This window comes from Anopheles nili, chromosome 2 (assembly GCF_943737925.1).
Source record: "Anopheles nili chromosome 2, idAnoNiliSN_F5_01, whole genome shotgun sequence".
Lineage (NCBI taxonomy): Eukaryota > Metazoa > Arthropoda > Insecta > Diptera > Culicidae > Anopheles > Anopheles nili.
The window spans coordinates 44,552,567-44,695,924 of record NC_071291.1 but is presented as its reverse complement, the minus strand read 5'-3'; the positions used below and the strand labels follow the sequence as shown (position 1 = coordinate 44,695,924).

Genomic DNA, 143,358 nt, shown 5'->3' with positions numbered 1-143,358 from the left:
TTCCGAGACAGGCTCCGATGGCTCGGGCTGTTCGTCTTGTTCTGGTTTGTCATCTGGCTTGGCCTTAACCTTTTCTACTACGGTCTCAATGACCTTTGCCTCAACAACCTCGGTCACCTTCTCTTCAACAATTTCCGAGACGGGCTCCGATGGCTCGGGCTGTTCGTCTTGTTCTGGTTTGTCATCTGGCTTGGCCTCAACCTTTTCTACTACGGTCTCAATGACCTTTGCCTCAACAACCTCGGTCACCTTCTCTTCAACAATTTCCGAGACAGGCTCCGATGGCTCGGGCTGTTCGTCTTGTACTGGTTTGTCATCTGGCTTGGCCTTAACCTTCTCGACTACGGTCTCAATGACCTTCGCTTCAACAACCTCGGTCACCTTCTCTTCAACAATTTCCGAGACAGGCTCCGATGGCTCGGGCTGTTCGTCTTGTTCTGGTTTGTCACCTAGCTTGGCCTCAACCTTTTCGACTACGGTCTCAATGACCTTTGCTTCAACAACCTCGGTCACCTTCTCTTCAACAATTTCCGAGACAGGCTCCGATGGCTCGGACTGTTCGTCTTGTTCTGGTTTGTCTTCTGGCTTGGCCTCAACCTTTTCTACTACGGTCTCAATGACCTTTGCCTCAACAACCTCGGTCACCTTCTCTTCAACAATTTCCGAGACGGAATCCGATGGCTCGGGCTGTTCGTCTTGTTCTGGTTTGTCATCTGGCTTGGCCTCAACCATATCGACTACGGTCTCAATGACCTTTGCCTCAACAACCTCGGTCACCTTCTCTTCAACAATTTCCGAGACAGGCTCCGATGGCTCGGGTTGATCGTCTTGTTCTGGTTTGTCATCTGGCTTGGCCTTAACCTTCTCGACTACGGTCTCAATGACCTTCGCCCCAACAACCTCGGTCACCTTCTCTTCAACAATTTCCGAGACAGACTCCGATGGCTCGGGCTGTTCGTCTTGTTCTGGTTTGTCATCTGGCTTGGCCTTAACCTTCTCGACTACGGTCTCAATGACCTTCGCCTCAACAACCTCGGTCACCTTCTCTTCAACAATTTCCGAGACAGGCTCCGATGGCTCGGGCTGTTCGTCTTGTTCTGGTTTGTCATCTGACTTGGCCTCAACCTTTTCTACTACGGTCTCAATGACCTTTGCCTCAACAACCTCGGTCACCTTCTCTTCAACAATTTCCGAGACGGGCTCCGATGGCTCGGGCTGTTCGTCTTGTTCTGGTTTGTCATCTGGCTTAACCGCAACTTTTTCTACAACGGTCTCAATGACCTTTGCCTCAACAACCTCGGTCACCTTCTCTTCAACAATTTCCGAGACGGAATCCGATGGCTCGGGCTGTTCGTCTTGTTCTGGTTTGTCATCTGGCTTGGCCTCAACCATATCGACTACGGTCTCAATGACCTTTGCCTCAACAACCTCGGTCACCTTCTCTTCAACAATTTCCGAGACAGGCTCCGATGGCTCGGGTTGATCGTCTTGTTCTGGTTTGTCATCTGGCTTGGCCTTAACCTTCTCGACTACGGTCTCAATGACCTTCGCCCCAACAACCTCGGTCACCTTCTCTTCAACAATTTCCGAGACAGACTCCGATGGCTCGGGCTGTTCGTCTTGTTCTGGTTTGTCATCTGGCTTGGCCTTAACCTTCTCGACTACGGTCTCAATGACCTTCGCCTCAACAACCTCGGTCACCTTCTCTTCAACAATTTCCGAGACAGGCTCCGATGGCTCGGGCTGTTCGTCTTGTTCTGGTTTGTCATCTGACTTGGCCTCAACCTTTTCTACTACGGTCTCAATGACCTTTGCCTCAACAACCTCGGTCACCTTCTCTTCAACAATTTCCGAGACAGGCTCCGATTGCCCGGACTGTTCGTCTTGTTCTTGTTTGTCATCTGGCTTGGCCTCAACCTTTTCTGCTACGGTCTCAATGACCTTTGCCTCAACAACCTCGGTCACCTTCTCTTCAACAATTTCCGAGACAGGCTCCGATGGCGCGGGCTGTTCGTCTTGTTCTGGTTTGTCATCTGGCTTGGCCTTAACCTTCTCGACTACGGTCTCAATGACCTTCGCTTCAACAACCTCGGTCACCTTCTCTTCAACAATTTCCGAGACAGGCTCCGATGGCTCGGGCTGTTCGTCTTGTTCTGGTTTGTCACCTGGCTTGGCCTCAACCTTGTCTACTACGGTCTCAATGACCTTTGCCTCAACAACCTCGGTCACCTTCTCTTCAACAATTTCCGAGACGGGCTCCGATGGCTCGGGCTGTTCGTCTTGTTCTGGTTTGTCATCTGGCTTGGCCTCAACCTTTTCGACTACGGTCTCAATGACCTTTGCCTCAACAACCTCGGTCACCTTCTCTTCAACAATTTCCGAGACAGGCTCCGATTGCCCGGACTGTTCGTCTTGTTCTTGTTTGTCATCTGGCTTGGCCTCAACCTTTTCTGCTACGGTCTCAATGACCTTCGCCTCAACAACCTCGGTCACCTTCTCTTCAACAATTTCCGAGACAGGCTCCGATGGCTCGGGCTGTTCGTCTTGTTCTGGTTTGTCATCTGACTTGGCCTCAACCTTCTCGACTACGGTCTCAATGACCTTTGCCTCAACAACCTCGGTCACCTTCTCTTCAACAATTTCCGAGACAGGCTCCGATGGCGCGGGCTGTTCGTCTTGTTCTGGTTTGTCATCTGGCTTGGCCTTAACCTTCTCGACTACGGTCTCAATGACCTTCGCCTCAACAACCTCGGTCACCTTCTCTTCAACAATTTCCGAGACAGGCTCCGATGGCTCGGGCTGTTCGTCTTGTTCTGGTTTGTCATCTGGCTTGGCCTTAACCTTCTCGACTACGGTCTCAATGACCTTCGCTTCAACATCCTCGGTCACCTTCTCTTCAACAATTTCCGAGACAGGCTCCGATGGCGCGGGCTGTTCGTCTTGTTCTGGTTTGTCATCTGGCTTGGCCTCAACCTTCTCGACTACGGTCTCAATGACCTTCGCCTCAACAACCTCGGTCACCTTCTCTTCAACAATTTCCGAGACAGGCTCCGATGGCTCGGGCTGTTCGTCTTGTTCTGGTTTGTCTTCTGGCTTGGCCTCAACCATATCAACTACGGTCTCAATGACCTTTGCTTCAACAACCTCGGTCACCTTCTCTTCAACAATTTCCGAGACGGAATCCGATGGCTCGGGCTGTTCGTCTTGTTCTGGTTTGTGATCTGGCTTGGCCTCAACCATATCGACTACGGTCTCAATGACCTTTGCCTCAACAACCTCGGTCACCTTCTCTTCAACAATTTCCGAGACAGGCTCCGATGGCTTGGGCTGTTCGTCTTGTTCTGGTTTGTCATCTGGCTTGGCCTCAACCATATCAACTACGGTCTCAATGACCTTTGCCTCAACAACCTCGGTCACCTTCTCTTCAACAATTTCCGAGACAGGCTCCGATGGCTCGGGCTGTTCGTCTTGTTCTGGTTTGTCATCTGACTTGGCCTTAACCTTTTCTACTACGGTCTCAATGACCTTTGCCTCAACAACCTCGGTCACCTTCTCTTCAACAATTTCCGAGACAGGCTCCGATGGCTCGGGTTGATCGTCTGGTTCTGGTTTGTTATCTGGCTTGGCCTCAACCTTTTCCACTACGGTCTCAATGACCTTTGCCTCAACAACCTCGGTCACCTTCTCTTCAACAATTTCCGAGACAGGCTCCGATTGCCCGGACTGTTCGTCTTGTTCTGGTTTGTCATCTGGCTTGGCCTCAACCTTTTCTGCTACGGTCTCAATGACCTTTGCCTCAACAACCTCGGTCACCTTCTCTTCAACAATTTCCGAGACAGGCTCCGATGGCGCGGGCTGTTCGTCTTGTTCTGGTTTGTCATCTGGCTTGGCCTTAACCTTCTCGACTACGGTCTCAATGACCTTTGCCTCAACAACCTCGGTCACCTTCTCTTCAACAATTTCCGAGACAGGCTCCGATGGCTCGGGCTGTTCGTCTTGTTCTGGTTTGTCATCTGGCTTGGCCTTAACCTTCTCGACTACGGTCTCAATGACCTTCGCTTCAACAACCTCGGTCACCTTCTCTTCAACAATTTCCGAGACAGGCTCCGATGGCGCGGGCTGTTCGTCTTGTTCTGGTTTGTCATCTGGCTTGGCCTTAACCTTCTCGACTACGGTCTCAATGACCTTCGCCCCAACAACCTCGGTCACCTTCTCTTCAACAATTTCCGAGACAGGCTCCGATGGCTCGGGCTGTTCGTCTTGTTCTGGTTTGTCATCTGACTTGGCCTTAACCTTCTCGACTACGGTCTCAATGACCTTTGCCTCAACAACCTCGGTTACCTTCTCTTCAACAATTTCCAAGACAGGCTCCGATGGCTCGGGCTGTTCGTCTTGTTCTGGTTTGTCATCCGACTTGGCCTTAACCTTCTCGACTACGGTCTCAATGACCTTCGCTTCAACAACCTCGGTCACCTTCTCTTCAACAATTTCCGAGACAGGCTCCGATGGCTCGGGCTGTTCGTCTTGTTCTGGTTTGTCATCTGGCTTGGCCTCAACCTTTTCTACTACGGTCTCAATGACCTTTGCCTCAACAACCTCGGTCACCTTCTCTTCAACAATTTCCGAGACGGAATCCGATGGCTCGGGCTGTTCGTCTTGTTCTGGTTTGTCTTCTGGCTTGGCCTCAACCATATCAACTACGGGCTCAATGACCTTTGCCTCAACAACTTCGGTCACCTTTTCTTCAACAATTTCCGAGACGGAATCCGATGGCTCGGGCTGTTCGTCTTGTTCTGGTTTGTCATCTGGCTTGGCCTCAACCATATCGACTACGGTCTCAATGACCTTTGCTTCAACAACCTCGGTCACCTTCTCTTCAACAATTTCCGAGACAGGCTCCGATGGCTCGGGTTGATCGTCTTGTTCTGGTTTGTCATCTGGCTTGGCCTTAACCTTCTCGACTACGGTCTCAATGACCTTTGCCTCAACAACCTCGGTCACCTTCTCTTCAACAATTTCCGAGACAGGCTCCGATGGCTCGGACTGTTCGTCTTGTTCTGGTTTGTCATCTGGCTTGGCCTCAACCTTTTCTACTACGGTCTCAATGACCTTTGCCTCAACAACCTCGGTCACCTTCTCTTCAACAATTTCCGAGACAGACTCCGATGGCTCGGGCTGTTCGTCTTGTTCTGGTTTGTCATCTGGCTTGGCCTTAACCTTCTCGACTACGGTCTCAATGACCTTCGCTTCAACAACCTCGGTCACCTTCTCTTCAACAATTTCCGAGAGAGGCTCCGATGGCTCGGGCTGTTCGTCTTGTTCTGGTTTGGCTTCTGGCTTGGCCTCAACCATATCAACTACGGTCTCAATGACCTTTGCCTCAACAACCTCGGTCACCTTCTCTTCAACAATTTCCGAGACAGGCTCCGATGGCTCGGGTTGATCGTCTGGTTCTGGTTTGTTATCTGGCTTGGCCTCAACCTTTTCCACTACGGTCTCAATGACCTTTGCCTCAACAACCTCGGTCACCTTCTCTTCAACAATTTCCGAGACAGGCTCCGATTGCCCGGACTGTTCGTCTTGTTCTTGTTTGTCATCTGGCTTGGCCTCAACCTTTTCTGCTACGGTCTCAATGACCTTTGCCTCAACAACCTCGGTCACCTTCTCTTCAACAATTTCCGAGACAGGCTTCGATGGCTCGGGTTGATCGTCTTGTTCTGGTTTGTCATCTGGCTTGGCCTCAACCTTTTCTACTACGGTCTCAATGACCTTTGCCTCAACAACCTCGGTCACCTTCTCTTCAACAATTTCCGAAATAGGCTCCGTTGGCTCGGGCTGTTCGTCTTGTTCTGGTTTGTCATCTGGTTTGGCCTCAACCTTTTCTACTACGGTCGCAATGATCTTTGTCTCATCAACCTCGGTCACCTTCTCTTCAACAATTTCCGAGACGGGCTCCGATGGCTCGGACTGTTCGTCTTGTTCTGGTTTGTCATCTGGCTTGGCCTCAACCTTTTCTACTACGGTCTCAATGACCTTTGCCTCAACAACCTCGGTCACCTTCTCTTCAACAATTTCCGAGACAGGCTCCGATGGCGCGGGCTGTTCGTCTTGTTCTGGTTTGTCATCTGACTTGGCCTTAGCCTTCTCGACTACGGTCTCAATGACCTTCGCTTCAACAACCTCGGTCACCTTCTCTTCAACAATTTCCGAGACAGGCTCCGATGGCTCGGGCTGTTCGTCTTGTTCTGGTTTGTCACCTAGCTTGGCCTCAAACTTTTCGACTACGGTCTCAATGACCTTTGCCTCAACAACCTCGGTCACCTTCTCTTCAACAATTTCCGAGACAGGCTCCGATGGCTCGGACTGTTCGTCTTGTTCTGGTTTGTCATCTGGCTTGGCCTCAACCTTTTCTACTACGGTCTCAATGACCTTTGCGTCAACAACCTCGGTCACCTTCTCTTCAACAATTTCCGAGATAGGCTCCGATGGCTCGGGCTGTTCGTCTTGTTCTGGTTTGTCATCTGGCTTGGCCTTAACCTTCTCGACTTCGGTCTCAATGACCTTCGCTTCAACAACCTCGGTCACCTTCTCTTCAACAATTTCCGAGAGAGGCTCCGATGGCTCGGGCTGTTCGTCTTGTTCTGGTTTGGCTTCTGGCTTGGCCTCAACCATATCGACTACGGTCTCAATGACCTTTGCTTCAACAACCTCGGTCACCTTCTCTTCAACAATTTCCGAGACAGGCTCCGATGGCTCGGACTGTTCGTCTTGTTCTGGTTTGTCATCTGGCTTGGCCTCAACCTTTTCGACTACGGTCTCAATGACCTTCGCCTCAACAACCTCGGTCACCTTCTCTTCAACAATTACCGAGATAGGCTCCGATGGCTCGGACTTTTCGTCTTGTTCTGGTTTGTCATCTGGCTTGGCATCAACCTTCTCGACTACGGTCTCAATGACCTTTGCCTCAACAACCTCGGTCACCTTCTCTTCAACAATTTCCGAGACAGGCTCCGATGGCTCGGGCTGTTCGTCTTGTTCTGGTTTGTCATCTGGCTTGGCCTCAACCTTTTCTACTACGGTCTCAATGACCTTTGCCTCAACAACCTCGGTCACCTTCTCTTCAACAATTTCCGAAATAGGCTCCGTTGGCTCGGGTTGTTCGTCTTGTTCTGGTTTGTCATCTGGCTTGGCCTCAACCTTTTCGACTACGGTCTCAATGACCTTCGCCTCAACAACCTCGGTCACCTTCTCTTCAACAATTTCCGAGATAGGCTCCGATGGCTCGGGCTGTTCGTCTTGTTCTGGTTTGTCATCTGGCTTGGCCTTAACCTTCTCGACTACGGTCTCAATGACCTTCGCTTCAACAACCTCGGTCACCTTCTCTTCAACAATTTCCGAGAGAGGCTCCGATGGCTCGGGCTGTTCGTCTTGTTCTGGTTTGGCTTCTGGCTTGGCCTCAACCATATCGACTACGGTCTCAATGACCTTTGCTTCAACAACCTCGGTCACCTTCTCTTCAACAATTTCCGAGACAGGCTCCGATGGCTCGGACTGTTCGTCTTGTTCTGGTTTGTCATCTGGCTTGGCCTCAACCTTTTCGACTACGGTCTCAATGACCTTCGCCTCAACAACCTCGGTCACCTTCTCTTCAACAATTACCGAGATAGGCTCCGATGGCTCGGACTTTTCGTCTTGTTCTGGTTTGTCATCTGGCTTGGCATCAACCTTCTCGACTACGGTCTCAATGACCTTTGCCTCAACAACCTCGGTCACCTTCTCTTCAACAATTTCCGAGACAGGCTCCGATGGCTCGGGCTGTTCGTCTTGTTCTGGTTTGTCATCTGGCTTGGCCTCAACCTTTTCTACTACGGTCTCAATGACCTTTGCCTCAACAACCTCGGTCACCTTCTCTTCAACAATTTCCGAAATAGGCTCCGTTGGCTCGGGTTGTTCGTCTTGTTCTGGTTTGTCATCTGGCTTGGCCTCAACCTTTTCGACTACGGTCTCAATGACCTTCGCCTCAACAACCTCGGTCACCTTCTCTTCAACAATTACCGAGATAGGCTCCGATGGCTCGGGCTGTTCGTCTTGTTCTGGTTTGTCATCTGGCTTGGCCTCAACCTTCTCGACTACGGTCTCAATGACCTTTGCCTCAACAACCTCGGTCACCTTCTCTTCAACAATTTCCGAGACAGGCTCCGATGGCTCGGGCTGTTCGTCTTGTTCTGGTTTGTCATCTGGCTTGGCCTCAACCTTTTCGACTACGGTCTCAATGATCTTTGCCTCAACAACCTCGGTCACCTTCTCTTCAACAATTTCCGAGACAGGCTCCGATTGCCCGGACTGTTCGTCTTGTTCTGGTTTGTCTTCTAGCTTGGCCTCAACCTTTTCGACTACGGTCTCAATGACCTTTGCCTCAACAACCTCGGTCACCTTCTCTTCATCAATTACCAAGATAGGCTCCGATGGCTCGGACTGTTCGTCTTGTTCTGGTTTGTCATCTGGCTTGGCATCAACCTTTTCTACTACGGTCTCAATGACCTTCACCTCAACAACCTCGGTCACTTTCTCTTCAACAATTTCCGAGACAGGCTCCGATGGCTCGGGCTGTTCGTCTTGTTCTGGTTTGTCATCTGGCTTGGCCTCAACCTTCTCGACTACGGTCTCAATGACCTTTGCCTCAACAACCTCGGTCACCTTCTCTTCAACAATTTCCGAGACGGGTTCCGATGGCTCGAGCTGTTCTTCTTGTTCTGGTTTGTCATCTGGCTTGGCCTCAACCTTTTCGACTACGGTCTCAATGACCTTTGCCTCAACAACCTCGGTCACCTTCTCTTCAACAATTTCCGTGACAGGCTCCGATGGCTCGGGCTGTTCGTCTTGTTCTGGTTTGTCATCTGGCTTGGCATCAACCTTTTCTACTACGGTCTCAATGACCTTCACCTCAACAACCTCGGTCACTTTCTCTTCAACAATTTCCGAGACAGGCTCCGATGGCTCGGGCTGTTCGTCTTGTTCTGGTTTGTCATCTGGCTTGGCCTCAACCTTTTCGACTACGGTCTCAATGACCTTCGCTTCAACAACCTCGGTCACCTTCTCTTCAACAATTTCCGAGACGGGTTCCGATGGCTCGAGCTGTTCGTCTTGTTCTGGTTTGTCATCTGGCTTGGCCTCAACCTTTTCGACTACGGTCTCAATGACCTTTGCCTCAACAACCTCGGTCACCTTCTCTTCAACAATTTCCGTGACAGGCTCCGATGGCTCGGGCTGTTCGTCTTGTTCTGGTTTGTCATCTGGCTTGGCCTCAAACTTTTCGACTACGGTCTCAATGACCTTTGCCTCAACAACCTCGGTCACCTTCTCTTCAACAATTTCCGAGACAGGCTCCGATGGCTCGGACTGTTCGTCTTGTTCTGGTTTGTCATCTGGCTTGGCCTCAACCTTTTCTACTACGGTCTCAATGACCTTCGCTTCAACAACCTCGGTCACCTTCTCTTCAACAATTTCCGAGACGGGCTCCGATGGCTCGAGCTGTTCGTCTTGTTCTGGTTTGTCATCTGGCTTGGCCTCAACCTTCTCGACTACGGTCTCAATGACCTTCGCCTCAACAACCTCGGTCACCTTCTCTTCAACAATTTCCGAGATAGGCTCCGATGGCTCGGGCTGTTCGTCTTGTTCTGGTTTGTCATCTGGCTTGGCCTCAACCTTCTCGACTACGGTCTCAATGACCTTCGCCTCAACAACCTCGGTCACCTTCTCTTCAACAATTTCCGAGACGGGCTCCGATGGCTCGGGCTGTTCGTCTTGTTCTGGTTTGCCATCTGGCTTGGCCTCAACCTTCTCGACTACGGTCTCAATGACCTTCGCCTCAACAACCTCGGTCACCTTCTCTTCAACAATTTCCGAGAGAGGCTCCGATGGCTCGGGCTGTTCGTCTTGTTCTGGTTTGTCATCTGGCTTGGCCTCAACCTTTTCGACTACGGTCTCAATGACCTTTGCCTCAACAACCTCGGTCACCTTCTCTTCAACAATTTCCGAGACAGGCTCCGATGGCTCGGGCTGTTCGTCTTGTTCTGGTTTGTCATCTGGTTTGGCCTCAACCTTTTCTACTACGGTCTCAATGATCTTTGTCTCATCAACCTCGGTCACCTTCTCTTCAACAATTTCCGAGACAGGCTCCGATGGCTCGGGTTGTTTGTCTTGTTCTGGTTTGTCATCTGGCTTGGCCTCAACCTTTTCTACTACGGTCTCAATGACCTTTGCCTCAACAACCTCGGTCACCTTCTCTTCATCAATTACCAAGATAGGCTCCGATGGCTCGGACTGTTCGTCTTGTTCTGGTTTGTCATCTGGCTTGGCATCAACCTTTTCTACTACGGTCTCAATGACCTTCACCTCAACAACCTCGGTCACTTTCTCTTCAACAATTTCCGAGACAGGCTCCGATGGCTCGGGCTGTTCGTCTTGTTCTGGTTTGTCATCTGGCTTGGCCTCAACCTTTTCGACTACGGTCTCAATGACCTTCGCTTCAACAACCTCGGTCACCTTCTCTTCAACAATTTCCGAGACGGGTTCCGATGGCTCGAGCTGTTCTTCTTGTTCTGGTTTGTCATCTGGCTTGGCCTCAACCTTTTCGACTACGGTCTCAATGACCTTCGCTTCAACAACCTCGGTCACCTTCTCTTCAACAATTTCCGAGACAGGCTCCGATGGCTCGAGCTGTTCGTCTTGTTCTGGTTTGTCATCTGGCTTGGCCTCAACCTTCTCGACTACGGTCTCAATGACCTTCGCCTCAACAACCTCGGTCACCTTCTCTTCAACAATTTCCGAGATAGGCTCCGATGGCTCGGGCTGTTCGTCTTGTTCTGGTTTGTCATCTGGCTTGGCCTCAACCTTCTCGACTACGGTCTCAATGACCTTCGCCTCAACAACCTCGGTCACCTTCTCTTCAACAATTTCCGAGACGGGCTCCGATGGCTCGGGCTGTTCGTCTTGTTCTGGTTTGCCATCTGGCTTGGCCTCAACCTTCTCGACTACGGTCTCAATGACCTTCGCCTCAACAACCTCGGTCACCTTCTCTTCAACAATTTCCGAGAGAGGCTCCGATGGCTCGGGCTGTTCGTCTTGTTCTGGTTTGTCATCTGGCTTGGCCTCAACCTTTTCGACTACGGTCTCAATGACCTTTGCCTCAACAACCTCGGTCACCTTCTCTTCAACAATTTCCGTGACAGGCTCCGATGGCTCGGGCTGTTCGTCTTGTTCTGGTTTGTCATCTGGCTTGGCCTCAAACTTTTCGACTACGGTCTCAATGACCTTTGCCTCAACAACCTCGGTCACCTTCTCTTCAACAATTTCCGAGACAGGTTCCGATGGCTCGGACTGTTCGTCTTGTTCTGGTTTGTCATCTGGCTTGGCCTCAACCTTTTCTACTACGGTCTCAATGACCTTTGCCTCAACAACCTCGGTCACCTTCTCTTCAACAATTTCCGAGACGGGCTCCGATGGCTCGGGCTGTTCGTCTTGTTCTGGTTTGTCATCTGGCTTGGCCTCAACCTTCTCGACTACGGTCTCTATGACCTTCGCCTCAACAACCTCGGTCACCTTCTCTTCAACAATTTCCGAGACGGAATCCGATGGCTCGGGCTGTTCGTCTTCTTCTGGTTTGTCATCTGGCTTGGCCTCAACCTTTTCGACTACGGTCTCAATGACCTTCGCCTCAACAACCTCGGTCACTTTCACTTCAACAATTTTCGAGACAGGCTTCGATGGCTCGAGCGGTTCGTCTTGTACTGATTTGTCATCTGGCTTGGCCTCAACCTTTTCTACTACGGTCTCAATGACCTTTGCCTCAACAACCTCGGTCACCTTCTCTTCAACAATTTCCGAGACGGGCTCCGATGGCTCGGGCTGTTCGTCTTCTTCTGGTTTGTCATCTGGCTTGGCCTCAACCTTCTCGACTACGGTCTCAATGACCTTCGCCTCAACAACCTCGGTCACCTTCTCTTCAACAATTTCCGAGAGAGGCTCCGATGGCTCGGGCTGTTCGTCTTGTTCTGGTTTGTCATCTGGCTTGGCCTCAACCTTTTCGACTACGGTCTCAATGACCTTTGCCTCAACAACCTCGGTCACCTTCTCTTCAACAATTTCCGTGACAGGCTCCGATGGCTCGGGCTGTTCGTCTTGTTCTGGTTTGTCATCTGGCTTGGCCTCAAACTTTTCGACTACGGTCTCAATGACCTTTGCCTCAACAACCTCGGTCACCTTCTCTTCAACAATTTCCGAGACAGGTTCCGATGGCTCGGACTGTTCGTCTTGTTCTGGTTTGTCATCTGGCTTGGCCTCAACCTTTTCTACTACGGTCTCAATGACCTTTGCCTCAACAACCTCGGTCACCTTCTCTTCAACAATTTCCGAGACGGGCTCCGATAGCTCGGGCTGTTCGTCTTGTTCTGGTTTGTCATCTGGCTTGGCCTCAACCTTTTCGACTACGGTCTCAATGACCTTCGCTTCAACAACCTCGGTCACCTTCTCTTCAACAATTTCCGAGACGGGCTCCGATGGCTCGAGCTGTTCGTCTTGTTCTGGTTTGTCATCTGGCTTGGCCTCAACCTTTTCGACTACGGTCTCAATGATCTTTGTCTCAACAACCTCGGTCACCTTCTCTTCAACAATTTCCGAGACAGGCTCCGATGGCTCGAGCTGTTCGTCTTGTTCTGGTTTGTCATCTGGCTTGGCCTCAACCTTTTCGACTACGGTCTCAATGACCTTCGCTTCAACAACCTCGGTCACCTTCTCTTCAACAATTTCCGAGACGGGCTCCGATGGCTCGAGCTGTTCGTCTTGTTCTGGTTTGTCATCTGGCTTGGCCTCAACCTTCTCGACTACGGTCTCAATGACCTTCGCCTCAACAACCTCGGTCACCTTCTCTTCAACAATTTCCGAGATAGGCTCCGATGGCTCGGGCTGTTCGTCTTGTTCTGGTTTGTCATCTGGCTTGGCCTCAACCTTCTCGACTACGGTCTCAATGACCTTCGCCTCAACAACCTCGGTCACCTTCTCTTCAACAATTTCCGAGACGGGCTCCGATGGCTCGGGCTGTTCGTCTTGTTCTGGTTTGCCATCTGGCTTGGCCTCAACCTTCTCGACTACGGTCTCAATGACCTTCGCCTCAACAACCTCGGTCACCTTCTCTTCAACAATTTCCGAGAGAGGCTCCGATGGCTCGGGCTGTTCGTCTTGTTCTGGTTTGTCATCTGGCTTGGCCTCAACCTTTTCGACTACGGTCTCAATGACCTTTGCCTCAACAACCTCGGTCACCTTCTCTTCAACAATTTCCGAGACAGGCTCCGATGGCTCGGGCTGTTCGTCTTGTTCTGGTTTGTCATCTGGCTTGGCCTCAACCTTTTCGACTACGGTCTCAATGATCTTTGCCTCAACAACCTCGGTCACCTTCTCTTCAACAATTTCCGAGACAGGCTCCGATTGCCCGGACTGTTCGTCTTGTTCTGGTTTGTCTTCTAGCTTGGCCTCAACCTTTTCGACTACGGTCTCAATGACCTTTGCCTCAACAACCTCGGTCACTTTCTCTTCATCAATTACCGAGATAGGCTCCGATGGCTCGGACTGTTCGTCTTGTTCTGGTTTGTCATCTGGCTTGGCCTCAACCTTCTCGACTACGGTCTCTATGACCTTCGCCTCAACAACCTCGGTCACCTTCTCTTCAACAATTTCCGAGACGGAATCCGATGGCTCGGGCTGTTCGTCTTCTTCTGGTTTGTCATCTGGCTTGGCCTCAACCTTTTCGACTACGGTCTCAATGACCTTCGCCTCAACAACCTCGGTCACTTTCACTTCAACAATTTTCGAGACAGGCTTCGATGGCTCGAGCGGTTCGTCTTGTACTGATTTGTCATCTGGCTTGGCCTCAACCTTTTCTACTACGGTCTCAATGACCTTTGCCTCAACAACCTCGGTCACCTTCTCTTCAACAATTTCCGAGACGGGCTCCGATGGCTCGGGCTGTTCGTCTTGTTTTGGTTTGTCATCTGGCTTGGCCTCAACCTTTTCGACTACGGTCTCAATGACCTTTGCCTCAACAACCTCGGTCACCTTCTCTTCAACAATTTCCGAGACAGACTCCGATGGCTCGGGCTGTTCGTCTTGTTCTGGTTTGTCATCTGGCTTGGCCTCAACCTTTTCGACTACGGTCTCAATGACCTTTGCCTCAACAACCTCGGTCACTTTCTCTTCATCAATTACCGAGATAGGCTCCGATGGCTCGGACTGTTCGTCTTGTTCTGGTTTGTCATCTGGCTTGGCCTCAACCTTCTCGACTACAGTCTCTATGACCTTCGCCTCAACAACCTCGGTCACCTTCTCTTCAACAATTTCCGAGACGGAATCCGATGGCTCGGGCTGTTCGTCTTCTTCTGGTTTGTCATCTGGCTTGGCCTCAACCTTTTCGACTACGGTCTCAATGATCTTTGTCTCAACAACCTCGGTCACCTTCTCTTCAACAATTTCCGAGACAGGCTCCGATGGCTCGAGCTGTTCGTCTTGTTCTGGTTTGTCATCTGGCTTGGCCTCAACCATATCGACTACGGTCTCAATGACCTTCGCCTCAACAACCTCGGTCACTTTCTCTTCAACAATTTCGGAGACAGGCTCCGATGGCTCGGGCTGTTCGTCTTGTTCTGGTTTGTCATCTGGCTTGGCCTCAACCTTCTCGACTACGGTCTCAATGATCTTTGTCTCAACAACCTCGGTCACCTTCTCTTCAACAATTTCCGAGACAGGCTCCGATGGCTCGGGCTGTTCGTCTTGTTCTGGTTTGTCATCTGGCTTGGCCTTAACCTTCTCGACTACGGTCTCAATGACCTTCGCCTTAACAACCTCGGTCACCTTCTCTTCAACAATTTCCGAGACAGGCTCCGATGGCTCGGGCTGTTCGTCTTGTTCTGGTTTGTCATCTGGTTTGGCCTCAACCTTTTCGACTACGGTCTCAACGACCTTTGCCTCAACAACCTCGGTCACCTTCTCTTCAACAATTTCCGAGACGGGCTCCGATGGCTCGGGCTGTTCGTCTTGTACTGGTTTGTCATCTGGCTTGGCCTCAACCTTTTCGACTACGGTCTCAATGACCTTTGCTCCAACAACCTCGGTCACCTTCTCTTCAACAATTTCCGAGACAGGCTCCGATGGCTCGGGCTGTTCGTCTTGTTCTGGTTTATCATCTGGTTTGGCCTCAAACTTTTCGACTACGGTCTCAACGACCTTTGCCTCAACAACCTCGGTCACTTTCTCTTCAACAATTTTCGAGACAGGCTTCGATGGCTCGAGCTGTTCGTCTTGTACTGATTTGTCATCTGGCTTGGCATCAACCTTTTCTACTACGGTCTCAATGACCTTTGCCTCAACAACCTCGGTCACCTTCTCTTCAACAATTTCCGAGACAGGCTCCGATGGCTCGGGCTGTTCGTCTTCTTCTGGTTTGTCATCTGGCTTGGCCTCAACCTTCTCGACTACGGTCTCTATGACCTTCGCCTCAACAACCTCGGTCACCTTCTCTTCAACAATTTCCGAGACAGGCTCCGATGGCTCGGGCTGTTCGTCTTGTTCTGGTTTGTCATCTGGCTTGGCCTTAACCTTCTCGACTACGGTCTCAATGACCTTCGCCTTAACAACCTCGGTCACCTTCTCTTCAACAATTTCCGAGACAGGCTCCGATGGCTCGGGCTGTTCGACTTGTTCTGGTTTGTCTTCTGGCTTGGCCTCAACCATATCAACTACGGTCTCAATGACCTTTGCCTCAACAACCTCGGTCACCTTCTCTTCAACAATTTCCGAGACAGGCTCCGATGGCTCGGGCTGTTCGTCTCGTTCTGGTTTGTCATCTGGCTTGGCCTCAACCTTTTCGACTACGGTCTCTATGACCTTCGCCTCAACAACCTCGGTCACCTTCTCTTCAACAATTTCCGAGACAGGCTCCGATGGCTCGGGCTGTTCGTCTTGTTCTGGTTTGTCATCTGGTTTGGCCTCAACCTTTTCGACTACGGTCTCAACGACCTTTGCCTCAACAATCTCGGTCACCTTCTCTTCAACAATTTCCGAGACGGGCTCCGATGGCTCGGGCTGTTCGTCTTGTACTGGTTTGTCATCTGGCTTGGCCTCAACCTTTTCGACTACGGTCTCAATGACCTTTGCTTCAACAACCTCGGTCACCTTCTCTTCAACAATTTCCGAGACAGGCTCCGATGGCTCGGGCTGTTCGTCTTGTTCTGGTTTGTCATCTGGTTTGGCCTCAACCTTTTCTACTACGGTCTCAATGACCTTTGCCTCAACAACCTCGGTCACCTTCTCTTCAACAATTTCCGAGACGGGCTCCGATGGCTCGGGCTGTTCGTCTTGTTCTGGTTTGTCATCTGGTTTGGCCTCAACCTTTTCGACTACGGTCTCAACGACCTTTGCCTCAACAACCTCGGTCACTTTCTCTTCAACAATTTTTGAGACAGGCTTCGATGGCTCGAGCTGTTCGTCTTGTACTGATTTGTCATCTGGCTTGGCCTCAACCTTTTCTACTACGGTCTCAATGACCTTTGCCTCAACAACCTCGGTCACCTTCTCTTCAACAATTTCCGAGACAGGCTCCGATGGCTCGGGCTGATCGTCTCGTTCTGGTTTGTCATCTGGCTTGGCCTCAACTATCTCTACTACGGTCTCAATGACCTTCGCTTCAACAACCTCGGTCACTTTCTCTTCAACAATTTCCGAGTCAGGCTCCGATGGCTCGGGCTGTTCGTCTTGTTCTGGTTTATCATCTGGTTTGGCCTCAACCTTTTCGACTACGGTCTCAACGACCTTTGCCTCAACAACCTCGGTCACTTTCTCTTCAACAATTTTCGAGACAGGCTTCGATGGCTCGGGCTGTTCGTCTTGTACTGATTTGTCATCTGGCTTGGCATCAACCTTTTCTACTACGGTCTCAATGACCTTTGCCTCAACAACCTCGGTCACCTTCTCTTCAACAATTTCCGAGACAGGCTCCGATGGCTCGGGCTGTTCGTCTTGTTCTGGTTTGTCATCTGGCTTGGCCTCAACCTTCTCGACTACGGTATCTATGACCTTCGCCTCAACAACCTCGGTCACCTTCTCTTCAACAATTTCCGAGACAGGCTCCGATGGCTCGGGCTGTTCGTCTTGTTCTGGTTTGTCATCTGGCTTGGCCTCAACTATCTCTACTACGGTCTCAATGACCTTCGCCTCAACAACCTCGGTCACTTTCTCTTCAACAATTTCCGAGACAGGCTCCGATGGCTCGGGCTGATCGTCTTGTTCTGGTTTGTCATCTGGCTTGGCCTCAACCTTCTCGACTACGGTCTTAATGACCTTCGCTTCAACAACCTCGGTCACCTTCTCTTCAACAATTTCCGAGACAGGCTCCGATGGCTCGGGCTGTTCGTCTTGTTCTGGTTTATCATCTGGTTTGGCCTCGACCTTTTCGACTACGGTCTCAACGACCTTTGCCTCAACAACCTCGGTCACTTTCTCTTCAACAATTTCCGAGAGAGGCTCCGATGGCTCGGGCTGATCGTCTTGTTCTGGTTTGTCATCTGGCTTGGCCTCAACCTTCTCGACTACGGTCTTAATGACCTTCGCTTCAACAACCTCGGTCACCTTCTCTTCAACAATTTCCGAGACAGGCTCCGATGGCTCGGGCTGTTCGTCTTGTTCTGGTTTGTCATCTGGCTTGGCCTTAACCTTCTCGACTACGGTCTCAATGACCTTCGCCTCAACAACCTCGGTCACTTTCTCTTCAACAATTTCCGAGACAGGCTCCGATGGCTCGGGCTGTTCGTCTTGTTCTGGTTTATCATCTGGTTTGGCCTCAACCTTTTCGACTACGGTCTCAATGACCTTTGCCTCAACAACCTCGGTCACTTTCTCTTCAACAATTTCCGAGAGAGGCTCCGATGGCTCGGGCTGATCGTCTTGTTCTGGTTTGTCATCTGGCTTGGCCTCAACCTTCTCGACTACGGTCTTAATGACCTTCGCTTCAACAACCTCGGTCACCTTCTCTTCAACAATTTCCGAGACAGGCTCCGATGGCTCGGGCTGTTCGTCTTGTTCTGGTTTGTCCTCTGGCTTGGCCTCAACCTTTTCGACTACGGTCTTAATGACCTTCGCCTCAACAACCTCAAACACCTTCTCTTCAACAATTTCCGAGACGGAATCCGATGGCTCTAGCTGTTCGTCTTGTTCTGGTTTGTCCTCTGGCTTGGCCTCAACCTTTTCGACTACGGTCTTAATGACCTTCGCCTCAACAACCTCGAACACCTTCTCTTCAACAATTTCCGAGACAGGCTCCGATGGCTCGGGTTGATCGTCTTGTTCTGGTTTGTCATCTGGCTTGGCCTCAACCTTCTCGACTACGGTCTCAATGACCTTCGCTTCAACAACCTCGGTCACCTTCTCTTCAACAATTTCCGAGACAGGCTCCGATAGCTCGGGTTGTTTTTCTTGTTCTGGTTTGTCATCTGGCTTGGCCTCAACCTTTTCTACTACGGTCTCAATGACCTTCGTCTCAACAACCTCAGTCAAGTTTTCTCCAACTAATTCTCTTTGTGTTTTTTCACATACTTGCTTTGTGGTCATGTTTCGTTGCACTATTTTGTTACTTAATTTGCTATTTTCCTCTCTTTGCTCTTTGTCTGTAAGCCCTGTAAGTTTCTCTTTTTCGGGTGTCTCACTCTTCGCAGCGTCAAGAAGTTTTAATTTGCTTGTGTCAATTTTAGAAATTTCTCTAATAAATTCACTTCGTTCAGATCGTTCACGTTGAGATGTTTTTAGTTCTTCGTTTGTTTCAGAAGATAGAATATATGGTTGGGAGGCTTTAAACTTAGACCTATGATCTTTCTTGATGATTTCAACTGAGTCTGGCACAGCTTCAAATTTAGCTTTTAGCTCTTTAATATTTTTCACTTTATATTCAGCTTCACTAACACTGCTCCAATGGTCAACGTGATCGATAGATTTGTGGTCAATTTGTTGTTCATCGGATACCGGTTCATTTTTTTTTATTTCAATGGCTTCAACTCCGGCAGTTTTCTTTTCTATAGATCCAAACATGTTCATCGAAGCTGACTCCGATGTAGAAGGTTTAAAGTTTCCGTGAGAAAGCATTTTTCGTTTCGGACTGCACCGTATGCTTTCTTCAGACGAGGCTTGTTTTAATTCAAACATTTTAATGAGATCGTTTGCATGTCGCGGTTCGATTTCTTCAGATAAGGCGACATCTTCTACAAGGTCTTGAATGTACTTTCGCCCTACCAATTTTTCACTAACTGGTTCGTCTACTTTCTGTCTATTTAATGCAGTAGCTCTAGCTTGCTCCAGCTGTTTTGCAGTACTCTCACGTACGCCAAGGGCCTGAACCCCTTGAACTAATATGGAAATTTTTTGTTGATCCTCTGTGCAATGTTCTTGCTGCAATTCAGTTTTCGTTACTGTTTGTGGTATAATTTGTGTTTCAATATCTGCTACATTTACTTCCACATTAGTCTCATTTGGTTTGGTTTGAATAGATTTTCGTGAGCTAACTTCAGTTTGATCATTGACAGTTTTTCGATCGACTCGTTTGACGGCAATACGTTTTTCAAGCTGTTTTATTACTTCATGGATCGGTGGAATCGATTCTGACATAACGTTCGATTCAATCGGCTCTTCTTCTTCGCCGAAGATCTTGCGTAGTTCAGTAATTTTTTCAGAAGCTTTTTGTCGTTTAGGTGATGCTTGTCTTTCAACCTTTAACTGATATTCTTCAAATTCCACTTTTTTCTTTGGCGAGCTCTGAACACTGTGTGCTTTTTGATTTTGCTCTAATATTTTTATCTTCGCTTTAACATCACCGGATCCTCTACGACCTGTCAACAGTTCCTCGTCGGTGAGTTTGCTGACATCTCGTTTAAGAATGGACGTAATGGGAACATCCAGAGGACTATTCGATGCATCTTTGGTTTCTACACGATCAGTTAGTGTTGCTGCTTCAGAAGTATCTAGCGCAGCAGATATTGACTGGTCTTCGAAGTCCATCGGACTCGTACCAGTATGGGCAAATTGTACATCATCTTCGGCAATTTGAAAATCTGCTATTATATCTGCTTCATCCGGCAGAATAGGACTAAGGCCAGCATCAGTTAATTCTAGCTCTTCGATTTCAACATCCACAGCCGTATCTGTGATGATACTTACTTTTTTATTCTTTTCCTCTGCAGATGACGATACAACGCCTGGAGAAGTCACGGTTTCGGTAAATCCCCTTGTTAAGGATATTCCCGTGTCAGTCACATGTTGTGACACACTTGTTTCAGTGATAGGTGACCCACTGCTAGAGTCAAAGCTTCCAAACAGATACACACTTTTTTTCTTTGAGAACGATACTGCCTCCTCTCGTTTGCGTTCGGTTTGCTCCGAGTCCAGATCATCGACCAGCTTAAACTGTTTGTAGCGTTTACCGGTGCTCATCTCCTTCAACTCACCGGTGCTTGAGCTCGCCTCAGTGGTCTTTTCACGGCCATCTTTTGATGTATGAGTAGTGGTCAAACTTATCGTTGACTGCGAACTAATCGATATCTCCACATCCTTGTGACCGTACACCGTTAGGCGACTTTCAGTAATCGCAGATGTGTCACAAGTTTTGATCTCTTTGCGTCCAATCACGAGCTTAATCGCAGGTGATTCTCCACGACTAAATCGAGCACTATGAACGCTGTCAGGCGATTCAATAACCTCGTTAATAGGAGAAGTACCCCGATTTGAATGACTTTCTGGCTTGACCCCCTTTTCAAAGGAAGTCGTCTTTCGAGCTTTCGCTGCCGTAGTAGTCGAGCTCGTAGTCGTTGTCGTCGTCGTAGTCTTAGTAGAGGTTGTGTCCACGTCTAAGTCAAGGTTAAAATGTTTGCGCGAAGATCGCAGTGCGTTTGCAGGCGCTACAGTGGTCCAACCCTCATCACCTGCACCTCCAGTATCCGGAAGCACAACCTTCCTCGCCTCACTTATATCGGTCGATAGCGGACTGAGCGTATCCAGATCCTCGAGTGATGCCAGGGCCACCACAGCGGCCACCGTAGGGTCGCGGATCGGTGTAGACGTTCTGGCCATACCATGCCGTTGACCAACTGGACCAGCTGCATCCGGTGTATCCAACCAGTGGTACTCTCGGAATGCTTCGAAATCAGTCGTAGACATGTCATCGGGCACGGAAGAATTTGCATCCTCTGATGTGCATTTGTGTTTTGGTTTTGAGAAGGAAGATCACGAATTGTTTTTACATCATCGACAGGTTAACCCATTATTGATCAAGATAGTGAGAGTTTTCAATTTTATAACACCCGATACGATATGCGATTCATCGAAAAATCCACCACAGGTGATAACATTGATTGCAGCGTGTAATTAATCATAACAATTCAATGAGGATCAGAGGAAAAACGATGTTTCGACATTATGAAAAACAGCGACGCTGGTGAACAATGTATGAGCTGAGCGAAGATTAAGTAATAAGATAATAGAGAAACAAAAGATAACAGAAGTCATCGTTCATATCAGTGGACCTATAATGCCATGAAAAGCATCGACCAAATGGATGTATGTTTCTCTTAGATGAAATTTTCATTGCAAGTATACATGTTTACTGTGTCTTGTTCAGATAAGAGCATAACGATATGAGGGTTTGCTTGTTTATGTCGAGGAATGTGTTTAAACAAAATTCGTGTATCCAAGTCTGTATATACATTCACAATGTCTCATATAAAACAATCATATAAATTTTGCGCGGATTTCTTGATTAGGATATCCAGCCTGCATGAAAATATTTGAATTTTGATATAAATCATACTGGAATGAATTTATCTATACAGGCAAAGCATGGTACGTTGCACATTGGCATGGGTTTGAAATAATAAAATGCTTAAGAAAATTTTGATTTCACATCATATATCGTATAGGCATTGAACAACTCCTCGTTTTTTTTTCCAAACCCAGCGCATTGTGCTCAGAAGTGCTTCGATAGTAATAGGATGTCAAGCGTCGCAAAAATCAAGTAAAAAGTGCATTACTTAATAACATAAAGAAAACAAAAATAACCGAGAACAACAATAACGATAACATCAATATTTTTTTAATATTGTGTGCACCTCATAGACTTACGGGCAAAACAAACTTTATCAAGATGCAATTGCATTTTTGCTACAAAACCTCTTCAAAGCTTTTTGAGTATGCTAAATAATTAACACACATGATGTAGCGAGAATGATTTCAAACGCAACAATTATAATCACCTAATATCTTGAATTGCTAACCTAAGCTATTCTTGCCAGAAATAAGAGTACAAGAAAATAATACCTATGCTGAGGCATTTATAAAATGTACTATTCATGTATATTAACGTTACTGTTACTACTACGTCGTTAATATTACCATCAGACTACTATATTACCAACTCTATAATGCACATAATCTGGCTGCACAAATATTTAAGATTTATTTTTATTCATCCTGCATCCTTTATACATTTTTCCTACCATATGATTCACTTAGAAAAGAACACCCACTTGAAGAACACTACGAAACAGCATTTTTCTAATAAAAATAAATCGATATGTTTCTCATGTTTGTCACATAAACTATGCGTATCACGTTTGCAATGCTCGTATAATGCACGAAATTGCCAACCTGTAAGGTGTCTATGGACAACTGCTGATTGTAATAAAAAGTATATTTGCCTTGCATGAGCCGTTATAGTGTTCATTAATTAGTCTTACCGTATGAGTGTGTGCTTCCTATTCTTGAATACGCTCACGATTTAAGCACTGTTTCCGTTAAAAGTACGTTGTAGTTTTTTAACAACTATATTGATACAGATATCAATCACAACCAATCAATTCAAGAAATGATGATTGAAAAATGTTCACAAACTATTGAAATATTTTCGTAAAAATTTTGCACTATTGCTTTCACAGATATAAAGCTTGTTGCGAAATATAAAAACGTTCACTAAATTTCGTTCAGCTCCTTTCCGGTCGAAGGCACAAACGCAACTAACTACGTTCATATCATCCAACACTCAGAGAAACTATTCTACACCCCCGCTTGCTGTGTCCTCACATACTATCGACCACCCAATGACATTTCAGGCCTCGATGCGACTTTGCGTGAATACTTCCGCATGTTAGCTTTCATAAGAGGATTAGACAGTCAAAGTTAGTGTTCTGTGCCTACATATAACCGCACCAGTTCGTATGATAGCCCTTAGAGAAAATGTAGACTATGGGAAGCCCTATACTTTACGTGAAAGGTTGTGCAATCAATTGTCGAAGGACACCTTCGTAGAGTCTAAAATCGATTCTGCATAGTAAGAAATTAGAACAGTGTGGCACAACAACGAAAACGCCATCCTTACTCGTTGATTATAACGTGCAGGCTAACCTATTCGTGATGAAATCATAAAGTGTGGTTTTATTAAAAAGCTAAGATTAGAACATTCGTAGCAATAGGTTTCAAATCGATCGTAATGAATTACCTCAAAATTATCTAAACTAAACACATTTCTGATTGTTCTCTGTATGGCAAATATCTATATTGTTTTTCACAGCATTATTCCAGCCAGACTACGTATGATTAAAAAAAACTGTTCGACAAAATCATAGAACTTTCTACGAAATGATGTACAGTACAATAAAGTTCTAGGTTTCTATATGCTTGAAACCTAGTATGTAAAAAAAAATTTCAGCTTTACAAATTACTGTTTTCTCTTTAATGCTCCTCGTGATTTATGCTTTTTTAAGTTCATGTGTGATTAGAAATTAATTCATTCCATTAGACTTCAATAAATTCATCATAACATTTTTCAGTTGATTGATCTGACTTCTTATCTCAATTCAATGCCAATATACCATTATGCAATCTGGAAACAGCTGCCCATATAAGCATAAGAAAGTAGCTTGCTGACAAAGATACATAAAATACGGCTCGTAGAAACTGAGGTACAATGTTTATGCTACTTCTAGAACACAAGGTGTCGATGTCAGTATAGGTCTGTGTAAGTGTATTTTCAATATGTATGCTGGTGTGTTGAAGAACAACCGCGCTTTAAGGATATATGCTGGGGGGTTCCCATGAAGTGCACGATCGATGCATGTGGTTCGTGGAGGAAAAAGAGCTTTGGCTGCCATAATAGAAATGCCTCATGCCGTTACGCGTAGTATGAAGGATGCAAACATAAATCTATGAATAACTACACCCAAGTTTGGAGAAAGTGTTACACCCATGAAGCCTGTCTGCTTGTACAGATAAACTTGCCTCGAATAAGTGCTGGGTTTATCTCAGCAGTACTACTGATCGATTCGAATTGATGATGAGCTGAAGAAGCCATACGATGCGGAAAATCACCACCGAAAAGGATTAATAATCATAAGCAGTTGTATCAAAAACTCAAACGGCAACGAACTGGACACAGCACCGATTATGCACTTTTCAAATAAATGCTAAGGCAGGAGAGGTTCCGGCAAGAAATGCTAATTACTATTTCTGTCATTTATCAAATCTTACAAGCAATGGTTCCTTGAGAATTAAGGTGAGTTTTGAACTGCAACTAAGAAGTCCGTTGCTGCAAGATAACGCACTGCAGCAAATGAATGAATGAAGATGGGTGACTGGTGAAGTGAAGCTTCGATGAAGATGGCTGACGGAGGTCTAAGCCTAGGTTATTACCAGTAAGTGTGAAATAGATAATTACATCTAACGCGAATGCACTTAGGAATCGAAGTGTGACTACGATATGAGAAGAGCTTTTGATTTGTTTTTTTTGGCATTTGCGAACACATAAGGGTAAAGATGAACTAAACCAACTGATATTACTTTAAGTTGGAGAAGATGCCTAGATCTTATACAGATATGCATGTAATAATTACAAATAACCAAATGCTAACAAAGGAATAAGTTCATAGTTTCATGATTACTGATATATTTTACTACATTCACAAAAACCAACCGAAACAAGAATCAATCTATGTATCCTAATGAAACACTTTTTAATCGGAAAAAGAATCAAATAAAGTCTAACAATACTTTACTGAAAAAAATTATTTAAATTATTTTCTATCAACACATATGTAAAATTAACGGTGCCAATGTCAGTAAACTTTGAACAGTGAGTAATATAATTTGAACCGATTACTTACAAACAAGTACGAAACAAACGATTTCAGGTGTAAATGTACAAAAAACAGTAAAACGTTGAGTGAGCAAATTATAGTTTAATTATGATGATGAGGTGAAGAGTTTCCCACCGAGTTTTCGTAACAATAGGGATAAAAAATTAGCAGCCGATTGTAAAAAATACAAACGAAAAGTACACATGTACAGATACAAGAATTCATTGAGGTATTTAAAAAGAGAATAAAAAAACCCAAACCGAAACTTATGCATTTCAAGCGTTTGACGATACTTGAAATTTAGAAACAATATATCAAAAGCAAAAACAAATGTAACTCATTAGAAAACAAATCACAAAAGCAGTGTTCGCAAGAGGAAGGGAGAAAAACACAATTTGGTTACGCCATTCAAAATAGTACGTTTCAATCACTCACAGAGAGAAGTGATGCATAAAAGGGGATCATACAATTCAGCATTAGATTACGTATACTATGTAGCTTGATCAATGATGCTCTGGCATCCGTGATAAGGTGCATTCTCGCAATGTTAGAAAATAAGTGTAGCTTTGTGTGATGTAGTGAATAAATTCGTTTTGCGCAAGTTCCGCAAATGGATAAAAGATGCGTGTCCAAACTGCGGACAGAGGTAATGCTTATTGTACTGATAGTGCAACCATCACCTACCTTTCCATTTCTCGGAGTCATGTTCATCGTCGTCCATCGTGTCGTTGGCATCGTAGCCCGATCCTCTCGTTCCCGAAACGTACTCCTGGATTGGATATGGAGACTGGTCGAAATTTTCTGCAAATTTAAGTGTTTTCATGTTGTTTAAAGCTCTGGTGAAGTAAAAAACAAATACGCTACTAACCTTCTTCCGAATGGCTCAGGTCCAGTGTTCCCACAGTCCGCTCGGTCGATTGTAACTGCTGCACTTTATCATGCGCTTCATCGATAATTTCATCGATGAAGTCATCTGGTGTGACCGCTCGATGATCCTCTGTTATAATTTCACTTAAATCGCGCTCATTGCCATAGGCAGTAGCGGATATTATTTCATCATCATCCTCACGGTCCGTTAGCCCACTAGTAGGCTGATCTAACTGATTTCCATCCGTATCAGCTCGGCTAAGCGGGTGGTCCTGTTCTTGGTAGGTTTTCTGCACTATCACCGTCTCGCATGAATCACTGGAAAATTGCTCCGAAACTTTACGATCCTTAAGAATTGGAATTTTGGACAAAACAGAACCATCGGGCTCAGGAGATTTAATCGACGTTGCTTCCGATTTCGACACCACCTTTGTTGTGCCGAACCGTGGAATTTTCGAAATCGTCGACTCTACCTGGTCTGCAAGATTTTCTACCACCTGTTCCGCAAGGGATTGTAATTCAACTCCCTTACCAGATGGGGCCTGTCTTGAGACATCGTCAGACTTCACTTGTTGATCAGCATACTTTGATTGTTCTGATTGTGGTGCATACTGCGATGTAGGAAACTGTTCAGTGGCCTCTGGTGAGCTTTTCTTCGACGGAACTGGTATCTTGGATGTGATTTCTTGCGAAACAGTCCTGGCAATTGTTTCCACAACCGTAGGCTTGTCAATAGCCTGTTCTGACTGTTTTTCCTCGACGCGGCGTATTTCCTCTTCTTTTTGGACAATCTTTTCACTGACGATGTCTTCGCCAAGGCTCACACCAGTTTCGACAGATGAAACACTTTTGCCACTTAGCTCTGCAACAGTACCCGTTATGTCCTGGTTGATTACCTCCGTTTGTACCCCAGCGAAACTTTCGACTGTATAAGCAGTGGAAGACGAAACCAATGGCTCACCGTCCGGTCCGGTCGCATGTACGGTTTCCTTCATGGTGAGGGCGGCCATTTTGTCGGAGCTTTCCTTCACCTCCCGATGCATATCGTGTATCTCGACGATGGGCTCGTGGTCTCGCGATTCCCGTACAATCGATTCCACCTTTCGATCCTCGAAGTTGCTACTTTCGGCGCTGCGTGCGACAAACTCTTCACGAACAATCGGTTCTTTGTCCATTCCGGAGGAAATTGCATCCGATTCCAGGACTTTGTCGAACACTTTTGTCTCGGTTGTCGAGGACATTTTGGTGATCTTTTCTTCCATCTTACTGACCGTTTCTGATTTGAAATGGTGTGAGATGCTTTCTTCCCTCTTTGAAGACTCCGAAAGTGATGAATGTTCTGATTCACCTTCCTTCCATTTCGACGAAATTCCGGAATCAGCCACTAAGGTTTCTTCTAAGTCGCTTCCTTTGCCGAGAGCGTATGAAACACCGTGGGATTTAATCTCCTCAATGCTTGTCGTTTGCTGTTGGGATGTTACCTTTGACAATTCGTCTACAATGCGCGTGTGACTGCTGAACGATTCCTTCTGCAGTAGCGACTCGTGCTTGGTGGCCTCCGAAATTCGCTCCGAGTCGGAGTGCTTTGCTTCAGTAGCTTGCTGGTGTTCCACTCGATGCTCTTCACTCCACGAGTCACGTCCGCTCGTGGTATCCACCGACGATTGTTTGCTGTCAACGAGCATTTCAGTCCTGGATTGGCTCTCAAATGACGAGATACGATGTTTTACGTCCTTTATTGATTCCTCTACTACGCCAGACTGAAACTCCTCCGGTTCTTTTGTAAGACTGGTGCGTTTTGCTGGTACTGGTACACGCTCTTTCGGTACTGGTGGTGTACTCTCTTCTACGACACTACTGCCCAACGCAAGCTCCTCTGCCAGCGATTCTCGTTTCGAAGAAACACTAGTGTCTACCTTCTTCTTTATCTCCTCTACGACTCTTGGCGAGGATGTTACTGTCGCCACGGTGATGTCCGCGGTCGTGTGGTCTAGTACGTCGGACTTGTGCTCAAACTCTTCCACGTTTTTCAACGTTGTCTTAAACTTATCCTGCAGCTCCTGATCAAAGTCATCCTTCCGTACTCCGGGTCCATCCTTGACGACGGTGGTTTTCAGTTTCACCACAGTATCGGGCATGGAGGCAGATTTGTAGGAATTGTCAATGGGTTTTTGCATCAAAATTTCCTCCTCATGCTTAGCGCGGGTGTCATCGATCACGCTTTGCCGCTTGATCGTGATGATTTCTTCTACTATCTCCTTCTTTTGTGTGGAGGCCGGTATCGATCGATCAGCCGAAAGCCGTTTTTCGATCTGTTTCCTACGTTCGGCTACCGTTTTCTTCACCATTTCCTCCTCAGATTCCTCCGATTCTTCGACGGTTTTCTCCTCTACCGAATATTTGGTTGATTCCTTTTGGGAGAGGCGATCTGGAAGATTGAATGAAGCAGTCATGCATTAAAAGCCCGTAAAATCTCGAAAAACCCCCCTACTTACCATCTTTTTGTGCCATCTTTGCTATAGAATCCGTCTCGGAGAGTATGTCGACAGCATCAACACTGCGTTTACCTATCGAAAAGGAGGTCTTATTGCGCATGGTAACGGTGGTCGTGGTGGCCGTAGAAGTCGCACTGCGTATGCACCGCTCGACGATATCGTCCCGATGAATCGTACGCAGTCCGTTCTCGAGGATATTGAAGTCATTGTTTGGTTTGGATTGGAATTGCTTCAGCATGGCCTGTGCCTGCTGTGCCGTGCTGGTCGGTATCTGGGCCATGATGTTCTCTACGTCCGTGTCGCTGACACCGATTTCCGGCGCCAGTTTGATCCAATCCTCCCCTAGCAGATTGGAGATATCGACTATACGCAGCTCACCGAGATAGTTCTGATCGTCCACGAGCTGCCGCGGTGGGATGACCGCACGCGAACGACCCACGCGCAGCAGGATCTCGTGTGAGTCCGTGATCGTGGTCGTCTGCTCCGGAATGATCGTTTCCGGTAGAACGATGTTCAGTATGCAGATCGGTTGCTGTGGTGGTTCGCCTTTGGCAATCTTTGGCTCACGCATGAACAGTGTCCGACCGACGATGTCCGCATGCTGGTCTTTCACGCGCACCGCAAACGGCAGCCGGTTCTCTCGGAACGCCTTGAACGGAAGGGCCAACTGTTCTCCGGACTTCGTCACAGGCACCAGATTGCCGGCGAGCTCAATGTATTGCGGTTTTTCCTCCAGCACCTCCACGTCTCGGCTTTTGGCCACCTCCGTGAAGTGCTCCTGATGCTCGAGCGTTTTGTCCTCACGATCGTCTGTCATGCAGAAGACCCGGAGACGCGCCTCCAGCGGATCGGTACGCTTGGCGAACACGACAAACTTAGCCATAAACGGTACGTGTATGGCTTCTCTGTAGTGGTCACATTTAATAACGACACAAGAACATAACGTGTAGTTCGCAAGGAAAACCATTCTACCGGAAAGGATACTCACTTGTACAGCTCGGTTGCCATTTTCGTTGCATCGGCTATGTTGCGGCAGTCCATCAGCCAGAACCGCGCCGAAACGGTCGTCGTGAATGACACGCAATCGTTCACGAACGTGAGTGGCGTTGATCCTGTCACATCCTCCCACTGAGCCCGTGTCGTACCACCTAGTTTGTATGATGTATACGTGTACGTATTTGGACGATCAGCACATTGCGATTGTTTGTACGGTGCGTATGTCAGGTACGGGATCGTTCGAAAGCAACGATTTCATTCATGTTACAACGGGAATGTGTGTAAAATTTTGGTGCATGTCATAATCAGTGTGCAAAGGGTATCCATGTAAACATTGTGCGTTTGTTTACCAACAAACAAAAAAGGTGTGTATGCATATGTGTGTATGTGGGAAAGTTTCGTCGTGTTTGTACGTGTACAGATGCAAGAGTAATGAGTAGAAAATGAAGAGAAAAGCGGAACAAAGTACCGAACAATTAGCACACATTTCTGCTCACAAAACATTGCAGCAAACGTAAGCTGTAGCAATCGAAACGAAAGAATAGGCGAATACGGATGTCGATAGTTGTTCGTTCGCGCCGTGCTAGGATCGCTTTTTGATCATATCCAAAAGGCGAAACAGCGCATCGATCTATCCGAGATCGCTACTGGTTTGCACAAAGCAATAAAAAACTTAGTAAAAATTGAGGAACAAAAAACGGGAGCAAAACACAACGTTTGCATGCGTGGGAACGTGTAGGGATAAGGTTTTCCTGTTTTTGGATGACTTATCCCATCGTTTCCTACCGAACGCACCACTGCGTTGCATTTACACTAACCATAAGCAAGTAAAATGAAATTATGATACCTTACATTTCGAAACACTCGAACGCAACAAGCAATGTAGCTAACTGAAGACATTTACTTCGATATTTTCGATCAAAAAAGGTACGCAAAAATCAGCTCGTATGAAGAAAAGAGAAATAATTACAATAAGGATGGCATTTTCAAACCAGACCTATCACAAGAACACTTGCAAATGAAAACCAGAGCCATAAGGAATCATGAAAACAACACGAAGATGGTACTATGAAATGATGAAATCGTCGAATTGGTGTCATGACGGTATACGAGAAAATCATACATGTTCTGTCGAATTAAAGGTAAGCATGTGCAGATGTATAAAAGAGTGTGTTTTAAGAAATAAATTCGCTGGGAAAAAGCCTTAACATATTTATATGAACTGAAATCTGGATAATTACGAAACAGAAATGTATATGTTTTTTTTTTCTCCCGATGCTGTATGAAATGCGTATTGGGTAAGATAACTGTTCGAAACCTTTACTATCCACCTTTTTTGCCTCGTTCTAGAAACTCATAAGATAACATGAGGTTTATCAAACTCGTCAAAAACATACTCAACTGTGCACAGCTACACAACTTTCGCTAAAATCGATAATGGATAGACGACAAATGGACAACAAGTTCTACACGTTTCACTAGTATATCTGTTGGCGTGAGGTGTGATGTGCGAGCGCAAAGTGCTCAGAAGAAAGAAAGAAATATGTTGCGGGTTTGGTTTTCGCTTTTTCAAATGAAATAAAATAGGAGACGAATTGAGCAACACGCAAGCACGCAACGCAATAATCGTCCCTTGTTATCAAGGCTTTTGTATTTTTTTTCTTCTCCCAAGACTCGCAGATGCTGTGAGTTTGTGAATAACAATACGCAGATGTTCTAGAGTCGAAGACGAGAGATGCAGTACAGCAAAGTTAGCAGCAAATGTTTCAATCTCTCGGCGGGGGATGGCTCATGTTGCGAAGAAAGATACATATCCCAATTAGTCCAAAAAAAGTGATGACGAATGATCGTATGAGACTACAGAATAAACGATGAGCTTTCAACCGATATAGGGGTGTCTTTACAAGAGTGTAAGTGTGCTTGGTGGAACGAAGTAAACGATCTCTAAAGTAATGGTGTTCAGCGATCAGAATTTTAAACCTCATGCTCAGTTCATGGGACAGCTGTTGTCGAAAACAGACGTTATCGTCAAAGCAACACACGCAACACACGTTTTTTTTACTGGCTTTTAGCAACGGTTTCAGAAAAGTTCTCCTGTGGGCAACTAACACGTTCGTTACTTATGGTTTCATTCGCGTATAGATCGAGCAGCATTTGTCGTACTCAGTTGTCTATACGCTTGATCCGTTTGATCTAATGCGTTGATACAAAATAAAAACGAAGGAAAAGGAAGAAACATAGTCAAACGTCTGCAAATAATCAAACCTGAACTTATCCATTTTATTTTTTGTTTTGCAAATGGTGAGTTGGAACAACCAAAAACAAACCAGAATCACTAAATAATCGAAAATACTTAAAACGTGTGCCCATTTAACACGTTCGGGCAAGCAAAACGTTTGCTAAAGTATAGTACATAAGAGAACGTATATGTATTTGAAATTATCGTAACACAACCGAAACGGTCAGGACGGTGGGTAAGTGATATCTAGGATATGCTAGGGAGATGCTATTGAAATTGCAAATAAATCCAATAGTCGGGTGATAACAACGTGTATCGCATGAAATTTTCCTCGTCGATGGCGGTGATATCGAAAGAAAAGGTAAAGCTCTCATTACCGACAGATTCGCAACTGTATAGGATACATAAATCTGCCAAACAAGTTTTACACAGGCACAAAAATCATTTGATTCGTTTGGAAGAAGAAAAACAAAACATATGATAACAGAAAACAATAGAACAACAGTAGCAGAGCAGAAAAGTGGACATTTCGTTTTGACAGCAAATTGCCGTTTGTTTAGTATGGTCGGGTTAGTCGTTTTTTTTCGAAAGCAATACAGAATTCAACACATGTGGCACATTCTAAACTCGAACCACGTGAGCAAAGGTAGTTTCAGCGACAGCTTGAATATCGATCGGTGCATTAGTAGTATCAGTGAGAGTAGGAACTACACGCTCAAAATTTGGTGCTCAGTTATGTGTTTTTGAAAAGAGGTTAGCTAGAAAAAGGAAGAGGGTTCCAAAACGAGTAAAACTCAATTGTGTATCCCGGCGGAAGCCAAACTAAACGCTTTAAATGTGTCGATTTCAACGTGTGCTCATCGAACGAGCCGAAGATTGCGTACGCGTGACAATCTGAATGCTACGGAAACATAACAAAACGCTCTAGCTTCCTGGCGGTATGGTTCAAGATTCATCCACAATTCGGTATTCTCTGGTGCAATTGTTCTAACATAACGACGCGACGAATGCAGCAAGCAAAGGATTAATGTGAAAAAAACATATTTGAAAAACACATTTCTGAGAGGCACTGTCGTTAGGTAAACCGTGTAAACACAACACCACTGCAGCAACAAACACAGGAAAGTCGAAAGAAAACTTAAACTAGATAATGTCGAACAATGTAACGGAGGAGAACGAAACATAACGCAAAAAATCCAGTAGACAAAATGGGCGCTAACAGCTCCAAAAAAAACAAACGAAACGAATACAAAACGAAAAACACATACGTAGTTTAAACCAGCGCAAGTATCAGCAAATAGCTACGGACAAAAAAGGGTTCGCACTTTCAAACTGCACTATAAGAGCATAACTTCAACTACCGGTTTGGCTGGCAATTGAATCTTCACCTGGCACTTTGTAAACGTCCAAAAACAAAAAAATAACTTCAGCGAGGAAAGTACGAACAACTCAAGGAACGGGGTCAGACCAACGAAAAGTCATACCAAACGGACTGAACAGAACCAATTGGAGTTGATATTTGAATTTGAAACGAGACGAAAAGGTGGAAACAAAAAGGTAGAACCGCTTGCAGTTCGCGCGCGAGAATGTGAATTACAATGCCGGAAAGATCCGGCGATAATAGCATAGAGAAGGTGAGAAAGATAGAGGCAAATGGCAAAAGGAGAAATATAGATAGACAAAGGCCGAAATGAGCCAAAAAATATATTATATCCGATTTGAAAGAGACAGAAAATGGATTTTAAACTCTTGCTGCTTTTTGTTACTCATTCATGTTTGGCATTGCTTTTCGTTTTGCTTTTAACAAAAACTGCGATGTTTCCGGGAGAGGTTTTTTTTGGTTTCGTTTAAAAATAACTGTTTTTGATTGTTTTGTTGGTTTGTTTGTTTGTTTTTTTTTGTTAGTTACCTTTCAGAGATCTTTTCCGAAACACACCTTCATGGTAGGGCGCAATATGGGAATGCGTGCAGTAACAGGCATATTGTCGAGGCATTAGTACGAAATCGGAACAACAGTATGTGGAAAAATGTTATGTATATTTAGGCTTTGATCTGGTTTAGGTCAAGTTTCGAGTGTGCATTCACTTCAACCCATATGGATGATGATCTGGATGATGATGCTTGAATGTCTGTTTGCATGAGGGACATGTGTTGCAGCAATGCTCAAAATTATCTCTACCGGGCTAAACAATTGTCACTAATAATTGCGATTCTACCCGGACGCCCTAACGATACAGTACGCATTTATGTTGACGTCTCACGAGACACGTGCCGTCGAACAAATCGCTTCAAGGACTAACACAATAAACGGGCTGGTTGAACAGTGGATGGGTTACAATGAGTGAAGTAAATCAAATGAACTGCAGATTGGTGGTAGAACCAAATCGAACAAAAACCAAATTAGGAGTAACATTTATTTGCAAAGTGTAAATATTCAGGGAAGCCAATCATAGAAATCAAAATGAATACCAATTTACGAATGATGCATTTGTATGTAGAGAAAAACGCCAACGTTGAAGCATGGTACACAAACAATAAACACGAAATGGAATCTATTAAAAAAATTGGTTCGTATTTTGATCAAAACGGGTGGAAATAATAGCAGTCAACACAACGATTAGTAACGGTACGGACAATGATCTAGCGAGACAAACAAAGGAAGGAAATCAGACAAACAAAATGGCAATACCACTCGCAATACACGACGATAAAACGAAATATGCTACAATATATGCTGAAGGAACTGTTATGTCGATGTGATAGCGGCGCGAAAGAGACTTTTTGGCTGCGCATTTGAGCAGCTTTTGGCTGCGATTACAACATACGTAATTATACCGTTTGCTTTCTAAACGATTTTTGTTGCTTTTTAATGGAACGATTACATGGTTTGGTACGCGTAATATTATGAACTCCAGCTAAATTTACAAAACATAACATTCTTTTGTAAAAAAAAGTGTCTGTACATTTACGTAAGATGCGATCATTCCTGACTGCAAAAACTGCATAGTTAAATTGTTATCACGTCTTATTATTCGCTGGCAACATACGGTGGTGGTATTCCGATGTCTGTACAAATATCCTATTTACCCCCTAGGTTTGGTTCATGAAACTTTAAACAGCACTTTGGGCTGATAAGTGCATCTAAGGATAAAATCATGAAAGTACCACAGGTCTCACGACGTTTTGTTTCTTATTTAAAAATAACACAACATATATTTAGAAGAAAACAAATTCGATTGAACGAGATATTAGTAAGAGGTACGAAATTGGAAGGCAAAGAAAAGAGAGTAGTAAGTGAACAGACAGCCATTCGTATGTTTCGCTCTTGGGAGTTCGTTGTTGGCGGTGTTGATTTGAAGTGTGAGGAGGGTTAACGCATTTGCGAGGTAGAGTAAATGTTCGGCTGGTATTAACAATACATTGATGGTACCTTGAGTGTACAAGTCAAACATGAAAACGGATGAACACTACGGGTATGACAGTTGTAGTAACAATTGTAGTAATAGTAAAGTAGTTCACAATAGAACAATGGATGAGCACACGCAGTGTGAGGAGAGGAGAGAGAAAAAAAAAACACAAAACGTTGCATACATACCGGTGATGGAACACAACAAACGCAAGGTAGGGGCACTGCCAGAGTACTGATTGATCATGCCCTGACTGTGGGCCCTCGGTGCTGGCATACTCAGCGTGATAGCTTTGTGGAATTTGCGACGTCTCGGTTCCACGGTAACAACTGGCGAGACTGCAACGCCACGACCTAACAATTTTGCCGTTAAATCGGGATCTATTGGCTGAGCCTGCCGGTGGTAGAATGGGAGTTTGTGGTTAAATTGTGATGACCTGTGACGTATAGCGAGCTTATACTGTCGCGTGAAGTGGACTCTGGAATTATGGGAGGTAGAGTAGCGCCCACGACACGGTGAATGCCGCATTTGGCAGTTGACTTTAGCGGGTTAATATCTCAGCTATCAGTGCTAGATTTACGAACGAATAAATGCTACACTACTCTATAAACGAGTGAACGATACCAGCTGAAAATAAACGTTAATGCGTTATCACACCACCTGCTCTACATTCGGTCTCCTTACCACTACCTCTTAACCCACAGTCCACTTCACTCACAGTAAAAATTATAATAATGACTACTTTTTATCCGGCAGCCACCAAATCCGACGGAAACGTTCTCTGAATAGTGTACAAGCTTGTCAAGTAAGTGTGGGTGTGTATGTGTGTGTGTGTGTTTTTTTTTTGCTTTTCATGGATACACTCGCTGGGCAAAACATACTTTTAAAAATTATACTTTTACTTTCAATTATACGAAGCACAGTCAAACAATAGAAGCAAGGCGCTGTTTTACACAATTACATCTCAAGACTGGATTGTTGTAAAGCCTATCTCTTCATCACGGGGAAAACCCAGTAAAAGCCACGTGAACTCACCTCACATCTAAAAATAAATCTGTACAAAATCATGTCATACATCGAACAAGCAAATGCAAAATAAAAATCGTTTTCTTTTCGTCGACTAATGATACCAAAAACAAAAAAAAATCGACATTCAAAATTAATCTAAAGTGTGCTGAACGCAGTGGAAATTTAGCATCTAGCTTTGGCAATTGAAATGGCAGCCGCATTTTGCACTTTCGCATTCGATACAACAGCATCATTCAAAGCGTACGAATCTATCTCTCGATCACGCTATGATCAGGTTCATCTCAGTACAGATATTCTCCACGCCACTGTTACAAAACGATGGGTCGTCTCTGTCGCTTCATAAATACTACTCTGAATCATACGATAATCATACAACACGGAACAGAAAAAGCTTTCCAATTTAATTTTCCACGTTTTTTTTTCAGCCTCTCTGGTTAGACTTCTTCTCACTGATACTGTTGAAGCATACGGTTCGTGCACGGAACTGAGCATGGTAGGATGCCCAATAAATTTAGTACATTTCTTGTGTGGATAATTTTGCGATTTTGCGAACTAACAGAGCACCTCAGTGCGATTCCACTATGAAGGATTGGAAAAAGTTAAAATTACTTCATGCCGTACTAGGTTTGATTGTTTTTCGTTTTCTTTCATATTACTGCTACTCGCTAGGTGATTTAGCCAATTTACGCCCATTTCTTGTTGTTTCAATTGCCTACCTCTACTTAGCCAATGTTACCAAAGCACATCTTACAAAGGTTGATAGGCAGCATACAACAAATCCGACAACTAAATAAAAAAATCAATCTAAACTGAAGTTAGGTTTCGTAAGCCACTCGGGTACTTTTGCAGCCCTGCCTCTACAGTTTGAGCTTTGAAATTTCATTCTTGAGTGTATCGTAATAATTGAGATCCTGAGAATTTCCGATCGATTGGTGACACCGCAAAACACATAACACAAGCAAGAAATGAAACAATTTAGTTGCAATGCAGCAGCGCTTGGATTTGATTTTTCATCACATGAACTAAATTTATTGGGCACTCAAATCGTGTTTTGTCAATATTGTTCGGTACGAGCTAGCGCACGCTAAAACCTTAGATTCATAATATTAATTGCCTCCAGATGCTTCAAATCGAATCGTTATCTGATTGTGTATCGTAGTTAATAGTAGTGTTTTTAATTACATCGCCTCGCACTTAGACTCACGATCTGCACGATCCATCGCTCTAAACTGGTGGCTCTCTCCAAAGCACCTCACAACATATTGCACCAACGTGTTTGATTATATAACTGTGAGACAACAAACCGCTGAAGACTATTTTCGGCGGATGTTTCTCGGTTTATGCATAAACATGGAACTTCTAAGCGTCTAATATCGTAGGTTTTCTTTTCTATTTCGTTGATGTTAAATTGAAAATCGCTTTACTACTTGCGGACAGGATTGGTTTGAAAACGAATATACTGGCTGTTGGAAAATACTGATTTATAATGAAAGCTCCTGCCATCTGTCATAGCTTGCTCTTGGGGTATGCATTACATTGAAGTTTAATGTCAGGCGCCTCCTGTCCCATACAACGCACTCTTGGATTACATGATGATAACCTCATTAAGCAAACCGAAATATATGTGTATTTGATTTTAAATTTTTTGTTTAATCAAACTTTACGCTCCTTCTAAGCGTGTAGGAATAGGTAAATAAAGTTTTAAGTTAAATTTGGCAACAAATTTAAGCAAAACTTTCAGTATTAATCGTTTTCGCATATTGTGATTTATAGTTAATTCATGTTCATTACAAAACGAACGGAAAACTATAATAATTTCTGCACATGGAGAAGGTGTATTGTTTTGGATTGTTTCCATAATTTGATATCATCAGTTGCCATGGAATCTTCCAAGATAAACTACTAACCTGCCTTTCCGTACGAAAGCGTTCGTTGCACTATGCTTCGAAATATCTATGCACTGAGTTTTGAATTGTTTATGAGCATTTATCAATGAGATAAATTTGGGTTATGTTGCCTCGTAATACATGTAGACGGAGTAAATGGAATGCATCTTGATATTAAGTTGATTCTGTCGTTTCTGTCAATGTAAATGCAATTGTTCGAAGTACTGATTTTTGATCGCTTCGATCGCAACACATTGTCTAGCTTCACGATATGGCCTCGAGTGCAATAATGTTGCTGCATGTTGCATTTTGCTCCTTAGTTCAACTGCTTTGTATTCAGTAGTTCAGTTTGCAAAATATTTGCGAAATGCCATAAAAAGGTCGTAATGTAGTAAAAAGCGTAACCGAAAAGTTTAAACTAGGAGTACTTCACGTAAAAAAGCAAAACCAAAGGCGATCCTTACACGTTTATCGACACGCCGGACGGTTGGGTGTATTTTCCGGTTGGGTGTAAGAATAATGCAAAACTACCAACATAAAAAGGCGTTTTTGTTTTCACTTAAAAGCAACTACAATATAATTGTCCTTAAATCCTTTGAAAGTTGCATGCAATTCGGTAGTTTTCTCTCATCAGAAAACCTTGACTAGAGATGGTTAAAGCATAGTTGAGCACGGGGAGAAAGTTAATTCATACGTTAATCTTGTTTTCTTTTTTTGTCCTGTTGAGTCGCGTTTGTCGCGCCATCCACTCGTATGTCGTATGGTACTAGCACGTAAGCTTTAGCATTTTGTTTGACCAGCATCAGCTGCCTCAGACGAGCAACGGAGCAGTTGGTTCGTATGTGTCTTTTTACCAAATCAAAGAGAAACGTTTCTTCTTCGGCACGTGGTTGACGCTAATCTTGCGCAACTTTTCGGGGGCTACACCCTTGCGCGGTTTGAACAGATTTACCTGAAGCCCGACTTTGATCTTCTTGGTTAAAGCACCCTGCGGGAAGACGGCCTGCACCTGCGGTACGACGGTGCTAGACACCATACCACCCTCCGGTCCGATGGCGTGCACTTCCTGGCGAATGCGCGAAATCACCGCAAAGTACTGCGGGAAATCGTACGTCACGAAACGGCAGATACGGCCACCTCCCAGTTCATCCAGCTGTGCCAGCTCTGCAAAAAACAACCATCAACCATTACCCAACGCCATAAGCCATAAGATCGCACATCCCTAAAACGCTCGTATGACGCATGATCGCGTGGCATATTACCTTCTGGCTCGAAGCACTCGTTCAGCACATCGTGGATTATCTCATCCGACATGTCGATGTTGTGCTCACGCCAAGTTTCCCCATTGTCCGATCGCAGGATGACGATCTCGCGCTCTTTACCGCGCAACGAGGCAAAGTGCGGAACTTCCATGATGACGGGACCAAGGAACTTAGCTCCAACCGGACCCAGCTCCAGGACACGGCTCGCTAGGGCCTCTCCTTCCATTAGAGGCGGCGGATGCATAGTGCGCTGGGGCTTCACGTAACGGCACGTTATGCGTGTTGGTTGTGCGGCGGATCGCGCCGGGACGATGATACGCACACCACTGTGTCGGCAGCCTCGCATGGCTCCTCCACGAGCATCCACCAAGAAGGACACTAAGAAGCTGTCGAAATGACACGCAAAATATTAATGCTCAACCTATCAATGGCCAGAATGCCTATATACAATGAATTTAAGTTAACCTAACGACGGTTTTATTAAACACTCGCGAACGAGATACGTGCACGTAAAGGCAGCATGCAACACTTACTTCTTCCAGTGCAGCTTTCTGTGTGAATGTAAGTCAAAAAGACACATTTGTTAAATCCATCCACCACGAGAGTTAGTGTTAGTGGCAAGCAGGAAGGAAAAAAGCACATTTTTGCGATTTTGCGATTAGTACCCAAATGCCCGCCTCTTTTGTCTGGCGTTTCGTTTTCACTTACCCAACGTGCGAGTGACGCTCGATGTTAATGTTGTCCGTAAAATCGGCCGCCGAAATGCCAGACTGCACCATGGATGCGTGCTGAGGGCTTATCGAATCTTCCAGCGCCGTTGGTGGAAATTGGTGCGAATCGGTACTCTGAACCATCTTGTTCGAGTCCATCCGCTCGTCACGGGTCACATCGATCGGCAGCGAATCATCGCCGAGTGATTTCATCTCATCAACCGTCAAGTAGCGGTACGGTTGATCCGACAGCACAGTGTCTTCACCTACGACAAAGAACAAAGCGAACAGCAGCTAAGAGCATGAGCAGAAGTTCCTTTTTAGATATCCGGTGTGTCGGAGCTATACCTCCTTCTTCTTCCGAATCAGACATAAATGTTTCGTGCATCGCCTCCGGTGCAACCACGCGGTACTTCTCCTCTGACGGTGGCTGATCCGGTGTAGCTACGGCGTCCGTGACCGATTTCAGTGAATCGAGCACACTAATGTATCCCAGCTTTTGTGCAATCTTCAGTGACGTTTGTCCGTTCTGTGTGCAAAAGAAACAAAAAACCAGCGAGAACATAATTATTAAGCGCGCTGGCACAACGGAAAAGCCGCAACCTTTCACTTACATTTGTAATAGCATTAGGATCAGCTTTATTTTCCAGCAAAATGTTAACAATGTGGCAGTGTCCTTGCTGCGAAGCTTGATGCAGCGGCGTATATCCAATACCAGTGGAAGCGTTGACATTAACATTCTGCTCGATAAGATAGCGTACCATGTTCGCTTGGCCAAAGTGTGAAGCGACGTGCAGCGGCGTATAACCCGCCTTGGTTGCCGCCTGCGTATTGGCTCCATGCTTTACCAGTACTTGTGCGACGCTAACGCGATCCTCCTGCGCGCACAAGTGCATCGGCGTTAACCCATTGCGCGCCTGATGATCCGGATCACCCTTATGCTCCAACAGCAGACCGGACATATCGGTATGACCCTCCTGAGCGCTCAGATGCAACGGCGTAAATCCGGCCTTGCTTTCCGCGTTTGCTTGCGCTTCGTATTTGAGCAGCGTGTTGGCGATGTCGATCTGATTTTTGCGTGCCGCAATGTGTAGCGGTGTGTGCCCGTTCTTAGCCGTAGCATGAGGGCTAGCTCCCTTCTCCAGCAGCAACATGGCGACGTTTTGATGATCGTAGTGGCTTGCCACGTGCAGTGGAGTGACGCCATTTTTACCCTGCGCATCCACCGGTGCGTTCTTCTCCAGCAGTAGCTCGGCCACCTTCATGTGGCCGTACTTGGCCGTCAAGTGCAACGGAGTGAAGCCCTTCTTGGTCGTTGCATCGATCTGGGCACCGTTGTCCAACAGGACGCCAGCAACCTACAACGGAAAGGACGAATCGTTAGCGAATGCTCGTTAGTCGTTGCAAGAGCGTAGAGATAGCCCATTTCAGACAAATCGCACCCACTTCCCACTTGACTGATACATGTTCAGCATTAATCGTGGGCGTCCTGAGCGTTTGGGTGGATGGTGCAACTAGTTTAACAGTAATTGCAAACAGAGAAACGTTAGGCATACCAAATCGAACGCAAACAAGCGGTTATTCAAACAAACAAACGGTTATTAACGGATGTAATGTCGTAACAAACGATCAACCTTAACCAGCTAACGATAGTAAAACTCAAACACAAACAGAAATAAAACAGAAAAAAAAACTAAAATAAAATAAAAACTATAACAACACGATATCACTACACTCGCTATACCTGCCTGGTGCTGGTAGGATGCTTCTGCAAATAAAACGAACCTGTGACTGAACTGAACGGTCCTGTCTCACAAACAAATCAACTTCCTGGCGAAGGAACACTTTCCTTCATTGTGCACACTAGAGATACGCTTCCCTCGGTGGGACAGCCTGAACACAAGAGCGACATTAAATCCAAACCAAATGAACGGGGAAACAATAAAGAACATGTAACAACAGTCGGCTTTTCACCGTTGGTGCAGTTCCCACAAACCAACTGCAGACCAAACGCGGGGGCAAACAATAACTTCAAACTACAGCTTTATTACACATTTTTCGAATGGCGTTCAAATAATAATAAAATAATAACAACAGAGCCTTAAACTAAAGAAAACTTAAACCTGTCAAGTGTGCAACAAAAGGCGCATAAGTCGATCTATCGTTTATCGTTTTATCCCTCGCTTTTAGCGGTCGTTGTGCGGTTCTGTTTCGGTCGATATGTTATAGGTAACAACGCGTTTCGGTGGTTAGACCCCATTCCTTGCGCACAATGGCACGATATGTCCGTCAAAGCGTACCTACTCGCTCTGCTTCCTTTAACCAACCGCGTTAAGGTGCGTATGCCTGACTACATGCTATGCTACTGTTCAACCCCACCCATCGCAACGTTCTTAGTACACTAGGCCGTAACCGGGTGCTATCCTGCCTAAATGAAGTACTCCTGATGCCGTATCCAGAACAACTGCATCAGGTAGACTGTGTCTATGTGGTCCATAAGTTTTTTAGCAACGAGATTCTTTACCTCATCCTGTCCCTCCTTGGCGGCGATGTGCAGGGCCGTATACATGTCCTTCGTGACGGCGTCCACCTGGGCGCCGTGCTGTAGCAGCAGCATGACGATGTCCACATTACCCAAGCGCGATGCAATGTGTAGTGGCGTTTGCTGCTCGCGAGCACGCGCATCTACTTGAGCTCCGTTGCGTAGCAAAATGCGTATGATATCGGTCTGAAAGAGGGCATAGAAATGGCACCCGAAACAGTCACAATGGCAGATCAGTTTTGGGGTTATCCATAATCGTGTCATGCTGCTGTAAGAGCCTGAAAAAAAAGGAATTTTCCGAACGTCTCACACTCACCTGATTAGCTCTAGCCGCAAGGTGCAGTGGTGTTTCACCTCGCACAGTCGGAACGTCGGGACTGGCATCGTGCTGCAGCAGATAGATGACGATGTTCATGCATCCCATGAACGATGCCACATGCAGCGGCGTCAGTCCACTCTCGGTCGTGGCGCTAATGCTCGCGCCGTGCTTCAGCAGCAGTTCCACCACCTTAATGCGGTTCTTCTTGCAGGCAATGTGCAGTGGCGTGAACCCGTTTAGGGCACGTGCGTTTGCATCGGCATTGCGGTCGAGCAGGAGCTTCGCAACTCGCACATGCCCACAGTGTGCCGCGACGTGTAAAGCCGTTAGATAGTCGACGGTGACCTCATCGACCGGCGCGCGATGGTACAGCAGAATTCGAGCGGCGTCCACGTGTTCACCCTGGGCGGCCATGTGCAATGGCGCTAGTCCGTTTTTAGTTTTCGAGCTAATGGGGGCGCCACGTTCGAGTAGCATATCGACCACCTGCTCATGACCCGATCGGGCCGCACAGTGCAGCGGTGTGAGGCCATCGCGCGTTTTGCTCTCAATGTTGGCGCCCTTCTCGAGCAGCAAAGCCACCATATTGGTTTTGCCCCACTTTGCGGCCACGTGCAGTGGGCTGATGTTGTGCTTAGCGGCGTAGTTCACGTCGGCACCCTTCTGGATGAGCAGATTGGCCATTGCCTCGTTGCCGTAGTGCGACGCGATGTGCAGAGGTGTAAAGCCCGATTTGGACGTTACGTCTGGATTATGATCGTTCTGTGTGCGAAGAAAATGACATTAACCTTTACAGCTTTGAACCGCAGGGCCGTCGTGGTCTCGAGCACATGGTCTCAACAGCCTACTAGATCGGTCGAGTGAAGGGAAGCTGACAACTCACCTCTAGCAGCAGTGTTGCTGCCTTCACATCATCCTTCTTAGCAGCAATGTGCAACGCGGGCAAGCGCACCTTCCCGCGGGTATCACTTTCCAGCAACACGGCCACCACCTTATCGTGTCCCTGCTGCATCGCGACGGCCAACGGCGTGAAGCCATCCTCGGTGGCCAAGCTCTGGTTGGCTCCGTTCGACAGCAACAACCGCACGACCGAATCGTGGTTCTCCTGGGCCGCCATGTACAGCGGCGTGAAGCCATTCTGAGACTGCACATTCACGGACGCGCTATGCTTGATGAGCAACTTCACCACATCTTCCTGGCCGGCCAACGAAGCGATGTGTAGGGCCGTGTTGCCCTTCTTAGTTGCGGCATCAACTGTGGCACCGCGAGCTAACAGCTCCGTCACCACGGCAACGTGCCCATCCTTCGACGCTAGATGCAATGCGTTCAAGCCATTCTGTTCGCGTGCCGTCGACGAAAGCAAAGATGTCAAAAAAAAAATCGAACGTTAAATACCTAGCGCCTAAAAATATCACTTCAAACCCAACTCGGTCACTCCGCGAAATGAAACGAAAACTAACTTTCGATTCTAGCCGTCACGGCTGTCTGCGACCGCGGCAGCGTTCACTTTGTTCACGATACAACAATACCTGCGCATAAACTGGCAGGTTGTTGATTCTAGCTGATACCGAGTCTCGCGTCCCGTCAAACGTCAAACATCCTTTACGCGCAGCACCATTGCCAAGCCGATGACTTTCACTTTCACGGAAAATTCAACATTGAACCATAACCTAACACACGCGTAAAATGCCGCTTTTTGCCGACGCTGGCCATATCTCTTGGGCCCAGTATTTACCAGTCCGAGTCGCGTCCGCTTCGGGCTCGTGCCGTCGAGAACCGGGACGCAGTATACGCAGGACCAAATCCGACGAACAGTGCCGTCCTGCGCAATGGATCGTTCTTCGAAAACGGAAGCTACAGCGAGCTGTCAAATTCCCCTCACTTCAACCGCGACGGCTAGAAAATGGATCCTGCGCACACGATATGGAAACTCATTGCAAAAAAAAAAAGGAAACACTATCCTTCGTGTCAGCAGCGACATCTTGCGTTACTTTTACGCAACTGCATTAATGATTCTCCTTGAACCATACTGCTTAAAAGAACTTGTTTTTTTTTACGGTTTACTCTAACTGCTAGTTTTCACTTTTTGTGGATGAAGACAACTTGCACGATTTTTTACCGAGTTAACGTTACATTCAATCGACTTTTTCAAAAAAACCCCTAAGAAAAAAATGATGCAAACTACTTACCGCATTGGAAGTGTTAATATCAATGTTATTTTTAAGGTGTTCCAACACTTTCTCCAAGTTGCCTGCTCTTGCAGCACGCAGGAACGACGTGTTTCCATCGGACTGTAACGAATCGAAACAAAAACTCGACATGTTAACCTACTCGAGATTTGTGTTTTTAGCATGCAATGGAATGATTTTGTTTGCAACAGCTGATTATATTATTCAAAACTCCACAGCACAGAATTTTCCGGCTTTTTTTACAAACTCTCTTTGAGCTAATATAGCTCACACTCTACATTTACCATGTTATTCACGATTTAATGATAAATCCGCAACTATAACAGTTTAACAATTTCACAAGAAGCAGAGTTCATAATTTATCTACGCAAGATCGGAGTCGTTTTGTGGATGCTATCCTTAGGACAATGTTGCTAATAATCCGTGCAGATACTGCAACCACACACACATCAAACAGCGCACTGAATTTTCACACCAAAGCCCAAATGCTTCACAGCTCCCAAAGATATCCTCGACGTATTCATCAATCTCCGAAGGCTTCCAACTCCCGAATGCCTTGCTGGCACGTCCGAGATCTGCCGTCGAGCTGACTGAGCCTCGGTCGTGCCAACTCGGTCAGAATGCCTTTCGGTGGCCTGGGAGGTAGTGCGAATCGATCCAATGCCTATGTCATAATGCAGTATGCCTCAAGCTTTTCGTGCCGGAATGTACCAACGTACCGACGTAGCTTTCGCCTACAGAAATGCCTTCGTTTTTTTTATTTCAAGCTCGACGAGCCTGAGACGTTGGATTCAAAGCACTACTAAAAAATAAACCAAACGAAATCTCGCTCGACCCAAAATAACTGCGCTGCGCTGAAAAAAAAGCCTGACGATGGCTTCGTTTGCTGGTTCAGAGGAGCTGCCCCATTACCCAATCCCTAGTGCCGTTTTGTCAACGTCATGGAATCCGGCCATTACAGAGGCCTTTTTTCATTGACAACGCGGTACACCATTACAGCATTTCACCTCGCGGCATATGCTGCACATGCTGTTATCAACACTTGGCTGCGGGCTGCCGCAGCCAGGCTGTCTGGCGATGGTTCTTGCTTCACATTTGACATTTACTCGACAGAATCAAATACCGACTTCCTACGGAGGTCCATTTGTGAATAATGCCCCCCCATGTGGGCGGCAAACTTATGCTGGCAGTGAACATCGTCCATCGGCCCGATGCCAAAGGTCACGAATTTTGTTGGGTCAGCTTGGCGCTTCCATCACTTTATTGCGGCACATAAAAACACGCCTAAGTAGCTCCTAACTAAGCAGGTGCTGTGGCTCGCATACTACGAAGCTGAATCAAAAACGAGTTGGCAAGGATCACCGAGGATAATGCTTCTCGCGCGGCCTTCTTCGTTAGATAGCCCCCCATCTGCTTTTTGCAAACGCAAACAAAAAATAACGCGCCGCACACATTGATAAATGAACCGAATTACGTGTGCGCTGTTTTGTGATACTCTTTCTTTTTTTTTTTTTGGCGTGACAGTTTGAAGTTAGTTTGCGTGCCATAAAGCTTGGAAGGCGTCCAAAAACTTCTCCAAACCCGGGACGAGATGGCTTTTTTTGTTGTTGCAATCAATGAATTCGATCAAGCTCAGGCACGTTTCTTTGCAACGACAAACAGGATGCCGTGGCGTGGCAGTTTTGCAATTAATAAAGCCAATGCATTCGTTGGACGATTGCCAAACGCGCCATGGCTCATGGAACGGGATGAAATAATGTATTCACTACTAAAACACCGAGCTAGACTATTTACTCGAACGAGCCATACCCAGTACATAGTTTTATGTAAGGCTGCATGTTACATAAGAGCATGCTGATAACATTAGTTCCCACCTAATCCGAAAGCTCTGCGAGTTGTTGATTGTTGAGCAAATGAGAACTTTACAGCCTATTTGCTGCACGTATACATATATGGGCGTAGCTCACTCAAGCCTCCATTTTGCTCGCGTTAGCAGCCGCACCCAAATAATATGAGCTTTCGAAAGTAGAGAAACCCAAACAATACATTCCATCCGATACCGCTTCCAACACAAGGCCCAGTTCAAGGCTTCACCCGCAGCCGACGGTGGCAAAGGTTAGACGCTGATGATTATTGCGTGAGTGTCAAATTACCATATCGCTGGAAGGCAATTTCCTCCACACACCGTGATTGATGATCCACGGCGGTGACCAGCTGCTGGTTTGGGGAAAAAACGATAAAGGGGGTTTTCTTTTTTTGTCATTCCTACCTTCAGCTAAGGCTTCAATTCGCGACTTTCCATGGCGGTCAAATGCCACCCTCTCGTCCTGGACCGTTATTTATACATGTATAATCGATACACGGCACCTGCTAGCAGACGGTTCACTCGTGGTGAACGATTTTCCGAGAATTCTCTGAACAAATATTTCTTGGAAGATTTTTTCTTCCACATTTTTTTTTTCTTTTTGCATTTGCTCTTCCAAGTGGACTGCCATTTTGGAGTCCGTACCCCGAAGAAACGGAAATCCCGCAGACGAAAGCACACGCGCCGGGCCTTGCAGTATCCTGGCCACGGAGGTTGTGTGCGTGCGAGTTCCGGTCAGACCCCCGTCGTATGTCAGCAGCGTCGCCCGAAATCCTGCGCGCGTGTTTGTGTGCTGGCGCGTTAAAAAGGACGACAGAAACGGGACGGTTTGGCTGAGAGAAAATAAAAAAAAAACGCTACTATCATGGTTCTGCGTTCGTTTCTATTTTTCTTGCACCTTCCAGAGTGCAGAGTTTTTACTGCTTGACCCCCACACAGCGCAACATTTCCGTGGAAAAGCAACCGATACTGGCAATGGACTCGGAAATGGTGGAGCCCTACACGGCCAGGACACGCCAGTCGTCACCACCGACAGCTAAAAGGCAACGTCTAGTGGCAGCTAACCTAACCTTCTCGAAAACCGTCTCGCAGAATCGCTCACCACGCCGCCTGCACCGAACGAGATTTACTTTTATGATCCTTTTTCCTTCCCCGGGGGGGTGGGAAAAGGAAAAAAAATGCGCCATCTCGTTCCGGCGCGTGATGCCGTCGGCGTATCCTGCAGGCTTTGCGTCTCGCTTGCGTTCTCGAGCGCGCGTGTGTGTATGGTGCAGACACAACCACCACCAACAGCCGAGCGTGCCGACGACCATGACAGAATATCGATCGCTCTGCGGCATCGAGGGCACACGCCTGAGAGAAAATTTTCATCTGCTGTTGAAACCAAAACGGCTCATCGTAACTACTTCCGCTATTTGACCTGTGAGGTTGGAATTGCAGGCAGCCAGGTTTGCAGCGGGAAAGCACACTAATTTCTAACCAAACCCATCCACGGGACGAGAAATTCGCCCCCACGCCCTCGGGGTGGAAAATTAGTGCGGAAAACTGTCATGTCGGTACCATGTAACCCAATGTCTAAAAAGGGACTGCAAAGAGCCAAACGGCGGAAGGAAACCTGAGAAAAAAGGCCCCGTCACACTTACCTGTGTTCCATTTTCGGTGACCATTGCAAAACCCAGGTCCCTTGTGTCGATCGATTAAGCTAGCAAACCGGTAGCAAACCTCTGCCGTGGGGCGTTGCAACGTTCCTGCATAAACGCGTGTGCACGATGAATGCAGCCCGTTGGAAGCAGCACGAATGCAGCTAGCGGGTTGTGTGGGTGTGGGAGTTTCTTTTTGTTGTTGGCTTTATCTATTTGTGAGGTTGGGCCTATCGTTTTTTTTTTTTTTTGCTATTCCTTTCAACCACGAGCTGCCGCAGGAAGTCCACACTTCTAAAGCACGGCGAGCACTCACGGTAAGCCCGTACTTGGTGTCGTTGTTGAACTTGCCACCACTAAGCAGACCCACCGTACGAATGATTGCATAATACGTAAAGCTCGCCCTGAATGTGGAGCAAAATGTGGATGGCACTGTCCTACATCCGGTGGTCTGTCGGCCAGTGGGGATTTTTTTTCTATTTTTTTTTATTCGCTTTTGCTCACGCAGGTGTCAATAGATAGTACTGTAGTTCACGTTTCGCGTAACGCGTTTGTTTCACACTAGACCTATTTTAACTACGGCTACTGCACGGAAACATAAGAGGAAACGGGGTGTTAACGCAAAAGCGCATGGGGGAACCACGGAGGACCACGAACAAAATGGCCGCAAAATTTGCTCAACCACTCAGCGGCTCTGTTGAGCGCTTCAGTTCGCTGGCTGGTGGAAACTGCAAGCAGGGTGTGAGGTTTGTACGTTCTTTTTTTCTTTTTGAAGCGATATCCGCAATCAAAAGAACGCCTGAACAGGGAAGTGAAATTGCGGCCAAGGTGGTTGGAAGAAAATTGAAGGAAAGTTTTGGCCGCAAACGGTGCGAGTGAATTTCAAACCGCTTCACTATCAAAAATCCCTTATCCCTTATATTTGCAGTCGGAGCAGGCTAACTGTGGGCTATTGGGAGAAAATAGAGAGAGACAGAGAGAGAGAGACAAGGCGACAAAGAAGCTAGCGCTGTTACACTCTAACTGCTTCTGCTTCACACTAGGATCACTGGCCTGCTAGGATTCACAATAGGTCGCGTTTTTCTGTACCGACGGTTGCTCTTGGACTGAATGAAAATCCTTCCGAACCGCACAGGATATAGCGGGATTTCTCCACCTTCCACGAACAGGTACAGGCATCGAGCGCGCCTGCGCCTCCGAATTCCCGTCGTGGGCTCGAGTCATGTTCGAAAAAATAAAATATACACCCGAATCAACCCAAGAACACCGGAGCTCCCGGCTCCCTGGAGGCGAACTTCCCCGCGTAATGTTCGAATCGACGTGTTGCGGCGATTTTGCCGGCTTTCTGCACTTGACAGAACGTAAACAGCCAGGTTTGGCGCCGTCACGACCACCAGCGGAGCGAGAGTAACTAACCAATACACCGTAAGCCCGGTCGCCTTCCAAAAGAAGCGTATCCTTTTTCCGCGACACGTGCTACGCGCGCATTCTACACGGCTGTCTGTGTTGTAGGGGTGCGTTTTGAAATGCACTCTACACACCCTCCCGGTTTTCCGTTTTGTTTTGCTCCGTTTTCCCCCCCTGTTTTGCAGGAAGCGCCCGGGTCTGGTCTGCGGACGGTTCCGCAGAACCAAGGGCGTAAGAAAACCACGCTAATGCTGCGAGGGGTTGCAGTGCGCCAAAGTGACATCATCGCGCGAGTAAGCAGGTTTGGGGTGGCCGTACGGCAGTCTGCGCAACTTGCGATCTCAAAACCCCTTGTGTTCACAAAACTCCACTGTACGTTTGTTCGGTATAAAATGGCACACACGCTGTTGGTTTTATTTAGGGGACGTAGGTGCTTATCCGATGCACGCTAATTGACGATTCATTTATTCGTTAACTCATGTTTGCTGGGTCCGAGCTAGCGACACGGCAGTTCTAGGCAGGGAAAAAAATGTCCTCTGTGAAATATGCATTATGTCGGTGTACGTGCAGGAAGAAGCAATATTAGTTTTCCTTTCTTCCATTATATATTCCCCTTTCCTCAATACTTTTGAATTGCTTGTCATTAACAAAAATCAGCACACTAGTATGGTACTCTATTTCAAATATATGAAATCATTCTAAAACGATAAGTATATTTACGTAATGACCATAATTTCCAAACGATCCTAGAAGATAATGTAACAAACTTCTTTCCTAAACTGTATTTATTAGTGGACAGTTCACCGTGAATAATTTACTATTTTCCCATTTTTCACAATTTTCATGCTAGTTTTTATGCGTAGATTGTTATTTACTTTCATATCTCATGATATTATGTATCTGCAGTACTGCCTTTAATTAGTGTATTTCAATTTCCTATCCTAATGCAGAAGAAATGCAGCTGCTGCTGATGAAATCAAGGTAACCTTGACCTCTATCAAAACTTTCTTTCTGCGGAAAACGGCAGCCTACTAGGATATGCTTGTGAGGCAGAGCTGGCTTCACTGATGAGCGGTCGTCTCAGCAGCCATCCCGAGAGGCGCCCGTTAGAGTTGGCATCATTATTTATGTTTGCGAATGGTTGCTGCGGGAATATTTGCGAGTGATAATAGGGTGCCAAATTATTTTCAAGCCAATTTCGATATGGCCGTTACTATACATATATACATCCGCTGAATCTTGTTTTTTTGGTGGTGTAATTTTATTTCTTCATACGAAACGTATAAAAAGTAACGTATAAAATGTTTCAAAAAATCACCAAATGATTTATTGCGATAAATCATCTCGAATTAAACCGCTTCTTGTTGATTCAAGAAAAAAATCAACAACTCGCTTCCAACACATGATTGTCGATAGTGTTGCAGCATTTGTTGTCTATGTGATGCTCTAATTTAGTTCCAATGCAAAACATCGCGTCCAAACCTACTCATCACCTTCGACTGACGCACAAGTGCATTTTTAGCATTTTATGCTGCCCCGCACGCACTAGGCCACTAGAACGCGTTCTAGCGCAACTCTACCTTTCACACTGTCGAGGGCCTACCCTTCAACGCTTCCAAGAGCCATCCTCGAGCTGTATACCGCCCAACACGAGCACATACAAGTCAAGCGCAACATAAATAGCTACTCGGGTTGAGCAGGCGAAAAAAAATAGTACGCCACTCTGGCAAGTTTCCTCTCATCATAACCCACATGTGGAACAAGGTGGAACAACATTTTCAAGGAGAAAGCAAGCAAGACAGAGAGAGAGAGAGAGAGAGCGAGAGAAACGAAAACCCACCCCACCGTGTATGAGGGTTTTCTCGGTGGGGCTACAACAGGCATGTTTCTGTATGTTGCCACGGGCACCCAAAACTCGCTCGTCTCAAGGCGACATTATCAAGCAGAAATGAACCATAAAAATAACACTCAACTTACGCCCAGGCTTTGCAGTGATGGAAATCGCTTCTTCAGTGTCAGCATGGTTTATTTCGGTGATTCCGTCGTCCTTTTTGGCGTTGATCCTTGCCCTTGGGGAGGTGTACCACTGTTCAGCCTTAACCGCCGGTACCGTTTGTTTGGTTGGTGTACGTTTCTTTTTCCGTTTTTTTTTTAAATCACTTTTCCACTTTTCACACTGCGGCTTTACTCAGTTATTGAATGCTCGTTTCGAAAAGGTCGCTTCACTATCGCATCGGCGTTAGACGAACGAAATTGCACAAGTAAGATAATATGTTGTTCACTAACCATCCGTAATAAAACGACGCTGAACTGCACAGTTCCTTCCAGAGAATGACGAAGGGCGAACGATCGCTAATAGTCCATATACAACGTTCATCGGTTCAGACCAAACGCAAGATCAAGATCGATCGTGCGGCTGTTGGAAAATTCACCCGCAAACTGCCCGACCGGGTTGAATGTTCCGAGCGTGACCAAGCCAGGGATTGCGGTTCAGTGCTTGTTGTCGTACGGAAGTTGTGCTGGTAGACGGCACTAGCAAAAACAGCAACAACAACAACGCCAAAATACGCAATCGTACGTGAGAGTGATGCGATGAAGTGAAGAGGAACGTGCTTGTGTGGATCTAATAAAAAACACTAGCCGCCGAAATCGGCCGGACGCCAGGAGCAGACGAGTACCAGTTCAGCAATTCGCTCTCGTCAGCCAATTTAGGGGCACAGCATTTTCATCATACCTCCGTTGACGTACGTTTGCCAGCGTTTTTCAAACTCAAATATACCCGTTCTCTGATGAGCGCCACCGTTGAGACGAGGAAATAATCGCTAGGACAAGCACGGGGCGGAAAATGCGTCTAAATATAACTTACACTTGCTCCGTGGAAAGGAAAAAGTGATCGTCAAGCGAGAGAAAAAGGGCGAATCGGAAAGAGAAAGAGAGCCACAGGGATAATTAGGCGATAGAGAGGACACGGGTTGGAAGCGTTTTAAATTATTGAAACATTGAAAATTGATCAAAAACTGGATGGTAAACAGGAAACATCATAAATAACCTCAACGAATTGGTGTACTCTTTCGATCGCGTTTGCAGTCTGTAGGCTGTGACGCTAGTTTCTTCCGTTCTTCCTGCGAGAATCGCACCAGACGATCATCGACGTCATAGCTTCGCGCGATGTTGTGTCTGCAAGTGATCATACTGGAGCAATAGTTTGAAAAAGAACGAATCTGGGTCTTTGCATAGTGCAAAACCAATTACCTTATTTCGCATTAACTTTAAACTCGAAATTCGACTTGAATGTAAATATCAATTCAAATAGCGTTCTTTTTCCGCGTAAATCAGGATTTTCAATGCCTCAAAATATGTGACAGGAAGTTGTAGAACAACGTTGAATTTTAAACTAATTCAAACCCAAACGTAACAACATTTCGCGAGCTAGTTTTGAGGCTTAAAATAAGTGTAGTATGATGATCAATTGAATGGGAAAATACGATAGTTTATTTAACAAGAATTATCCTTAAATTCCCGGTCAAACAAAATTGTTGTAAGAAAAACTGCATTGTTCAATCATGTTTAAAATGTTTTTTGGTTTGTTTAATTGGATTTTTCCTGATAAAGGTATCAGGAAAAATCAGTTGCATTTATGCACGTTTTGTTAGTAGTCATAACAGCAGCACATTGGCTATAATTTCAAACTGCAGAAATTGTCATGATTCTGCTTGCTTCTCACTATAGAATGAGACTACTCGTAAGATTCCGTTCCTTCTTTGCAAAACAAAATCCTCCATGCTGGAACACCCGGAAACAAAGTCGCTAAACTTCTCCACTAGATTCGCCCTTCTTCTTGGCGTCTATCAGCCGGCCCTCAACGTCGCCATTGTGTTCGTAATAACCCCGGGTTCCGGATGGTTTGACTGAGGAAACGAAACACGACAAAAAAACCCCTTCTGAACGAACATAAAGCGATCCTGGCGCCGCTGGATGTAATTACATTTCGCTCGTTTCCTGTCACAGCATCAACGCGCATAAATATCAATCCTGCTACGCGTTGCCCTAAAAGCCACGAGCAATACGCCGGTAAAAGCACTTAGTAACCGAAGATAAGGCTAAGACAGGGCACGGCGAGTGTCAGTAGTTTGTTTTTCCCATTCGTTTTTTCGTCTTTTGTCCCGTGTTTTTTTTTCTCATCCTCCTCCTTCTCTTTCTCCTGCAATCCTTAACGATGATGAGGGCAAATTTTTACTGCACCTCGGGTTTACTACTTCTCTGTCCATCCCAGCGAATGATTTCAGAGGACCACTGGCGCTGCACGAGTCACACGGACACGTGGGGTGAATTTTCCGCCCCTAAAATGTACGGCATCATCACGCCGCTCGTCCGAGGTCAACGATCACTAAACAGTTTAACCCGTTCTCGGCCAAACGGACGAAACCATTTCAGTATTAGCCCTTTCGCATCGTTCCCTTTTTCTTGGCTTGGCCTTTTCCGCTTTCAACTCCGAAACACGCTATCCTGGCAGGCACCGGAGGCGATCTTTTCACTGCGGCCTTTTCTACAGATCCTGGCCGAAGACCAGCAGAAACATCCTACGCTCGAGACGAAGCGAATATAAAAGAAACACACGACCACAAACACGGGCAAATGTTTAATCTCGCTCAGTGTTACGGACCGAGTGAGGTCATGCCTCGGTGGTGGAGGTGGCTTCACAGCTTCATCATTTCACCCGTCTGTGCCCGATCTCAGGACGATGTTCGTTTTTACATGCGCTTTCTCGTGGCACTGCCGGGCGTGACGGGTGAGGGAATTTTCACCGCCATATTATTAATATTTGAACGATGGGATGGTGTCTCGCCACCGAAATAATATCATGAAACACTCGAGTGCACTCGTTTGCGTTTTAGAAGCACTTTAAGTCACACATTAAGATCATGTAAATCTACACTACCGCCACGGAGTGGAAAATTTTTTCTAACGCACGGACGATATGACGAAGTGCTAGTTCCGAATTAAAACCACTATTAGCGCAAGCTGTTTCAACATTCTACACATTCAGATTTTTGAAAACCCCGGCACCAAAAAAAAAGGAAACAAATTAACTCCCACCAGCTATTAGCGGAGTCGATTATGGAAGCTGGCGATTCCGTTGCATTCGTAAACACTACGTGAATTATATTCCGTGTCCCTGTTGCGACATCAAAACGGCACTCTTTTCACAACCCAGCCCGAAGTGTCGCGAAACGTCCCTATGAAGCAAATGTTTGGTTTAGCAAAGGGTTTTTCATTAAACGCATCCCACAGACGAACCGCTCGTGGCCCGCGCCAGACGTGATGACGAAACGAGGGAAAGCTATTCACTACTATTCACACGCCATTCCGCGGTGACCGAGTCCGGTCGGTGTTATTCGGCAGGGCGTCTCCTCAACGTCAGCGTGGTGACATTCGTTCCCGAAATCAAATGTTGCGCTATTTTTGGCACCGAGCAGATGAAAACCGACCCACCCGCAAGCAGCCAACTGTTCGAGCGGCCGGTATAAACGCGAACCGCCGCTTGGGCATCCTTCCCCCGGGGATGGTGACTCGGTCGTGGCACACGATTCGCGCACTTGTTTGTTTATGATCACGGATAGCCGATGCAAACATGTGGCTGGTTCAATCGCAATAACAAAAAAAAGCTTAATGGCCGCGTATGAGAGGGCAGCACGGAAACTGACTCCTTCTCGTTGATGCTCTGTTTCACAAGGCGCAATAATCTCCAGTGATCAGCCACCAGGTCTTTCCATTCCATCTGCGATGTGCCTTAGAGCCATTTGATCTGTATGCATTTTTTTTGAGTGTACCCGATGCGAATAAAGCGGTAAAAGCGACCTCCAGCTACGATGGAGCCTCTTCTACGTCATTTTCTTTCCTTTTCGGCTTCTTTCTTCCATGATGGCTTTTGAAAACCCGACCGACATATCGTTATTCACAGTTTTACGACACGGTTCGATGGGTTTCCGTGCTTGAATGGTTGACATACTCAATCAAAAGTGCACTCGTGCGAGGATCGATAGAGGATCGATAGCAATCGGATATGTGCATCGTGAAGGGAGGCATACAGTTCGGATTCATTGTTTTCCACGACTTTGCCCCCTTCGACAAGGCTTCTCTGTATTCATAAAAGTGCAATAAATATCCATGATCAAACTCTGATTTGAAACTGTTATATAACTTCGACAAAGAAAACGAAAAGTGATAATATTGAATCTTTGCTTTGAAAACGATCCAAGCAACCCAGAAGAGCCTGTATAAGGCCTAAAATGGGATGAAAATACCCATGAGTTGCATAAATCGGACTGACTGACGTTATTTTGATGAATAAAATTCCTCCATTCCGCAGAATAGCTATGTAAAAGTATAATGTAATATAATATAAACTAATGGAATTATTTATTCGTTTTTACTAACTTCTATTATTCTCACATTATTAGTGCTGACAGGAAACACCTTCTTTAGTTTAGTTATAGATACTTTTATATCAAATACTTTCTGCCATTTTCCAGCAAAAGTATGGCATTAAATATCGTTATAGGATTGGCAAGCTAAAACATAAGCAATGTTGTTAAAAAACAAATACTGCATTGTCATTTAATATTCACTCTTGAATGCTCATAAAATGATCATCGATAATTCGTTTTGATTGGTTGGATTGTAAATGTTTATTAGATAAATTTGCATTAAGTAGTTAATTAATTGCCATACATCATACATAATGCATTGAGTGGCTATAAAGGCAGCATAATTTTAACACTCATCTCTTCCTTAACATCCTGTTCCGATTGTGGTGAGCTATTCCGCCCTACATATGACCGCAAATATGACGCACAGCACAACACAACAGCCATTCGCGTTTATTCGCAAGTTTGCAGGCGTCTTACGTAATATTTGCCCTTTTACCATGCTACATGATGCTAGCACGTGCCACTCCCGGTTCTACATTTGCCCAAGATGAATTACCGACGCCCATCACGGTACCCTGCCCAGCCTTGAGTAGAACATCCGGTTCCGCAAGGCTCAAACCGCGCCAGTAGTAGGCGAAACCGCCCGTCAGCCTTTATCTACTCTAGCCACTCCTACATCAAAAGGCCGGAAACGATAAACGACCACTGCAGCGGGCGACCACTGCATCAGCGCAACCGTACCAACGGTGGCAGCAGTACTTCCTTTTGCCATTCAACCATCCTGCCAGGGCATATAAATTGTGTCACACTGCACCGCTGCACTTCCGTTGCCCTCGGGAGCAAGCGGGTGGGCCCACTAGGTCACTAGGTAAGGTGTTCTTTCTCTTCCCGCAACGAAAGGAAATGTGGTGCAGTGATACGGATGGTATGCGGTAACCTAATCCTCTGTCATCAACGGAAACGAACAGGCGGCAACGAACCCGATCAGCCATAACGTGATTGGATCAGTTTTCCAGATCGAACCGGTCACGGTGCCAGATGCCAACAAATAATGGAAACTGTCGTTATTCATGCAGCGACTCCCACGAAAAAGATTCCACCGCCGGAATGGCAACAATAAGAATCACTTAAAGGAATGATTGCCAAGACGATAGTTGCACAACTATTTGGCTGTGCCGTTTCCTGACCACCGTGGTTCCTTTTTTCTTACATCCGTGCATCCGGGATATGAAAACGTCCCACACGAAAACACACACACATGAAGAGTAGGCGTTGACAATTTGACATTGGAATATATTGCTTCGGTTCGACTTGTTTTTTTTATTTTGGCGGGAAATAGCTGCACGGCGATAAGGCGTTGGTGTACTTTCGCGTTGCTCTATTTCTCCAGCATAATCGTTTGACTTATGTCTTATAACTTTTTTTTTATTCTCGTACCTAGTTTTGGTAATACGTTGACACCGTTTCCGCTTTTCTCCAAAGTTTGATAAACAATTCGTCTTGGCAACGAACCAAAAATGACAATCGACGGAACAGCGCACGTAACGTTTGAACATAATTTGAGTTTTGCAACATAGTCGAGCTTTGTGGCGTGAAAGGTTTTCCCAACCATTTCGCCAATGGCTGGGCTCAACACGCTAAAATGTGCTGAAGCAAGAAAGAGTCAGAGAAAACAAGAGAAAGAGAGGGAGAAAGTGGATTTTTCACGCTGCTACTAGAACTGCTGTTTCTTTTTCTGGGTGTCTTGTTCCGCTGGTTTTTGGCCACCGTTCTGATCTGTTGGCCGATTTCGCTTGTTTATAATCTTGTTACGAATTCCAACGGCATTTCGGTCAGGCACGTGATTGAGCGTGTTTTGGTTTATTTGGGCAGGCCTTGCCCATACCCAATAAGCGTTAAGGCGATACCAGCTTGAAAAGCGAACACGTTTACTATCGATGATTAACGAATGCTTATTTTGTTCTCAGAAGAGTAGAAAATTATACATATAGCGTTAAACTGTTCAGCATTAACCTTAGTGTACACAGCAAACGGCTACATTTGCCTTTTTTTTTGCTATAAAATCCTCACCAATACCTCGTTTAAATAGAAAATAGAAACATTTGTCTGGCACTCCGTCCACTATGCCTAATCCTTTGCCACCTCACCTAACACTACTCTGGCTTTCAGGCATTAACAAGATTCCAAACGGGCCCCAAACAGCACGCGACGTATCAATTTACCCCCGGAATCCGTTGCATTCGCTCATTACTTCTAACGCAGGGCTAACAAATACTCGCCTTTTGCTATGTACGAGACGCACGCAACCGCGTAATATTCCCTCGAAAAGCCTATCAACTATCGAGCGCTTTAAGGTTTAAGGGTTGCCACGAGCGTGATCAAAATAGAGCACGCGTGATCCAGCTTATTTCCGCTCGGGCTCAGCAGAATTGTTGCTGTAATTTACTGCACACGGTGGGCCGAATGCCAAACTTTCATGATTTCCCCACGGTAATCGAGTCAGGCACGCCAGGCAGGCCACAACCCTTTGCCCCGTAGGTGCTGCTGGTGCAAGATCAGCTCAACGTGACGCGGTTGGTTCTGCTCCTACTCGACGCGATTTGCATACGGCTATAAATTTTCAACTTTTTAATGCTTTTTTTACGGCCATTTTATCGCCACTGGCCAATTTCTGGTTATGTGCTCGTGCACTGTGACCCGATATACCCGGATCGGCTGGAAAGGTTACATTGAAACAATTAACGAGATCTGCCTGGTGGGGCTTATTATTGTTCTAAACATTAGGTCTAAACCATAGCTCCAATCATCAGTTCTACACAAGTCTCTTTTCATCGCAATGATGCGGTATCACCCAGGAATTTCTTCTCCTAGCAAGTCGTGAAAATTTCAACAACTTCTTGCAACAATTTAATTAATTTAACGTCCATTTAATTTAGTTATGCTAACTAAGCGGATAAAAAGAAGTTTTCAAACCGTTTTATTTTCAAACGTTGCAAATTTGAAGAATGCCCCACTAGGCATTTAAAAGTTGCACCAATAAACATGTATCATCAATCAACGTGGTGCATATTCACCGTTTACCAGATCCCAGATTTACTTTCGAACCAAAGCGTGTACTTTGAAAAGCCACGGGGCGTCCAAGCACATCAAACGAGGGGCGAGATTGAACCGACTTTCAACATCAATTTTTAGATAAACAACACAGCCTGCTGCCCATCTGCCGTGTGCAAAGTGTTGAAAAGCGAGCATAAACATCGTTTGCATTCGGACAGCAACTCAATCACGCGCATCGCTCATAAATAGTTAACATTTCATCGCATTTTACCGTGGACAGATTGATGGGCCCTCTTTGCGATGACTAATCACGGTGTAACACCCCGCGTAATGGTGCTGCCTCGTAATGGTTCCCACGTGACGCGATCGAAAATTGATTACATTTTAATTTTAGATTACACCCGCTCAGCATCAAGTAGGTATACTTACTCCCGAGTGATGATGGCCATGGCTATGTCCGTGATGCTGCTGCTGCTGCTGCTGATGGTGATGCTGATAATGCAACGGTGCATGCTGATAGTATCCTTCCACGTGCTGATAATGCGGGTGCGGTTGATGATGCTGATGATGCTCGTCCGCTTTGGGAGACAATGGCAGGTGCATCGGTGCCTTATGGTGTCCCGACGAACTCTTGCTGTTCGATATCTCCCGGCTGGCGCTGTGAACCAGCGTATGGTGCCCGTGAACATGACCGTGGGCATGCCCATGGTGATGAGTGGGTGGAGATGGCATGTTGTGGCCGCTGTGGGGAAGATGCGACGAATGGGGCACTCCTACCTGATGCCCATGGTGATGCGGTACGTGACCTTGCGAGGCCTCTATCAGCGTCGGCTGGATGTGTGTCACAAATTGGGCCATTTTCTTGCCCTCGTTTGGTGAACTTTTTTCTTTTTTTTTTTGGTTAGGGTAACTTGTTGGCTAAAAAACAACGGCTGGTCGTTTATCTACTGTAACCTCGGCTAGCTGCGCGTTTAACAAGTGTAACAGTGGGAGTGTACTACTGACTCCCGCGATACGATTCACTCACGATATATTATAGAATAAATATATATATATGTATTAATCATTCGCCTTTCACCGCTGCCTCGACGGTAGCTTATTTATTACTTAATGCTGTCACACTACAGAGGATTACGGATTTATCCCAACAATCCTGCCACGGTTTTATTAAACTTTCATGCATGCAAACAAGCTTTCACTCACTCAGCACCAAACACCACTTATTTGGAGGGGTGATGTCTGAAAAGAAAAAAAATACAATAGAATTTATGAATTGAGTGTTACACCACAGAAGATACATGTTAGTTTGGGAGATCCCTCAACAATGCTGCGTGCTAGAGGTTTAATAGCAGCACGATCAAACGAACAACGATCAACTTTGCAGCTCTATTTTACTGCGGAAATTTGCTTCTTAGCACACCCGGTTCAATTGTTTCATACCAAACGGAACGTATGCGTCATTCGTCAGCACTTTCCGCATCCACAAAGAGCAATTCGCCAGTAAACAGGAGGTTACTAAAACCATATGCAATGTCGCCGTTAGTGCCACATAAAATTAAGCCGCTTACTATATCATGATATCGTAGCTGCAAGTACGGTTCACCCCGGGGGAGAAACAAGCACACACACGCGCACACACATACACGCTCTCTCTCTCTCTCTCACACACACACACACACACACACAAAACACGTCGCGACATGGTGCTGGCGCCAAAAGGCTGCTGCCCTCAAAAATGCATGCAACCGTGCAACCATCGGCGTCCATCCAGCACTCCGGATCCTGCGCCGAACGAATCTTTGCGGGCCACAGCACACCCATTTTTCTCCTCTACATGACCTCTACGCAACCGCCATCGCACGCCTCGCGTTACTTTCTGGCACCGCTTCGCATCGTCCTGCTCCAGCTTCCGGTGTGAGGCCTTCCGGAATATGTCCTTCTTCTCGCCCGCTAGGACACGGTTCACACGCTGAGTAACGGCCTCGGTTCACTCGCCGTGGCATTCGTTTCCCTAGCAGCCACGGAAACGTAACGCACGCTCGGGATGCGCATCGAAGCAGGCTGCGAAAACATCCGCGCGAATGTCACGTGACAGCGGGAATAGTGCGTAAATGTCACCGCCAGCCAGCGGCACGTAACAACAATGGCGGACCGCAGGGATAATAAAACTTAATTTGACTCATAATCATGCGCCCGCCATCGTGCCACCCTGCCACCCTGCCACACCCAAAACGAGGGTGGTGCGCTTGGGCGGTCCGTAATTGGAAGGATGCACCCACACTCCGGTGGCCCCATTTAACCGACACCAAATTGCCTAAGGTATGCGTGATGAGGGATCGTTTGCAAATTACTTCACTCCCGACGGTGCCGAAAGCGGACCTACCTGCCACAGTACGGAAGGGGCGGAATGGTCGACTGCCGCCGGCGAGGGGTGATTTTTATCCACTCCTGCCACGGAACGGAACCGTTTGACCCACCTTCCGTAGTCCTGGCGTAGCGTGGTACAGTTTATTGCATTATCTTACACAGCACGCAGCCGCACAGTGGGAGGAAAATGTGCAACAAACTTCAAACCAACAAAACCACCCATTGTTTCGTTAGCTTGCGGGTGGAAGAAAAAAAAACCTCCCGTTCTTTCGCCAACGAAGACAGCTTTGTTGTATGCGAGGCTTACGGTAGCTTGGGACGGATTAAAAATGTTACAACGCCACCGCACCAAACATGCAGGTGAGGTGCAGTGAAAAGTAATTTTAAAACGATATATATACTCCCGTAAAAAGATTACTCAATCACATCCTTTTCGTATGTTTCCACACGCTTTTTACATGATGGATGGGACCTGGAGCGAAAAATAATATCCTCATCCCATACATGGGCGTCTAAAAATGAGTGATGTTATTTTGGGAAAGCGCCTATAATCCCTCCCACGCATTGCTATATTATCAGGCTCACCGAGGACGGGAATTGCCGCCAGTTCGCATTTTCTCTACCATCAACATGAAGAGCGTATTCCGGGTTTCGGGGCGCATTTAAAACGCTTAGTCAAATGAACTTTTAATGAACCATGCAGTGAAGCTGCTGTGTCGGCGAATACAATACGATCGAAGCCTTCAACAGCCACAGGACACAGGCGTCCGGATTCGATGCAAGGTTGCGAGTACACCCGATTACGTAAACCCGACAACCCGGCCACATCCGGTGTGGCAGCGGACAAATTGAACCCTCGGTGCTCCATCGTCCCACCAGTGGTTTATCGGCATCTGGTTCACGTTAGCCGAACGACGCCAATCGACACAAGGCAGCACAGGGACGACAATCTGGCGAATTGATCGAATTTCAATGAATCCTGCATAAAGCGTGGAAAGGCCCGACGGGCAGCTGGTTGGTTTGGAGCATTAGACAAACGAACGAACACTGGCGAGTTTTACCGGCCATCGGCAGATGAGATAAGTTGCGGATGTGATGATCTAAATATAACCGGTCCCGTCGTCCAGCCAGGCGATAACGTTTATGGTCGCTTTAATTAAAGAGCCCGAGTAAGCAGACGAGCACAAGGCAGATAAAGTCCTTTTTTTTCTATCTCCCTCTCTCTAAAACAGCTGCTTTTTCGTTGGCAACGGTGGTGATCGGGAGAAGAGAAAGGAAATTAATTTCCACCAGCAAATTATTTAATTTGCCCCGAAGCCGCTGCAATCTAATATTCATATCCCATACCTGACCTTATCTGACCACTGACGTAATTCTCAACGTAGAATGCCCGGGGTACATGCTCGCTAACTTTTATTTTAACACCTCGTGGGTTTTGGTTCCTCGTTTGAATGATTGATTTATGAATTATTTTTTGTACATAGACTCAAGGATAAGGGTTTTAAGGTTTTTTTAACAATACTTTTCGCCCCAGTTTTTTAAACAATACTTTTCGGCTGTGAAAGAACTTATTTTGCCTCAAAACAACATTACTTAGTCTTCCTAGAGAATAAAGTAATAAGTACATAAGGATTTAATCGACTGTAAAAATAGTAGTACGCTCTAGTTCGATTCCAATCCAAGTTCGATCCCTCAACCACACAATGTAACAGTCGAAGGATTTGATAAAAAATTTCTTGTAGCTATACGTTCCGCTACCTCCTATTGAAAAACGTCTACAAATAATAGTATTTTTTACTTTCTTTTGCCCGTTGAAATAAGGAAAATGCAAACAATTTAAGATCATCTTAATTAATCCATCTTGATTATCCATTTTTCTTCCATAAATTTGTTCCAATATTTCGTGCTTTGCGGTACAGACTATCATCAAGACTTCCTTCCTTTTTCACGTAACGCTGACGTGCACATACGTCCTAAAACGCATTCTATTAACCGTTGTTTATGACTTCACTCAAAGTTTTCGCTCAAGCGACCGCAAATGTAAACGATCAACCGAACGAACTGCCTCCATCGCAAGAATAGTTTCATCTTTGCACGTTTCATGCCAGTTCATCGTTTCGCACGCTAGTCTAATGTCTTTTTTGCTTCGTTGACCTTTTTCATCACCCCTGCCCCAGTGTCTGTGTGCAGAAGAGTCATGGATTATAACACTGTTTACTTTTGTTTGATACACTACGCCAGCATCTCAACATAACAGCACATCCACCCGAAAAGCTAGACGATGCCATCAAACGGCTTCAAAACTCATCTCCGTCGTGAATCTTCCCGCGAAACCCGCCGAGAACTTGTTTTAGCGCGGACGACAAACCATGTGCGGTGTTATCCGCTGCCGGTAACAAGCAAAAATGGAACAAAAAAAAACATGCTCAAAACAGAAACGAGAAATCCCTATCACACCTTCGCATTATTGTTTCACTCATCGTTGGGAGCTACCGAACCGTGCGGATTAGAACCGCTCCTCGGGTAAGTTCAGCCCGCCGGGTCGAAGGTCAAAACCGGTACAAAATTCGCATATTATCAGCCAAAGGAAAAGAAGAAAAAGAAGGAGAAGAAGAGAAAAATAAAGCCAACTCCGTGCAGTGGCAACAACGTCTGAGGTATGCAAAAGTGTATCGAGCCCGTTCGAGCGATGGTCGAGAATGATGCGGCGTGAAAACAGGTTTCACTCCGCAGCAAGCAGTCCGGTCAGAACCGGGAATTCCGCTGGGAATGGGATCGTCAAAACCACCCGTCAGTAGCCGGAACGCGTCCGATCGTTTAACAGGTTTTTGGCCAGCGTGTGTTTGGAGCATCCAAAAGGGGCGCCCTGTGGCAGAACAACAACCGCACCGGAATGAGGAACAACGTTGTGCGGCGAATTTTTGTGTCGTGTGCGCTGCTGCTGCTGCCGCTGCTGCTGTGCGCCAACATGGCCTACACCCAGTGTACGTGTGTGAGCAAGCAATCCAAAGCAAAGGGGTGCCATTTTCACCACAATCCATCACTGTTTTGTACGCATTCCACAGATCTTTCCAGCTGCCAAACGCCCGACGGAACCGGTGGAACTTGCGTGTTGGTACGCGAGTGCCCGTTTGCGCGAGCCGTGCTCAAGAAGCAGGACCATTCGAGCAACGACATTCGCTATCTGGAAGCGATTCGGTGTGGTATGCTCGAAACTAAGGCGCTGGTATGCTGCAACGAACCGAACGTCACGCAAACGGTTGAACCGGTTGACGCGGAAACCATCGCCGAGTTGGTTGAGAATCGGTTCAGCACACGGGAGGAAAAGCGCGAGCTTCTGCCGACGGTGTGTGGGCGGGATGACGGGTACCGGGGACCGTTGGTTGGTGAGCGAGCGATGCTTTTCCATCATCCGTGGAATGTCCTGATTCAGCATCGAACCAAAGGTGAGGGATGTCCGGATGCCCATCCCACGATGGGGCGCATTTGGAAGGAAGTCGCTTATTACCGCTAATCTAGTACTCATTGCGACGAAAACCGATTCGGTGCGATGGCGTGACAGATAGTCAATTTTGAACGTGCTGAACAAAAAACAATACAATATTTTCCCCAACAAATGTGGTATGAAGTGATAAAAGTGTTCTCGAAGGTGCTCACAAAATTACTGCTCAAAGTTCACAATACTCGTTGATGAAGAAAAACTCCGTGCTTTTCCTTGTCTGTAGCATGCATTTTGTGTTAAACTGACAAGCTTAAAGTGTGTTTGTCATGGGGTTTTAACGATTGTTACATTTTGCTGAGGAAAAGAAGCTCGAAATCGCACTGTTATGTAAACGTTTAAATGGCTGTTAACGCTTACCGATGATGTATAAATTGTTTTTCTAACAGACGGTGAGGATCGCTTTCATTGCGGAGGAGCGCTTATCAGTGATCGCTACGTGTTGACTGCAGCTCGGTGCATCATGGACGTGAAAAAAACCTGGACAATGTTGGTTCCCCTTTTGCGACATCTCATTATCTCTTGTCCCCATAGCTTAAAGGTGTTTTATTTTCTCTCATCCAGCGTGTCCGTTCGTGTTGGCGAATACGATCTACAGACGGATCCAGACTGTACATCAGACGATGAAGAAGCAGTCAACTGCACCAGCCCGACGCAAGAATTCCCCATCGAAAAGGTCATAATTCCCGAAAACTATACCGGCACCGGATCGCCAACCGTGAAGCAAGATATCGCGCTCGTGCGATTGGCAGGAAAGGTGAAAATGACCGACTCGGTCGCACCAATTTGTCTACCGCTTGAGGAAGCATTTCGGCAGGAGCTGAACCTCGAGGGTGGTAACTTTCTCGAGACGGGTTGGGGAAAAACATCCGACGGTAGGTTCGCTGTATGTGAGGAACTTTCCACGAATGTTCTGAAAGTAACCTTGCCGTGTCCTTTTTCGCAGCCACCGGAAGCGACTTCAAGTGGAACTACGCGTTATCGGGAGTTTCCCGGGACGTTTGCCGGAGCAAGTACCCCCACGCCAACATCGACGAGGGTCACATTTGTGCCACACCCCAGCGCGATCAGGACACGTGCCATGGAGACTCCGGGGGACCGCTGATGTACCAACACGCTGGAGGCGCCTGGTATCTGATCGGAGTTGGCAGCTTCCGCAAGCAGTGCGCCATCGTTGGGGAACCCGCGGTCTACACGAACGTGGGAGTGTTTGGTGATTGGATTGTGGACAACCTAGAACCGTAACAAACATCTTTCGGAGGTTCGAGAAAATGGCGTCATTTTTCCAGGGGGCTATTGAGCTTTGGTGGAAAATAAACGAATTAACTGTACAAACAAATGCCAGGTGCTGGGGGTGAATTTATCCAATCCGTTACTGATAGGCTTTAATTACAGGCTCTCTGCAGCAAGCTAAATGTAACATACCACAATTTTAACATCGCATTGCGTTTTACAGGCTTTCCAAATTCGAAGAAACACCTCACGGTGGTGTGTACACTTTGGGGCAATTAACCCGGGCCCTATCTAATGCTTCCGGTACATTAACTACACAGAGCCGAGCGCTAGAAACCTTCACGAAACACGCTACAACAAATTCCACCCAAACTCAACCCACCCACACACAAGCACTTAGTAAATAGCTAACTACTTTGTTGTGTGGCTGGAATTCGAATTCAATTTACGGCCCTCGCACCAATCGATCACACCACACCAAAACTACACCTGCTCCAGTCGACTGATCACCCACCTGACCTGCAAAACACACGCCCTAGGTGCTCGATTTTTGAACAAGATTAATTCAATAACCGGAATGGATCCCTTTTTGCACGGAATTCCCGCAGTTTGTTTACCGTTGGTGCAACTGTGCGATCGGCGCTTGCCATCGTAAACATGTAATTTATTTCCCACCCACTTACCAGTACGCGCCAGCACGCCAACCACTGCCACAATAAACGTTCACTGTGTACGCTGGGTACGTGCTTAATTTATTTATTTTCGCGAGATTTTCTATTCCTGCACCAATTGCCACGGGTGTAGTGCTAAACAAATTTAATGCAACGACACGTTAACTGCTATTGAAACACGGAAAAACCCCCCGAGAGAGCGAACGAAGCGCCGGAGTTGGGCTGTAGGTCTGCTACAGCAAATGAAAACACAGAACCAAGCCGCCAATGGAGAGATGTATATTGCATTTTTAAGCCACCTCTTCATCACGTTGCGGTAGGATCATCCGGATCAGTTCCAAGTGTCGCGTGAACCTGATCGCGCCAAACGAATCCGCTTCGAACCGTCCGAAATTCAAGGCAAAAAATGAGCCGCCATCCGTGGATGGACAATGATCATGTCGGACACACTCACGCAAGAACCGATGGGGGGGCCCCGGTGGCGTCATATTCAGACCGACGAATTAATTAAGAAGCTTTTCCAAACGTCCCTCTCACACGACCGTGCGGTGGAGAAGCGTGGCATAGAATAGCATTTTTCTGTTCACCAAACTACCCAGACTCGTTAGATGGGGATGGCGTCCGTCCCGAACGGTCTCCAGCACGGACGAGAAAATTAATGTTGAAAGATGAGCGAAGTGAAGGCAGATATGAAATTAAATCTCACCCCAACCGCTGCCACACGTTCGAAGGGTGGCAAACAAAACTGGCACATCCAACGGGCAGAGCGAGGGATTCGTGCAGACGTAGGCGAAAAGGGGCGAAGAAACGCATCGCCTTGTCTGGTGGGGGAGGTGATGAAATAAATAATAAAAAAAAAACAAACAGGGAATTATACGTTTCGAAGAGAGAGAGGAATAAAAAAAAGCATCGTTCTGCCTTGCGGTTTTGCAAAGTAGCGTGGAGCTATAAAAATGGTACGTAAAACATTTTCAAAAGAAGCGCTTTTTGGCCCATTTTCTGTCTATTATGTGGGCGGTTGGTAGGATAGATAAAAAAGATACAACACTGCGTATTTTTTCGGGCCACCACCGGCTAGCAGCTAGGTATTTGGCCAACTTTGAACCGATCTTATTTATTCGGTCCTGTGTGGTATTGCTCTTGTATAGAAAAAATAAATAAACCTTCCCACAACCAAACGAGTGTTGGTCGCAAAGTATGCACAAAATCGCCTCGAGGCTTGTAATGAACCCCGCGACCACCACAGAAAATGGCCAACCCTTTAGGCACACGTATTTTTTGGGGGTGGATTCTACGAGAAAAACTTTTCGCATCCAAATATTTAGACAACCACAGTTGGCGAAAAATGAAAGGGCGTCGTCATTGCAGCATCGCGGAAGGCGTGTTGCTTGGACCAATTTTGGTTTTTCTTTAACCCCAACGGCAACGTTTAACTGGCGCTTTCACGAAGCGTTAAGTTATGGGTGGGGGTGTGTTATCACGGTTCCACAGCGGGAGAAAAAGCTCATCAATCGATGCGATTATCAGAAGCTCCTGCGGGTGAGAAAAAGGGCACGCAAACAACTCCTCACGACGCCACACTACGCTTAAGATACCACGCACAACCGGAAGTGTGGAACCACTTCCTTCCAGACCTACACTTATAAGAAATATGTGTTCAAACTGTCGCTTTCACCGTACAAAACGCACACACGTTTTTCCGCGGGTTCGGAGAAAACACGCGCGCCTCACGCGATCACTCACGGTCCGAGTATGGAGACGGAATGACGACGACTGTGACGACTTCGGTCTGCTGAACCACCAGACGAGGCGCTAGTTCCAAGCGTGGAAAACCTTTCTCTTTACACTTTTTTCCCCCATCCCTAGCTACCCTCTCTACCCATACTCCGTAACGGTGAAGTCAATCGCACCCGCTCTCACCCACGCACCCAGTACGCGTTATTTCCTTTCTCGCTGTGGCGCAGGGCGCGAGCGTAGGGCACGGTGAATTTCCACCTAGACGCGTACTGTCGACCTAGGATTATACACTTCGGCTTCCGTTCGGATGCGACGTCGCATGCGATACAAACACCCCAGAGCCGTGGGTGGGTGAGTGGGTGTCGTAGCGTATCCGGGAAGCACAAACGCTTTCCCAACCATCGTGACTGGGCCATGCGAGATAGGGCGGGTATAACAGAAACAACAAAAAAATCACACGTCTCGGTGGCGCCTTAGTAAAGGGCTTTGCTCAAGGAAAACCCCCTAAAAAGGAGGCCATCGTTGCGAAAATGTAGCGTGAGAGCGAGAGAGAGAGGGAGTACGAGCGAGAGAAAAAGAGGCAAGATGAAAGCGAGAAGGATTTTAACCGACGAAAGAGATCGAAGAGTGCTGTCTACTAAAGAAAGAAAGAACGAGAGAGAGAGAGAGATAAAGAGCGCACGAGAGAGCGAGAGAGAGAGCAAAAAGGAAAGTTACTCTACATTGTTTGGTTTTTTTTTTGGCGGACGAGATTCGATGGCATCCCGATGTTCGGTTACGTTGCACCGGGATAGCTCCAACACGAAACACGTTCCTTGCAATGCAACAACAACCGCCTGCACCACCCATGCTGGGTGGGGTTGGTTTGTTTTGCTTAATATTTGCTTCTCCTTCACCCCAAACACACGCCATAACAGAACGACGCCAAGGCGACACAATGGAGGCGCAGCAAAACGCAAACGAAACCGAAAATATTCAAACATTTGCAGCACGGATCGGTTCGCGTTTTGTTGTGCGCTCCGGCAAAAATTGGATTTGTTTGGATATGGGAATGATGTTAGTGGGAGCGTTTCCTTTTTTGTTGTATTTTGTTGTATTGTTGTATCCACCATGCGCCACTGGAATTCTTGATTTTGCCAATAGGATGGGTGAACCATATGAGAAAAACGGCAGCGTGCCTTCGACACGTGACTCGTTTGCTCCGTGGTTCCTTCGACATTCCACGAGCGGTAAAAGCATACGGATCTGGAAAGTTGCCGACTTTTTTTAGGTGTGATTTCGTGATTCGAAATTAAAACATGCTAGAAACCCCTTTTCGGCACCGATGGAGACGCCTGGTACTTGACGATAATACTGCCCATAGCAAGGTCTAGTGGTTCTCAAGGTGTTTTTTGCCATCAATCCAGCATTTCTGCGACAAAATCTCACATTTTTACACTTGGGAAAGTGAGATATTTTTTTCATATCACTTCTCTAAACTCCCACAAACGCCTTGCAATGTTTCAACCATAACGCTTATTCAACCATCACATGACTCTGAGATAAATCACGAGTGGTTTTCCACCCTCGTCTGGCTTCCAAGCTCACCCAAGAACCACCCTCAAAAGGCTGACAGTCGCGCAACATAAAACACTTCGGGTCGCGATGTAAACTGCCAGAGTAGATCCAGGTCCATCGTGGAACCGAATCGTGGAACAACCCGATTTGTGCTGTTCGCCGACAGTCGGGTCGTTGGAAAGCTCGGAAGGACGTCGCGACCACGACGACAAAATAGCCAGTCCACGGGTTCGGTTCCATCTGGCCCATTGCATCCCATGAACATTTTGCAAGTCACTCGATGCAGGAGACGAATGCAGCGCAGAATGCACCGGGAGCAGTTGCACACACACCCCCGATGCTGGCCCCGAATCGAACGACGAAAGATCCGCAGCACCAATTTCGATTGCCATTCTCGGGGGCGCACCGGAAATCCGTCGAATATATTTCGAGGAATTAATTGCGTTTGCAGTACGCATTCCCGATTTCATTTTGTTCGAAAGTACACCTCAAACGATCCCACCGAAGAAATGATCGAATCGAAACCACCCACAGGACAATGGTGGCATCGTAGTAGCCGTTGGCGTGCCTTGACGGAACCTGAAGGTCGTTTGGAGGTTACGCGCCATTTTTGGGAGTTTTTTTCCTTCCCCTCTCAAAAAACCACGTCGCTCCACAGAAGTGTTTTGTTGCCTGCGTAGAAATTACCCATCACATTCAGCCCAGAGGGAGTTCGTTTTTTTCTACTTGCTTCTTTTTTATATTGAGCGCTAGCAGTGGAGCTCTGAAACAAAAACTTCCCCACTCACAAACAGCGTGCTTGTGAAGGACGAAGATCTTTATCAGATTCGTGGTTCGCCAGCACGTGAGCGTAAGTAAGGAATTCATTTCACAATCATCACGTTTGCGAGAACATATTCGACACGCGGCTCGTCGGTGTTAAGACTAGCCGGGCTAGAAATAACGGTTTTGCATGGCGCTGTGATATGATTCCACCGTGCGAATGAGCCAAATGTACCAATAAACGCTCTCCCCCAGCCATTCCTGCTTAATAGCGTTGGCTGAGGTGTTATTAAATTTCGAAAGTTAATTACTTTTTTCCAACTCAAACCCGATTTCCACACCTGGAGCGAGTTGGGATCTGTTTTCACTCTTGCTCTTCACATTCTTATCTCGTTTCATCAGTCTGCCGGTCTGAGAAGGAATATTCTGGTTCTGGTTACAAGAGAAAGAAGCAAAAAGGCGAATAGCTTCACAAGCCACGAACAATTGCCGGGAGGCGATGCTTCGCTATCAAAACCAACATCGTCGAACCGAAGCAATCTTTACCGTTCAACAACATCTTGTGGCAAAAAGGGAAAAAAATGATCGTCCGTACCCGCCTGTGTCCTGGTGCGCCCGAAGACCTAGCCCAAGGTTGAAATCGTTTCAATAAATTTGCATACGCTTGTGCGGGTTATGGCACGCTGTGGAGAATCATACCGCCACCGAGGAGCCTACTATGTTCCTCTCCAGTGCTTCTTTAAACTGCCAGTGGTGGCGGGGATTGTGCTATGCGATTGTTTTGCATAAATGGCTCAATTTGCTTTGCCGTTGCTTGCCGTGGTTGTAAGCGCACAATTAGCAACCGATTGGCAAACCCGGACGGAGAAAAAACGCGTGTAGCCACGAGTGTTCTGGGGAAACGATTCGCGCTCGTTTTTGCCCACTCTCGAGACATTTAACGTTTGCGATGGTTTGTAATTGAATGGTGGTGACGCAACGGCTAACTCTCAAAGAAATCTCAATTACTGCAACATAGCAGGCGGGAGACAGCGAGACAGAAGAGTGCACATGCACCAGCGGTGAAAATGGCAACAAAAATCAAACCACTCTTGAGGTGGCGCTCCTACGTCTGATAGAAGACTCGTGGGAGATGCAGTAACGAGGAGGAAAAAAACGGAAAAAAGGCAAAAGAATCCCATCACCACAAAACGCAGGCGACAAAGGGCAAAAATGACAAAAAGAAGACGCACGAGCCATTTCGCCGTTTCCTGGGTTACGAGTCACCAAATCAGAACCTACTGGGTTGCTGAGTGAAAAGAATACCCCACGTGCCACTCGGAAAAGCTCGCTCGATCCGGTTGCAATTTTTGTCGTTTTTTTTTCTTGCGCCTCCCTCACAACCATCATTTTGCGGTGTTATTACTCTGCCCACGTTTAGTCAAGGCGAACGGTGTGACTGTGTGTATGTGTGGGTGCATTTACAATCCCTTCACTAAATACTGCTTGCGTTCGTACACAGCGCCCTCATCCTGCAGGGCTTTCTTTTGAACGGGCAATGGGTGGTTTTCCATGTGCTGTTTGTCTTTCCGATTGCAATTCCGCATTGAGCTGTAAACGGCGCTTTCACATCACTCGGATGCAGTTTGTGCCATTGCCATTGGGGTGTGATGCATCCCACTTGGAGTGTGGGGAATGGTTTTGTAGTCGCACTTCGTGTACTTATAGAAAACAATTATGGTTTGTGAAAATTGAATCGAAACGCTTTTGACAAAGCCGACATTGCTGACAGCAAAAGAGTGGTTTCCATTACAGTATCAAATTTGCGACGAAACCGCAGTTTGTTCATTCATCCTACGCACGTGGGAATATTTTCGTTAAATTTCTTTCAATTTGTATGGGATACAAATTGTATGTCTTTTTAACTTTTCACATACAACAGCTCACAAGAGCTTGCAGGAAGCTTACATAAAAAATGATTTTTTTCACCAGGTATTTTGATTAAAATATGACCTAATTCTGTAAATATACAGTTTTAAAAATCCCAACTAGATAAAACTATTTTCATAAATAAAATAATTAATTTATTAAATAAACCTATTTCTTAACTCTTTCGAATCATTCTTCTAAAGAAAAATGTAACCGACTAATTTCAAACGTGTATTTATTTTTGTAATAATCAATGTTTTAATACGTACATTATTTTGTCACTTAAAGAAAACCCAGTAGTTCAGTAAACTTCTTGCTTGTTGTTTCTCTATTGAAAACATGCGTCACGCGGACTAGGACTCTGTCTGTATCTGGCTTCATGCTCTGCTCACTTTCTTTCAGCGTTACCGCCATTGATTGAAAGCGGTAAGATAAGAGAGATTGGAAATTATTCGTCTCTGCTTTGGTACAGTTTCCAGCTACTTAAAACGCTCTTTTCTTTTTTTTTTCGATGTTAGTGACATGTCTGCTATCGGTTGAATATTGTTGGCTGCACAATTATACAGTGGAAGTAATCGTTAAAAATCTTTTCAAAATACAGAGTGAATCATTTCTAAATAAAAATAATAGTGGCAGCATAAATTATAAAATACAAGAAAGCCATAAGTGGACTACCGTAGTTTTACGGTGCTTTTCTTTCACGCTATAAGATTTTTTAAAGAAACTGCTTAATGCTGGAGTAGACGAATGAGCAGATGATAAAAGTTTTTTTTTTATATTCGAATGAACATTTTTGGACTTGAGTAAGAATGTACGACCTAAATCAATTGTTGAAGAATTTTTATTTGTTAACTGGCAGGTATGGCAATTATAACTATGGAAGCGACAAAGGATTCACTAAAATGTACTCATTAACCACGACCTTTTCGAGTGTAATTCTCGCCACCACCAATTAGGGGTGATACATTCGGTACAAGCACACATTAATCACCTGCATGTAGCGATCCCACAAACACCGGATGTCTTGATTATCTCTAGGAACCTCCAAGTCCAGCACGCACTGCGTCATGCACTGTATGAACAGCTGCACTTGATCCCGCGTCCAGCCATTCTGCTTCCACGGTTCGATCAACCGTTCCGTCATTTCGACGAATAAAAGTCGCAACTCGCGCGTACGATGCAGATTGCAGGCAAGCATGATGATGGACCGATAGTAGGAGCGGAAATTGTTTTCCACCTCCTGGTACGCTCGCTCGAGCAAGGTAGGCTTCAACCGCAACGACACGAGGCTGGAAGAACCACAAAAATGTTGTAATAGAACACCATTCGCACCCTTGGCCAAAAAATAGACCAGAGCGCTACTTACTGCTTGATTTCCTTTTCCTTATCCAACAGGTAGCGTATCTCGCGCAAGTCCAACAAGAACTCCTTATCCATCTCAGTGTCCAGGTAGTCCGCTCCGGAATGTTGGTACGTATATGTCCAGAAGGTCATCAGTGCCTGGGCAGAAAACAAAACGTGAAGCACCACCCGAAAGCTTATAATAACCAACCCAACCGCTAACCTGTGCACAATCGTAAAAATCCTTAAAGTTCAGATACTGCAGCTTCCTCTTGGTCGTTTCGAAGCGAAGACAAGCGATAAACACCACGGCGGCGTACTTTTGCGCGAGTTCCTCCGGCAGTATGAACTGCTGGCGAATGTTGTGGGCCAGGTTGCCCTGTGTTTCTTCCACGGCTTTGAATATTCGCTTCACGTTGTCGAACTGGCGCCGGCACGATTTCAAACGCACGCCCGTTTTTTCTGCCACCTCGTCTAGATCTTTGCGATTGCGCGAGTTCAACTTCTTGCCGAACAGCTCCCTCGCTACCGTATCGTCCAGCGAGTAATATCGCTCGATCAGCAGCGATCTGTCTTGTGGGCAAATCTGGAACGTCGGCTGCTCGGCCAGCTTGGGAGGGGCGTGTAGAAATTTTTCCAGCATTGCGTACGTCCGGTAGTGGTCTTGCACATCCGATGCGATCAACTCCGCTGGAACGTCGGCAAAAATGCCACCTTTCTGCTTCAGTAATGCGACCGCTTCCACGACTGGAAAGAAACACATATTTATCATCGCCCTGCGTATGGAGACCCTGTCGTTCGATTCACTTACATGTGTACCCTTCTACCCATAGCTGGTATATTTCCGGATCGATTATCGTGTAATTGCTAATAAAAACGTCTACATTTACATCGGAAAACATCGTTTCGAGACGGAGCTAACGTTTTGCTTTCTCGTATTGCACTATTTCCCGTATTGCAACTACCCGATATTTTGGCGAGTTTTTGTTCGTCTGCGTGGTTGTCTCACACAGCTCGACTAGAATGTGAAATTACTTCCTGCAGCTTTCCTAACAACTTCGTGCGATTCAACACGAACGTACGGATGTATTAACTATTAGGAAATCAAGAAACTGCGGAAGGAGTGTTGTAAACAGTTTTGTAAACAATTCCCATCCTTGTTTTGAAAATATTTTGCTTTTTTGACATTTGAGCTCACGTATTCATTTGGCTGTTTTCCCAACGCACAATTCAAAGCGCGGTCGTTGAGAGAAATATCAAACTCTTCAAAATTGTAAGATTTACTCAAAAGTTACAGATTTTATTACGATTGAAAATCAACAGAATGGGAATCAATACATAAATACATCAACTTATCGAATATAGAGTGTATTCGTGTTAAATAACTTGATGAAAGAATAAGTGAGAATGTCTAGCTTCTCACTTCTCACTCACAATCTCTCACATTCTCTCATGCGACGCTAGCGACATCTACGTGTGAGCTAAGTTTGAATTCGTCGATTTAAATTTACACATGCTCACTGCTATGTCTTCGAGTTAGCTGTAAAACCGAAACAGTTAAAGTTACAAAAATTTGGCATGTAAGACAATATCTGCATGGGTATATTGTACAAATTCAGAAATAATAAATAGGTCGTAGCTATCACTAAAACTGCAATTAAGTGAATTTAAGCAATTTAAAATCAATCATTTCTTTATTTATTGTCCCACTCAAGGAACGATAAAACCTTGAACATTATTTGGACATTATAAATACCATGTATAAGAATATAGTGAGATAAACTACAGTTCATAATGTAAGACAAATAGAAAGATAAAAGGTATTGATATGAGTATCTATTTTATTTCATTATTATCTATTTTAAGTTTTTTCGAATATACAATCACACTGAAAGATCATCTTGCGTTACTAAATTGGTTAAAAAAAATCTTCCTGGATCTTTCTTCTAACAATCGTTCTGACATGTAATCGCTAACTAGTTCTTGTAACAGTAACCCTCTATATGTCCCTTGCCATGTGATAGATACACACATGCCATTTAAAAAAATCTTCAACACCCTGCTTGAAACCTTTCCGATAATATAATTGCCCAGCAGGTGTCAAATTCTTTCGTTTAATTCAAACAACTAATTATCAGAACCGTAATCGGAACAATGATGTAAACCAATCAATTTCATCGGAACAATGATAAAAACAAATCAATTGCCTGTCTGAAAGCTCCTACTCAATGTAGCAAGCTTTCAGGATAAAAAAAATCCTCCATGCCCTTGAAAGCAATATAGAAGAAGTACTTTCTCATGATAGCGCTTCTATCTTGTGCCGCTGTACGCGACTATAGTTAAAGGCTCGCTAGAACGCGATCACGATTATTCCTGCGTGATACTCCTGCAATCAGTGAGCGATAGCGTTGCTCTCAGTCTCAGTCGCGCGGTGACCATGCCAGAGTGAACACGTACTTGATCAGACGATCGAACATTCGACTGATCCCATTTCCAATTCGTGATTCGTGGATACCTCGTGCTCGTCATTTTTTCGCGTGTTACAGTTTGATACCGTGATAGTGTGAACCTGCACTATATTGCTCCTACAACCCGTAAACGGGTACAGAGAGTAAGGTGCTTTTAGAGTGCGTTGTCGAATAATGCTCCAGTTCTAACAGGGAGTTGTGCGGTTCTAAGATCAATTGAGTGCATGATGTGCAGCGGAAGCTGTGAGCCGTAGTGAGAAAAAAAACACATACATCAAGAAAACGTCCGTGCACGTTCGCTTCCGGTAGGAAATACGCATCGTGATGAAATTTACCATGCAAAAAGGCGCCTTTATTCTGGCGATCCTGCTGGTTCGCGGTGCAGTTGGCGCTGGCAAAACAGCACACGAGCTTGATAACGATGAACTGTGGGATCGCTTGGTGAAAGGAAACATACACGAATTCAAAACAAACGTCGCCAGTGATGGTACGCGAACATCATACGTCGATGGATCCGCCGAGGCAACCCCGAGAAACCCCAGCGATCGATCCCTTCCGGACGTCGGCGATGATGGCGGACTGATCAGTGCTATCAGCTACAGCGACCACAGCGACACCGAAGAACCCATTGATGGTGATAACGCGATGCTACCAGATGATGAGCTGCTTGTGCTCAATGAAAACACACCGACAAAGGTCGCCTTCTCGGCGGAACCGGCTGCCAGCCGGGAAGCTACTGATGACGAGGCATCCCCGGGTGCGATCGATCCAGACCTCGTCAATGACGGTGACGTAATGGATGGTAGTGGGCAGGATTCGCTTCCGCAGGGTGATGACCCGCTGCTGTTCGATAGGGAGCTCGTGAGCGTTTTGCGAAAGCGTCCCGAGTCGCGCGAAATGTTGGACCTGCTAGAGGCCATGGTGGGTCAAAAACCGTCGACGAACGAAACCAACGCAAACACGCCCGAATCCATCAGGGAGCGGTTACGTAGCCTGCTCACGCATGCGAAGGAAAAGCGACAACATTACCAAACGCTTCCCGGTATTCCCGAGTTGGATGAGCTGGAGATGAATCCAACGGAAGTTGAACCACAAGCCAGACCAGCCTCGTTGCTTGCCGATGGACGTGGAGTTGCAGCTCGCATGTCGAACGTACTGCTGCCGGATCTAAACCACACGCTAGCCACACACCGAGAGTCATTGTTGCCACCGAAAGCGGGCCAACGAAGCCTAGTAATCGTGTTCGATGCGACGGGATCGATGTTGGACGATCTGCAGCAGCTGCGAGATGCGGCTCGACTCATCATCGCAGAGATTACCCAGCGGGACAGCAATCCGATCTTCAACTACGTGTTCGTACCATTCCGGGATCCTCACGTTGGGCCACGGTTGGTGACACGCAACAAAACCGAACTACTGGACGCACTGGACAAGCTGCAGATCGTTGGTGGTGGAGATTGTCCCGAGGCAGCACTGGAGGCGATCGCGAGTGCCATCGAGGTAGCCATGCCGAACTCGTTCGTGTACGTGTTCACTGATGCCACCGCGAAGGACTTCCAGCTCGATCAGCGCGTGATGCAACTGGTGCAGAGAAAGCAAACCCCGATCACGTTTCTGCTGACGGGGTTTTGTGATGGGAAGTCATCGCCGGGGTACAAGGTGATGAACAACATTGCCGCCGCAAGCAACGGTCAGGTGTACGATCTGCGGAAGGATCAGATCGAAGAGGTGATGTTGGCGATCCGGGCGATGTTGAACATCAATCACGTGCCGTTAAAAGCGATCGATGCTCCGCAGGGTAAAGAGCACGAGATCGATCTGAACGTGGACAGCACGCTGAAGGAGTTCAGCGTGAGTGTGGCGGGTGTAAAGCCTACGATCGAGATCCTGGATCCGCAGCAGGAACCGTACGGTGGAATGCGTGACGTGCTGAACCTGGAGAACATACGCGTGGTGAATGTGGCCGATCCATCGCCCGGGAAGTGGAACATTAAGGCCACCGCAAACTCGTCCCACTCGGTGTTGCTTTCCGGGCTCAGTGAGGTGCAGTTTAAGTTTGGGTTTTCACTGCTGGAACCACGTGATACCGTGTCCTTGTCGCACCAACCGGTGTTGAACAGGGCGAACTACATCGCGATCGAACCAACCGATCCGTATCTCATCGAGGATCTCCATTCCGTCACGATCACATCTCACAATGTGGGCGTTCCAGCCGTTGATGAGGCGGTGTTTAATTTTACGCTACCGCTAGTGCGGGTTCTCGAGACCGGAGAGCTCTACCGTACCGATCCGTTTAGTGCACCTCGCCAGCAGTTCAAGATGACCGTTAACGGGAGGAACTCGCAGGGTGAACCAATCCAGCGGTTGCTTTCGACAGCCATCCAAGCAATCGCACAAACACCTCCAATCGTTACCGTTGGTTACTCGCAAGTACTCGAGCTGTTTGAGGGTGATTCGTTTCCGCTGGAATGCCGCATAGAATCGCCTTTCCCGGTGAAAGTAGACTGGCGTCACGATGGCACCGAAATCGCTCACAGGACGTTCGAGTAAGTGTTGCAAAATGGCCAGTAGAACACACGGGTACGGTTATCTAACTCTCATGATCTTCTCGCGATGATGGTCACTTCTGCGCCTCGTTTTAGCCAATCCAACGTTATGCCGTATTTGCTGATAAACGTGTCCACTGCCGACGCAGGGAAGTATACTTGCCATGCCAAAAACCACATCGGTGGTGATGAGAGAACGGTTCTTGTTCGAGGTGAGTGATGACGCGTGACAGATGTGACAGACAGTAAACACTTCATTCCCATCCACAGTAACGTCGTTGCGTAAGCCTACAATAAGTCTATCGCCTAAGTACACGGTGGCCGTCGAACATCACCATTCGGTGAAGCTTGAATGCGTGCTGGAGCAAGCCGATCCAACGACGGTAATCCATTGGACGCACAACGAGCAGGTTCTACCAGATGCGACCGGTAAGGTGTATCTAGCCTGGACACAGGTTGACAAACGTCATACAGGCAACTACACTTGCTTTGCGGACATCAACGGACAACGGATCACCAGCGATCGGAGCACTGTGGTAGTCGAATATGGCCCCAAAGTTCTTACCTCGCACGTCACACTGCTGGCAGAATACGGTAGTGAGGTCGAGATGGAATGTCAAATCGACGCCTTGCCCGTTCCGGACTACCAGTGGTTCTATCAGCGGCTGGACGAAACGAACCTCCCGGAGGTGTTCCAAACCGCCGACAGGACGATGCGCTTTGTCATGACCCCAGAACGGGCTGGTTTGTACAAATGCGAGGCGAAAAATGGTATCGGATCCGGCAAGCAGACGGTTGTCTTGGAAGGTGCCGCAAATGGTGAGAGTTTTGCCGGTTTTGTGGCCTGTCCACAGTCAGTGACTCAACGATGTTTCTTTCCAACGGTGTTCTAGATGCTCCGGCTATAATCAAACCCTCGGATAGTATCATTTATGCCGCACCGGGAGCATCGATCACGCTTAACTGCTCTTGCGAGCTTTGCCAACCGCTCACCGAGTTTATCTGGACCACTGAACGCGGAACGTTCGAGAGCAGCCCGGAAAAAGCGATAAGCAACATGAGGGTTGCGCTCGACAACGATCAGTCCCGCAATGCCGTGCGATATCTGCTCACGATCGACGACTTTCAACCCCACAATACGGCCCATTATACGTGCATCTTTTCCAATCAACACGGTCTCGACGCAATGATACTGGAGCTACGTATGATGGCCGTACCGGAAGTGGACGCCATGCTGCTCGACGGTGAAACTATACCGTCGGGTGCTAAAGTTCCCCGAATGCCCGGTCAGGCAAAATCCCTCAATTGTGACGTCGTGGGACTTCCCGATCCCACGGTTCTGTGGCTGCTGAATGGTGAACCGATCGTTACCAACGAACTGCTGCAGCTTGAAAATGACAACAAAACTGTTATCTTTCGGGAGCCGTTTGAAGCGTCAGTTCAGGGAAACTACGAGTGTGTGGCAAGTAATCCGTTTGGAACGGTTTCTTCCACTCTGGAGCTTTTGGTAGGTGCTGCACCCGAAGCGGCGACTGTGGCTCGAAAGTTAAGCGCCAAAACCGGTGAAAACATCGTTATGGAGTGCATGATAAGCGGTACACCGGAGCCCACCATACGCTGGGAGCCGGAGAAAGCGTTCGCAGATCCTTCCCTGAAGCGGCAGGTCCTGCAAGTGTCGTACGAAAAGGCCGCACTGTACCGATGCACGGGTGAGAACGAATATGGTAAGGCGGAGCAAACGATCATGCTGGAGACGTACGGAGCACCGGATGTGAAGGGTGCTTTGAATCTTGCACTTCAATTCAGCACAGGACAAGATGTACTGCTGGAGTGCTATGGTTGGGGCATACCTGAGGTAACTGACCAAAAAAACAGATAATTTCAACGTCGTTAATGCATTCAATTCCAATTTTATTATATTTTTCAGCCAACGATACGCTGGACATACAACGGCGCACCGGTAGAGCTTGGTCCCGATGTGAAATTGATGGATCAAGGACTGCGAATTTTCAACATATCATTCGACCGAAACGGTGTTTACGGTTGCGTGGTGGAAAACGAGTATGGAATAGTGCAAAAAATTCACTTCGTGACCGTACGAGGTAAGGTTTTGTGGTGATCCCAATCATCGATCAATCATTTCGTAGGCATGGAACTAAAGTACGGCGTCCTTGGCATCGATAGCAGAAGCTTTTCCAGTGGCACGCCAACAAAACGGCCAATTTCTCCACTCGACTTTAGAGTACGCTCGGGCCATCCTTCTGGCGGTTGCCATTCCGGTCGTTGTTGGCGGCAACAGTTATGCTGCAACGTTTTCATCGTCTCTTCGAATCGTTCCTTCGATACGCGTTCGGCTTTGATTCGCTCACGGAACCAAAGATCTTGCTGATAGAACGTCGGAAGTTTCATGATTTCTGACGACTACTGTCGGTGGTTCCACGGGTGGTTTTACGTCTTCATGCGTTGCGTACTAAATGATTGCTAAGATTGCGCTTTACCAATCGTCTTGTGATGCATATGACACACATCAAAGGTTACTTCGATGAACGCGCTTTTCATAATCCTTTTGATACATGCTCATTTGCCACCCCCACGAGTCACTCTTTCTAGCAAATTTTCTAATGTTCTGTAAATCTCCCGTTTCCTTGTTCAGATGCACCTAAAATAACATCGGCGTTAGACCCACACATAACCTTGCTGCCGAATGACACGGTTCGCTTCGAATGCACAGGCACCGGAAGTCCGCCTCCAACCGCTTCTTGGGTGCTCAATGGGACCGTGATCTTACACGAACGCTTCCTGTACCTGTCGTACAACAACGCATCCACGGGAACGTACAGTTGTTTGCTCGAAAGCATCGAAGGAACGGATCGTCAAAACATGTTCGTAAACGTGCTGCGCCCACCACAGAGGGTATCCGGACTAAATGGCACCGACGCCCTCACGCCACTGAAGCTGCGTGCCAACGATCCGCTAGTTTTGGAGTGTCCGTTTGAAAACTTCCATAGCCTACTATGGCAGCTGGACGAACGCAATCTTGAAGAGTACTTCGATCTCACCGACGTTAAGCTGAAGGAGAACCTGCTCATCATCGATCGGCTTCGATCGCGCCACCAAGGCACGTACACCTGCGTGGTCAAGAACCGAGCTGGCAGTGACCGGCAATCGTTTGTGGTCGGTGTCCTGACGCCTCCTGTCATTGAGCGCACTTACCCGGAAGAGTTGAGTGATGAATTTGGTATCCTTGCTGAGGATAGGAACACCGAGTGGTTACCGGACAAACCGGTCCAAAGTGCGGTGGAAGTGAATCTGCTCTCCGGTGAAACCTTACAGCTACTCTGCCAAGCCAGTGGTTCACCAAAACCGAGCATCCACTGGAACCGTGGCAATGATCTGGACCGCGTGGTCTCTCAAACCGCCAACCTAACCATTGCCAACGTGGCGCTTCACCATAGCGATCTGTACACGTGCGTAGCCGAGAACGAGCTTGGCCGATCGACACAAATATATCGGCTGGACGTTATGACTTCGCCCCAGTTCTACGATGATCCGGTACAATCCATCGTGGTTTATGTTGGGGATAATGTGGAACTGGACTGTGAGATGCAAGCCAATCCACCTGCTTCCTACCAGTGGCTGAAAGAGGAGTACGTATCGCTGCTTGCTAGCCGAGCCCTTCAACCGTCACTAATTGAGGTCCAACAATTATACTTTCCTTGCAGTGTTTCCCTTGAGGAATTTGGCACCATGCTTGAGTTTGTGAACATACAACCGCATGATTCCGGACTGTACCATTGCGAGGCGGAAAACGTCTTTGGTCACAACAAGAAATCCTTCAAGGTGTTGGTATACCGTGAGTATGGCTTGCAAGGTTGCTTCAAACGGCGGTTTCTGGTGGGTGTTTAATAAATTCCACTTTCCACAGAACCTGCCGAAATAACGATATTTTCCTCGAACCAAACCCTGCTCGCGGGAAACAATGTCGAGCTGGATTGTGAAGCGATCGGCAATCCCATGCCGGTACTCAGCATTATTCACCGTGGTGAGGTGTTAGCTTCCACTGCAGAGCTCGACACCTCCACGATGATCATCGATCGACAGTACCGCGTCAAGATCAACCTGTTCAAGAGCCTGCAAGCGTACAGCTTCCTAGCGACGCGTGTCTCACCGTATGAGGTTCGGTTTTCCTTGCGCCAACCGCAAGCAACCCGGTTGGATAAAGGGAAATATCTATGTACCGCTCAGAATGCAATCGGGTTCGATGAGCGGATGGTGAAGCTGGACGTCTTGGTGGCACCGTATGTGCAAACGGAAAAACTCAAAGCGCTAGAGCAAACGGTCCGTTTGCTCGAAGGGTTACCACTGTTCCTGTTTTGTCCCATCGACGGCAGCCCAAAGCCAACCATCGGGTGGTTCCGGAATGGTAACCGATTGAAGCACTCGACAAGCACACTGTTCCTGCCATCGGTGCAGCTACGCGATGCCGGTTCGTACATATGCTTCGGTGAAAATCCCGTGGGCAAGGTGGAGCTTTCGTTCGATCTTGAAGTGCTGGTACCTCCGTCGATCATATCTAGCGCGCTGTACGGTGAACCTAACCTCTCTCTCGACCAACCCGACCAGGAGGAGATACAACTGCTCATGGGTGAAAATGTGACACTCGATTGCTCCAGCCTGGGCCATCCCGTACCGGAGGTTTACTGGGTGAAAGTCGACTACCTGGACGAACGGCAGAATCAGCTGCTTTCGTCTCGGGAACCATTGATCGAGCTGCACGGTATTAACGGCACAGTGACGTACTCCTGCTTCGTCAACAATACGGCCGGATCGGCTCAGAAACTGTTCCACTTGGTCGTCCAAGCTGCCCCATCATGGAAAACTGGCCCCGTGTATGATTACGAGCAGCGAGTATCGCTTCACCACAGCCTCGATTTGACCTGCGAAACCAACGGCTCTCCGGAGGCATCCGTCAAGTGGATGAAGGATGGCCAGCAGTTGAGCAAGCTCGATGGTGCTTATTTTTTCGGTGTAAATGGGCAAACCTTGCGCTTGCTAGCCGCTAAGCTCACGGACGCAGGAAACTACCAGTGTGTGGCAAGCAACATGCTCGGTCAGGTGAGCCGAGAGTTCCACGTAACAATAGATGGTAAGTAATGCCAGGATAATGGAACGTTACGCTAGCTTCTTGATCGCGCATTGCTCTCGTTCCACAGTTCCCGTGAGTTGGTCTCCGTGGGGTAGCTGGTCGGAGTGTAGCTCAACCTGTGGCAAGGGCACCCAGTTCCGATCGCGCATTTGTCTGCTCTTGAATGGATCTCCGGCACATGGCGATCGATTCAACTGCGTCGGAGAGAACGTAGAGATGAAGTCCTGCGAGCTGCTGCCATGTCCCGTGAACGGAGGCTGGAGTGACTGGACGAGCTGGAGCAACTGTTCGCTCGAGTGCGTGTCCGAGTACAGTGGCGAACGATCGATTCGCCATAGGAGTCGCACTTGTGACTCACCACCTCCATCGCTCGGTGGAAAACCGTGCATTGGCGAAGAGTATGAAGAGCAACCGTGTCACGTGAAGTACTGTCCCATTGACGGTGGTTGGACGGCATGGTCAAGCTGGACGACGTGTAGCGAACCGTGCGGGTTTGGACGTAGCATCCGTCTGAGAAGCTGCTCAAATCCCGTACCACGCCACGCCGGAAGGACATGCGATGGGGCGGAAAGTGAGGCACGCACGTGCAAGCTGCAGGAGTGTCACGTGGATGGTGGGTGGTCTGAGTGGACACCATGGACGCGATGCAGTAAATCCTGCGGCACAGGCATTAAAACCCGCAAGCGCTTCTGCAACAATCCGGAACCGAAATCGGGCGGCAAAGCTTGTGTCGGACAAAACATCGAGCACACCCAGTGTGCGGTGAAGCGCTGCCGAAACGATGCCCTTCTGAGAACGATGGAGAGGAAAAAGATCCTAACACCACTCGTGACGTACGATTCGAACCCACCGCGATCGATGAAACCACCCACGGCATCGTCCGTGAACGATTTCGACAGCGAGGACTACGACGAAAGGGACACGGAACGTGATCGCGATCCGACCCGCAACTATCAGTACGCCGAAACCCAACCCGTGGAGTACGTGGACGTTCCGCCGAGCTACCTTGACGTGACTATCACACTAACGAACATGGTGCACCTATCGAACGATACGACGGACTTCAACTTCCACTATGGCAATTCGTCCGTGTTCTCGCATGATGGCCACAGGAGCTGTCCGGAAGGATTTGCTTTCAACGCGTCCATCGGTGGGTGCTCGGATAAGGACGAATGCGCCGAAGGTGCATGCTCCGGATGGGAGCAAACATGCACCAACACCGTCGGGAGCTTCGAGTGTGCCTGTACCCCGGGTTATCACCAAGTCATCCAGCAGACGGAAGATTACGATGGTTTCACGTCGGAGGACATGCAGTGCGTAGACGTCAACGAGTGCCGGGAGAAGTTGGATGAATGTTCACACTTTTGCGAGAACACCGTCGGGAGTTACCGGTGTTTTTGTCCCGAGCGCTATCAACTGTCCAGAGACGGCAAGACATGCACTATCAAGCGCAAGCGTAACGAACCGATGCGCAAGATGCCACGCTGTCCGGTAGGCTTCCAATGGGAGGATGGCTACTGTCAGGATGTCGACGAGTGCGCCCTGCAGAAGGACGAATGCGGTGAGAGTCTTTCCTGCATCAACACCCGCGGAGGGTACATGTGCGTGTACACCGATTGTCCCCCCGAGTACGATCAGGACATCGAGGCGGAATCTTGCGTACTGAACTGCACACATGGACGAACGCTTTGTCCGGATGGTGCACTTCGCCAGCAGACGATCTCGCACATGATCGTGACGTTGGATCACCTTCAACTGCAACAGCCCCTCGCGGTGGTGTCTATTCCGGCCGCCCAACGGTCGGATGAGTTTGACACAATGTTTGAATTTCGCGATCGTCGCCAAACACAGCTATTCTCGCTAAAAGCGATACGCAAAACATCCGGCGCGGTGCGATTGTACACGAAAAGAAAACTGCAACGTGGAAAGCTGTACAAGTTGAGCCTGATCGCTAAGTCCACTCGTCCTGCACAGCGGATCGTCGAATACGTTCACGAATTCATCGTTCACGTGTATTGGACGGATTAGTGTACGATTAGTGCTACTCAACATAGCATAGCTCATTGTAGGGTAACTTAAGCAGCTAACCATTAAGTCCATATCCATATTCAACTCTCACATAGGTGCAATGGTAGTGCTAGGTGGAATTTTAGTATACGAAAAGCTGCCAAAAAATATAACCAACGTCTGTAGAAAGAGACGCATTACAGTGTTTTTATTGTAGAATATGCCCCCGATATATTTATGCATCTGTTTCAATGCCAAGAAATTACCTTAGAAGGCCTCAACGTTGGAGTAGCCGGATTATGCTTAAGCATATTTTACCGTCGTTAGCACCCGCTACATCGACGACGTGCTGTGGATTCGCACGTGAAGGTCCAGAAGTGCCTTCTTCTTGATCTACTAGTAGAAAACGACGTGAAGTATCTGAGATCTCAACGTGACAGTGAATATTTGATATCACATGAATGGTTATATCCAAGAGAAAAGGCATGACGTATTGCATAAAACGACGGAAAGAACCGAACAGCAGTAAAGATGGAAGAGAGCCCTGCAAGAAAGAACTACATTATCCATGCAAACACGGGATTTCCCCGCAATGTTGGGAAAATCAATTCTCTGCAGACTAAAACCCCTCAAAGGCAAAAGTCAGGACCATGACCTTAACAATGAGACACAAAGCTTCAAAAACCCCTTCCGCTGAACCGACCTCAAAAGTAGCACGAAATTGAGAAACCTTCGATACGATAAGATATCTACATTTTGCAGTAGCATTTCGATGACATATTCATGCTTTTATTTTCAATGGAGAAAAATAAATCCTTCAACATTACTTTCAATCGTATAAAGTTTATTTCACGCTCCATCCGTCAGATTGCAATAAAACTGAAGAAAAATCTACAAAATTAAGTCTCACAATTTCGGAAACCTTTCTCAGATCTCCACAAGCTGTTACTACCCTTGCTTTATAGTACAAAATATAAATAGGTATATTGTACCTGCTTGGAGAATAGATAGTTTACAACGAAGGTTTTGTCAGAACCAGTTCTTCACGTCAGCCGTTCAATGTCTAGTAAATTGCAGGACATTTGTTTGTTTGTTTAGCAGCAATAACACACACACGGTTACTTTAGTCGTTCCTGACCGGTCTTCCGGTTAACTGGTTTTATTCTACTATAGGCTTTTTTCCATCGTTTCGTCTTCTTTGGTTCATGACGGACTCTATCCTTATTGGACAAAAGGGATTCCGTTACAATGCCAACCAGACGACTGCAGTGTGTCATCGATTCTCTCCGAAAAGTACATCACGTTTTGCGGAGAAGAACTGCGTGGAAGCACTTTTACGAGAGTTTCTAACGTAATTCCAGTCGATAGAAAGGCAGAACCGGGATTATATTACGATTACAACGCTGATGTTAGACGCTAAATAGTTGCTTTAAATATTGTTTATATAAAACTGTCTGCCTATTTACAGGAACGATAGCCGCTTTCCGGGAGGCAGATATAAATGGCTAAATTGTTAGCGTATCATATGTTTTACCTTTACGTTTGTTGATAATGTTTACCACTTACGTCCGTAGAAATTCTTCCTGTACAGGCCTTATAAGATTTAGGGTATGGGAAAGAAGGCAGGTCAATGAGTAGCAAGATTATAATATCTTGTTCATATTATATGTTTCACTAAAAGCGTATCAGAGTTACGATTACGGAAACGCGCACCCACCCGATTTGCCTAAGCTATCTTTTGCTATTTTCCGGCACAACATACGCGCAAACTTTATTATCTCCTCCAAAGGATCTGCTTAATCTTGCCTAGATTTGTCACAAGTGATACGTTTGAACGCACACTCTCCGCTCCGCTGTTTTAGCATATAACATACCGTTTGATTTCTGTAAGCGTAATTAAAATATTGTTTGTTTATTTGTTCTCTTTTTAGTATCTCTATCAAATTTCCTAGCCACCAAAAAAGTAAACGAATAGTCTCATGATTGACAAACACAATAAAAACTGTTACTGGGACCGTCTGTAACACTATTTTGAGTCATAGCTACCTATAGACCTAGAGGAACAACTGTAATCGAATAAAAACATAAAAGAATTAAAGTTAACTCTGACCACGTGGTCGGCGACTAGTTCGACCTGGTGATTAACCTGATAGTATAACGGCCTGAGAATGGAACACTACACGGAGACACTTATTACTTTAAATCAAGCTCTTCGCTCGTATCATCGGGACTATCGTTGCGGCTTTCATGCTCCGAGGGCTCATTTTCGGATTTATTGACTGGAGTTTCATCCAAAGAAGATTTTTTCTCTGGTGTCCCATTGGTAGTACTAGCAGTTACCGAATCCTTGCCATTTTCTTCGCAACCACTTGAGACCGACGCAGGTGTTTGCACTTTTTCCGAATGTTCACTCTCGCTTCCCGACGAATCGTCCTCTAAACGACCATTTGCATCGTTGTCGGTCTTGTCTGCTGGTGCAGTAACTGGTGCCATCGAAACGACATCATTGTCCTGTGACCTGTTCGAATGGCTACGCTTTTTGCGATGTGCCAGTCGCTTTGCGACCGCTTCCTTGCATCGATTGATCAGTTCCTCGTACGGCTGGCCATGCAAAAAGCACACAATGATCACTGTCATGTTGTCACCGCCTATACCCCCCATCTGGCAGTCCGGTGCGAGACAGTGAACCATAATATTTTCGCATATCTGCTGCGGGTAGATGCCTTGAGCGATTTCCGCCTGCACGAAATCAAGCACTGCCTGGCTGGAAAGTACATCCCATATACCATCACAGGCAATGACGAGAAAATCCCAGTCTTCCGTTATTTCGCGCTCCTCTATGTCCGGAAACGCCGTCACCATTTGCTCCTCGGGCAGTTTGTGTTTGTTGCGCTTCAGCCCAAAATCTCCAAGCGCGCGCGAAAGCGCCAAATACCCGTTCACACGGTTGTACTCCACGTAGCCACCGGCGCTGCAAATGCGCTCCTTTTCCGTTTCGTTTGTCGGTTTGTGATCGAACGACAGAACATCCAGTCGACCGTCAACGCAGGCGATCGCTCGCGAATCTCCTGCATTCGCACAGTATAGCCGGTTGTCCTTGATTAGCACCGCCACAGCGGTTGATCCGGACATTTGCTCACGCAGGGCTTCGTTGTTTAGCATGGCCTCGTCCAGATCTAGAAATCCTTGCTGAAGCGCATGCTTTACGTCTCTGCCGTATTCCGGCCTGCGTGTGATGTACTTGTGAAGATGCTTCCCAGCGTACTCGGCAACCTTCGCACCTCCGTGCCCATCGTATACGGCGAAAAACGACGTCCCGGGATCGTCCGGTAGCGAGAGTATGTGTGTGTGCGAGTCTTCCATGTGCATTCGCCAGCCCTGCATACAACTGGAGCCGACTTTGTAGAAATCATTTTGACAAAAGGCTGATTCTTTGGAGGTTTCCGGTTCCGACAACGACTGACCCATTGTATCTTATGCGTCGATGTAGATTCACCAATGTTAATGTCCTCAATATTTCTGGAATCCGGATGTAATCACAAAATTAGTACCCCGTTATTACTTGTCCATAAATAATCGAAATCGGAATATATATAGGAAAACTACTATGCACAACTGTAACGAAGCAAGTCAAATAAAACAGTATGAACATCGCGAACAAATCTTACAAACCATTCCATTCATGGCACAAAATGATCATAAACAATCTAATCGACAAAACCCAAACAACGACTGTTTGCTCCGGAGTGCAATCGATGTCAAGGCGTCTAGCTTTAGCCGTTAAACATCGGTGATTATAGCAGGCATTTGCTGCCGTAAGTAGCAGGCATACACGGCGCACACTTTGATCGAAAACCAGTCGCCGGTGCATCACAAGCCATGATCACTTGGCTAGAAACTAAAAATACTCACCACTACTGCACGCCGGTCGATTTACGAATGGGTAATCCACGAGGTGCAAAATGTAGTGTGAAATTTGTCCGACAAAGGCTAGATGGACGATGGCCTGTCACCGACGAACGGTTCCTCTATTTCCATAAGTAAAGCACAATCTTGTCCGTTCGTAGTTGTTCAATTACAAACACGTGATCCGACACATTCGATTATGTTCGCTGACAGGATCGGCCGAAATTGATAAAACTGATGATGATCACCTATGATGGCTACGCTCGCACAGTGAAATAAGGATCGAAGGTGGTGTATATTCGCCGCTGCTCCGTTGATTGATTTGGGTTGGGAAAAATCACTACCCTAGCGTGCGTCTGTATGCAAAAAGAAGAAAATGTTTTAAATATAAACCGCGTACTATTCTTTACTACGGTCACTAATCAGAGCCACACGGGCTCGCTAATGAATGATAATAAACGTTCCGCATCCTTCTTTTAGACGTTCTACATAACGCGCGAATGGGTTTATATGTTTGTTTGTTTTTCCATGAATACTCATTAATGTATGCCTACTGTAACGTAATGAACTACACATTTTTTCCTCCAAGTACTACTCCATTAAATTGTTATTTAGCTGCATCATGTGTTATTTTCAGTTGTTCTCGCTGATATACACTTTTTTCTATACTTTGGTTGTGATGCAGAGCACAAAAGGTAACTGATAACACATAGGACCATAAACATCGAAATCAAGTCGATGCTCATTCTATTCGCAAACCGATGAGGTAAACCAGTGCCGAAGTCCTCAAGCTAACACACAAAGAAATGCACTGTACTGTAATCTACAGGTAACAAAAAAACGCTACGAATCCCTCGAACTACAGACTGAAGACTCAGCCCAGGTGATAAAAAACACAATTTCACATAATCTCTTATCAGCTTGTGGAGCTAAAAATTGCGATGAATCAACAGCATACGTACGGTAAACCTGATATTGATATTAAGCAGTAGTATTCGTCTAGAATTATCCCTTTTGATAATGTTTATTGACTTGCCAGCAAACTCCGAAATACTACTGTTTTCAAAGGCATTTTAATAAGAAACTTACTTCTCTCCTTGTATCAGCTCCACACAAGACTTACACTTCACTGTTTACTTCGATTGCACAAAGCCAATAGCATTATTTCTTCTTCCTTTGCGTGGTATTAATTAGTAATGTTTTAGATTTTTGTTGTAACGGACTTGAGTAGATATCCCGTGATTATTGTATAGTTCAACAACGATTCCCAAACTACAAGAGAAACGTATTATTTATCGTCTTAATGTTTCCGTATTTGTGGAAAAATCCCGTGCTGCGACATAAGCTTACACCGTACTGTTGTGACAGTTTTTTTCGAATGTGTCCTACGACATTACAAAGGTTTATGATAACAGGTTAAGCTCTATAGACTTTGATGCCACATAGGTTATTCCAAGCCATGAACTATAGGTTCCATTTCTATGAACTATAGGTTTCATAGCGGTCATGCATTTGCAACACATCGCAAGTAAAACACTTATTTTCGTGGTATCGTGGTCTTTGATGCTGTTTGTTCTAAATTTATCAAATATTTTCAACTCACTGTCTCAAAGAAAATTAGTTTTGACATTACAAGAATCTTTCTTTAAACAAAACACTTATTGCACTCAATTGTGCACTACTGTATCTGGATTTACAAAAACAGTCCTAATAAACAAGTACATTTAAAAAAAATAACAAATTTGTTACCAAATTCTTACTTTTAACCTTTTTTTATTATACAAGTGCTTACGTTTAACCTTTTTTCTTTTTATGTTTTTCTTTTTCAACCTAATAACTTAAAAAAATCAGAAAAAAAAGTTTTTGTATCTAAAAGAAGCTTCACCTAAAACCTGAGGTAAAGAACCAACCCTAAATGAATAGCAAACTAGCAACCAGTGATACCTGTTGATGTAATTGCAGCAATCTCAAATTTACGGTCACCTTATTTATCACGTCCGTGTCGTTAAAGCGTTACCGGTAAAGAAAGGATATACTAGAATATTCGTATGCTGATGCATAGAATCAATTTTATGTTTTTTACCTCATTTACCGTTTATTGGAATCTAAAAATAAAACAAGCCAACAATTAACACGAGACAATATATAACATAGCACCATAAAATCTAAATAGTACCATAGAAGGCATGTTGTGAACACGACTTGCCTCGACACGTGGAAGAACACAGAAACAGCACGATTTTCAGTACTTTGTCCTTCAGTAATAGATCGAATTAAAAAAATAAGCCCAGCTTGGAGTTTAATAATTATGTCTAATTTAACGTACAACAATATTCCATATTTGTATGCCTTTAAATTATGGCAAACAGTTTCATTTTTGATTTTCACAGCGACTGGTGATAAAATCCTCGCTGAAGCCTTTCAAAAATTAAAGAGCTGGGCACTGCTACATAAACAATACGACTGACATTTAGCAGGATAGAAAAACGACCATTTTGCTACTGTGACATCACGCGTCACCACGGCGGAGTGAAAAATCCTCCTGTCGAAAAATCTCCTTGGCGTCAACGTTAAAAAAGCTGCGATAAAAACTGTGTTTCTAATGTAAGTGTTAATTGCAAGTGCTTAAAACTGTATACATGCCTTCTCTGACATCATTAGTTTCGAGTTTGTAATAAAATTCTGCTCTTTCAATCGTTATCTTCTGCAGAAATTCGTTCCGAAACGAGGCGTCCTAGCGACGCGGTTTCGTTCGAGCATAATGGCCGGCGGCTCGGGTACAAAGGTGGTGCAAATCACCAACATAGCCCCGCAAGCCACCAAGGATCAGATGCAAACGTTTCTGGGTACAGTAGGTAAAATCGACGAGATTCGCCTGTATCCCACAATCAGAGATGTGTCTTGTCCGGTTGTTTCTCGTATCTGCTATGTAAAGTACTTCGAGAGCAGTTGCGTAGCTGTAGCCCAGCACCTAACCAACACGGTGTTTATCGATCGGGCCGTGATTGTGATACCGGTGCAGAACGGTGTCATACCCGACGAATACAAGGCGTTAGAAATGGCCGCCAACGGCACTCTCGTTCCAGGATTGCACAGCTTCAACACACCGTCGAAGCTTCCGCCGGAAGTAGTGAACCGTATCGATGGGATGATTCCGAATCAGGTGGTGAAAACCATCGATCCAAAACTTGAAGAGCACGGACTCCCCGAGTATCCCCCTTTGCCGGTGAATTTTGACGCCAAAAAGATTGAAGAAACTCGTCGCACTATTTTGGTGATCGACATTCGCGCGGACTGGCGTCTCGAAGATCTAATGGAACATTTTAAGCCTGCCGGGGAGATCAAGTATGCGCGATACGCCGAGAACGAACGCAGCAAGTTTGCTCTTATTGAGTTTTGCGACCAGCGCAACATCGTCAATGCGCTCAAAATGCATGGAACCGAATTCCGGGGCTATCGCGTAAGTGTGCACCACTCGACACAACCGATAGTGAAACCGGAGGCAAAGAGCAACGAGGTGGCGCAGAAGGAAATTGAAGAAGCTATGACATTGGTTAAGGAAGCTCATACCATGATTTCCTCGATAGATCCTGTCGTCAACATCTACCAGAAAGATAAGAGCACCAGTCGGCGCCGGTCGCGATCGCGCAGTCGTTCGAAGGAACGTCGATCGCGGTCTCGTTCCCGAAAGCGCTCAAAATCGCGCAGTAAACGTTCTCGCTCCCGCAAGCGTTCACGGAGCCGCTCGAAGCGTTCTAGATCGCGTCGTTCGCCTTCTAGAAGTAAGCGCTCCCGCTCGAAATCGAAGCGGTCCCCGTCGCGTACGAAACGGTCACGTTCGCGCTCCAAACGATCACGGTCACGTGACCGGCGCAAGCGCTCCCGATCCCGCCGACGCAGCCGCACGCGCTCCCGCGAAAGATCATCACGCATTCGTCGATCGAGATCGCGTTCAAAGAAACGTTCCCGTTCACGCGAACGTCGTGAACGTAGCCGGGACCGCAAGAAATCACACCGCAACAAGGAGGAACGCCGTCGTCGTTCGCGTTCGCGATCGCAAAGCAGCAAGCGATCTGAATCCCGTGGCAGCCGTGTGAAGGAGGTAGTCGTGAAAACATCATCTAAACGTCGCAGCCGCACCCCATCGGACAAAAAGCTGAAGAAAATCCTCGAAGAAACTGTCAGCCGAGACTATGACGCCGAGGAACGCATGGACGCAGGCGGAGGCGTATTGGTAGAGGATGATGCGAGCAGTACCGGCAAGCAGTCGGTATCTTCGCCAACCCAACCTTCTGGTGCGGGTGGTTCGACTTCGTCGTCGTCCTCTTCGGGAGCTGCTGGTGTTGCCGTTGCTGCTGCAACACCTCGTGAGAAAACCGCTAGTCCAACGACGGAAAAATCAGACAACATGGACATCTCAAACTCACCGTAATGGGCTTCATTTTAAAATCTAGATGTCAATGGGCTGTAGCAGGGAAACAGCTTATTCCCAATTGAAATGCTCTACCTAATCTCACTTTCTTTGTGGGAAGAGCAACTTTTCTGGTGGTTCTGCGATAGTACGGTACTCTGTTGCTGCTACTTGCTCGTAAAATGCATTTTCTTCGTCTGTTTTTATTCTGTCTGGGATTATAATTTTACTGTATTAACGTCACTTCCAGAAATGTGAGGACGTGAACGAGAATGATACTGCTATATTTTCCAAATAAATCTAATAAGACTTCGTACGAACCTAAACCTCAGCTGGCATTCGAATGTTTTAATATGAAGGGTAGTAGATTATTTGCGAATTGAAGTCTTGTCGGAGATTGTTCTTTCTTAAAAAGCAGTATTACGGGTTCTTCATACAAAACCGTTATTAGCGGTAATCCTATTTGGGCAATGATTAACGTATGTTCTATTCTAAACGAACGAATATCCACCTCGTCCATCGTGCTATAGAAGCATAGTTTTTTTTTCATAAAATTCAGAATGTCGTTTTTGTTGTAACAAAAAACGCAATGCTCGAAGTAAATCGAAAATGGTTGTAATTTTTTAGGTACGTCGAGCACGTGCTCATATGTAGCCGTTTTCGTGCCGTACGATATTCAACTCATTCGAAATGCGCTGTTGCCAGATTTTGCGTTATTTTTGTTCGCTCGCTATGCTTCCTTTGTAACATTTATGCTTTCTATCTCTGTCCCTCTCGCCGATAAATATTAGCTGGTCTCTTTGTTCCACTTCTTTGGTACCGACTTGAGACGCAAACCTGACGAGTGGTATTTTTTTATTTTGTCGATGTTCTTATTCTAATCAGTTACCGTTGCAAGGCGTAGGGTTTCGAGTACGACATCAAATAAGCACACTCTAGATAACCTGGGAAACAAATTGTTCAACAATTGTGTTTGGAGTTTATTTTTCTCTTTGGCTCTATTTCTACATCTGCCCCAAAAATGCCATAACTTGTCGCATTGATGGTGTGTGTCGTGTTTCTCGTTCCCAAATATTATTATAATCCCTTCCCTGCACCATGCGAGCAAATCAGACGGACCAATTTTAAAACTGGTTTTCATTTCGTCCGATTGCCTTGGCAGCACACACATACATGCGCAACGCGACAGGGTGTTATTAGCCCTGCTAAACGTTACCTCAAGTTGTTTATCAGCTGTTCTGTATGACGTGGCATTAAAATCGCTATCTGCTTATCGGCCCATGTAAATGAAATATGCTACACAATTGTTCTAATCTACGTTCAATATGTCTAAAAATGCAGTTCAACCAGCTAAGGGTCGCAAACAAACCTCTAACGTTGTTCAACGTGATGACGTCGTCGTTGGTGCATGCATCATAGGCAAACAAAAAACCCAACACTGATACGCAATAAAACGGATCCCCTCTTTCCCTAACTTGCGCTTTGTTTTCGTTTCATCTCTTTCCACTGCGCTGCAACCGGAGCGAGAAGGCAGGAAAACAAATAGCAAACAGGCAACCACGAGCAGCAGCAGCAGCAGGAACAACGAAAGGGCACGTGAGAGGAAAGGTAATGGGCTGGGTGGAACATTTTTCCCCATTTTGTTCGCCTTGGAATATACATTATGCTGAGGCCATCTTTTTCGTTCACTAAACAAGAAACACACCAACAACATGGACTTGGATCTGGGCACGACTCATATTATTAGAATGTAAAATCACGGATGAAGATCAGAGAAAAAACATTAACGATGATGCAAGACAGCCACAGATGATTGAGCTCATCGCGATTATATGATTTCTGCTTTATTTTGATGCGTTTAACCTAACGATACCGAACAGAAAGCTAATATTCAACATAATCTCAAGCTACGTAGCACGTGCGTAGGTTTAATATTATTATAGCTAAAATGAATGAAATTCGTCGGTTGGATTGGCATTTATGTAAAAAAGCTTGAAGAAAACGAGCTAGATTACCAGCTCAGCTGATGATGGTGCAATCACATGGTAAGTGGTAAAAGGCAACCCAAACAGGGAAGGACAATTAAATTGCGTATGCATCGGTTTGAGGATCGAAAATATGCTCATTTTTGCGTCGCTGGTCAAACTTGAATCGCATTTCATGTAAGCTATGTTTGGTAAACCATACATGTCCCATGAAGAGTGATAAAGGCAAGAATTTTCTGCATTTATCACGTCATGTTGTGAATGTGGAAACAAAGAAAAACGATGCCCGACTCTTCGTTGGTTGGTGAGAGCGAGATGAGCCTGTAAAGCGAGAAGAGCATATAAACACAGGGGTGAATTCGCTCGGTATTGTACATCTGTAATTTTATCTTGCGCAAAGAAAATTCGTTAAAATGAAGCATATTGAGTAATAAAAAACCCATACACAACGATGTGTGAGACGTGCGCTTAAGCATGCAACGAATTTGCTCGGGCTGTGAATCGCCATGCATGCAAAACAAAACAATATTACACCACAAATAGCAATATTTTTCTTCGTATCTGAAGAGTAGCACCCCTGCATATGGCAGGCAGGGTTCGTAGTTCCCTGCACGCACACACTCAAACTCACACTGAGCTGCGTAGCATTAAAATGGCGATGGAAAGGCGTGTGCGTGCAGGCACCCAGTGTTGTTTTGTTTTCGATTGCTCTCTTTCACGCGCGAACGAGTGCGATCTTGGGTCCTGCTCCTGCGCTAAACCAGGGCCAATGCTACGCACCATTGTCGTGTTGGGAAACGTGGCCCCACATTCACACCACCATCCACATTCAAAAAAGTGAGCTCGGCAAGTGCGGTTGTGGCACCCGTTCGTTCTGTCTGGTTTTCTATCGTCTTCTTGTCCCACCCGTTTGGACTCACTTCATTCAGCAGTACGGTCAGCCTCCCTCTCACTACTGGTCGGGTCCGCATCCTTCTCTTCTCTCGCACGGATGCGTTCTGTTGCATTTGTGCAACGGATCGAGCGTGCTCGGTCATCGTGTGTGTGCGTGCGATAATAGCAATTCCTTCGATTGGGTGTGATTATTTTAACGTTCTTCTGGCTCGCTGATTCCCGTTCTGTGCTTGGTTCCCCAGTTGCTCCCTGATCGTAGGTGTTCAAGATGAAGGATAGCGTCGGGAATCGTAATTTTGTACCCGTGTGTGGATGACATAATTACTAGGGCCCGGGCACGACGACGTGGTTCTTGACCCTCGGTGCGCACCATTTGACGGGTTTCTCCTTTATCGCATTCACCGCCCCTACTGATTAGCCTTTTTTACGCATTGCAGTGCGAAGGGCTCTGTTTGGTGTTTCGTTTTTATTGCAAAAATTGGTGCTGTCTACGCGTCAGTCGTGTTCCGTCAGCGAAGAAAAGCATCTCTATTTGGTTTCGCACGCAAAGCAAAACGCTGAAAAGCACTTCAAAAAGGGCTCGCAAAAGTGCTGGCGATTTTTTGGTGCGCGTGCGTGATGTCAGCACCAATGGGGACACCACATTTCCCTTTATTTATCCCTTGCGTTTCGCTTGCAACACCACTTCACGCCAAAGGAACGGCAAGGCTTCCTTCTTGACGAACGGAAAATAGCCAACAAGCCTCAAGAACAAAGAAGCCCGTCGAAGAGGCTTCAAGTGTGTGGCAACGCCTCAAGGTTCTTTCACTTTTTGCAACCGCCCACTCGAGTCCCCATTGCAAAGCCTCTTTAGGCTCCTAGGCACGACTCCAAGAACACGACACCGCTCCAGGAAGAGAAACGTGACACGACGGAAGTATAAAATTTTGTTCGCTTTTTTTGTTGTTTGTTTCCAGGCATTCAGGCTCCCTTAAGGTGTCGATCAAATCCGCTCGCATAGTGAAGGAACTTTTGACGTAACTTTCGTGCAAGTAGTGAAGGACAATCGTAGTAGGTTTGAGCATTAGCGTAGGCATCGCCGTAGAATATTCCAGTAGTGTCACAGCAGTGAGAGATTGTGCTAAGTGTTTTGTGGATTTGGATTAGTTTTTTTTTTTCACACAAAAAAAGGACCTTATTCGTGCGTATTGTTTCGGTTTTCTGTTGGCTTTATATCACTGTTACCATGGCAGACAGTCTGGTGGAATCGCCCACGGTCAGTTCGGGGCATTTGATGAATCTAAACGTTATCAGTAACATTTCGACGAGCTCGAGTGACCAGGGTGGCTCCGCCTCATCCTCGTCCTCTTCGTCATCATCTTCATCCTCGTCCTCATCCTCATCCACGTTACCAGTTGTGGCCACGTCCTCCGGGTCGTCATCCAACGCAACAAGCTCGATCGAGGTGGCCCCCGGTGGCTCCGGTGGCAACACACCAACGGTGCTAATTTCGGTCAGTGCCACAGCGAGTGGTCAAAGCCCACGCCAGACGAATCTGGCCTCTGATCTGCTGCTCAATCAGATGCTTAACATCGCCCAACATCGGGCCGCCATATCGAGCAATAGCGGTCAGCAACAGCAGCAACCGTCGTCCTCGTCGGCCACCGTCGCACCATCGTCGTCCTCGACGGTTTCCTCTTCCGGTGGTAACACCGTCGTTGGCTCACAAATGTCCTCTGTCTCTGCCGTTTCGGCACCCTCCATCATGACGCAGGCTTCACCGGCAGGCTCGTCCTCGGGCTCGTCCGGAGTGCAGCAGCAACCGCTCGAGTTGTTGCATCGCGAAATTCCAAAGCTTGCCCCGACCAGTCGCAATCTGCAGGCCACAATTCATGGCCGGCCCGGGGACGAACGGTCCGATAAGGGTGACTGTGGTGAACCGGAAGCAAAGCGTAAAAAACTCGACAAACCCAACGCGAAGGTCGAAAAGCTGGAACTCCGTCTCGGAGGCATCCTGTGCTGTGCCGTGTGTCTGGATCTACCGCGAACCGCCATGTACCAGGTAAATGAAATTTTAAGCAAATAAGCGAAACCTTTTTCTCTTTACGTCGTATCGAACTATCTCTTACAAATAACCACCCCATCATCCCGATGTTTAATTTTAGTTTATTTCCCTGATTCGAAGCAGCTTGCTCCATTTTTTCCACATTGTTGTCTGTTTCCGAACAGCAGACTCGAATTTAAACGCACCTCCTTGTCTTTTCGCCATCTTTAGTTGGCTATTTTTCTCTCGCATTACATTTTTTGTTTCTTGCTTTTATAACATTTTATTTTATTTATCCACCCCCCCAAACATATGACATTCGTTTAAATGTTACTTCTGGTGCCTTTGTTTTTGCGAAACTGCTTATTTCCCGAAAAAAAAAATTGACCAAACCGTGCGAAATCATTAAACATTCGATGATTTCGATTTTTCTTGACTAAATTTCATCTTCTCTGGATTACATTTCTTTGGATGTTTTTTTCTCGGTTTTCTATCATGGTTCAAATTCAAATATGGCGGTTTTTTTAGTTCTATGCCCTCCTTTTTATGTTGTGACATTCGTGCGGATTTGTATTCTCTTTTTTTGGCTCTATCTCTCTCTCTCTTTCTCTCAAAATCCACCCTTTCCGCTGTAGATGTTTATGTTTCGTTTCAGGTGTAGAGTTTAAGTTACAAACCCATTTTTGTAGCACAAATTTGTTACAAAACATCTCAAACAGTCCTACGGGTGTGTGGAATGTTTGATTTCCGGTCGGGTGTCATTTTTTTTGTGTGTGCGTATTTTTGTTTCCGGGGAACAACCTACAGGCAGTAGGTTTGTTTTGTTTTGGTGTGCATCGGATGTAAATATTAGCAGAGCCGATAAGACACGTCTTTTGCTTCAGTCAAAGTGTCGACGGTTCGCATTCCGAAGCTTTTGAGAGATACTTGAAGAGGAGGACAAACTTTTTCACTGGCTCTCGCGATGTTTGACGTTTCCGTGCGGGCAATTAAATTCACCCAATGGGTGGGGCGATTGTGTAGCGTCGCGTTTACGTATGCTATCTGCCAGACACGTGCCGCAGATAGTTTATATTTAGTGCTGTCGCGCTATAGCACTGAAAATATGGGCGAGTAAAACTAGTGGACACGCACTCGCGAGCGATTTTGTTCTACGGGGGGAGGTTGCCTTTCGCCAACAAAGGTTGCTTTTCTTTGGGAGTTTACCGAGAAATGTTGATTTCCTCTTGTGTTTATTTAGCATAATTTTTTTTATCAATGATTTTCTGCAACTTTGCAGGTGAGCTTTATTTGCGTCATGCGTGCATGGTGTAATCTCCTTTCTGGAAACCAATACACTTGCGATGCAATTTTCACTAGCTCCTCGATCATTGCATGGTGGCAAATTAGAGCATTGGCACAAATTGTGTAGCACTGCTTATCGATCCGTCTGGGGCGCGATGTGTTTTTGCAAAAAAAAAACTTTCATCACAATGCACAAAACAAAGCGACCCCCCAAACTCCCTTCCTTTCCACACGAAGCCAGCTTCCAAATCGACTGATGGACGAGAAAAGCGAGGCTGAAACGGATGATTGATCGTTTCTTTTCCACCAGCTCGTGGTGATGATCGAGCGCGCGTGTCAGCGTGTGTATGTGTGTGTGTGGATCGATAGGACTTTCTAATTGTAGCGGGCAATCGGCAAACAACGCCCCAGGAGGAACAATTTCAGGTTTCCGTTTGGCCCCGTGGCAAATTTGGCCACCGACAGTTGGCTGACGTTTTGACAACGCCACTCGTAGTCGTTTTTAGCACAGGCTGCTACCTAAATCCTTTCCATTCAAATCGCGTACTCGCGGTTTGCTTTCTCAAGTGGCGATGCAAAACACAAGGCAAGGCAGAAAATATCATACCAGCAATCGATAAATGTTGTGACCCCATGGGGAAAAAGGGTGAAACGAGCGCCACGAAGAGGATTTGTGAGTCTTTCTTTCGCGTTGTTGCACGACATCCCTACGCTATCCTTTACGGTTTTCTGTTCCTTCTGGCGACTTATTTTAAGACATAATTTCACGCAAACGCAAAGCCCAAGGTGGACATATTTTTGCTACATTAAAAACAAACCAATTCTGCTCGGAACGGACGAGATGGGAAAGACAAAAATCTCGCAAAGGGCACATGCGCACAACGATGGTGCAGGCCTTGGTGGCCTGGCGAGGCCAAGTTTTCCCAGCTTTTCTAGGCTCACTATTCGGTGCTGCTTTCGGATTTCGTCACGCCTGTTCATCCCCCTGATGGGGAGTGACAATGTTTTTTGCGTGTGCTGACCGTGGGGAATTTTGAGGAATGTAACAAAAATTAAAGATCCGCCATATTTAACCTGTTCTCGGCTGAATGAACCAGCAGCCTTAAATACGGCCTACTGGTACTATTATTCATCTGAGCTGAGGATAATTGTACAAGATCGAACACCAGATCGCTGCACGGTAAACTCAAATCTGCAAATTTATTCGTTGGTGCGTGAATGAATCACTCTGCTTGCTGCCTCGATTCGCTATTCGCCTATGTCTAGGGCTCTCTGGCCCCGAATCACACACAGCTGATCGAGCAACGGGAATCCGTGTTCTTGGAATCGGCGAGGCCTCGCGAGCGTAACAATTTATGCGTACTGCAAAACTGCGTACAGTGGTGTTAGTGTACAGTAGGCTCCCCAGAAACGGGCCCTTCATGTGGTGTTGGGACATCGATGGGGTAAAACGCTTGCCGTCTTCTCGCATTGGGGCAAGTGCATCGGGCAAAATGGATGACAACGGCATCGAGGAGTGTGTGTATGTGTGTGTGTTGTGCGGTTGAGAGCAAACTGTACAATAAACGGGCGCCCCACAAGGAGGCCATGAGTGAAAGCAAGGGGAACGTTTACGAGGGCAGCAACACATGATGGTGGTGGTGGTGTGGTGGAGTACGATGGTGAGTTTTTGCTGCGTTTTCGTACAGCTGCGCAGTAGCTAGCGGCTGTTTTTTTGTTGTTTGCTTGTTAAACTCTCCGATGCCTGTGTGCTGGTGTGTGCGTGTGCAAGCTTGTGTAGCTTCCGAGGGGATGAACGTGAAACAGCTGATTCGTGGGCCTTCGCTTGCTTGCCAGTGTGGGGTGGGGGAAAAACGGCCGGAAAATGGTACGCGCAGGGCGTCAAATTCACTGATACTCTTGATGTTTTGAGCTGGTCTAAGCGAGCGATCGGGTCGCGTTAGTGTGCGTTGGTTGGTGACGCGTGCACAAAGAATAGTGCAAAAAAGGTACGACGCAATTACTGCAGCTCCACCATCTTTTTTTTCGTTGTTTTCCTCTTCATTCAATCCATTTCCATTGGTGATGAATTTTCACCCTGAATGGTGGTGCATGAGTGGGGGAGATCTAAGCACATTTGTAAAACCGGATGCGATGACCCATTTATGTCCTTGGGCCAGACGTTGTGACGCCTCGCTGCCTGCTGTTTGGTCTATTTTTTTTTCTCTGCTTTCGTGTAATTGCATAATGCAGTGGCACCTTAGTTGCTTCCGAACGAACCGATCAAACTAACAGGATTTTAATACGACAGTTTTGAGATTCCTTTCCCAAAATAGGCAAGCTCTAAACCGCGAGAGAAGGTGATGTCAGCAAAATGACTGCCCGAAACCGGTACTGGGCTGGGGCTGGGTGTGCCTTTTTCTCCCACTGTTTGTCGTGGCTTTGCTGGAGGGCATCTTCAAGCCATATGTGGTAGATTCACCCTAGCAATCGAACACACCACTCAGAACCGGGAACTGTCGGAGTCTGATGCCAACAAAAGCGTGTGTTTTATGCTCCGGTGGAGAAATACCCTCCGCCATACGGAGCAAAGTATTTTATTCTTCTATTTGTGCTCTATTATTAGAAACGTCTGTACACCGTTTCGGGTTCGGTTCATACCGTGGTTGCTATTATTGTGTACACTACTCCCCATCTACTCGATGTAGTTTGTTGCTCCTTTGCCCAGCTTCAAGGCTGGAATGTGCTCGAAACCAGGATGGTGAAGCAACCGTCATCACATACGGTGTTGTACTGCTACGTACGACCGACTTTTGGTCTGCTGTAATTGGCCACACAATGGATTCATTGGATTGACGGTAGTCTAATGCGCCTCCATGTTTGTTTTTCAAGCCATCGTTCCCCTCTTGGGTAGCTCTTGTGATTCTTTGCTACTGGTAGTTTGATCATCATCAACCGTTGCCCTGCTGTGGATGCGATCGATCGAGTTTAATAACCCTCAATGCCAGCATAGCGAACGGGCAAGCGCAATAGGATAATTTCGTGCGTTTGTTGTATTGAGGGAATTTCTAAGGCAATGTGGGTTAGGGCGCAGAACTGTCCTTGAGATTGGCCCTTTTGATCCATGGTGCGTTGTTTTTCGAAAGACCTTTTGTGTTGATTTGTGCTACCTTTTGCAACATTGCTACCATGACTGTGTGGCCCACAACAGCGGATTTATATTGCATTCATTGTCATAGTCACTGAACTTGACACTTATAAGCCCAGGTCCACGGCTATTCATTCCATATGTTGTTTCGCAACCGACCGTAATTTATGTTCATTGAAGCTGCACCATTGTATTGAGAGTCGACGGATGGTAATCCGTGGTAACATCCGGAAGTAACCAGACATATTTCGAATTGCTAGCCGCTGGGATTCAGTCAGAGTTCATTCAGTGCCTTTCCTTGATGGTCGACGTGTTGTACTTGAGTTTCGAGAGTTTATCGTCGATAAAACCCAACTGCCTCGTTGAGATGCGTCAAGTTGTTAACAGGCGGGTCTCGCTTTTCATCTCTCTGCTTTAGGGCAGTCGATCGGTCAAGTGATCACCACCTCGTGCATTATCATCATCTTTTTCCGCTCGATGATTTCCATCCCCCCTCCCCTCCCCTCCCCTCCTTACCAATGCTCAAGTGGGGCACAGTCAAGGTCGCGTTGGTGTCGAACAAAGCAAGCATATCTTTGGCCAGTATTTCCAGTTTGCCCACCAGCTCCATGCGCATGGCGTTGCCCTTGATAGATGGAGGCGCCCTTCTAGCGCGCATTGTTGAAAACTGGGGTTGAATTTCAAGCTGTTTTATTGTGTTGTTGTGTGTATGTGCGTGTGTGTGCGTGCTCGGGTGGGTGTGGGTGGATAGTAGAGATGTTTCTTTTTTTATTCTCCATCTCTGCTCTATCGACCAAAGGTCGGTTGAATGACGAGAATGACTAGAGTTGACGAAGTTGCGCAAGTCTAGGCTGAAGCAGTTACCACAAGTTTTTTTTGCATCATTGAAATGCACTGGTTGGAATGACGATGTGTTTCAGCTGCGAGGTGGGTCTTGAATCTGTTTGCATATTCTGATGGCAAGATGGCTGAGTGAATGTGTGAGAATGTGCTTTACCTCGAGTGTGTGTGCTAGGAAAGGAAGTAGTGTTAGAAAGGTGCGACATATGCAGCAAATAGCGTCTAAAAGCAAAACGTGGTGAGACTATTAGTGATACGAATCAGTTTTATGGTGGATCGGAAGTTCAGTGACGAATATGAAATGCTAGATTAAGCAAGCGATCAGGCAAATCGGAGAGACAGCGAGAATAAGACTTTGCAGCAGTTAGCAAGAGAAGAGAGAACGAGTTAAATGATTGTGCGAGGGTTTTTTCTTTGCAAATAGCGACAGGAGCTGTAGAGACAGAGCTGTTAGGATGGAGTAAAGGTAAAGCTGGTCAAATGTTGTCTAACCCAGTGGTTTGATTACGAGGGCGGAACAGTGTAAGCAGTCTAATTTTTAAAAAGCAAATATTCGAATGACACGTACTCTACGTTCGAAAGTCAGTGATTGTGGCGAGCTAATTGGTTTATTGGTGTATATATATTTTTAGAGCCCGTTAGGATGTGTGTAAGTGGAAATTTGATTTTATTCTCAAACGGTTAGCTAATAGCTCTGTGTTTGAATGTTGTCATGCGTTTCAAGTAAAGGTTCTAAGCTGAAGGGAGCTACAACACAATGATCTAGTCTGTAAAGTAAAGCTTTTGAAAGGGAAAGTAAAACGAGAAACAAAAATTCAAATGAGGGCTATAATTGTACGAAAAAAAAAATACATCGTGGGAATTGTTGTAAATGTGCCAAATTGTTTAGTATACCTTAGTACAACAAAACAACAAACAAACCAAAAGTTGACAAGTGAAAAATGAACACAAAAAGATCGACAAAAACCCAAGTGCAAAAGATTATACAACCTGTGTAACACTTGTGTGTAACAAAGTGCAAATTGAGCAAATTAAAAAAAGAATAAAATAAAGGATAAAAAGGAAAAGAGGCAGCAAGAGCCAATGAAACCACAACTGAGACTTGTTTTCTTTACCAAAAAAACTCCTTCGATCCTTGTGTTTGTCGGTCCTCCCGTAGCCGTGCTCATTAACGTCCGAATAAAAGTGCCCTGCGAAAGGGGGTTGTGAAGATTCATACCAAATAAAGAACTATTTTTTGCTTTGAGAAATCACAACCCCAAACCCAGCGTTGACCCGTACTTTCACTATTAACAGTAGGTAAAACTGACATAGCCAGAAGGTACAATGTGTTCCTCCACTATTATTCTTACCGCAACTGTTGTTTTTTCTTCTGGGCACCAGGGTATAAAAAGAAGCTCTTGGGGTGTTTGCAAACATTAAAAAAACAAATTTAATCCAGTTGTCTTTCCTTTTTCTTTCTTTTTCTTTTTCCCCTACAGGTTGTGTATGTTTTGGCATGGGAACAAGGGTTTTGGGAAAGGGTTGAGGGGGAGGAGGTGGGCGGCAATGAATTTCTTCGACGGGTGAAGATCGTGGGGCACGGGGAAAAACGGGGGGATGGTTTAGTTTCGTCAAATCTACTTCCTAACGAAAGCTAATGCTACTGGCTGAAATGCCTCTGTAGCCGCATGTATAAATACGTTACTATATATATAAATGGGACCATTTTGTATGGAATCGAGTCTGGAATGATTGCAAATTGTGTGTGCGTGCGTGTGTATGTGTTATATTTCGTGCGATTTTCCTTTCGGCAGTCAGTCATAATTTTACAAAAATCTCAAAAAAAAAACGAACACACATGTTTTGCTAGAATTGTTGAAATATGGTTCAGATCGTCGCGCGAGCAGTGTTGTTTCTTTTAAAACCATCAAATAATCAACGTTTTACGTACACTTTGCAGGGTTTTCTACTTTTTCTCTCTTTCTCTCTTTCTCTTCTCTTATTGCAGCGATGTTATTGTAAAGTATTGAATTGGCTCATGTTTAGTTTCATATCATTTGTCTGCCGAAAGATATCGGGTGGTGATGTGTAAAATGCATTGCTATAATATGAAATAAAAACAAATGTAGCCAATTTCAGCAACACGAAAAAAAGGCCATCACAAATCGTTTTCAGCACCAGCCTTTGACCGTATGACCATGTATTTGACCGTACGATGCTAATCGATATGTTTCTTTGTTTTTTTTTATTTCTTTTCCTCTCTGCTTTATTTATTTTATTATTGTGAAAATGTCGCTCCTTCAGTGCTCCATGGGACATCTGATGTGTGCTGGATGCTTCACCCACTTGCTGGCAGACGGCAGGTATGTATTAGGGTTGATGCATCAGATCTCATCTGGTACACGATCAACCTGATATGCTAACACGATCATTGCTATCATTTTTTTTATCATAAATATCGTCGTTTGGTGATAGGCTTCGCGACCAGAACGCCACGTGCCCGAACTGTCGCACAGAGATCAGCAAGAATAATTCATCACGCAATCTAGCGGTGGAGAAAGCTGTGTCCGAGTTGCCAGCAGAATGTCAGTACTGCAGCAAGGAGTACCCGAACAAATCGATCGATTACCACGAGACGGCTGAGTGCGAAGATCGGCCAACGGATTGCAAATTTGCTCGTATTGGTTGCAAATGGCGCGGCCCAATACACGAGGTGTCGTCCCACGAGGAAAACTGCTCTCACCCGAGAAAATCTGGCGCCGATGTGATGGTCGCTCTTCATGCTCACGACGCTAAGGCCGCAGAGGATAAAAAGCTTTTCCTCACTCTGATCGACTTGCTGAGCTATGAGAAGATCATTTTCAATGGTACTTGAATGTGGTGCAAATTACAAACATTACAAATGTGCTACTAACAGCCGCAACGAGAGTAGAAACGCAGTTGCGATCCTCGAAGGACGCTAGATGATGATGGTGTCTCCTTTTTCTGTCTTTTAGATTTGCAACTAAAACCGTACCGAACGGATGAGTACGTGCACCGTCTGTATTACGAGACAAGCCGTTTTTCTGCTTTCAACCACCAGTGGGTAGTGAAGGCGATTATCAACAAAAGCCAGCGTGATCCACACGAGTCTTGCGAGCGCGACATAACCTATCAGGTGCAAATGGAGCAGCTACTTGCGCTAGCACTAGGCTAGGATATTAATTGTGTACCTTTCACTATACCTTCCAGCTCATACTGAAATCAAAGACAACGAGCCCGTTGCCGATGCACTTTTTCGTGCTTCGAGGACCCTTCTCGGACATTAAGGTTGACACGCAAATATACAAGCATGATTTCGCGGATACGGAAGCGGAAAGCCCGTTCAAATTGCTGCCTTTGCCGGATACTACCGAATGTAACAGACTACTTGCGGCGAAAGCAATTAATTTCAGGTAAATTTCGTGTGAACTAGTCGTATAAATATGAGATATGAAGATTTAAGTACCTTTTCTTGTAGATTAATCATGTTTTTGGCTTCAAAGTAAGACGAGCAGCTTCACTATACATGCGCAACAGCCGCAAAGGAGCTCGTGCAGAAAGACGCAACAGAGAAAACTATTTTACTGTTCAAATGTTTGGTTATAATTGATATACGCATCTATGTACGTGTTTATTTCGGAATACCTTTTCTTGAATTCAATGTCATTCGTATATACATTACTAGACATGCTGCGTTATTTCATTGATATAAATGTATATTTTTAAACTCTAATGTAATATGCGCGATCTTTAGTTTGTTTCAACAAAACTACTCGTTAACATTAGACTAAATGCTTTATATTACACATTACATTACAAATTTCTCGAGGGCACGCTTGTGCCAATACGAGTTGGGCCAACAATGTAATCAGCACGCGAATCCTGTTGAGTTGTAAAAGTTGCCACAAAGACACAATGTCGATAGCATAATGCGATTGATCAACTTGTAGCAAGAAAAACGAAACGATATACAAATGAAACACATACTTACTTGTGCTATAGCAAGCAATAGTGAAAATAGAACCAACGGGCGGGCGGCTCTGTAGCCCGTATGCGATGAACAATAGTTGCGGAGAAGAAACCGTCAAATAGTGTTTAGTATTACGTTGCCATCTTCACGACTATACGAAACATACATGCATGCAAATAATTAGTGGTAAATAAGAGTTTACAACGCTGCGAATCCCAGCAAAATTGCTTGATTCAGATGATGCAGCTATGAAGGAAATGATAGAAATAGGTATTTGAACAGGCGTACTCATAAGATTCGTTTTGAAGATTTGTTTTCTTTTACTATCTCACTATGCTAATACTTGTTACGGTTATTGGAAGGAGCTATTTACTAGTAATATAAATCTATCTCCACACTCGGCACTTAAGAATATTAGACGATGGTAAGTTTACATGAATTCGGAATGTGTGATATATAAACATTGCAAATCATTAGTGTGATTGCTACTGATTTGAGATTGGTAACAGCTTGGACGAAGAACAATTTGCAATGATTGAGTAAATACCCGTAAAGTACGAGCGAAGTTTTTTTTTCTGTTTATATGGGAAAGGAAGCTATGGATCTGCATCTTAACTTCCTTATCAATGGAAAGTGTTAAGAATAAATAATGGACGGTTATGGTTGAATGTCGTAACCAATTCCATTACGTTCATAAAACTGTTGCGGTAAAAGCTGTCGATTTAAATATTCTTCATCAAAAGACAAGCGATAAGTACAAGTGCGTGTGTGTCTATGTGTTTTCTCAATTTTATTTTTTTCGTTGTTTAATGTAAAACGCGTTAGGTCATAAGATGTGCCCAAGAGCTTTTTATATTCATATGTATTTTTTGCCAACTTACCCAAATTTTGACTGTAACATAGTTTTTTCAATATTCTCTTATAGCTGTCATGCATCTAATTATTACGACGTAAGAATGAATATATTTTGTTTCTTTAAATGTTGGAAAACGTGGTGTTTGTTGTTTGCTTGTACGAAAGAAATATTTACATTCCTCATTCAAATATATTTGCAAAGGCTCTATAATGCTAAAATGCCTGTATCCAAAATTTTATTAAACAATATTTATTGTCGTTAATGCAAAACACCACAAACGCTCTGACTAAAAGATTATGCAGTGATTAAGTCAACGGAAATTGTGGTAAGAAAGTAAAAAATATAAAACTTTATAAGTAAAAGCATGGTTCGAGTTTAGTGTAATGATTGTTTGAAACAATGATAATTAGTCGTGAAAAAATAAATTCAAAAATAATTGTCAACTCTAAAATGATGTTGATTTTGCGCAGCAAGTGAATCGCAACCGATGAAGTGATACTAACGTACAAATTTTATTAGTGTGTAATCTGTACAATGATTTTCGTTACTTACTGTGCCACAGACGTTTCTTTCGAATAAAACTGAAAGCAGGTTAGCTCATTTTATTGCTTATTATCATTATGAGTATTTCACTGATAAATCAGCTGTTGTTATAGGATGTGAAAGACACAAATAATGGTAATGGAAACTAGTTGCTTTTTTTTACTAACTTAACTGCCGATTTGTTAAACGTTCATACTGTCGTGCGCTTTGAATACGTCGCTCGTGCATGTGTAAAAAAAACGTAACGGCCAGCTGATGCAAGTGAGTACGCTGTCAAGAGTGGCGCCTGACGTTTCATGCATTTGTCACGGTTCCAACTTGGTGGGCTGATTTGTTATTTTTGTGCTAACGAACAACAGTGAAGAAGAAGGGTCCCTCGTCGGCAAAATCGGTTTTACGTGGAACCTCGTGAAGTGTGTTCGCTGGCTTGTGAGACAGCACGTTCCGTGGGTTGTTTGAAGGTAAAAATATGTGCATTACAATTCACTTTTCAATGGTGCAAAAGTAGCGTGCCAAATGGCTCCGTACTCCAGCTGGTGCGCGAATAATGTTTACCGTATGCTGGGTGGATGGGACGGCTGCAGAGTAAAGTTCAGATCCGGTTGTAGTTTAATGATAAGCGCGCTGATTGCGGAGCATTATGCTACAGTTTTCGAAAGGCAGAAAACCCCTTGATTGCAAGCAAGTTGATAGTCGGTAGTGTCGGTAGGAATGAATCGTCGCGAGGTGGACTTTACCATGGTATCGAGACGAAAAACCTCGGAATACGCCCGCGATGAAAACAGGTCACCTACATAAACCTACATAAACGGTTTTGGTCGTTGGAACCCGCACCGCGAGGAATGTGCGTGCTATACACTACACACCGAAGAAACTTTCTGCCCTTTTTGCCTGCGACTTGTGCGTGACTCAGAAATCGATCTCAAACACACGTTCGTGCACACATATACGATGCAGTAGGCCAGGCGAAAAGGCGCATACGGAGGCGCGCGTTTCGTTGCTATTGCGCGGTTGCTGATCAGAGCAATCGTACGATTGTTTTTCGGAACCCTAGCATCCGGGCCGGGGCCCGCAAAGGTCGGTCCGTTTCATTTTCGCCTCATCTTAAGACGGCGACACGGCCGGTAATTACAAACACAAACTCGGACACGGTAGCGAAGGGTGCGCGTGACGTTTGCATGACGCAATCGTATGATTTTTCCACCACCCCTTGGGGGTGGTTTCCGCTGCCTCCGCCGCACCTACTTGCATAAGATTCTCTTTCAGGAGCATGCTTCAAGATGAAGGCAGGTTTGAAGATGATTCTAGTTTTCCCGCTGAGAACGTTTGTTTTAAAATTAGCACCGCTCATTGTGTCGTTCGGCGAAGATGTTGCATCCGGCTTCAAACCGCTCCTTCTTCACAGTTCAACTCCAGTATCTCTGATAATCGTTTGTGAATGTGCAGCCCGCTAACGGAAGACATGTTTCCGAATACAACGCAAAAAAAACCCCGTCACTGGTTGGCCGCTATCGGCAGAGAATAGGTGCCGTTTCGAACTGTGGTCATGAAGCTACACCGAAACTACGTGAATGTCAGCAATCAGATTGTCCTTCGGTTGAGGAATGATTCCGGAATCAGCTTTTTATCGCACTCAGTTGTTGCGCACGTTATATGCCGATTGTTGGCGCTTTCAGGTGGTTTGAAACTGGTTTTGGTGCACCGGAACCGACCATCCTGAGTGGGTAGGAACTCGCCAAACTAGCTGAACAGGCACGTGCTTGCTTTTGACGATATATAATTCACGCGATGTATTGAGCATTCGGTAGTGTATCGGTAGTCGCTAAAGATATGCTAGTCGCACGTTTTTTTGTGTCAATTATCAACCACTAATCGGTTTCGATTAGTTTATAAAACTCACCAACTAACATTACATTTTACAATTTATGCAGTTTGGAGTTTAATTTAGTAACATTTTAAGATATTTAAATTTCTGGTGAAGTATTTAAACTGTTAAAACGTAATTCAATTCGAAATTATATCTTTAGTAATGAAAAATGAACGAAGCACATAATTCTAAGGAGCTTTTTTTTGTATTTTTCAATGATAACGAAGCACATGAGAATAATTCTAAGAAGCTTTATAGCCTTTTTTCTCGTATTTTCGAAAAATCTTTTATGTAGTAAATAAACGCAGTTGCTTATATCTGAGTCTTGCATTAGATTCGCATATTTTTCTAATCTTAAACCATAATAAATCCAGGCAGGCAATCAGACAAAATAATTTAGTTATTACCGCTGTTAGTTAGCATGTGGGTTTCATAGAGAATCTGCAAATGTCTTGAGCATTTAGAGTATTTTGTATTTTTTATTGGTTCACAAGACAAACACGCTTGCTAAAAAAACCAATAACGTATTGTTCATAATTTCAGCGATAAATCCTATCAAAAAGTCAAATAATGACACCTTTTTTGTAGTTTTGTTTTTTTAGAAAGAGTGTCTAGTTTTGCAAAGACGTTCTTTCATTTGGAGAATAAATCGTATCCACCTGCGTAAGCGGCTGGTTTAAATTTCCATTTTGATTTTGCCACTAAAAGTGAAAAGAGATGATGGAGTAAATCGTGTAGCAAATTATTCGCAGTCAAAGCCCAACGATAAGGTATGGGGAAAGATAGCAACTGTAACGGCTGAACCAGTTGTGTGTTCGCTGGTTCATGGTTGTTCTTGGTGATAATAAATATTTATTCACTTTGCTAGACTCGTGTTAATGGCAAATGTAAGTTCGTAATGCGCACGGTGCTGATTTGTTTCACGACAAGCAGACAATTGTACTTGGCCTGGTCAGGGACAGGCAACACTATACACTGTTGGTAGTACGGTTTCTCACAGAATTTACGCAGGACAATGGGCACATGCACTAGTTGAACTAGCGTGCTCTGAATTAACTATCCGCCCATCCCGTGTTGGCGATCGTGGAGCGCATCTCGACGGAAATTCGTTTGATGAAACAGCTTAAATTAGTACAGTCATCACGTGGATGTCAATTATGGGCACATGTGTGCATTCTAGTACGAGCATGACGACGACATTGATTGGCTGCATGAATATATTTTGAAAAAAGGCACACTTTCTACTGTGTACCTTTATACGGTTAGCTAAATTGAAAGTTTGGATCATCTTGATCTCTCTCTTTTTTTATATTTAAAGTTTGAATCTATTGATCTCAACTAAGCTGTGGCATATTTTGCTATGCCTTTTGCTGCTGCCAAAATATTAAGTAGTCATGCTTCCGGATCGGTCATGTTTCATCATAAATCACCCCACCAATATCGTGCCTTGTAGCGTAATAATCCCCATACGATTACACGTAACCAGTTTGCCCTTTCTTGTCATTTTTCAGCTTGGATTAGAAACGAATCCCGGTGCAGTTGTGTGTTCCTGCGGGTGCTCGCGCAACGTTCCAATTGCGCCGCCATTTGTTGGACAAGCGGAACCAACAGGCCTTGCTTTCTACGTTCTCGTGGTCTTCGTAAACAGGAGCTTGTTACACCAGTAGGTCCGTTTGGGTGAGCCACGTGGCACCAGGGACGTGTGGGGCATTAAACTGGCATCGTCAGCATCGGTTGCACAGCAGACGCCGGCTAGAATGTCGCGCAAAAGGCCACGTGACAGCTTGGACAACATGCCGGGCAACGGAAGTAACAGCACCGGTCGTCTAACAATCGACGAGACGGTCTCGATCACAATCGATCCGAACGGTGAGCTGGAGGATCGATTGGCTACACCGAGGCTACCTGCTGATGAGGCCTCAGCTGCTTCACGGCAACTGACCGATGGCATCGGGACAATGGACAGCATGAACGGTAGCAGCAAACGGTTCAGTAGCATACGGATCGTAGACGATGGCATCGAGCCGGGTCACGGTGATTACATTTGGCCACCATACACCGAGGGAGCCGTGAACGGGCACGTTAATTTCGATGCAGAAGCACCAATCGGACGTCCCCGTTCGTCCGATCTTGTTTCGCCTCCATCGATCTCTTCGAATGGGTTGACGTCAGTGGCCACATCGTCCGGATTCGTTAGTCAGCAGGCGACCAGCGGTGTCGAGCATAGCCCACCGGTGGTAAGTGTAGTCGTACTGATCGTATTATGATTTTCCTTTGAATTGATACGTGATACTGCACGTAGGCGCATATTACGCCTTTGCCAGAGCGTATGTTACGTTTATCAATGAACGAGATGAAGAGAAAGAAGAGTAGAAGCATTAATTCGAAGATTTTTCGAGGTGAATGTGTACAAAACAAATCAGCGTAACGTTATCGTGGATTAACACAGTAGTACTATCGGTACCCAGCGGGTATTGCGCATTCACTTTTTTCTCCGATGATTTACCGCACCCGTACGGGGTATGTAAGCAGGCTCTGGCGGTTCGATCGATGGGTCTATCTAATCGAGATGTTCGGAAAACGCATGGGACTTTTTATTATCATAATACGAACATTACGTGGGTCCGCAAGGCGGTTCAATGGAAATTGCTCATCCATCGTACGATACATGACCCAGCAAAGGGCAGGAAAGCCCGTCATACTGATAACGGAGATCCTCCATACACGAAGTGGCGACTCACAGTGCTTCGTATTTCGGCTGGCTTAGTAAATACAAACAGCGCTTCCTCGTAATCGGTTCTCCAAGAGGAACGTGGTGACACACCATTACTGGTGAGTTGGAAACTCATGCCAGATTTGCCTGCGACACTATCACGTGTGCCACGCTGGCGAGCGTGATGACTGGAAGTTTGGAATTGAGGCTCCTATTCTAACCTTCTTTAAGCCTGGTCGAGAGATAACGTTCTAATAGGCTTGGAGGCTATAGCAGGTCGGTTCATTCAAGCGACGTGGCTTCATCTTATTTAAAGAAGAGATGACCTACTGTGTGACCTATTTTTAAATGAATCGATAATTTACTACTACCACCGTGGCGTACAATCGTGCGTACGGCAACATTTACATTAAAACGTTTGCACCACTTTCTTAAATTAGCTCAAATATATAGGGTCACCAATCAGGGCTGGTGTAAAAAAGAAACAGAATCAACCCACAACTGATGAAGTTCATCGTAAATTTAAAATAGGAAAAAAAATCACAAACAAACCGTCATAGCTGAAGCGAATACTATCAGGTGGTTTCCTGCGTACGCGACCACTCTCCACTGATACGCGTATCGGCGGGGTTCGTTGCGATTAGCGTTAAGGAATTTTGGGCCATTTTTTCTCAGCCCAGAACACGTGCTACTGCTTGGCTTGTTTTGTTTGTTTGTTTTTTTTTGCGTACAACGCATCTTATGATACCACTTGTGCGTAGGTCTATTATGGCTTCATGTGTTACTTTTGTGTTGTATGAATTACGTCACACCATGATTGTGGCACGGTTCATTCATTTAAGATAACAGCTTCATGGCTTAGATTATTCCATCATGTGTACGGTGATTGATGTGAGGAATTTGTTTAGAAAAAACGTGCATGCTAAAAAATGCACATTCGAAACAAAAACTGTGTCATATATGCAATTTGAACAGTTTTGAACATTTATTTGCCACGTGAGAAACGTTTTTGTTTAGCTGTCTCTTAGCTTGAATTATGTATACAATCTTTTAGCTAAAGGATTTGGGAAATGCACGCAGCAAAAACTGGTTTCTCTTCTATCTACTGTCTTTGGTGCACGTGTGTGGTAGTTCCGTTTCGATGTCGGCCAAATTCCAAGCAGGACAGGCGTCATCAAACCACGCGTCTCTGATTGGTTCGGCGCGAAACATGTGCGTAGATCGCGTGATGTGCTGTACACGCTATAATGGACACGTGTGTGCGTAAATCTGAGCATAAATTTAGGAATTATGCAGTTTTTCCTCACCATTCATTCTGATTTTCTTTCTCGCCTCATTTGGGCGTTATTTAATTTGTGCCATAACACGTCCTTTGAATGTAGATGGGAATAGAATTAAGTTATCATAGTTTTTAACTTATCTTGATTGGGATTACCGTGGAATGGTACAATACTAGAAGCTTATAATTTTTATATGTGCATTTGTTTTTTTTTTTAATTTATAATATTTTGACCTTAACTTCGAAACACTTTCATCGTACGCAAAACCAAATGGTAGTAGAATGACGTGGCCGCTTCTCGCCGTTTACGTCATAGAATGGAATATAGAGAAACTCTTTGCAGAAATAACGTCGTTGAACACGTTTGCCAGGCACAATTCACAAGTATCTATAATGAGTTATAACTAGCTTTACTGTTGGTGGCTGGGTGTTTTTTAATTTGTTTTATTTTTGCATTATGATCGTTTGTAATTAGCTGTGGTATGTTATATGGCCTTGTACGATGAATATTAGCTATTACCATCTCTGCTATTCTTTTTGATATCTATATGTCGCGAACGGCTAAAGAAATGTTTAGTTTGATTGTTAAGATTTAGGGTTAACATAACATGATACTTTGTCGGCGAGGGTAAATAGGGAATTTTTACTAAAAGACAAAACTTGTGGATTATGAGTAGCGTAGTTATTGTTCCATCGGGATAATAATTCATGTGATGGTAGCTTTTTCCGCCTAACACACCACCCGTCGATAAGTCAACAGTAGGTTACGAAACCGAATTAAATGACTGTTCACATTGTGCTACAAAGCATTGTAAAACTCAAGTTTTAAGCATAGCGTGTATAAGGCAGATATAGCTGCTAACACGAGCGCTCTAAGTGAAATCGATTGGCACTCTGCGCCGCGAAACATCATGCCATCGTCGTTTTTTTTGTCTGGTTGGCATACGACAAACCACACACCGATGACGTGATACTGTTTAGCGCCGTTTCGATTCCGTGGGGAGAGTCGCTCGATACCGAAATTCGATCATTGCAGCAGGTATCGTCAATAATATCAGTACAATAACGTAGTTTATTTTAGCAAAGATGCGCTCATCATACTACGTTTGAAAACACCTGCGGCAGAACGACGACGACGTATGACTTGAATTATATAGATTTGCTTTTCCGATTGGCCGGTCGATCCACATGGTTGAGCGATCGTACGATTTGCTCATTGCGAACGATCACCCATCGCAACCTTGCACCTTGCGCCGGAGTTGGCGATGCTCACGAAACCGGCCTTTCGAACGTTGCCTCCTGTGATGTGGTGTGTGCGCACGCGACCGTAATGCCTTTGCCCGTCCGGTACCGTGGTAGCGCGTTTTTAGAGAAGAGAGACGGGACCTGTCTTGTCAGCACTTCGGTTCGGTGTGCTAGTGCACTGACAGGAGAACAGAGCGCCATGACCGGTGTTTCGCGGCATTAGCTCGAGCTAACGTAAGCCGGTTGGCGATTGATCGGGAACAGTTTTTACGCGACCGCGAAAGCGAACGGATGATTTCAGCTCGCCGGTCTTACAACGCTAGCGAAACGGTTCTGCCAACTGCGTTTATAAACCCATTCGGTACGTGCACAAAAGCTGCTGCCAACACCGGCAAACGCGCATCTTCTTTTGGTGTACAGACCTATCGCAGTTTTTCACGTACTACCACGGGTGTTGCAGTCGCGTGATATCATTGCTTTCCCCCCACTCTCACCTCGTGTGTCTTGATAAAAAGTAGTGCCCCCGAGAGAAGGTCGCAGTCTTGTGGTTTCCCCGTGTTACGGATACGGAATAGTACAGTTTGCGCAGAAAAAGTGACGTGTTACGGGCGCCACACGGTGAGATAGTGTGGTCTGACAAGCAAAGAGAGCGTTTTGCACAGGCACATCGCATTAAAGCATCGCAGTCGACGTGGAGTTTTCGTGGTGTGATTTTGTGCCGTGATCAACAGTCATAGTAGGCGCTGCAAAGCTCGCATAAAACCAGTTGCGATTTTCAAGCGGAGGAAAATTTTTGATTGTCAAACGTAGTGAGTGCTAGCACCGGAAGTAATAAAACAGAATGGCGCCCAATTATTTGTCAAATGAAAGTGACGAACACAACACAATCACCGAACGGAAGTTGGATGTAAGTTTTTTTTTCGTTGTTTTACTTTTGGGTGGAAACTTTCACTTGCCACAAAGTAGGGCTCGTCTGGGGTTTGAAGAATATTTCTCGTTCGTCGCGCCGTGTCTTTGGTGCAATAACTCTATACGCACTGCAATGTATAAATAGGATCATCATATGATGTGTGCTGTTGGTAGGTCATGTAGGTCGATGCAGGATCATTTCGTAAAAATGTAACCACCGTATTTTATGTAACCGTTGGGCAGGACGGAGAAACCGCTACACACACGTAGCACAGTTTTCGAGTGTTAAGTGCATTTTTCTGGCGCCAACAATGGTTTTAACAGTTTGTCCGTTGTTGTGTCTACTTACCCCATGCCTTTTTTGTTCGATATTTCAAACTAAAGTTGACAATTTTGCAGGACATAAAAAATGCACACGGCTTTACAGCTTAGTCTTATCGATCGTACAGCGTCGGTATCGATCTTTTTTCGATGTTCAAGGCTCCAGAATGGATATATAATTCTCTGCCTGGCTACACGTTCGCTTAAGTGGATGAATAATTTTCTTGCTCGTGTCATGTGAGTTCGTTTCACACTGGGGTAGCAAAAAGGTAGTCAGTATTGTGTTAAAAGCAGTTTCTAGTTTTTTTTCTCCTCGATTTGCTAATGAGTTTCGTCGCCATTCCGCGATTTTACGATACAGGCGTGTTGTAACTGCCATCAAAATGGAAGAAATACGAAATGAAATGAGAGCAAACAGCAAAAGAAAAGGAGGAAGGTACGATTGATAGTGGAGAAAGAAAATGAATGGTACACGACCATCTAGGCGGAAGGAAAACGCTTTCGGTACCGTCTGTCGCTTTGAGTCATAGGTCACTTACGTTGGGATTTGTCCAGCACGCCAAAGTGAAAATGCTCGTTTTTTTTGAACATGTTTTCTAAAATATTCACTTAGTTGTTGACTTGGTTTGCTCGGACTAGCTCGATTTAATGTTACATTGCTCCATGTGCAAATATACTGCTAACGGAATAATTATCCTTCGTGAATATTGGTTACAGGCCATTGGCTAGGTCTTTCTACCCGGTCTGTTATTTATCGCTGTAACAATTCGGCCTCGTAGTGCATAAGCTATCTCGTATCTCCGTGGTTCTTCTATTTCCTTGATGGAAGGTCGTTAGAAGGGTCTTAATAGGTCGATAAGAGGCATGGTCTTTATTCTTACGACCGTAATGAGGGTTAAGGAAACAATTATCCGTTAGACTAGCCATAATATTTCCAAATGATCGCCTGCGTGATGCGCTTCAACCGCATTTGTTCTTGAAAATCCTGGCTCGCTTCGGTTAAGCAGCCCCTGCATATTGTTCAAAGGGTTACATTACCACAATTATAACATATTGATATCTGTTCACCGGAGTTTTCAAGTTATTGGCAGACTAAATTTGATTGCCCATTAAGTGGCACAGAGAGGCTCGATCGTAATACATGTCGTCATAAGTTGAACCATCCACCAGTGCGATAAATTGTGATTTGGAACGTTCGGCGCGGTAACAACCGCTAAACCATGTCCATTCCACTCACATAAGCCATCACGCTTTTGCCGGTCAAAGGTTCATATAACACGCTGGGTAAAGAAGAAAAGGCGTGCCCAGTAGGAATAAAACTCAAACTAAAAAATGTGATGAGCTGACCTCAAGGCCATGTATACAGGATTTTGTTCGTTGACTATTTCAACCGAGCTCTTCACGGCGTCTACTTGTTACTTTTGTTCTATGACTGAGTTACATCCGTCCACGGTGTTATCTGTAAAGGGAGCAATAAAAAACTATTGATTCATTGGGCAGACTAGAATAGCATTAGCTGGTTGTTGAAGGTCTAGCCGATATGCCTGTATCGAAGTAAAAGCATCGGTTCAATTTCAAGAGCAGAGAAACAAACGCTAAATTTAACGGATCTGTACGACGCGATCGATGGAACGCTTAAAAATAATTTCGTCAAAAAAAAACACATTACTCTGATCGGGTGTTTGTTGATTTGTTTGCATTGGTATCGTATAATGACAGGGTTGAGGAACTACGCGACCATTATTTTTCGATGTATTTTCATCTCGGCCAAACCGTGGCGCTGCAACCTGTCGGATGCACCGAAATAACGGAACAAATAGTAAAGTAGAATGTTTATCTCTTTTGTATTTGGCACTTAGTTGCATAAACATTTTCTGTATTTTGTCGTTGTTGGCAAGGTGGCCCTGATCTATAGATTTAAATATATAATACAATAACAAAACTAAATGTTCTTCGAGTCCTTTCATTGGAGTCGTAAAACATCTAATAAACAAGTACCATATTAATTTATTTACTTTCAGACGATTTGCAAACAAGCGCCATATTCAACAGAGCTGGATGCGATTCGTGAAAGAGATCGGTGCGATTATACACAGAAAATTACGTACCAGATGGCGCGTTCCGGAACGGCGCCCCGGATGATTCGCGTGTATGCGGACGGTATTTACGATCTGTTCCATCAAGGACATGCCAGACAGCTGATGCAGGTAAGTGTCTGTCGGTGGGCAAAAACCTCACCACACACCCATCTGTGTGCTGCATTGTTCTTGATCCTATGTCCTATGTCGAAATTGTCCCAAGGCTTAATGTGCAATGATTTCCCTTGCAGGCTAAAAACGTGTTTCCCAACGTGTACCTGATCGTTGGAGTTTGCAATGACAAACTGACCCACAGCCGAAAGGGCCGAACGGTGATGAACGACGAGGAGCGCTATGAAGCAGTACGGCACTGTCGCTACGTCGATGAGGTAAGTCAACTGGGTCGATGGTGACGATTTATCGTACGCCACAGGTCATCCTAAGTATCCCTAAAACACAGCAACATTAAGCTTGAACTGGAGTACGATAAGTGCCGTATTGCGTGGCGATACGCAACTCGGTGCCCTCTAGGCGTCTCTGTTTCCAACGTTTTCTGGCACGTTTGCCGGAAGTGATCACGATTGGGCAGAATTGAGCGAAATTGCTCAATTGAACTGAGCGGATACAAGGGTTGGGCCACGCGAATCAACCTCGAAGCGTTGTCGGGTAGACGGTAAAAATTAAGACAGATTTACGAGAACGATCGTACGATCGTCAATTGGTGACAGTCTTGATTCTGCTCGTGGCTCTCATTTAATTTCGCCGCCGTGTTAAATTGGTGCTAATGGGGGCTCAATGCCTTGGTGTTCTGTAACAAATGTTTTGTATTTGTGTTAAGTTTGTTTCTAAACTAAAAATTACTTTCACTGGAGAGCTTAGCATTATCAAGTTTTGAACGGTGCACATATTTAACACATGTTTAATATTCAGTTTTTGAATTTATTTTTCAGATTGTACGTGATGCTCCTTGGGAATTGGACGATGAGTTTATCGAAAAGCATAAGATTGACTTTGTGGCACACGATGAAATACCCTACAGTACGGATGATTGTAACGACGTGTATGCGAAAATTAAAGCCAAAGGAATGTTTGTGGCGACTGAGCGTACCGAAGGCGTCTCGACGTCGGATATTGTGGCACGGATCGTAAAGGACTATGACATCTACGTGCGCCGCAATCTGGCCCGAGGATACACCGCGAAGGAACTGAACGTGTCATTCCTGTCGGAGAAAAAGTTCCGTTTCCAGAATAAAATGGTCGAACTGAAGGACAAGGTGCGCAAAGGCAAGGACGATCTAATCACCAAATGGGAGGAGCGATCCAGTGAACTGATCAAAACGTTTTTGCTCATGTTTGGGAAGGAACGAATCTCAATGTTTCTGTCCGATTCGAAGCAACGCATTCGCTCTGCTCTTAGTCCCCCCGGTAGCCCGGGCAGTGGCAGCAATCACAGCCTGAACGATAGTGAAGATGAGCTGGATTCTCCCGATTCGATGCACGATTCGCCCCCCAGCAAGCGCTCAAACAACAGCGGAAAAGTAATGAAGATACGTCATCATCTAATATCCGAAACGGACGATGAGGAACACGTTCTACGTGGCCTACAGTCACCTGCACAGGCGCATGACGACGACGACGACGACGATGAGGACGACGAGGACGACGATGAGGCCTACCTAGACACTCGCTCGCGACCATCCTCGAATTACAATATTTCCCTTATGGCTGGTGGCGATGGTAGCAGTAGCGAGGCGGCCCTTAACAGCAGTAGTGTCAGTGGAAATCGAAATAATGGCAATCGGCACTACTAATGATTAAAGAGCCAACTCATCTAAAGCATTGGGGACATACACAAACACACTCCCAATTGCAATTACTCTCGAGCGAACTACAATAATGTTCCCCGAAGGTGTTGTCCTATTGCTGTAACCTGTACCAACCGCTCGTTGTTATGTGACAATTTGAGGAGTGCCGCTGACAGTAGTACATGAGAAACCAACGGAACACTTTGAAACCTTGCCCGCCAAATAACAGCTATCTATAAGGATATTTAGTATGGCTAAATTCCATTTATCTGCCTGAAAACCAATCCCCATCGTACGCGTGTTCCTGCAAGAATTTTTTTGTCTGAAGGCATCCGCGCCGTATAAGAAGCAATCTGTTGAGTATTACCGTTGGCTGGAAGAAATAGTAGGCCAAGTAGCAGAGATGATTGTTTCGTTAGCATATGCAAGCAGTTGAGCTACTGCACTATAGACGAGTTGTATTCTTTCTACTTCATATGGAATGGGGCTTTGTAGGAATACTTAATGCTCGTATAGCAACGCGTACTCAGGGAGCATCGAAAGGCGTACACGAATATTCGAAAAAAAAACTGCTCGTAAATTCGTCTGATTGAGCAGAAGGGTGGGGGTATGGTAGTTGGGATGAGGAAAGCAACAGAAGAGATAGCGTTTGGTGTCACATGTGAGAAATCGGTAGCAAAGAACCATGTAATAAGTTAAAGTGAGGGTTTGTGGCGCACTAAATTATTAATCGAAAATTATGTCTATTATATTTATTGTTTCTATTGGTTCGTTCTTATCGTTTCAATCGAGAAAATGCTGCGTGTTTTCACGCCTTGAAAGCGGCAGCATGCAGAAGGAATCTTATGTAAAGCGTAGTAAAAGGGGTATTATAAAACGTTTGTTCAGCAGAGCTTTTTTGGTAGAAGACGACTATGCGAACCCGTGTATCGATTGGTAGTAGGACCGTTGTTACTACTACATCTATAGTAAAGGAAAAAAATAGTAGCAAAAAATAATACACTTTGTTGAGGATATCTATACATCGATATGGTCTCGGATAGTGCGTTTAAATTTGTTCATTCTGAGAAATGTGATATCAAAAGCCGACCTGCGGATGATCGAAGATCGGTCGTACTATCGCGCAGTTCAGAGGAGAGCGATGAATTGGCTAAATTTAATTTATGGTAACACGAAAGAGAACTACACCAAATGCTAATTCATTATGTTTCTAACAATCTGAATGCTATTTTGCGATATCAAGCTAGTGAATGTGTGTTTTTTATCTGCCGATTATACCTTAATTGCTTGTGTGCAAATGCTTCCGTCTAACGAAGCAAAGATTAACGTTTCGTTTTTTTTTGTTTACCGTTTGTCGTTATGTTTTCTTTTCTCGGAGTCGCATTGTTCGGAGACAGATAAGGTAAATTCGTTCATTTGTCACAGTATGGCAATGGCTATAACATCCCGTGCTCTTACAGTGCATTCTCAGCGCACTGTTCTCCGCATTTGGACTTTATTTTTTAAAAGCTTTACTTGGGCCTTAGCTCGTGTTTATTTTCATGTATTAATCCGTTTGGAGTTTGAGTAGTTGATTATCTGATGCTGTCTGAAGCAAAGTTCAACTGTTGCACATTCCGTTACTTTCGAAGGAAAGGCATAAGACTCATTGTATAGAAAAGGCAAATTAAAGCTCACGTCTTGGGACTATACCATGCAAACTGAAAGTTAACTTTTTTGACATAGTGCGTACGCTGCTTCTTTCCGTTGTTGTTCGGATTGATACGATGTGGTTTGAAAAAACAGAATGTTTTCCGATGAACAGGGGCAAGCTGCTGAATTGTTGGTTAGTAATAATTCGAGGCACATTTTTTGTATAACCACGACATTGCTGGGATATCGTTAAGGAGGTCGAGGCTGCTTGAGTACCACAGATTGAGGATTCTTTTAGAATGTGAAAACAAAGGTTCAATAGTACAGCAAAGGCTTGAATGAAACAGCTGATAGCATTAACCACTAAAGCATCCATGTTACACCCTACATAGTCAGTAGAGCAAATGCAAGCTAAAGAATATCTTATTGCATGTTCTAGAAACGTAGTGAAAAACCAGGAGTCCTTTAAAATCCAAAGTAACTAAAATTTTGAAAGTAATACCTGCTAGTTTTTGACAACTAGACACACATTGTTACGAAAAAATACGATGAACCATAAAAATAAAAACACGTATATGATATTGAACAGTGGACTTTCATTGATTGCGTGTGGTGCAAGGTGGTGTGCGAATAAATGGAATGGTGCAATTGCGAGCGTATCGCGGTAACGTAGAAGGCCGTGCGTACTGCGTGTGTATCACACAGGCCTTGCATACAGTGCCGGTCGTGTGAATGAGCGCACGCTCTCTCGTCGAGAATGGATCAATGGAATAAAGAAAGGTTGTTTAAATGACCGAACCGAATCAATTTTGATGAAGGAGAATTGATGATCTTCTACCGATAGCAAACATTTATTTCATTATTTGTTGTTTATTTATTTGTTTAGACCGAATTATTTTTGGTATTTTCTTTGTCATTTATCCTGGCTTTTTTTAAATGCCTTGTATAGCTCCAGATTCAACCATGTCGCGACAAGTTGTTTGAGTGTGGGTGTTTCCAGCGACTGTAATATCACCGGTAGGCGCACTAGATTGTAGCATTTTTCAGCATTAATGAAATCGACAGAGTTGACCTTTTTTACAAGATACGGATGAAGTTTTATACGTGTTCGAAGATGCACTAACCTCGTTATTGACTCCAAACTGATGATCTCTATCGTCTGCAGAGGTTTTAATCACAAAGCCACCGTTACCCTGTAACTATCTTGTTGTAGTAATGCTCCTTCATTCTGAATCAGCTCAATTGATGATTTTGATCAATGCACAGTACAAATACTGGGGTAAAAGTCTAGCGCTTGTATTTTCAAAACATTTCGAATGAAATGTATAACATGTTATTCTAGAAGGATGAATTTAACAAATTGATGATAATTTTTTTTACAAATTTGCATTAGAATTGCATTATATTATTTTGCATGTAAATTTGAGTCTGAGTTTTTGCAAATCTAATGTACTTTTGTTTATGGAACATTTTTGAAGCAGTGTAATTTATGTTGCATGTAGTAATGAGTACAATGTTATAGTTTTTCAATAATATGTAGCAAACTGGCTAACGTATTTTTAATACTGACTAATTTTTCCACGGATTCTGGAAAGCCTGTTCGTTTGTTTTATTGTTTTCTGCTGTTATGAGATAAGCAGAAATGTGAAAAGTTGTTTCAATATTATATCATTATAGTTGTAACACATAGATTTTGAATTAATTCGGCATAAAGTGTACGAAGGACATAGAAAAATATGACAGATGCAAATCAAGTAATAGTTATACTCCCTTCGAGGACCTTCGTTAAGCAGATCATCTGCTAAGTTTCAGCTACCTAAAGATTATATATAGTAGTTTGTGAAGCAATTTGTACCATCATGTCTTCAGTAAATGTCGTGGCAGCAACACTACAACTTTTCTTCAATCACCGATGGAGTCGCCCAGTCATTGACACCTGGGCAATGCATTGTTTCAAATTTTGAATAATTTTCATCGTCGCGGGTGGTCGCACATAAATCTTTCATAAAATTGAAGTTGAATAAGCTCAAAATAGTATGTGAACGCTGAAACTTTAGGATCTATCAGGACTTTTGTTTAGCACTATGTCAAACCAAATTTTTTATATGATTTTTTACTGACATTTTGACAATAATCACTTTTTTAATAGCATTTTTGGAATTTTAACTTAATATCATTAGCAATTAAAAAAAATTTTATTGCTAATGATATCAATTATTAAAAATGCTAGCAATTCTAAAATTCGGTCCATTATCTATTAAGCTGCACTAATTTTAAAATGTTGTTTTTCTATTATTTTGTACTTTATTTTAACCAAATTCAAATTTTACAGGCTTGTATTTCGTAGACTAAAAGTACTTACAGTTTTTGTTACCCTATAATTCTTCATTCAATCCTGTAGTTTAAGAAACCATTTAAATTTTGTCGAAAAAAGGGCTTTTAACCCGGTAAATGCCCAACATGCAATGCTAGATGGCAGTAGCATGTTATAGTATCTGATAAGGGAGCGTCTAGATGCTCGTAGAACTGATCGTTTAATAGTTCTTCAAAGCATAGATCCCATCGTAAGAGGATCTCTGATTGTTGACTGAACAGAATCGCATACTTTTTTTGTCAGCAGACCGTCCTAAGGTAAGAAATTATTTCGGTGACCACCGATTTTTTTTTGGTGAAACCTAGATACCTTGTGTTTTCCCGTACCCGATTTTATTCTAGTTTGATGGAGCTCTCACATCAGCCGTTCTTTTCATTTGTTGTTACTTGACGCGGTGAACTTCCTGTCATTTGAGCCGCATATATTCTTTGGCATATATCTTCAAACATCCATGCTGCGGCATTGTTCGGAATGTGCAGTTCTTACATTCGATCACCTTTCTATATTCATCATCGAACACGCTAGATTTGGTGCTCTCGCCGTGTTGGCAGTGTGGAGAACACATAGTTTACTATCTTCGTTCTTAGAGCGTTCCACTGGTTGCTCTTAGCGCCATTTTTAGTTCATAGTCCTTCAGGGAGTACGTGCTGCATTGAATCACTAAGCCAACGAGGTAAAGATTGAAATATTGAAGGCATTAGGTGAGCTTCATTCCGTTATAAAAGTTCTTTTAGTTTATATTCCCTAATTTCTGAAGTCTACCAGTCCATGAGATATTAATGGTAGTTTTATTAAACATGCTGGCTGAGAAAATGCGAGTTTTTGCCTCCTGGATGCAGCTTGATGCTCATTGACGGCATTCTAAAATCGCATTCCGTAACATTTTTAGCATTCCTATTTCTTCCCTTTCGTTCGCTCTCTACATACTTGCGTTTGTCTGTGCGTTTTTATTCATTAACTAACCTTTCTCCTTTACTAATCATCCGTTGCCAGCCCATTCATTCAGTTAACCCGTGTTTAGTTCAACGAGCTTAGCTAACAGCTATGCATGCATATATTTGCATACACGCGTTCTCGGTGCTACTCGGTGCTTACTCATACATCGATTAACAAAGGTTTTTTTCTACCATCTACCCGTCTCGTTAATTCTCCTCCCATCCATTCTCCCACCAAACATCTGCCCCTGCCACCACCATTCAAACCGCTTTTACGCATCCTTCCGCCCACCCATCGGTGTGAAATCACTTCTTTCGTACATATTCCGAAAAGCCAAACTGATAACGTGGGTGACGGCGATGCGATATGTGAATTGTTCTCAATCGCGTAATGCAGCCGAACAGATTCGCATCATATCTTTGGCACAGGACTGTCATGGTTTTCGGTCACTCGACATCCAAAGATAAAGCCTAGTAAGTCCTATAACTTAAGGTATAATTATTACCTAACAAGCTGCAGACTTTTAATCGATGCCAGAAAAACAAGGTTTGTCAGAAGAAGTGTGGTATTGTTATTTTAATAAAATGATCAAAAGCATCGTTAGCTATGCCCTACCTGGTACAACAGCCATGCGAATCATGCGACGTTAAGAAGCGCAGGCGGAATGTATTGACGCGGAGAAAATCGAAAAACGGTATTGAATATGCACGGTGACAAAATTGAATATTTATGGTAATACGCTTTTGTTTCACAGGCTTCCCACGTGGGTGTAACTCTTTTGGAAGTGCTGGATGCATGTCGCATGTTGCATTTGCAAATTTGCGTTCAATACGCTACCAAAAGCGCATTCTTTTGTTTGCTCACATCCCTCAAGTATATGCAATTGTTTGAACCATTTTAACATTCAACGAGAGAAAAAGAATTACAAGTAGGATCTATTGCTTTTGTTTAAGGCACATTTAAGAACAGAATCGGTTCATTCTATTTATATCAATGACATTGCTGGGAGATTTTGAACCCCATATTGGGATATTTTTATTCATCCACGATTGAATTTATGCACCTTTATGCTGTTAAGAATCAATTATTCACAAGACATACCTAACTTGCGTGATCTGCTGAAAGTGTATTTGTTTTTGGCGCTCATTGTTGCGGTCGAATATTTGTTTTATTCTGTCGAATCAATTTAATCTCTTTTTCTTATTGATTCCGCAACACGTTTTAAAGTGCCACTTCACTCGTTGTATCTAACCACAGGCAAAGGCGGATTATCCTTAATTCGGCTTAACTGCTTGCTGAGTATCCTTAAATCGAGCTTGTTACTTGGGGTCTTGTGAAACCATACTGCTTGGGCCCCTCGGTTACGGATTGATACGACCCATATCGCATGTTGAAAAATTAAAGCATTTCTTGTTAATAAATAAATAAATGTTAATAAATGTGTTCCTTAAATCTCCTTTTATAACGCTTTTGAACAAACGATGCACAATGATTTTATTTTCGATGTTTTATATGCATATCTACCCATAATAGAAAAAAATGCTTGTGAGGTCTATACCGCATGGTTCCGTAAACATTTTCAAAGCTCCAGGTGGTGGTGAAAAAACAAAGCTCGATATCGGTGATTCGATTAGCGTAAACTAGAACAGAATGGAGCGTAAAAATAAATATGCCAAGAATGCCTTCGAAGCTTGCCTAAGATGCAGACCTCCTCCTTCCAAGAGAGATCCTTTATCATCTGTCTTCATCTTGCGCCGTATGGAATAGTTTTTTAGCAAAGGAAAACTTTGCCTCACTTTTCACAATCCGGAAGAGGTGAAACTTTTTTACCGGCAACGTCCTTCACTGAAAACTTCGTTTTATTGACACCCCAAGCACTGTTTCGTGTGGGTTCTATCACAAACAGGTGCTTGTGGTGTGGTACTGATATTCGTTCAGTAAGCACCTCTCTTGTGTCGTGTGCCGTTTTTACCATTCATTTACTTCTCAAATCTCTGCAGGATCTACATCATGATACGTAAGCGGAAAATTAAAGCCTTTCTTTCATTCTTTCGAGTAAGCACTTATCGCAAGCGTAAGCTGTGGAAAATCGAACAGCGTTATCGGAGCTGATTTTTATTACATTTCGTACGCTTTTCCCAGCGATTTTCTACCCTGCTTTTACAATCGCAAGGACGCGTAACTCCTGTCACTAACCTAAACTTCCCCTTGCGTCGTTCAATGCACCAGCTCTGGCCGTACCTGCTCGATAAGGTGTTTCGCCGTTATCAGTTCCAGTTCGTTCTTCACTCGCCGTCCCCCAACAGCACGCAACTCTTCCGATAATTTGCTACTTCCTGTCGCTTTTATCGACCGCGAATCGTGCTATCTTCAGCGTGGCATCGATTTTTTTTATTTCGATGAAATAGGTTTCCTTTTTTTTTGCGCCTTTCAGAAAAACGCTACGGGGCACGGTTTTTCTGCGTAAAAACGATTTTCTCCCTTTCACAAACTTTGGAAGCTGAAGATGCAATGATTTTTTTTGTAAGAATGTTAAGCCAGCAATGTTTGCCAAACACGGTAGAGTCCCGGAAATTGTGAAGCTACAATGGTGGACGCTTTATGCTATTGTTATTCAGCTCGGTTGAGTTGTTCAAGTTAACCTGCACAACTAGTTTAGTTATACACAGAGTAAAGCGGCGTTAAGGGATATCATTCTCAAATAGAAGCATAATTTTAAAAGTATCCTATGCTGCCTAAACTCTGTTCGAACATTATTTTGTTGAGCAGGTCTTTGGATCATAAACTATGTTACTATTGTTGCATTGGAATTGGAATTGTGTAGAATTCTTGATTTGAGTTTTTCTTATTTAAAACAACCTGTTTTTTAAGAAAGCATCCTTTCTTATTAAATGCTTTTATTTTGCTAATCCTTTCAACTTTAATCAAACAATACAAAGAACTCAACTTTAATTAAGTGCATTATTTTCAGCGTTTTTCCAGGACTTTCACTTCATAAACCCATCCGTTCCGTTGTTGTCAGTTTTGTGTAACTTAATGCTATAATGGCAGTTTAAAGCAGCTTCTCTCGGTTCTCAACAGCTTGCAAAGTATTACGAATCATCACTCGCTCCCTGTGTTGAAAAGACTGCGTGTTATTGTTGTTTATTTCTTTCTTTTCCATTACATTGCCGCTGGTTGGCTTTTAATTCCCAGCAACCCGCAGTGTTTACGTGTAACATCCGGCAGTACATACGTATAACAAAAGCTTTTTCTCAAACCGTACACGAAAAGCAAATAGTTGCCTTTTTCCTTCAAGCGGCAGGCGACAAGAAATGAAATTGGTCCGAAAAGAACTGGCGCTCGTGCAGATGAAGGAGGTTGTTAGTTTTGCGTGATTGTTTGGCTGCGACTAGGTGCATTTGATTTGATATATGATTTGTTTACCGTGAAAGGACATCTCTCGATATGTGATATTTGCCCTGCAAATTTGTCAGCCTGCGTTCGTATCCACATTGTGCGGTACGAAGAATGATAGCGAATGTAAGGAGAACCTTTAAATGAAGCCACCCATGTCAGGGAGCGGCTTTAATGGGACATATTTTGGTGGTAAAGCGAAAAAATACAATGTTGAAAAATACTACAACTGTTGAAAAGGAAAAAAAAACAATTTTTATGGTTCATAATAACTATCTCGTAGTAGGGGCTAATGTGTTTAATTATTTGATTTATCTAGGTACTTCTTAATAAAATTAAGTGTACATACAAAGATGCAAATTTACTTTTGCAAAGCTCTGATTTTTTGGTAGTACACTGTTAGTGGTTAATGTAAATGGACGTTTGTTAACTAATTTTCTCTTTCTTTGCTCAAATGTCCTTGTACGTAAACTCCATTCCACGTTTCAGCTTTGACACGTTCATGAAGACAAATTACTGAAGCCAACAACGGCAGATTTCGGGTTACCTCAGGTCATGCGATCAATAATTATCCCGGCGATAGGACGCAGATTGATGACATTGGACGCTACTGACAGCCATTTTACTCTAATTAAATTTTATGATCGTACGCCTCCTATGCCGTGTCAGTCGTGTGGCCATGTACAGGGTCATTGCTGGATAGATGGATGGATAGCTAGCTGCAAGTTTCCGGTACGTTCGATCCCCAGGACTGACGCAGTTAGTTACCTTCAACCTGTCGTCCCGTTGTTGATTCAAGCACCAGTCATGCATGGCCGCGTCTCAGGTGTTGTTTTGAACCGGCAGGACGCGAGACGATGTTATCTCGCCAAATTGAGGAGAGACGGATTGATTTTTATCACAACCATAAACTGCAAATGCAACGCCAGCGCCGTCATGTCGTGGGTCACAAAAAGGGTCTCAACTATGGCGATGGATGTTTATAGCAGCTTGCAGGAAAAGGTAAATTCTAAAATTTTGTAGAAATGTCGAATTAGTGTATATGTTTCGCTTAAAATAGAAGATAGAAAATAAGTATAATAAAAAAAAAATTGTCGCTTTATACACATTAATAACACTCATGGAGATAACAACTCATGGAGTTTATAACAAAATCTGTAATTTCGCAACCGTATTAATGCTTGTAAAAGTCGATACATTTTGAAGCTTAGTGCCGTGAAATAAAAGTCAGCTTTAAAGTTGAGTAACCGTTCTGTACCACCAAATCTGTCTAACATAGCTAGTCAACTTTTGTCTCCGCTTAGAGTTTTGTGTATTTCTGATGCACTCGCGTGTACCACGGGTCTAGACGGGCCCGTTTAAGCGATGGCAACAATTTCCATCTCGTGCTATTTTATGCACCCATTAAATGAACTTCTTCCATCATTAGACCCATTATGGCGCATCAGAAGCGAATGAAGAGGCAAATTACTTTACTTCCAACCCATGTACTCACAACAAACATAGATTTAATATGCAACGCTGTTGAGGATCGCAAAGTCCATTAAAATCATCCGACGCTGTCTCTCGGGTTTCTTTTGAGCCGAGATTCTCCATTTTAGCCACTTGGCGCGCTTCATCCAACACCGGCTAAAGCCACGAACGAATTATATCCGGTAGCAGCAAAAAAAAATAAAGAAAAGCGAACGCCGGGACGGAAACGATGCTCTTTCGGTTGGTTGGCGCGGGATAAAAATGTGGTTTTATGTTATGGTTTGAGCCCGCGCTCGTGTTCTAATAAAAACTATATTATTCCAGTTTCACGAAAGTTATGAGTATGCAGCGAGGATTTAAACAAATATACCACGTTTCTAGAATAGTTTTTATGTCATTTAAGTTAAACCTTGGTGGGTGTTGGGCGGGAGCGAATTTGTTTCTGATTGCAGTTACGAAGAAGTAAAACAGCTGATGTATTAATGAGTATGGAGTAATGGAGGAGAATTTTAATGGGTAATGTTTATTTTTTAATTGCTTTTGTTTGGTCTATATTTGGGTTATAAAACTTCGAAGATGCTATACTACAAGCTCTTAGATCGTTTGAACAATCTTAGTTGAACAATTAAACAAATCACTTGTAGTAAATGCAAAGTAGTTCAATTCATGCAATTGCAATTTTACACGAAGTGATGACTAGAATAAAACGATTTCATTTGCAATTGTTCCTTCTCTGTTTGAACACAAAAATCAGCTGTTTCTGTACAAGCAATGTTCCTGCTACGCTCAGAGAAATTGCATGGAAAAGTCCTCTATTTCTCTCACAATGGCAAAATTCTCCTATACTCATATATGGACAATGATGTAGCTGGTGCTAGTCTTCTCTACACTGGTGCAAGGTTGGCCGTAGCGAACTTGCTGATTTCTCCTGATTGTACCAAACCAGCAACGGTTTGTTTTCATGAGCAACAGAGAGATTTAGCAACAGACGGTGAATCCGAAGGGTATATTGCTGTTGGCTTCTTCTGCGGTTGTTTTCCGACCCAACGAACGGACGTTTTTCGCCGTAGTTCTCTTTTCGCTCGCGTGGAAATCAGTCGTGTCTTATTGCCTTCAAAAAGGGAGGATATCCTGTCGGAAACGACCAGGAAGACCGCTAAAGCTCGCGTTTGCTCTGCCACAAGCATTTTATACGGTCCCGTAGTGCACAGTGCTGATCATCGAAAGCGCTTTTTTATTTGATGTTTTGTGAAATTGTCGTTATTCAATTATCTATTGGTGATACACAAAAGCACAGATATTCGGCTGTTATTGAATTGACAACGGCGAGTGAGTGTAAGTGGCATTATATTGTAAAAGTAGTCGCAGTAATAGGTTTGCAAGCTTCTGTTGATGACGGATTGTTTTCCAACGGTTGCAGAAACTCAGTGATTATGGTGCTCGAAGTTAAAACATATTCATTTCTCAATTTTCGCTCATCAACGCAAACTCATTTTACTGCTAAGCGTGTCGAAGCTATTCACTTGTCTTGATTCATTCATCAACGTAAAATTTTGAAACAATAGTGAAAAATCACAAAGCAGTGCAACAATATCGCCTTTTGTAGGCTGTATTAATAATAAAACAAATCGCTGAACAATATGGAGCGCATTTACAATCAAAACCAACCAAGAAAGTGAAGAAAAAAATGGCGTAAAGGTTCCTCCCGCGACTGTCTGTGGCTTACCATCAACAATGGTCTTAAGTTCGATAGATTTTTTCTCGATAGATGGAATAGAAGATTCAATTGGTTTCTTTTTTGAGTGTGTGATTATGAGGAATCTGGAAAAAGTTTGTCTTAACAAACATGGGAAAACTTTCTGAATTATGAAATTGTCTGGATTCATCTCAAGGAAAACCCTATTTAATTGAGTATGAATTTATTTTTGTTTTTCTTTTGCTGCAAATTTTTAAAGGTGAAATGAAACCGTAATGATTAGTTTAGGTTTAAAATTTAAATTGAATTTTCTTCTATCATTTCAAGCATTCACCTAGTAGTTCATAGATAAATATATCGATTTTTTTTACACGTGCTTACTAAAAGTGATGCAAAAATCAGTAAGTTTCTGGGAGCAAAAAGTAAATGAATTTATGGTTTTAAATTTGATGACCTTAAAGCATTCAATTGAAATTAATTTGCCGATAACTTCAGTGAATCAAGCATAGAAGTACAGACATTTACGTTCAAAACATACCGTTTCCATCCATCAAGAGCCATTATTCAAATTAAAACAAAAGTTGTGTATATTATTTGTCATAAGTCATTTGTATTAAAAAAGTAGAAAGTCTTGTTGTGATTTATTCGCGATTGAAGTTGCTTAGTAGATTAAAAGCAGGTGGCTTGTAGACAGAAGACACAGGGTATTACTTAAGACTGCTAGCTTTCTATAACTTTTGTTGCATCGTATGTTAAAATTTAAATAGCTAAGCAAGAATACATAGCAGTTGATACACCATTCAAATATGCTCGGAATTTTACCGACATATAATTAAATAAAATTGCGACGTGTGTGTTTCATTTCTAAAGCTATTCTAAGTGCAGAATTTACTTTCAAAAATCGTACCTATTCTCAACATCAGTGTATAGTAGCCCTAGTGATGGAACGAATCTCGATGTAGTACACAATGCACTCACAAAAATCGGTTTAATTGGGCAGGAAATGAAGTAAAGTGGTTTTGCATAAATTTTAGCATCGGACAAAGTTTGTACGGTCAGCAGAAAACACTTTGATGTTTTGCCCTCGTACCACCATGCCTGTGTTGTGCAGTGAATCATGCCAGCCGGCTTGGTTGTTTATGGAAATGAATTAGCTTCGAAGGTTCAGTCCTGTGTTGCGGCTAGTTAGGCAGCGGTGCGAGCTGGCTTTTATTTCCGCTTCGAGCAGCTAGTTCATTACGGTGGGAACTGGCACAGAAATGGAGTAAAAAAGCGGGAAAAAAGTGTTTATTTTTAAGAGTCTTTGCGACACGTGAAAAGCTCTGTTTTTATTCATCTCTCATCCCTCTGTAATGGCATCACTCGGACGATTGCAACCCTGCCAAACAGCCACTTCCGCAGCTGCGTGGCTCTCGTTTCACTTTAAGCTTGAAGTGCGTCATAAATCATATTTGCAGCAAAAGGTATAAATTGGGGAGAAAAAAATATCCTCAGGTCAAGTGGCTCCAGACAGCAAAATAAACCAAAGGAACAACTGCTGTCGAGAACAACAGCGCCGGTAAAACCGGTTACACAGCACATATCCTCGATAGGAAGCGAATTTACCGCGGCATATCTTTCCAGCTGGGTGTTGCTGTGGGAGAAAAGAAAAAAAAAAGAGAAGTCTCGACTTGCTCTTTCGCAGAAGCGCTTCAAACTGAAGCGGAGAAAATCTCAACGTGGTAGCAAAATTGAATATTTATGTTCAACCTTCCGCCTGTTTTCCGTTAGACGGCAGTAGCGGTGACCGAAAGTAAGACGCATGTCGCACATCCCGCACCGGCGGTTTCTTTTTGCACAAGTTTTACTCTCATAAATCACCCGGCACGCAAACTTTTCGCCAAGTCACCCTCGATGGCAATCCGAGATAGTATGGAGCTGTGCGGTGTGTTTTTATCCTTTTTGTTCGCAAAGAAAATTTAGTACGATCGAGACACTGTATTAGCTCTATCTCCTTGTTGTGTCGTACGATGGCGGTGGAAATCCGAAGATACATTAAGCAAAATGATTTTAGACCAAATCGGTCGAAATGCGGCATGTGTAAGCACCCGAAAGAGCAGCATTAATGAAGTTTATTGGGATTCGTTCATATTATATCAAGGCAAACCATTTTTATTGTCATTGAAATGTTTCATCATTAAAAAAAGGAATTTAAAAGATTTTTTTTGATTTGTGACCATAAAACTATTAATAAAAAATCAGTCAAACATGTGTGTTTGATTAAATGGTTGTTGAAATCAAAATTATCCATAAACTTCAAGTAGCTAGTTTTGGATGTATCAAAGCATATGCTCAAAAACATTTTGGTATTTATTTGTTTACGTTATACCATGCGCCTCCATTGAATGAATGAATTGGAAATATTTAAATTCATATATATAGTTTAAAAAAATCATGTTAATAATTTAAGAGATCTATTTAAAATAATTCAGCTGCAAAGATGTATATTATAAAAAGTAACAATTTTATTTATCAAAAAATGTACTTTTGTTCATGAGAATGAACTGATTTCATGTTTGAATCAGCAATATGCACATGAATATTTTAATAATCAATTCATTCCTTGCATAATATACATTTTTTATAAATTCTATGATTTGCACTTTGGTTTAAAAAATTTACTGCAAGGAACATGTTAAACAATATGTCTCCTTCACTAAAAAGACTATGAGCTTTTTAATTTTAAACTGTTTACTGTTTATGATTCGTTACGACTTGATATGGTTGAGCATCACATCTCTATACAATACTGTTTGACCCACATTTGCCCATTAAATCCGCAGTAAATTAAACTGATAAGAGAGCTTTAAACTTTAGCAATGAATAATAATACTGTCGCTCGAAAAAAAAATGTCAAACAAAGTGTTTGGGATCGTGTGCTATATAACAAAGTGTTTGGTACATTGGTTCAAACTTATTTATCGTCCTTAATTGGTATCATTTATGCAGACTTGAACCTTTACGACTGTTTTGTGAGGTTGCGCAACCGGAAAATTAATATGTGTCCTAACTTTTGATACGAACCGTTTGGAATGCGAGCAAAACGGTACGATGGGATGAGTGCTTGCTTAAATGATGCTGAGGGCTGTGTTTATAGTAATGGGCGGAGAGGTCTGGTTACGTATGTTGAAAGTTTAATTGCATTACGCAGTATTGGGTGGTAAATTCATAGATATGTCGAAGTGCAGGCCAGTGATTGTATAATGTAGCATATTGGAATACATTAAGTTATGTAGCAAAATAGAAAAGTTTGCGAATGTTTTGTCGGTTCGAGCAAATATTTCAGAATTTTGAATTTGTATAATTTATAAATAGCGCATTTCTAAATAATAAAAAAATCCTGTAGTAAATCTAGTATTGTAGTAAATCTAGTAGTATTCCTGTAGTGACAAATAGTATTGAAAAGCCTGCTGATGTGTGACCTTCCTTTCGTGGTGTTGGAATTTGGTTTTCTTAATTTTTAAATTTTCTTGCTAATTTGCATGCCGCGAGTAATTGAGTCAACCAAAAAAAAATATCTCTACATATCTACTTTATCTCACTTTTGCTTGCGCTTCACGCTTATCTGTTGCTTATCATCATTTGCGGCCCTCGCAATTTTCGCTGATGTGTTGCATTCCCATTGTCGCAATTGACAGCCATAAGCCGTTCTCTTGTGCGCGATATCGATCTATTCATCGCGTTGGCTCTAACGTTGTACATATTTTAGTACAATCCAGCATGGTTCTTACGATGAAATCGATAATGCCTAGCCAATCAGTGCGCAATTTAACGTATATGTTACAAACATGTAATTGACGTTGGTTTTGCATGTAATTGGTAAAATGTTTTTTCCAAATCAAAAATATTTTACTTTTATATGTATGTTTTTTAAGGCTTAGAGCGATGAATCATCAATGTGATCATCAAAGGCTGACTGTTAAACAGAGAAATAATGTAAAGCTTACCAGTTTATTTGAAAGCAATTTTAAATAAATGTTTGATTACTATTTTCCCGTATTACAAAAGCCCATATGCAGCCCGTTTCATTTGAACACCCATTTACAAAGAAAGCTCACATTATCGAAAGCTAAACATATATTGGCCTAAAGGTAGTTCTCGAACGGGGCATTTTTATGGTTAGCCATCATCGTTTATAAAATCGAAAATTTCTATCATACGGAAAACTTTTATCATTCCTTGATTCACATTGGCACATTATTGGCCGAAGACGATGTTAACCTTTCTTAGAAGTTGATTCATTGACAAAGTTGCCTCCTTTTACTCTCTTGTTATGCTGTCCTTTGCTGGAATCGGTATGCCGGTTTCATTCGATGTTTAAATTTTGTTCCATGACAAAACTATACAGAGCTACAAAAAAAAGAATAGAAGTGTAAAAATGTAGAAAAGTGTTAGTTTATCGATTGGTTTAAAGTAACAATAATCTGTCATGCGAGTACGTTTTGCAAAATTAGTTAATATTCAAGAAATAAAAGCTGAAAGATTGAGCAATTGGCACCAATGATAGTTTTACGAAAGCTCATTTTTACGTTCTGCACGTTTGCTTCGTTAAATTGTAATACTTGAATTACTTTCAATTGATTCCGACGTGAATTAATTGGCCGAAGTACGTCCTGCCAATGGCAAACACTTTAGGATAGAATAGCACCACACGGAAAAACAAAGCAAACTAACATCGTAAAAAGAAACAAAGCAACGAGTACCTATTGTACGCCTTTTATTTATTTTCCTTAAGAGAAGAGAGAATGCACTTTTATCGAGGTAACACGAACACAGCCCGTGACAATCAAAATATGTAACGTGTACGCCGTGGATGTGTGGAACAACAGAAGGGAACAATTTACTATGAAAAAGTTAACTGTAGAGATCGGCACTAGGTTGGGCTAGGCTTCATATTAAACAAGACACATTGATGGATAGTCAATCACTATACGTCTGTGATAAAGAATACGTTGTAGGGTGAAAATCGATACAATAACGTTGAATGAAACCAGCTAGAATGCTAGAAGCTATATAAACCGCAATAAATTTTGCAACGCCTTGTTTCCGGTATTGCAGCTAAGCTGATAAGAAAGAAAAGTGAAACAATGTATTCATTGATGTGTGTTAGATTTTATCGTTAAAGATAGATAGTAAGCAATAGTTGTGCATTAATTTTAGCTTAGATATTTTTTGCTTGCAATTCACTTCTTTTCACCAAACCATTATTCAATTCAATGTGGAGGAAATTAAGTTCAAAATCAACCATCATTCAATTTTTGACTTATAGAATGAGTGGTTTAACACCGGTGATTGATGAAAAATAAATCATCAGCTAAATTGAATTCAATCATCAATGAATTTTTCTATTAAACAAAACACCTTAACACTGTTTTATTCATCCCAACTAATTTGAAATTATTCACCAAAAATGAATTTAGTTATTGAACTGAATTTGACTCATAGTAAAGATGGTTAATTCATAGTTAAGCTGATTAACGATTCATGAATAAGCTTTTAACAGATTATTCTAGCTTTAGGACTATCGTAAGGCTATATGACTTAGCCAAGAGTTGCACAACTGGTGCTCAGGACATGAACCAAAAGACATAGCAAATATCGTAATTTTTTCAAAATTTTTTCTCTGAAGTCAAATCTGCGTTACTCCCATCAAAAGGTAACGAAAACCGATGTGACTAACCAATCGAGGAAAGTAAGAAAGCCTTATTCAATCTTCTTGGTATTGGCATAATCCTCTTTTGAAGGACAACAAATCGCTTAGGTAAGATTCGTCAAAAATTTCCCCAAAAGCTGATTAGACGCATCGCAAGGTGCAAATAGGAATCAAAACTCAGCTTTGTTTTTGAGAAACCAATAATGCCCTACTGATCTGAAAGCAACGAGTAGACCAATAATCGAATTGAATCATCAATCATCAAAGCTTTCACCTGACACTCGTAAGCAGTTCTGTCGCTGGGCATCTATGTCTGAAACATTTGACGTCTGCAGCACTTCCATCTGATTTCAGGTTATTGACCATTATACGCCTTGATTGAAAACACTCTTTGAAAAGCGTTAAATAAGCTCTTTATCCTATTATTCCAGCATCCAGTTTAAAAATACCTTTACTTGTAATTTTAAACATTCGTACCACAATTAAAACTGAGTTTCAACGGAAACATATTTTAATATTATTTCAATATGACGTCAATTTATAGGAGAAATGTAGCCAATACTTGTGTAGTGCATTTTCGATCATGATAGATGATTTTAATGATAAAATATTCAATAGAAAATTGTTATTATATGTCAGTGATTTATTTTTTATATATGCCGTTTAAACCGATTGTAATTTTCTTATTTTAATACGAAAGAGCGCGATGGTGAAGAGATAAAGAGAACATGTTCGATGCCTTATAACCACGTGGCTTCATCTCCGGCCAAATACAGTGTGTTCCTGCGTACTTACAAATATCTACAAGATTTGCGCTACAGTTTAATGTCGTCGTTTGTTTTAGCCTCAACAGCTCAACTAAACTGCGTTCACTTGCAGGGTGATAAATGGAGTACGAAAATCTTGTTCACAATTGCTAGTTTACAATGTGGTTTGATTTATGAGCTATAAGACTCTTGAACTTCCTTAAAGAACGTGCCATGTGATGCATGAAATTATGTGATGATAATAGACTTAGTTCGTTACTTTTGGAAAGCTCATAGGTAAGGCTCCTTTTTCTTTACGTTTTACTTTGTCTTTTGGATAACTTCAAAGCCACTTACGTGTCAGTTGGTACACTAGTTACATCAACGCTAGATGTCGCATGTACAGCAACAATTGACACGGTGGAAACCATAGCTGGTGCTAGAATTTTTCCTGCATTGAGTTGTAAATTTCCCCTTCATTAGAGCGCTCAAAGCACAATGTGTTTGGAGAAGTTGCCTTGGGGAAAAATAATAAACATATCTCGCGAGAGCGAGAGACACAACCAAGAGAGAGAAAGAGAGAGAGAGAGAGAGAGAGAGAGAGAGAGAGAGAGAGAGAAATTGACCAAAATCGCGAGGTACACACGAAGGCGAAAGACGTTAGAGAGCGCCGTCGTCGACGACTAACGATCTCATCGAAGCGAACCTCACGTGCCGCAGTTTTCCTTTCGCTTGCAAATCGTCCGGATGTGTGCCAAGCTGGATTTTTCCGTTGTCGACGGGAAAGACCGGCTGTGGTGGGCCAAACTGCAGTGAACGGCTAATGCGCTTCTATAGTGAACAGTGTAGATCATATAACATATAGTGCATGCATATAGTGTAGGAGGATTAAATATCCACCATTGTTTAATTACATCAAGTGAAAATAGTATTTAGATAGATGGTGCGACGATTTGAACTTGATTGGTTTTGTGTATTCGTTCCGCGTTATTCAATGTGAAATGTGCCAACTGATCAACTGGAACCCAGCTGCATGAACGCGCGTAATGTTTGGTGTTCAGATTCTTGAAGATAAATGAAAGCTTGAGGAAAAAAAAGTTGCATAAAGCAGTGCAGCGAGCAATAGCATGTCTTGATTGAGCTTGATCGTGTGTCTCACATCCCGTTTCTCATATATGTGCAGTGTTTGGCAGTGTATTGTGAAGAACGAGCGTTAATAGGCGTACTCACGCTGTGTCTGACATCAGTTCCTGCCAACGGAACCGAATTGTTTGAGCATGCTGTAAACGATTTTTTTTGTCGTGTGCCGTTTTGCTAAATGACAAATTCTTCCGCAATTACTGAAAGAAAAAATCTTATTACAAACCGGAAACCGTTGTTCGGCACGACAGCAAGTAGTAAAGCTAGTCAATTGTACCGAAAAGCGATCGACGTAATGAATTATTTCAATAAAATGCGCGTGCTGCAGCAGTGCTGTGTCAAAAAGTTCAAGTAAACGGCATTTGGTAGCCCTTAAAGGTGTTAGCTTGAATGGTACACGCAGAGGAGTAAAACCATTAAAGTCACGGTCAAGGAAGATCCCGATCGTATGACGATCACCGCTTAAGCAGTCAAGTGTACAGGCAAGTATCAAGTGTTTTTCGATTAATGGAACTTCCCAATGCTGATTGGTGGTAAATTATTCCACACCGGGCATCCCGCTGTTCGGTAATGATTGTTTATTTGTACCTGAAACGCCTAAAGACACTTGGTTGAAGAAAACCGTAAAAAAAAGATGAAAGCTTCCACCTGAAACTAAATTATTCCCACAGCACGTGGTCAAAGCGTATTCGATGGGTAGTTAGCAATCGTTATTACGCTTGATTTGCAACATGTTACATGACCGGTACGAAACGATGCCGCTACTGCCATCCCATCCTAAAGACCGGTTTTTGGTGAAGCATGTCTGCAGTAAATGTGGAATTGTTTGAGTAAAGCATTTTTTTGGCACGTTTGCTTGGCTCCACCATGCTGTGTTTCGCCGATGCTGCGGCTGCTGTCATTCCCCAATTGTTTGCCGGTTTGTTAGGCCGACTATCGAAGTAGCCGTATATTTGCTCTCTTCTCTCTTTCTGTCTCTCTTTCGCTCTCTTTTGTACGCGCTATATCGCTGTTTCTAGCTATCTCCTTACGCTTCGTTTTGCTTGCTGCGTTTTTTCCGGCAATCCGCCAAATCGTTGCGCGGTCATACATCACGGTTTGGTGAAAATATTTTATACCTCTGACCCGTCGGAGTTAGCGGCTGCAATAAAGGTTTTATCACGCCCTAATGTTAAGCCCAATTCCGGCAAGTGAGCTTCATCCGAGCTATCGTAATGTACATTACATCAGATTGTACCGTCATTATCTTCAGCCCCCCGTGATGCAACGGGCGGAAATAGAAACGAGTAACGCAGGATTGAACAACCCATGAACGAGCATGCTGGAAGGTGATAAGAAGGTGGCGAAGTTGAGTGTATTGTTTTTGATAGAACACGTATGTAAATTTCATCTTTCGAGAACGTGTCTGCGATGGATTAATGCTTGCA

The 143,358-nt window shown here is 44.6% G+C and overlaps 8 protein-coding genes across 9 annotated transcripts; 5 read left to right on the top strand and 3 right to left on the bottom strand.

Annotated features, from left to right (window-relative positions):
• Positions 1-37,262: 37,262 nt before the first annotated feature.
• On the bottom strand, positions 37,263-69,054 carry LOC128730758 (ankyrin-3-like). Its single transcript, XM_053823837.1, has 13 exons — positions 69,007-69,054; positions 67,328-67,450; positions 59,975-60,784; positions 45,150-45,251; positions 43,844-44,296; positions 42,958-43,722; positions 42,624-42,827; positions 40,714-41,457; positions 40,448-40,628; positions 40,098-40,365; positions 39,923-39,940; positions 39,390-39,775; positions 37,263-39,291 (listed from the first exon to the last, which is right to left on the bottom strand). The coding sequence occupies exons 3-13, from the start codon at positions 60,401-60,403 to the stop codon at positions 38,978-38,980; spliced, it is 3,864 nt and encodes a 1,287-aa protein (XP_053679812.1). The 5' UTR covers positions 60,404-60,784; positions 67,328-67,450; positions 69,007-69,054; the 3' UTR covers positions 37,263-38,977.
• LOC128723912 (CLIP domain-containing serine protease B4-like) lies at positions 64,881-66,738 on the top strand. Its single transcript, XM_053817680.1, has 5 exons — positions 64,881-64,896; positions 64,978-65,358; positions 65,801-65,900; positions 65,976-66,286; positions 66,358-66,738. Exons 1-5 carry the CDS (start codon positions 64,881-64,883, stop codon positions 66,654-66,656), a joined length of 1,107 nt encoding a protein of 368 aa, XP_053673655.1. The 3' UTR covers positions 66,657-66,738.
• A 5,177-nt stretch (positions 69,055-74,231) lies between the features above and the next one.
• LOC128723901 (acidic fibroblast growth factor intracellular-binding protein) lies at positions 74,232-75,522 on the bottom strand. Its single transcript, XM_053817669.1, has 4 exons — positions 75,432-75,522; positions 74,844-75,367; positions 74,646-74,779; positions 74,232-74,568 (listed from the first exon to the last, which is right to left on the bottom strand). The coding sequence occupies exons 1-4, from the start codon at positions 75,520-75,522 to the stop codon at positions 74,232-74,234; spliced, it is 1,086 nt and encodes a 361-aa protein (XP_053673644.1).
• Positions 75,523-77,412: 1,890 nt separating this feature from the next.
• On the top strand, positions 77,413-86,808 carry LOC128732262 (hemicentin-1-like). Its single transcript, XM_053825440.1, has 9 exons — positions 77,413-79,634; positions 79,731-79,846; positions 79,905-80,453; positions 80,528-81,489; positions 81,562-81,736; positions 82,288-83,281; positions 83,357-83,487; positions 83,560-84,780; positions 84,848-86,808. The coding sequence occupies exons 1-9, from the start codon at positions 77,413-77,415 to the stop codon at positions 86,806-86,808; spliced, it is 8,331 nt and encodes a 2,776-aa protein (XP_053681415.1).
• Positions 86,809-87,643: 835 nt separating this feature from the next.
• LOC128730906 (probable protein phosphatase 2C T23F11.1) lies at positions 87,644-90,808 on the bottom strand. Its single transcript, XM_053823996.1, has 2 exons — positions 90,700-90,808; positions 87,644-90,306 (listed from the first exon to the last, which is right to left on the bottom strand). The coding sequence occupies exon 2, from the start codon at positions 90,253-90,255 to the stop codon at positions 88,981-88,983; it is 1,275 nt and encodes a 424-aa protein (XP_053679971.1). The 5' UTR covers positions 90,256-90,306; positions 90,700-90,808; the 3' UTR covers positions 87,644-88,980.
• Positions 90,809-93,454: 2,646 nt separating this feature from the next.
• Positions 93,455-95,419, top strand: LOC128721864 (probable splicing factor, arginine/serine-rich 7). 2 transcript variants are annotated; one of them, XM_053815663.1, is made up of 2 exons: positions 93,455-94,988; positions 95,028-95,419. In XM_053815663.1, the coding sequence occupies exons 1-2, from the start codon at positions 93,455-93,457 to the stop codon at positions 95,123-95,125; spliced, it is 1,632 nt and encodes a 543-aa protein (XP_053671638.1). In that variant the 3' UTR covers positions 95,126-95,419. The 2 variants fall into 2 exon arrangements, with proteins under 2 accessions (XP_053671638.1, XP_053671637.1); XM_053815662.1 differs by having other exon boundaries at positions 93,455-95,419.
• Positions 95,420-99,122: 3,703 nt separating this feature from the next.
• Positions 99,123-110,213, top strand: LOC128721865 (zinc finger TRAF-type-containing protein 1 homolog). Its single transcript, XM_053815664.1, has 6 exons — positions 99,123-100,024; positions 107,544-107,602; positions 107,715-108,106; positions 108,236-108,396; positions 108,471-108,673; positions 108,739-110,213. The coding sequence occupies exons 1-6, from the start codon at positions 99,209-99,211 to the stop codon at positions 108,764-108,766; spliced, it is 1,659 nt and encodes a 552-aa protein (XP_053671639.1). The 5' UTR covers positions 99,123-99,208; the 3' UTR covers positions 108,767-110,213.
• A 3,970-nt stretch (positions 110,214-114,183) lies between these two features.
• LOC128721557 (choline-phosphate cytidylyltransferase B-like) lies at positions 114,184-125,043 on the top strand. Its single transcript, XM_053815319.1, has 4 exons — positions 114,184-114,733; positions 120,985-121,170; positions 121,293-121,430; positions 121,992-125,043. Exons 1-4 carry the CDS (start codon positions 114,254-114,256, stop codon positions 122,850-122,852), a joined length of 1,665 nt encoding a protein of 554 aa, XP_053671294.1. The 5' UTR covers positions 114,184-114,253; the 3' UTR covers positions 122,853-125,043.
• Positions 125,044-143,358: the final 18,315 nt, after the last annotated feature.

What these genes read in the sequence shown, in the direction of transcription:
- LOC128721864 (XM_053815662.1), top strand. Translation starts at nt 93,455, where the DNA reads ATGGCCGGCGGCTCGGGTACAAAGGTGGTGCAAATCACCAACATAGCC.
- LOC128732262 (XM_053825440.1), top strand. Translation starts at nt 77,413, where the DNA reads ATGAAATTTACCATGCAAAAAGGCGCCTTTATTCTGGCGATCCTGCTG. An exon ending in ATCGCTCACAGGACGTTCGA is followed by an intron (nt 79,635 to 79,730) that starts GTAAGTGTTGCA and finishes GCCTCGTTTTAG; the next exon opens with CCAATCCAACGTTATGCCGT. An exon ending in TCACTTCGTGACCGTACGAG is followed by an intron (nt 81,737 to 82,287) that starts GTAAGGTTTTGT and finishes TTCCTTGTTCAG; the next exon opens with ATGCACCTAAAATAACATCG.
- LOC128730758 (XM_053823837.1), bottom strand. Translation starts at nt 60,403, where the DNA reads ATGGCCCAATTTGTGACACACATCCAGCCGACGCTGATAGAGGCCTCG. An exon ending in ATGGCCATCATCACTCGGGA is followed by an intron (nt 45,252 to 59,974) that starts GTAAGTATACCT and finishes GATTCGTTACAG; the next exon opens with TCCGATGGAAACACGTCGTT. An exon ending in TGATTCGGAAGAAGAAGGAG is followed by an intron (nt 40,366 to 40,447) that starts GTATAGCTCCGA and finishes TCTTTGTCGTAG; the next exon opens with GTGAAGACACTGTGCTGTCG.
- LOC128730906 (XM_053823996.1), bottom strand. Translation starts at nt 90,255, where the DNA reads ATGGGTCAGTCGTTGTCGGAACCGGAAACCTCCAAAGAATCAGCCTTT.
- LOC128723901 (XM_053817669.1), bottom strand. Translation starts at nt 75,522, where the DNA reads ATGTTTTCCGATGTAAATGTAGACGTTTTTATTAGCAATTACACGATA. An exon ending in ATGGGTAGAAGGGTACACAT is followed by an intron (nt 75,368 to 75,431) that starts GTAAGTGAATCG and finishes GTTTCTTTCCAG; the next exon opens with TCGTGGAAGCGGTCGCATTA. An exon ending in ATTTTTACGATTGTGCACAG is followed by an intron (nt 74,780 to 74,843) that starts GTTAGCGGTTGG and finishes TTTTCTGCCCAG; the next exon opens with GCACTGATGACCTTCTGGAC.
- LOC128721865 (XM_053815664.1), top strand. Translation starts at nt 99,209, where the DNA reads ATGGCAGACAGTCTGGTGGAATCGCCCACGGTCAGTTCGGGGCATTTG. An exon ending in AGCGCGACATAACCTATCAG is followed by an intron (nt 108,397 to 108,470) that starts GTGCAAATGGAG and finishes TATACCTTCCAG; the next exon opens with CTCATACTGAAATCAAAGAC. An exon ending in GCGAAAGCAATTAATTTCAG is followed by an intron (nt 108,674 to 108,738) that starts GTAAATTTCGTG and finishes CTTTTCTTGTAG; the next exon opens with ATTAATCATGTTTTTGGCTT.
- LOC128723912 (XM_053817680.1), top strand. An exon ending in GATTCAGCATCGAACCAAAG is followed by an intron (nt 65,359 to 65,800) that starts GTGAGGGATGTC and finishes TTTTTCTAACAG; the next exon opens with ACGGTGAGGATCGCTTTCAT. An exon ending in GTGAAAAAAACCTGGACAAT is followed by an intron (nt 65,901 to 65,975) that starts GTTGGTTCCCCT and finishes TCTCTCATCCAG; the next exon opens with CGTGTCCGTTCGTGTTGGCG.
- LOC128721557 (XM_053815319.1), top strand. Translation starts at nt 114,254, where the DNA reads ATGTCGCGCAAAAGGCCACGTGACAGCTTGGACAACATGCCGGGCAAC. An exon ending in TCGAGCATAGCCCACCGGTG is followed by an intron (nt 114,734 to 120,984) that starts GTAAGTGTAGTC and finishes ATTTACTTTCAG; the next exon opens with ACGATTTGCAAACAAGCGCC. An exon ending in ATGCCAGACAGCTGATGCAG is followed by an intron (nt 121,171 to 121,292) that starts GTAAGTGTCTGT and finishes TTTCCCTTGCAG; the next exon opens with GCTAAAAACGTGTTTCCCAA.